At 39.2% G+C, this 144,179-nt stretch overlaps 1 protein-coding gene and 2 long non-coding RNA genes across 5 annotated transcripts; 2 read left to right on the top strand and 1 right to left on the bottom strand.

Annotated features, from left to right (window-relative positions):
* Nucleotides 1–36,493: 36,493 nt before the first annotated feature.
* Nucleotides 36,494–108,378, top strand: LOC113899188. Its single transcript, XR_003512860.1, has 6 exons — nucleotides 36,494–36,568; nucleotides 37,599–37,622; nucleotides 77,383–77,460; nucleotides 81,049–81,162; nucleotides 100,180–100,288; nucleotides 106,252–108,378. It is a non-coding gene; the product is annotated as an uncharacterized LOC113899188 (long non-coding RNA).
* Nucleotides 108,379–115,595: 7,217 nt separating this feature from the next.
* LOC113899184 lies at nucleotides 115,596–137,243 on the bottom strand. 3 transcript variants are annotated; one of them, XR_003512857.1, is made up of 3 exons: nucleotides 137,005–137,243; nucleotides 116,382–116,546; nucleotides 115,596–116,264 (listed from the first exon to the last, which is right to left on the bottom strand). It is a non-coding gene; the product is annotated as an uncharacterized LOC113899184 (long non-coding RNA). The 3 variants fall into 3 exon arrangements; XR_003512859.1 differs by having other exon boundaries at nucleotides 137,028–137,243; XR_003512858.1 differs by lacking the exons at nucleotides 115,596–116,264; nucleotides 116,382–116,546 and adding an exon at nucleotides 123,471–124,957.
* Nucleotides 121,483–122,355, top strand: LOC113899183 (40S ribosomal protein S4, X isoform-like). Its single transcript, XM_027552576.1, has one exon. It carries the CDS (start codon nucleotides 121,486–121,488, stop codon nucleotides 122,290–122,292), a length of 807 nt encoding a protein of 268 aa, XP_027408377.1. The 5' UTR covers nucleotides 121,483–121,485; the 3' UTR covers nucleotides 122,293–122,355.
* Nucleotides 137,244–144,179: the final 6,936 nt, after the last annotated feature.

Raw genomic sequence — 144,179 nt, 5'->3', positions numbered from 1 at the left:
ACCATCTGTTGTTTTGGCCTGTCTGATATCCATACCTCCTCCTCTTGTTAATAGTACCCTGGTGTTTGGAAACAGTCCTTTCTGGTCTTCATCCAATTCTTCTGGGATTATCAATGAAAGTGTTTCATACTTTCCCTTGGCCAAGCAGTAAGCAAAAGATCTAAGCTGGTCTCATTAGCTCTTCTCTGTATGGAATTCCATCTTGAGTGGAGTAACATGAAGGTTAGTGTTACCCAGTATAAAATGCCCATTAGTTCACGCTACCTACATTCCTACCCACCCAGGTCAGTTGTTTCTCTCTCCAGAATCTGGATCATTTTTTCTATTATCTATTGTTATTAAATGTATTGGTTAATTAACCAATACATTAATTAATCTTATAGCCTTCTAATAAGTTCTAAATGCTTGCTGTTCAGTTAGCTGATTATTATTAGTGAGCAAGTGCTATGTACCAAAACAACCCCCAGTTACATTTATTTCATAAGTCATGATTCCGTGAGCTGAAATTGGTTTTGGGCTTAGCTGGGCAGTTTGTCTGGTCTCTGTTGGCTCCCAGCACCATTAATTATATCATGTCAGGTCTCCTGAAGTTTCAGGATATTGCACTCCCAGTTACGACACAGACCAGTGCGACTTGCTACCCACTATACTACTGTTTCCTGCTCCATCTAGCAGCATTTGCTAAAAACATTTGCATTTGCCCTTCTGGTATATACATTGAATTTCTGTGCATTGTATTTTCCTTTTATGAAGCCAGATGACTTACTGTTAGTCATCTGGCTTCTGGGCATTTGCTGGCTACCAGTTGGGGCAACCTGCAGAGGTTCAGGAGTGGAAAGAATCCTGGACCATGTGTCTATTGTTACCTAGCAGGCTGGACTGGGCTTGTTCAAATGGTAGTGACAGAATACCACGTGGAAAAGTGAACTCAGTGTGGATGTGCACACACTTGCTTCTGCTGTTTTCTATTTACCAGATCAAGTCAGGTGGCAAGCTTAGATGCGAGATACCCGTGACCCCTTAACGACAGTAGCTGCAATGTCACGATGTGGATAAGTAAGGATAAAGGAAGTGGAATGATCGAGGACACTTAACGTATCACACCACCATTTGGTGTCTGTACCATATAGCTAAAAATTCTGATGTGCCAACAAAAACCTTTAAAAATAAAACCCTAATAATTCTCCCATAGCTTTCTTGATGTAACTGATTATGGGTCCTTTGGGAGCCAACATCAGCCATCGACAGGTACAAAGCACAACCTGACTTTTATCCCTAACCCCAGTACATTGTCTTAAGGAGATTGCCCGACGTTCCTCTGTATTTCTCTTCACTGTGCAGTCTCAAAAAGTCATCGCCATCAATTATATCATCTACCAGTCTCCTGAAGTTTCAGGATATTGCCCTCCCAGTTATGATAGACCAGTGTGACTTGTTACCCACTCTACTACTTTCCTGCTCCTTCTGGTAGCATTTGCTACTAACATTTACATTTGCTTTTCTGGGGCATACACTGAGTTTCTGTATGTTGTCTTTTCCTTTATGCAGCACAGCCTCTTGGTAAGTTATATACATCACAGAGTGAGGCAAACACTAATCATGATGTGTGCTGCTGTAGGTATTTTTTTTCCCAGTTTTAATCCAAGTTCTAAGTCAGCCCAGCCCTCTTTAGGTTTGCAAGATCTAATAAGATCATAGCACAGGGTGGAATGGCTGCAGGCAGAAAATTCTGCTTGCCAAATGCCTTTTCCTTTATAGCAAGTTCATAAATTAATGCAGGACACTGAGACACCATGCCTGTACACATGCATTTAGACAGAAGTCTCTGGAGTTGACTGACTCACCTTCCAGCCTCTGATTTCTCTGAGATGGTGCCAGGCGGTTGGTCAGATGTGGCTTCTGCACTTCCCACCCTCTCAGTGTGAAATGATAATTAATATGACTTTACAGTTAAGAGGGTGTTCTCTTTCCATTAATAACACCCATTATTCCAAGGTATTTTAATTTGGTTGTAAAAATTGACTCTGGAGGTAGAACTTGGCTTGGGAGCTTATTTTAAGAGCAAATGGATTGTCTCTATTTTTTTTTTTCTTTCAAAAGAAAATTTTTTTTTTTAAAGAAAATTTTGTATTGTTTTTTGAGTTGCATAAGCATTAGACCAAATTTCTAAAGCATTGGTATGATGTCGGACTTGTACTTGAGTTGGTCTCATTTTCTGGTATCTCCACCGGACCTCAGATCACCCAGGGCTTCTCAGCTAGCTTAGGCATGGCAGGGCCCAGATCTCTGCCACGTGTCATCAGCTGGGATCGGAGAGCATTCCTTTCTTGTTGTTTCTCATACTTTAACATCAAATTCTCTTTCTAGGCAATAGTTTATGCAAGCTACTGACCGAATCAACTTTTGATACTAAGAGGCAATGCATTTTTACATTATATTTTAACCGGTATTTTACTTTCTTATTTTAGATCTGCTGGAGGAGACTCATAGAAAAGATGAAGAAATGGAATCTCTGCAGGTAAGTTCTCCAGTGGGCAGGTACCTTTGGTTTAAACATTTGTTTTCACTCTGTTAGCCTTTATCATAGTCACATTCAGACTACTATGGCAAATGGAGCTTTAAAACCCAGCTTGAAATTTACTTTGTTTTTGAAGTGTTTGAGAGCATTCATAATCTCTGAAAGCAGGAAGCCAACTCCATCTCTATGTACTCTTGAACCATTTTTTTCTTGGTAGAGCTTAGTAGGAACTGCAGCATTCAGAAATGAAGCAACATCTCTGAAAAGTCCTTTCCCCTCAAACAGAGCTAATGAATGAGAATTAATTCACAGAATCTGCATTTTCATGTGAAATCAAAAGTATTCTGACTCTACAAATATCATCCTATTATTACCAATGACCAACCAAGAATATTAACACATCCGTTGAGCTTAATACTTTACCTTGTATGCCTCTCAATTCACTATGGATATATGCACATTTCTTGGACTGGAAAATTGTGTTTGAAAGATTGCACTCAAATTTTAATTGACATTTCCATGGTGTGAGCAATTGATGTTAACTTAGCATCTGACAGAAGTTCTCTCTTCCTTTTACATAGGCTGACTTACAAATGGGTAACTTGAGTGTCTATCTTTATTAGGGGAAACATAATCAGTTATACTCACATGACAGAACCAATTCATTTAACATCGCACTGGGGATTAAGAACAGTAAATACTTTGGACCTTTAGAGTTCTTCCTGAGCCTGGAGCCGCAAGGCGGGGCTGGAGACTGATATAAGGAGCTGGCTTGAGCGCTTTAGGGGTAGAGATGTTTGCTTCTGGTGAACAAAGGACTGCTTAAGCAAAGCTCACAGAGCAAGGGAAATGTTCTCTTATTGGGGTTGTTTTATTTGATAATGGATCTGGTGAGAGAAAATTGTATAACTGATCTGAAAAATGATTCAGAGGAGTGTAGTATACCTAATAAAATACCTAATTTTATTACTGCATACCTAATAAAAGTCACATGTGTTAGCCACAATTTATACAGCTTAAATTCTTTTAACACCTTGTGCTATATTCAGGTATAAAAAGAAAGAGCCCTGGTTGGTCCAGTCTGGGGCTAGGGGAAAAAATCTCAAGTGTATACTTGCCCTGTCTCTGAGAAATTAATATCAGCAATACTTGTTGCTATAAAGAGTGAAAGTTTGTACACTAATTGTATATAGTGAGGAGGTGATAAAGGCTTTCTGATGCCTTTTGATTATGCACTGTTTGCCTTTAGCCCCCAAATACCACGTATAAGCATATTTATTGAGTGCTTAGTACATATCTGGCCTTTTGAAATGGTATCATAAACCTTTTTGAGTTTATTTCTCTCACAATATGAATGTTGGAACTAGAAATCCTGTTAAATTTAATAGCCTGTGTTGTTTCTCAAATATTTATTATTGACAGCATTTTCCACCAGAATGTCCATTGAGTGCAGTGGGATGCACCAGCCAACTCACTATGGGCACTTAAAGATGTAGAGTATCCAGTGCGAGGTCCAGTGCGGAAGAGTTCAACCTTGGCACTTTGTAGTGGCAATTAGTGCCTGACACGAACACTCTATTAAGAACAAAGAAGGGAGTACCTCAGAGTGTACAGGAGTGCAGAGACACATCCCAGAAAGCCTCGCACTTAAAAGACTAGAAGAAAATGCATCGCTAAGTACCTCCATTCGTGAATTTCCATATGCAAATATACATAGTACAAGAGATATTTATGAGAAGGCTGTTAAAGTATACAGAGTGAAGTCTGACAATCACAGAAAAAGACAGAATGGTTTTTAAAAATGAGAGCACTAAGTACTAGATATTGACAACTTGGCTCTGCTTCTGATTCACTGGGTAACCTTGAGGGACTCAATTAACTTTGCTGCGCCTATTTTCTCATCTGTAATATAAAATCATAAAACAGTCTTCCAAAAGTGTTTAGTGTGGATTAGATTATCCCAGAAGGGAGAGCTAAATATTTAATTCCAATGTACCATGTTAGCACATCCCCATGTATCCAAATTGAAGTCAATTTTATTTACTCATTATCATCATATAATTATGTATAACAGCCATTCTGCATTTAATGTTATCCTCCTTAAGGGCAGGGGGTGTTTATTTATCTCTAAACACTTCCCAGTTCCTATAAGTCAAAGGTGCTCCATTTACTTATTGAAGAAATATTTCATTGAGCACCAGTTCTATGCAAGGTGCTGTACTGGACAAGCTGCTTATACTGGGTAGTTTGTTGCCCTTTTATACCAAAATTAATGAGAAAAATATTAAGTAGGTGTTTATAATAAAATATTAAAAATTGTGTTAGAGACAATGTTTACATCATTGTGGGAACATAAAACAACCCTCATCTTTATTGGAGATAAGGGTATGTTGGGTGCAAGTACAGAGGGTTGAACATGGGTAGGAAGAGCAGGGTTGGAGTGGCAATCCAGGTAGGCTTCTCAAAGGAAGCCAGTGTTTAAATGATAACCAGGAGTTAGCATTGATAGTTGTAGAGTAAAAATAAGTTCTAGGCAGTAGGAAGGATATGGGAGGACCTAAGGAATCAATTTCATTTTTAAGGACCTGAGAGACTTTCAATATGGTGGAATGTAGCATTTGAAAGAGGAGAGGCAAGACAAGAATTTGTAAGATAAATAGAGGTCTAAAGGATCTCATAAAGGAGTTGGAATTCTACCGTTAGTATATGGGAAACCCTTTAGTAAAGAGTTTCAAACAGGACAGCAATATGATCAAATTTACATTTTTACGAAGTAACTGGCTGTGAAGTCTAAAATCACTGCGGACTGGCAAGATTGAAACCAAAGACACCAATTAAGCCAATGTTTGTGAGAATATTGGGAGGACATGGTGCTGACTTGAACTGGCTGGTAGCAGAGAGAGTGAAGAGGAATGGGGGTTTCTTCATGTATGTTAGGTGTGAACATTTGGGGCACTATCAGATTGTTGTTACTGCTCAGACGCTCAGCCGTGTCCAGCTCTTTGCCACCCCATGGACTGCAGCATGTCAGGCTTCCCTGCCCTACACCATCTCCCAGAGCTTGCTCATATTCACGTCCATTGAGTGGGTGATGCCATCCAACCGTCTCGTCCTCTGTCATCCCTTTCTCCTCCTGCCTTCAATCTTTCCCAGCATCAGGGTCTTTTCCAGTGAGTCAGCTCTTTGCATCAGGTGGCCAAAGTATTGGAGCTTCAGCTTCAGCATCAGTCCTTCTAATGAATATTGAGGATTGATTTCCTTTAGGATTAACTGGTTTGATTTCCCTGCTGTCCAAGGGACTCTTTAGAGTCTTCTCCAGCACCACAGTTCGAAACCATTACTTCTTCAGCACTAGCCTTCCTGATGGTGCAACTCTCACACTCATACATGACTACCGGAAAAACCATACCTTTCACTATACACACCAACCTTTTTCAGCTGGGTAGTGTCTCTGCTTTTTAATACGCTTTCAAGGTCTGTGATAGCTTTTCTTCCAAGGAGCAAGTGTCTTTTAATTTGATGGCTGCATTCACCATCTGCAGTGATCTTGGAGCCCCCCAAAATAAAGTCTGTCACTGTTTCCATTGTTTCCCATCTAATTGCCATGAAGTGATGGGACCAGATGCCATGATCTTAGTTTTCTGAATGTTGAGCTTTAAGCCAACTTTTTCACTCTTCTCTTTCACTTTCATCAAGAGGCTCTTTAGTTCCTCTTCGCTTTCTGCCATAAGCTGGTGTCATCTACAAATCTGAGGTGGTTGATATTTCTCCTGGCAAACTTAATTCCAGCTTGTACTTTATCCAGCCCGGCATTTCACATGATGTACTCTGCATAAAAGTTAAATCAGCAGGGTGATAGTACGCAGCCTTGACGATCTCCTTTCTCAATTTGGAACGAGTCCATTGTTCCATGTTCGGTTCTACTTGTTGCTTCTTGACCTCCATACAGATTTCTCAGGAGGCAGGTCAGTTGGTCTGCTATTCCCATCTCTCGAAGAATTTTCCACAGTTTGTTGTGATCCACACAGACAAAGGCTTTGGCGTTGTCACTAAAGCAGAAGTAGATGTTTTTATGAAACTCTTGCTTTTTCGATGATCCAATGGATATTAGCAATTTGACCTCTGGTTCCTCTGCCTTTTCTAAATCTAGTTTGAACATCTGGAAGTTCTCGGTTGCTGTACTGTTGAAGCCTGGCTTGGAGAATTTTGAGCATTACTTTACTAGCGTGTGAGATGAGTGCAATTGTGTGGTAGTTTGAGCATTCTTTGGCATCACCTTTCTTTGGGATTGGAAAGAAAACTGACCTTTTCCAGTCCTGTGGCCACTGATGAGTTTACCAAGTTTTCTGACATATTGAGTGCAACACTTTTATAGCACTGTCTTTTAGGGTTTGAAAGAGCTCAACTGGAGTTCCATCATCTCCACAGCTTTGTTCGTAGTGATGCATCCTAACGCCCTCTTGACTTCTCATTCCAGAATGTCTGGCTCTAAATTAGTAATACAGCATAGGGGTTATCTGGGTCATGAAGACCTTTTTTGTATAGTTCTTTTGTGTATTCTTGACACCTTTTCTTAATATCTTCCATTTCTGTTAGATCAATACCATTTCTGTCCTTTATGCTGTCCATCTTTGCATTAAATGTTGCCTTCAGTTTGGTTGAGTCGCTCAATTATGTCCGACTCTTTGTGACCACATGGATTGCAGCATGCTAGGCCTCCCTGTCCATCACCAACTCCCAGAGTTTACTCAAACTCATGTCTGTTCAGTGATGCCATCCAACTATCTCATCCTCTGTTGTCCCCTTCTCCTCTGCCTTCAGTCTTTCCCAGCATCAGGGTCTTTTCAAATGAGTAAGCTCTTCCATCAGGTGGCCAAAGTATTGGAGTTTCAGCTTCAGCATCATTCCTTCCAATGAATATTCAGGACTGATTTCCTTTAGAATGGACTGGTTGGATCTCCTTGCAGTCCAAGGGGCTCTCAAGAGTCTTCTCCAACACTACAGTTCAAAAGCATCAATTCTTTGGCGCTTAGCTTTCTTTATAGTCCAATTCTCACATCCATACATGACCACTGCAAAAACCATAGCCTTGACTAGATGGACCTTTGTTGGCAAAGTAATGTCTCTGCTTTTTAATATGCTGTCTAGGTTGGTCATAACTTTCCTTGCAAGGAGTAAGCGTCTTTTAATTTCATGGCTGCAGTCACCATCTGTGGTGATTTTGGGGCCCAAGAAAATAAAGTCTGTCACTGTTTCCCTTGTTTCCCCATCTATTTGCCATGAAGTGATGGGACCAGATGCCATGATCTTAGTTCTGTGAATGCTGACCTTTAAGCAAACTTTTTCACTCTCCTCTTTCACTTTCATCAAGAAGCTCTTTAGTTCTTCTTCATTTTCTGCCATTAGATTGGTGTCTGAGGTTATTGATATTACTCCTGGCAATCTTGATTGCAGCTTGTGCTTCATCCAGCCCAGCATTTCTCATGATGTACTCTGCATAGAAGTTAAATAAGCAGGGTGACAATATACAGCCTTGACGTACTCCTTTTCCTATTTGGAACCAGTCTGTTGTTCCATGTCCAGTTCTAACTGTTGCTTCCTGACCTACCTACAGAATTCTCAACAGGCCTGTCAGGTGGTCTGGTATTCCCATCTCTCAAAGAATTTTCCACGGTTTGTTGTGATCCACGTGGTCAAAGGCTTTGGTGTTGTCACAGAAGCAGAAGTAAGTGTTTTTCTGGAACTTTCTTGCTTTTTGGATAATCCAGCGGATGTTGGCAATTTGATCTCTGGTTCCTCTGCCTTTCCTAAAACCAGCTTGAACATCTGGAAGTTCATGGTTCATGTATTGCTGCAGCCTGGCTTGGAGAATTTTGAGCATTACTTTACTAGCGTGTGAGATGAGTGCAATTGTGCAGTAGTTTGAGCATTCTTTGGCATTGCCTTTCTTTGGGATTGGAATGAAAACTGCCCTTTTCCATCCCCGTGGCCACTGCTGAGTTTTCCAAATTTGCTGAGATATTGAGTGCAGCACTTTCACAGCCTCATCTTTTAGTATTTGAAATATATTGCTCAACTGGAATTCCATCATCTCCAATAGTTTTGTTCATATTGATGCTTCCTAAGGCCCACTTGACTTCATGTTCCAGGATGTCTGGCTCTAGGTGAGAGATCACACCATCTTGATTATCTGTGTTGTGAAGATCTTTTTTGTATAGTTCTTTTGTGTATTCTTGCCACCTCTTCTTAATATCCTCTGCTTCTGTTAGGTCCATATCCTTTATCCAGCCCATCTTTGCATGAAGTGTTCCCTTGGTATCTATTATTTTATTGAAGAGATCTCTAGTCTTTCCCATTGTGTTGTTTTCCTCTATTTCTTTGCATTGATTACTGAGGAAGGCTTTCTTATCTCTCCTTGCTATTCTTGGACTCTGTATTCAGATGGGTATATCTTTCATTTTCTCCTTTGCTTTTAACTTCTCTTTTTTCTCAGCCATTTTTAAGGCCTTCTCAGACAACCATTTTGCATTTTTGCATTTTCTTTTCCTTGGGAATAGTCTTGATCCTTGCCTCCTGTACAATGTCACGAACCTCTGTCCATAGTTCTTCAGGCACTCTATCAGGTCTAATTCCTTGAATCTATTTGTCACTTCCACTATATAATCGTAAGGGGGTTGATTAAGGTCATACCTGAATGCTCTGGTGGTTTTCTGCACTTTTTCAAAATAAGTCTGAATTTTGTATAATGAGTTCATGCTCTGATCCACAGTCAGTTCCCACTTTTGTTTTTGCTGACTGTATGGAGCTTCTCCATCTTTGGCTGCAAACAATATAATCAATCTGATTCCGGTATTGACCATCTGGTGATGTCCATTAGTAGAGTTATCTCTTGTGTTGTTGGAATAGGGTGTTTGCTGTGACCAGTGCGTTCTCTTGGTAAAACTCTGTTAGACTTTTCCCTGCTTCATTTTGTACTCCAAGGCCAAATTTGCCTATTACTCCAGGTGTTTCTTGACTTCCTACTTTTACATTCCAGTTCCCTATGATGAAACGGACATCTTTTTTGGGTGTTAGTTCTAGAAGGTCCTGTATGTCTTCACAGAACTGTTCAACTTCAGCTTCCTCAGCATTAGTGGTTGGGGTATAGACTTGGCTTACTGGGGTGTTGAATGGTTTGCCTTGGAAATGAACAGAGATCATTCTGTCATTTTTGAGATTGCACCCAAATACTGCATTTTGGACTCTTTTGTTGACCATGAGGGCTACTCCATTTCTTCTACGGGATTCTTGCCCACAGTAGTAGATATAGTGGTCATCTGAGTTAAATTCACCCGTTCCAGTCCACTTTAGTTCTCTGATTCCTAAAATGTCTATGTTCACTCTTGCCATCTCCTGTTTGACTACTTCTAATTTACCTTAATTCGTGGACCTGACATTCCAGGTTCCTATGCAATATTGTTCTTTACAGCATCGGACTTTATTTCCATCACCAGTCACATCCACAACTGGGTGCTGTTTTTGCTTTGGCTCTTCATTCCTTCTGCAGTTATTTCTCCACTGATCTCCATTAGCATATTTGGCACCTACTGACCTGGGGAGTTCATCTTTCAGTGTCCTATCTTTTTGCCTTTTTGTACTGTTTATGGGTTCTCAAGGCAAAGTGGTTTGTCATTCCCTTCTCCAGTGGACCACGTTTTGTCAGAACTCTCCACCATGACCCGTCCATCTTGGGTGACCCTGCCCACCATGGCTCATAGTTTCACTGAAATAGACAAGGTTGTGATCCATGTGATCAGTTTGGTTAGTTTTCTGTGACTGTGGTTTTCATTTTATCTGTCCTCTGATGGATGAGGATAAGGCTCCTCTGTCCATGGACTTCTCTAGGCAAGAATACTGGAATATTGCCATTCCCTTCTCCAGGGGATCTTTGCAACCTGGGGATCGAACTTCCCAATTCGGGAATCTCCCTCATTGCAAGCAGATTCTTTACCAACTGAGTCACCACGGAAATAGTTTTAGATTGTTAGGAAGTTTAAAGCAAAGAGTTAAGACTGACGTTTAGGTATCTTAATTGGGCAACTTCATGGATGGATGTGAGATAAGGGGGAGTTGACTAGTTCACTTTCATGGTATTTGGGTTTGGGTGCCTTAAAACATCCAGGGAACAATGGTGAGAGAGGGGTTCCTGTGTTGAACTGGATGTGTGGAATTTGGTGTCATCAGTTCTGGTCTCCATGTATTATAGATGGTGCTAAAAGTCATAGGATCTTTGAGAACACTCAGGAAAGTATGTCGGATAAAAAAATTAAAACTTAACCCTGCTGCTGCTGCTGCTGCTAAGTCACTTCAGTCGTGTCTGCCTCTGTGCGACCCCATAGATGGCAGCCCACCAGGCTCCCCTGTCCCTGGGATTCTGCAGGCAAGAACACTGGAGTGGATTGCCATCTATGGAGCACCAACACTTAAATATTGGCTAAGGATGAAAATCCTGCAAAGGAGTCTAAGATCTAAAGAAAATAAATTCTAGAGAGTATAATGTCAGGAGGCCTAACAAATATATTACCTGAATAAAAAATTGTTCAGTCTTTGAATCCACTTAGCTAATATATTTAAAATAAAAACTGTAATTTCCTGTAATTTATGAAATAAGTCATTCACTTTTGCAAAAAACCACCTGGGTAGCATAGTGTCTCACATAGTAACTACTCGTTCAGTTCAGTTCAGTCGCTCAGTCGTGTCCCCATGGACTGCAGCGCGCCAGGCCTCCCTGTCCATCACCAACTCCCGGAGCTCACTCAGACTCATGTGCGTCGAGTCAGTGATGCCACCTGACCATCTCATCCTCTGTTGTCCTCTTCTCTTCCCACCATCAATCTTTCCCAGCATCAGCGTCTTTTCCAATGAGTCAGCTCTTCACATCAGGTGGCCAAAGTATTGAAATTTCAGCTTCAGCATCAGTCCTTCCAATGAATATTCAGGACTGATTTCCTTTAGGATTGACTGGTTAGATCTCCTTGCAGTCCAAGGGACTCTCAAGTGTGTTCTCCAAAACCACAGTTCAAAAGCATCATTTCACAGTACTATTAAATTTGACTAAATAACAAATGAGTACAGCTTTGTGTGTGTGTGTGTGTGTGTGTTAATTGCTCAGTTATGTCTGACTGTAACCCTCTAGGCTCCTCTGTCCATGGAATTCTCCAGGCAAGAATACTGGAGTGGATTGGCATTCCCTTCTCCAGGGGATCTTCCCAACCCAGGGATCAAACCCAGGTCACCTGCACTGCAGATGGAGCCATAAGGGAAGCCTGAATACCCCCCTACTCGTCTCTTATTCATAGGCACCTGTTGAGACTTAAATTGAAGAAATTAGGGAAAGCCACTAGACCATTCAGGTATAACCTAAATCAAATCCCTTACAATTATACAGTGGAAGTGACAAACAGATTGAAGGGATTAGATCTGATAGAGTGCCTGAAGAACTATGGACAGAGGTTTGTGACATTGTACAAGAGGCAGTGATTAAGACCATCCCCAAGAAAAAAAAATGCAAAAAGGCAAAATGGTTGTCTCAAGAGGCCTTATAAACACCTGAGAAAAGAAGACAAGCAAAAGGCAAAGGAGAAAAGGAAAGATACACCCATTTGAATGCAGAGTTCCAGAGAATAGCAAGGAGAGATAAGAAAGCCTTCCTCAGTGATCAATGCAAAGAAATAGAGGAAAACAATAGAATGGGAAAGACTAGAGATCTTTTCAAGAAAATTAGAGATACCAAGGGAACATTTCATGCAAAGATGGGCACAATAAAGGACAGAAATGGTTCGACCTAACAGAAGCAGAAGATATTAAGAAGAGGTGGCAAGAATACACAAAAGAACTATCCAAAAAAGTCTTCATGACCCAGATAACCATGATGGTATGATCATTCACCTAGAGCCAGACATCCTGGAATGCGAAGCCAGTGGGCCTTAGGAAGCATCACTACGAACAAAGCTAGTGAAGGTGATGGAATTCCAGTTGAGCTCTTTCAAATCCAAAAGATGATGCTGCAAAAGTGCTGCACTCAGTCTGCCAGCAAATTTGGAAACTCAGCCGTGGCCACAGGACTAGAAAAGGTCAGTTTTCATTCCAATCCCAAAGAAAGGCAATGCCAAAGAATGCTCAAACTACTGCACAATTGCACTCATCTCACACGCTAGTAAAGTAATGCTCAAAATTCTCCAAGCCAGGCTTCAGCAATAAGTGAACCATGAACTTCCAGATGTTCAGGCTGGATTTAGAAAAGGCAGAGGAAACAGAGATCAAATTGCCAACATCCACTGGATCATCAAAAAAGCAAGAGAGTTCCAGAGAAACATCTACTTCTGCTTTATTGACTATGCCAAAGCCTTTGGCTGTGTGGATCCCAACAAACTATGGAAAATTCTTCAAGTGATGGGAATACCAGACCACCTGACCTGCCTCCTGAGAAATCTGTATGTAGGTCAAGAAGCAACAGTTAGAACTGGACATGGAACAACAGACTGGTTCCAAATCGGGAAAGGAGTATGTGAAAGCTGTATATTGTCACTTTGCTTATTTAACTTCTGTGGAGAGCACATCATGTGAAGTGCCAGGCTGGATGAAGCAGATAGTGCAATCAAGATTGCTGGGAGAAGTATTGATAACCTCAGATATGCAGATGACACCACCCATATGACAGAAAGCGAAGAAGAACTAAAGAGCCCCTTGATGAAAGTGAAAGAGGAGAGGGAAAAAAGTGGCTTAAAATTCAACATTCAGAAAATTAAGATCATGGCATCTGGTCCCATCACTTCATGGCAAATAGATGGAGAAAAAATGGAAACGGTGTCAGAGTTTATTTTCATAGGCACCAAAATCACTGCAAATGGTGACTGCAGCCATGAAATTAAAAGATGCTTACTCCTTGGAAGGAAAGTTATGACCAACCTTGACAGCATATTACAAAGTAGAGACATTACTTTGCCAACAAAGATATGTCTGGTCAAAAGTATGATTTTTCCTGTAGTCATGTATGGATGTGAGAGTTGGACTATAAAGAAAGCTGAGCACTGAAGTATTGATGCTTTTGGAGTGCGGTGTTGGAGAAGAGTCTTGGGAGTCCCTTGGCCTGCAGGGAGACCCACCCAGTCCATCCTAAAGGAAATCAGTCCTGAATATTCATTAGAAAGACTGATGCTAAAGCTGAAACTCCAGTACTTTGGCCACCTGATGCGAAGAACTGACTCCTTGGAAAAGACACTGATTCTGGGAGAGATTGAAGGTGGGAGGATAAGCTGACGACAGAGGGTGAGATGGTTGGACGGTATCACGGACTCAATGGGCATGAATTTGAGTAAGCTCTGAGAGTTGGTGATGGACCAAGAAGCCTGGTGTTCTGCGATTCATGGGGTCACAAAGAGTCGGACACGACTGAGTGAGTGAACTGAACTGATTTCCTGGTTCTCTGTGAGGTCTACCCATTACCAAAACAACCATCCCTGCACAGTAGTCGACTTCCATGTCATTCTTGTACAAACACACGCGTGCACGCGTGCACAGACACACACACAGACACTTACTTTCACTCCCCCTCCTCTCTTTGCTGCTGTCTTCTCCCACCTTGAAAGTAGAACTGGAACAAAATGTCAATAAGTGAGTTATTTGTTGTGTATGGGAATAGAAAAGGATCAAATGGTGGAGGGGGTGTGGGCAGCAGAGAGGACTTTTTTTTTTCATTCTTTAGAGGAATCACAAACAATGGAGACAAACATATTTGACAGTGATTTTTACAATGCAGGTGGCAATTACCAAAATTCTTCACTGGAGTTTAGCGCTGTCTGTTTTTTTCTTCTTTTTTTCTTTTTTGTGACATTCATTTGCAGTTACATTGTGTGCTGCTCTTCTTAAAAACCAAGTATTGTTTTTGACTATAAATGTGTGGTGCTGTATCACAGTGCTATTTGCATGTAAGTTTGAGGTACATTGAAATATCAAATCCCTTCCTTAATCTGCTGCAAATCAGCTGAAACATTTTAAATATACACAAAAGGTAATACATTTTTCTTCAATTTAATTGAGAAGTATTCAGTGACTGACACCTTGCTTGTGATGCTGCTAGTGGTAGGTGTTGCTGCTGTATTTGTTTTTAGTTTTTAAATCTCCAGCCTACCTGGTTCACCCCTCATCAAATTCTTGCTTTCCCTCTTGTCGCTTTGTGAACCCCAGAATGCAGAGCACACCAAAACAGTATCATGCTTAGTTATGAAAAGCTTCAGATTGCTATCTATGACAGTCACTTAACAGAGTATCTGAAATGTGATTATGGCCCTGCTCTTATTTTAACTTACCATCATCTGGTTGTTTTGGTTTTATTTTAAATGATATAAAAATAGATGATTATGAACATGATTTTTCTTATTCATCTTCATCTTGTACTAGGTCATCCTTAGGTCATTTAAGCAGTATTCATGTCTATTAGGGCTAGTAATATTGCTGACTTCATAAGCCCGTTGAGAGGATTAACTATGATTAGAAATGTATAAACCTTGGTATCTGGCAGGTCCTCCAAAATACCAGTTCCATATGTGGACTGTTTATTTGCACCTGCTCTGCACCGGCTGTGTGCTGCACGCTGGGCATTGAAAGAAGAAACGTCACTGCCCTCCTGAGACCTGCACTCATGGACCCCCTCCCTCACCACCTCCTTCCCTTCCCTCTCTTCCACTGGGCAGTTACGATTTTGCTAAAGGATGTGTTAAGTTTGGATAGCTACTAAGTATAATGATAAAGGGAAAACAGTTGCATGCGGCAGTAATGAAATTGAGTATATGGGCTGCGTGTGAACAGCAGTCTCATTATTTTCAGAAATAGGGAACATTTTAATAGTAGGATCTATAAATGTCACAAGTATTTCTGGAGACTTTCTTCAGTATCAGTACTTTCATTTAAAATGAGATGAATCCTTCATTTAGTTTTTAAAAATTGGATTTATGTTTTTTGAAACAGTACTATTTTTTAAGACATTTCAGAAGCTTTGGCCTTTAAGGACATTAAGTGGCATTATTGACTTGTTTTTCAAATGACCCATAATTATATTTAATTATAACTAGATAACTTTTAAAAATAGTCTGGGTTCTTCCATTTGAAGGATTTGATTAATTTTTTTAGAAATGTTTTGAGAGTGAAGGGGCAGGTGTGCAATTTTGTTTTTGTCATTTTAATAGTGCTTAGGCAAAAGCATTTGAAATGAGCCAGAAAGAGAAGATAATCTTTTTCTCAGTCATTGCTTCATTTCAGCTGCTTATAGAGTAGCCTATGGCGGTGTGCTATTTTGAAGAAAAAAAATTAAACTCGAATTTCTTGGTTCTTTTGGAACAAGTCTAATAAATATTAATGGGTATATTATAATATGGAAAAGAATTCCAGTATAGAGCTAGCAGTCACTTCACTGGAGATAAACTGGGCAAGAAAAACCACCAAAGACAGAAAACTGACCCAGGCAAATTAATTGCTCTGCAAGATGCTGACAGTATAAGGTGTTAAGCCAGTAGTCCTCGTGGATGGCCAGTCCTCCCCTAATGAGCAGCCATGTTATAAACTGGGCTAGTGTCAGGCCAACTGGGCAATTTCTGTGGTTTTGGTGTCAGTCATCCTGCCTGACTGTAGAAAGCCCGACCTGGATTTTCAAACTCCATAATGGTTTGGGGATTTTAGCCATTTGGGTAGAAAATGGGGCTAGGGATAGCTAAGAGTCCTTGCATTACTTCAGAAAGGACAGTGAGGGTGATATGGGGTGTTCCATTCTACCGCTGGGTCTCCAGAAGAGTTGAGGGTTTGGTAAAAGAAATTTAAATTTCCCCAGGGATTCTAAATTGCTTAGGAGATACTAAAGTACATTTTTAGGAGTCCCAATTTGAATAAATTGATAAATTGGGATGGACTATTTAAGGCTTTATTCAACTGGAAGGTAAATTCAGTATCTTCCTTATCCTTCAGATGACTCATGAAAGTTATAATGGAGCTTCTACAATTTCCAGAAACAAAAATGTAATGCATATGAACTTATTCTTCCCAAGATGCATTCTTCAAAATGTAGGCAGATCTCTCTGTGTAACTGTTTCTTTTTCTTTTTTTTCTGATGTTTGATTAAAGAATAATGGGCCTAAGCAATGACTTAAAACAACACCTGGGTTATTATGGGGGATGGACCATTGGCAACACTTTGCCCCTTTCAGGGCTAGATGACTTAACGGTTCATTAAAATCTCTGTTTTCTCAAAAGGTGAAGAGACTTAACAAGCCTTACATTTGGTATGAGTTCTCAGAAGAGATAAAACATTAGCAGTCTATATTAGGGTCAGGCAGGGTTCTCAGCCAATTAGATTTGCAGACTTCGATGTACTATATCAAGAGGCCTCAGGAGAGCAGAGAACCAAGCCTGGTAAAATAGATTCCACTTGAAATTTTAGTGATCATTAAATTTTATCATCCTATTTTACCTGAAATTTGCAACTTAATTTTAATTCCAAATTTATGACAATAAAAGTAGAAAATAGAATACCTTGAGAGTGAACTATTGTATCTGAGTGTATGGAAGTTGATTGACTGGATTGTTTTCTTTTTAGAATAAAAAAGTATAAAACCATGGCTGGTTCTGTTTATCCAAAGAGATGAAAAGTATAAGTCCTCAAGATTCAGCAGTCTCCTTGAATCAGACTTCTTAAAAAGTTTCTAAAAAACCGATGCTATTTGGAAATATTTTTAAAATGCAAAGACAAAATGTAGTCTTCGAACTCTAAAGCCCAAATATGACCCTGTACAGAAAGTTTGCTAAAAACCTCAGTAGTGAAAATGAACTAAATATGTGTTACAGATTTTATAAATTGCTGCCACAAGGCGGGGATTTATTTTATCTGTCTCTATACAACATCCCCTTTGCAGTTGACATCATAAAAAGCAATACTTCCAGAATACATCCCCTTGTCCCTTCATCACAGTCTAAGCTCAGAGAGCAACTTAAGTGTTCTTGTGAGAAATGAAAACCGTCAAGCCTGTTATGATGTTTCCCAGTGCTGGGTTTGGCTGGGAGTTTTGTCCACATTTCCAGAGTCAGCTATCACCTTACAGCTTGGGATAGTTTCATTTGGGTTGCAGTGTAAGTAATCAGTTCAAGACCACACTCCATAATGTGTATCTGCTTGTTCTTCTCAGGTCATATCCCGAGATCAGCCTCAAACTTTGGACAGCCTACCAGTAGGCTGTTTTAGTCCATTCTGGTTGCTATAACAAAAATGCCATGGACTGAGTGGTTTAAACTGGAAACAATTGTTTCCCACAGTTCTGAGAGTCAGGAAGTGTAAGATCAAGGCCGATTCACTATCTGTATTCAGGATTTATGTTGGCAGATTTAAATTCCATATCCAGGCTTCTTCCTGGTTCATAGCAGACAGAGAGCAAGCTGGAGTCTCATTGATGAGGGCATGATCCTTTCATGAGGGCTCCACCTCTGACCTGATCACTTCCCAACGATCCCAGCTTCTAATATCATCACATTGGAGATTGGGATTTCAACCAGTGAATTCTGTGGGAACACAAACCTTTAGGTCATAATATTGTGTTCTCTTAATGAAAGTGAAAGAGGAGAGTGAAAAAGTTGGCTTAAGAATCAACATTCAGAAAACTAATTTCATGGCATCTTGTCCCATCAATTCATGGCAAATAGATGGGGAAGCAATGGGAACAGTGACAGACTTTAATTTGGGGGGCTCCAAAATCACTGCAGATGTTGACTGCAGCCGTGAAATTCAAAGACGCTTGCTCCTTGAAAGAAAAGTTGTGACCAACCTAGAAAGCATTAAAAAGCAGCGACATCTGTTACTTTGCCGACAAAGATCCATCTAGTCACAGCTATGGTTTTTCTGGTAGTCGTGTATGGATGTGAGTTGGATGATAAAGAAGGCTGAGCACCGAAGAACTGATGCTTTTGAACTGTGGTGTTGGAGAAGACTCTTGAGAGTCCCTTGGACTCAAGGAGATCAAACCAGTCCATCCTAAAGGAAATCAGTCCTGAACATTAACTGAAAGTACTGATGCTGAAGCTGAAGCTGAAACTCCAGTACTTTGGCAACCTGATGTGAAGAACTGACTCATTGCAAAAGAGCCTGATACTGAGAAAGATTGAAGGCAGGAGGAGAAGGGGATGACAGAGGATGAAATGGTTGGATGGCATCATTGACACAATGGACATGAGTTTGAGCAAGCTCTGGGAGATGGTGAAGGACAGGGAAGCCTGGTGTGCTACAGTCTATGGGGTTGCAAAGAGTCGGACACAACTGATTGACTGAACAGCAAGAATAAATTGTTTTCTCTATGTTTATCTATTTTATCTCTTGATAACAATGACAGTTGTGAAAAGCAGTACTCTAAAGATGGTGATGTACAGCACATTTGGAAATAAACACTCAACAGTGATACATTTCTGGCTGAAGCAATTTCTACCAACTCATAAAACAAATCTCCAAGGTTCTACATATCAATCGGATATCAACAGTTCTCACATCAAGGGCTATCTCCCATTCCCATGCCTGGCTGATTTTCCAGAATGTAAATAAACAGAGCATTTTCCTAGTCTGGGATCTTGGAAACTCACTCATGTTATGGTTCAGTCTATTAGTAAATACTTATTTAGCCTTTGTTAATTCCTGTCACAGAGAAAACTCTATACATGGACAAAACCAGATGGTCAACACCGAAATCAGATTGATTATATTCTTTGCAGCCAAAGATGGAGAAGCTCTATACAGTCAGCAAAAACAAGACCAGGAGCTGACTGTGGCTCAGACCATGAACTCCTTATTGCCAAATTCAGACTTAAATTGAAGAAAGTAGGTAAAACCACTAGACCATTCAGGTATGACCTAAATCAAATCCCTTATGATTAGACAGTGGAAGTGAGAAATAGATTTAAGAGCCTAGATCTGATAGATAGAGTGCCTGATGAACTATGGAATGAGGTTCGTGACATTGTACAGGAGACAGGGATCAAGACCATCCCCATGGAAAAGAAATGCAAAAACGCAAAATGGCTGTCTAGGGAGGCCTTACAAATAGCTGTGAAAAGAAGAAAAGCGAAAAGCAAAGGAGAAAAGGAAAGATTTAAGCATCTGAATGCAGAGTTCCAAAGAATAGCAAGAAGAGATAAGAAAGCCTTCTTCAGTGATCAATGCAAAGAAATAGAGGAAAACAACAGAATGGGAAAGACTAGAGATCTCTTCAAGAAAATCAGAGATACCAAGGGAATATTTCATGCAAAGATGGGCTCAATAAAGGACAGAAATGGTATGGACCTAACAGAAGCAGAAGATATTAATAAGAGGTGGCAAGAATACACAGAAAAACTGTACAAAAAAGATCATCACGACCCAGATAATCATGATGGTGTGATCACTGACCTAGAGCCAGATATCCTGGAATGTGAAGTCAAGTGGGCCTTAGAAAGCATCACTACGAACAAAGCTAGTGGAGGTGATGGAATTCCAGTTGAGCTATTCCAAATCCTGAAAGATGATGCTGTGAAAGTGCTGCACTCAATATGCCAGCAAATTTGGAAAACTCAGCAGTGGCCACAGGACTGGAAAAGGTCAGTTTTCATTCCAATCCCAAAGAAAGGCAATGCCAAAGAATGCTCAAACTACCACACAATTGCACTTATCTCACACGCTAGTAAAGTAATGCTCAAAATTCTCCAAGCTAGGCTTCAGCAATATGTGACCCGTGAACTTCCTGATGTTCAAACTGGTTTTAGAAAAGACAGAGGAACCAGAGATCAAATTGCCAACATGTGCTGGATCATGGAAAAAGCAAGAGAGTTCCAGAAAAACATCTATTTCTGCTTTATTGACTATGCCAAAGCCTTTGACTGTGTGGATCACAATAAACTGTGGAAAATTCTGAAAGAGTTGGGAATACCAGACCACCTGATCTGCCTCTTGAGAAATTTGTATGCAGGTCAGGAAGCAATAGTTAGAACTGGACATGGAACAACGGATTGGTTCCAAATAGGAAAAGGAGTACGTCAAGGCTGTGTATTTTCACCCTGTTTATTTAACTTATATGTAGAGTACATCATGAGAAACATTGGACTAGAAGAAACACAAGCTGGAATCAAGATTGCCAGGAGAAACATCAATAACCTCAGATATGCAGATGACACCACTCTTATGGCAGAAAGTGAAGAGGAACTCAAAAGCCTCTTGATGAAAGTGAAAGTGGAGAGTGAAAAAGTTGGCTTTAAGCTCAACATTCAGAAAACGAAGATCATGGCATCCGGTCCCATCACTTCATGGGAAATAGATGGGGAAAGAGTGGAAACAGTGTCAGACTTTATTTTTCTGGGCTCCAAAATCACTGCAGATGGTGACTGCAGCCATGAAATTAAAAGACGCTTACTCCTTGGAAGGAAAGTTATGACCAACCTAGATAGCATATTCCGGAGAAGGCAATGGCACCCCACTCCAGTACTCTTGCCTAGAAAACCCCATGGACGGAGGAGCCTGGTAGGCTGCAGTCCATGGGTTCGCTGAAGGTCGGACATGACTGAGCGACTTCACTTTCACTTTTCACTTTCATGCATTGGAGAAGGAAATGGCAACCCACTCCAGTGTTCTTGCCTGGAGAATTCCAGGGACGGGGGAGCCCAGTGGGCTGCCGTCTATGGGGTCGCACAGAGTCGGACACGAATGAAGTGACTTAGTAGCAGCAGCAGATAGCATATTCAAAAGCAGAGACATTACTTTGCCAACAAAGGTCCGTCTAGTCAAGACTATGGTTTTTCCTGTGGTCATGTATGGATGTGAGAGTTGGACTGTGAAGAAGGCTGAGCCCCGAAGAATTGATGCTTTTGAACTGTGGTGTTGGAGAAGACTGTTGAGAGTCCCTTGGACTGCAAGGAGATCCAACCAGTCCATTCTGAAGGAGATCAGCCCTGGGATTTCTTTGGAAGGAATGATGCTAAAGCTGAAACTCCAGTCCTTTGGCCACCTCATGCGAAGAGTTGACTCATTGGAAAAGACTCTGATGCTAGGAGGGATTGGGGGCAGGAGGAGAAGGGGACGACAGAGGATGAGATGGTTGGATGGCATCACTGACTCGAAGGACGTGAGTCTCAGTGAACTCTGGGAGTTGGTGATGGACAGGGAGGCCTGGCGTGCTGCAATTCATGGGGTCGCAAAGAGTCAGACACGACTCAGCGACTGATCTGATCTGATCTGATCTGATCTGAATTCCTTCAAGATTGGGCTAAATCAATCCCAGAGGGTGATGATCTGTATGTTAAAGGAGAAGAGAAAAAAAAAAAAAAAAAAATCACCCTCTGTTTTCTTAATGCGTAATGTTAATAGCTATCAAGCAATTCTTTTGTGTCATACTCTGTGCTAAAACTGCTAAAACTTCTGCATGTATGTCATTTATTCCTTGCCAGAATCTGTAAGATAATTTTGTTCTCCTTTATGGATAGGAAGGCTAAGCTGCATAGCTTGTTTACCCAGTAAGTGGCAGGGCTAGTACTTGTGTTAGAATTTGCTTATCATCTTCTGTGCTACTGTACTTACATGCCTCATGACCTTATGGAGGACAGAATTTCTTCACTTTTTGTTTGGGTTCCTGGCATTTTTGCCTTTAAACATCTTTCATTTTTTTCTGTTAGATTTATTATCAAACAAATAAAGCATTTAATGTGGTAAAATCACCAACTTAATGGACACGAACTTGAACGAGCTCCGGGAGTTGGTGATGGACAGGGAAGCCTGGTGTGCTGCAATCCATGGGGCCACAAAGAGTAAGACATGACTGAGCGACTGAACTGACCTGTGGTAAAATACTCACTAACTCCCTCAAGAGAAAAGACTATAAGTAGTGAAACCAATTTGAGAGAGTGCATTAAGTAAGTCAGGAGACGCTGGGGTATCATTAGTGAAAGTTCTTCCTGCCTTTCTGTAACTTTAAGTCTACTTGTAAACCCCTAGACCCTCAGCTTACATGCGTAGACTGACTTAAGCGTGTTGCTGTGTATGTGGCTGTGAATACGTGAGGAAGATGTCAGTTCCTGGTGCAAGAGTACGAGCAATCCAGTAATCTCAAACACTTCTAAGAAGGAGAAGGGATCATTTTTCTTTCCAATTCTGCACCTTTTCTTTTTGCTTATTCATCATGTTTTAAATAAACAGACTGAAGAAAGTTGTTATTAGAGCCCTCCTTAGGCTTCTTCAATTTCAGTTTTAAAGCAGGTTCAAAATATTCTGGCAAAAATTAAAGGCAACACTGAAAACGTTTGCATAAATTTTAAATTGTGCAAAGTGCCATAGAACTAAACTGAGCTGAAAAAATGACTAATAAATGTCTCCTTTTATATCTTTGTCCTTTTATCCTAATTGGTGATTATTTTGGTTTTAAAAAATTAATTCTGAAGTGCATTCCTTTGCCAGAGTATCTGCCTTACACTTACTATTCTAAGTTTAATTTGTTAGAAGTTCAGTGTTTACTTTTAAAAGTCTAAAGCCTTATTAACATGCTAATAAATAACATTTGACATCTATTAATAATATTTCTATATTTTCCCATAAAATAAAATAAAAACATACTACTTACAAGGGATTCCATGAGCTTTACTACATTCTGGTTATATTTGAAACCTCTGGTTCTCATTACATTGTTAGAGAGAACTATTAAATTTGTCACAGACGGAACCAGGTTGAAGGAAAGAGACCATTTATGAGCTCAGTGATGAATCTAATCTCCTGTAGCTCAGATCTAAAAGAACTGAGAGACCAGCACTATAGAGGTGCCATTTAACTGCACAACATCAGTGCTAATTAAGTGTAAATCTTTGCTTTCCTATATCCTTCTGCTGTTTCCCTCGTGGTTTTGACTGTGTGTTTTCAGGTGGCCTAATGTCAGACCCAGAAGTCAGAAAGAGTTGCAACCTACTTGAGAAAGTCATGGCAAAAATATAATCCTTTTTATTACACAGTGAAATAAATATTAAGAAGTATTCAGTTAATGGTTTTTATTTGAACATTATATTTCATTGTGATACAGTGTTTTGTAACATTGTCGCATGATATCTGTCAAAAATGAGGTTTTCTGGCCTGTGTAATTTTGAGAAAAGACTCTAGAACAGCTTTCCAGGATATCCTACTGGAATGTAATCTGCATACACAAATAACCCTGATGGTAACCCTGCCACTTATTGACTATTTGCTCATAGAACTGCACTGTCAGTGAGTGGAATTGCCACTACTCAATTCTGCAGATCTGTTAAATAAACAAATATACATATACATACACACATAGACATCCATACCCATGTATACATGCACACACTTCAACTTGTCTCTCAGAGTTAGTATAGACTCCTTTGAGTCAGGTGGACCCGGATTACAGTCTAAGTGCCAACATTTAATTACAGTGTGAAATTTAAAGTACATATATGATTGAAGTCTGTTTCTCTGACTTAAATGAATGAAATTAATAATTTTCACCTACTGAGGGTTTTTGTGAGCATTAAATGAGAACATACATGAGAAACACTCAATACAATTTTTGCAAATAATAAGCTTTTAATAAGTAGTGTTGATTCTTATGATAGTGGCAATTTAAAGGAGTGTTTTCCTTAGCAACTGCGATGCACGTTCCAGTGTCTTTTTATTCATTAAATGAATGAAATTCTTTCCTATACCAGGACCTGTGCCTTTGGTACTCCCTCTCACTGTACATAATGCTTTTCCCTTCACTCTTTCAATGATAGCTCTTTTTCATCCTTTAGAGTGTCTGCTCAAATATCACCTCTTCTTGGGAACTAAACCTAATTAACCTGTCTAAAGCAACCTTCTGCCCTTACCCCCATCACAGTTCCTGGATATCTGCTCCATTCATGTGCCTGTCTTCTCCTTTGATATGTAGGCTCTGTGAAGGCAGAGAGACCTTATCTTTCTTGTTGATAACTGTCTACTCAGTGTCAACCATAGTGTATCTGTCAATAAACATGGATGAATGGGTATATTAATTAAATGAATAAATAGGGAGAAGGGAGGGAGGTAGCAAGAAAGGAAGCAATGAAGTAGGGAAAGACACCGGAAGGAAAGAACAAATGGTGGATTAAAGAGATAAAGGACAAAGGGAAGAAACTTATATGGCCTGAGAATGGTTTAAAAGTTGAATAAAATTTTTCTGGTTCTTACTTTATTTTCTTATCCCTGGTCTGTATGTCTCACCTTGTCTTCTCCTTCCAGAACCTTACAAGGTTTGCTCCAGGGTGACCTCTTGTGAGACTGGAAGTAATTCTCATAGGATACCAACACCTTAGAAAAGATGGTGGCCAGACTTCCTGTAAAGGACCAGGTTCTAAATATTTTCATACTTTCACAGGCCATACCCTCTCATGCAGCAACTCAACTCTGATATCATAGAATGAAAATACCCATATAAAGTATGTAAAGAAATGAGTGGGCTATATTCTAACAACACTTTATTTATGGAAAGTGAAATTTAAATTTCTTATCATGTTGACATGTTATGAAGTATTGATTGTTTTCCAACCAAATAAAAATGTGAAAACCATTCTTAGCTGGAGGACCTATAAAGACAGGCAGCGGGTTGGAGTGACCTACTTCCTACCTTGCTGACCTCTGCCTTGGAGTAAACTAAACTTTAATAGTTTTCAGTCTCAAAATTGCCTGTCTTTTGAAAGATGAACTGGCGAGGGGGAATTAATGTTTGAATTCTTCCTCAAAGAATAAATTTCTGTTGGTAGAATTTTAAATAATTTTGCAAATTGAAGGAAAGGATAATTTGGGGTGTAGTCAGACCTTCCTGAACTGCAGAGTCACACTGCATTAGTGGCCCATTATCCACAGGTAAGGTTATTAGCGTTGAATAGCTTTCATTACCAGCTAAAACTGCCCACGTACATCTGCTAACAACTCACATCTTATTTGCTCTTTCATTCCGTAGACTTTGGGATCTGGGATCAGTTACTTCCAGGGATGATTTTGAAAGCAAAACAACTGGGGATATTTTGAAATGAATCACTACTCTTTTATTTATAATCCTGGAGAGTAAAATATTTTAAAATTCAAATAATGTTCTCCCTAAAATTTGTGACTTTCATTTGGGTAGTTAGTTATTTCAGAGAACATTTTAAAATCCTATGTGATGTCATTTTCTCTAAATGCAGAAATTTTAAAAATCATTAGAAATTATTATGATCCTCTTAGTGTTATTTCTATAGCTATTACTATTTATAGTGCTTTAAGTTATTTTAAGATAATAGAGCTTGCCAACACTTTTTCTTTACTTACATTCTCTCTTAAACAGCCAAAGCTACTATTTAAAATGCCACCTTCGGAAGATGCTAGTCAGACTGCAATGAAAAATCAGAAAGAAGCTCAATTTGAAGAAAAAGCAGTTAAGTATTTCATAGGTAGACTATTTAGGGTATTTGGAACTGAAATGTCAAAATACATCTACTTTCTTTCAGGACATACAGGGTAAGTTAGCCTTCAGGTATGCTTCTCAGAAGTTCAACTGAAAACTAAGCTGTTGGAGTTTTTCCTCCAGTTTTCATAGATACTAAGAATAGTGCACCATTGATTATCAGAATACAGATAATCTAAGGCTTGTTTTAAATCCTCTACCCATCTTTCTCTTCCTCCCTGTACTTGTATATTAAAAAAAATGGAGATCAGTAATTGTTCTAAGCTTAGTCAAACTGAATTAGAAGCAAGAAAAGCCTGAGTTTTGTCAGCCAAATATATTATTGGAACACATGTATACCTGTGGCGGATTCATTTTGATATTTGGCAAAACTAATACAATTTGTAAAGTTTAAAAATAAAATAAAATTTAAAATAAATAAATAAATAAAACAACTGTTTTATATCTTAATTGTTAATTCTGAACAGTAGTCTCTCTCTTTGTATAGAATGGTGAGAGAGATCTGTACACAGTAGCCCACAGAAGGAATATGGGTGTGAGGAAAGGAGAGTCTCTAATACCATGTTTCTTATATTTTAATTCCTGGAAAGAATTGAGTAAATGATTCTACATGTAAATTAGGATGTGGATTGTTGGAATTGCTCAAAGGTAAGCAATTTAATTCCCAAGGTGGACTGTTAGCTTTGTGTCATTTCATGACTTAGCCACATGACATGTGTGGTAGTTGACAATAAAGTGCTAAAAGTCAAATATTCAAGAGGAAGGAGCTTGGGACAAAGGGCTCTGTGTTTCTATGGGTGTCCTTGTGAAAATTCTTCACTTGGAAACCCAAGAGATGTGTACACTTGAGGAAAACAAGGGTGTTAACCTCAGGGAGTCTCATTAGATCAGCTATGTTTGGTGGCAGTCAGACACACACCCTGAAAAAAAAAAGCATATTCTATTGTTTTCCATAAGTTATGCATAACAAAAACCTACTCATAAATTTCCCATAATCACCACTGCACTATGATTTGCATAAGAGTTCAGAGCATATTCAGCTGATATATGACTAGCCTCACAACTGGAGACCTGTACTTTATTTCTCAAAATGTAAATCTTTGAAAAAAAAAATATGATATGCTGGTTTCTGGGTTGTTAGCTTTTCCCCCTAGTACTCAACTCCTATTCCTGTATCACTTTTTGGGGACAGTCAATCTTTGGAATTATATTGCTTGTCATTTGCATTACCCCAAACACAATCATAGCCTTTATATTATCTGCAAATAACTTTTAGTTGTGCTCCAGTCTTAGATGTCATTCACTGAACTCTTGTTGCATGTTACCAGAAGTTTCCCTGTGGAACTGAGCAGTACCAGCAGAAAGAGAATTCTGTCTTTTGCTCTTCATCTGGGATGTAATCTTATCCTGTAGGTGCACAGCTGTGCAGCATGTTACATTGTGTGTTAAAGAAGAAACTTAACAGTGATTCTTCATTTTAAAGGGGAGGGTTGTGGGGGGAGAAATCTCATGCATTGCTTTGTGATCTGAAACATAAAGGGTCAATCTGAGATTGTCTTGGTAGTTTCATACTGTTGAACAGAAATGTTTACAGGAAACTTAAGCAAAGCCCGTCCCTAGCCTTTCTGGCTGCATTTTCCAGTGGTAAATTCTGTTGAAACCGACCAACAGAGCCCCATGTCCATATCTCTCTCTTCATCTTTCTCCTCCGCCCCCACAAACCCACATACACATCCCACGTCAATGGAAGTGCAACTTCAGCTTTTCCTGAATAGTGTTGAATGGAAGTGCAGGAGTCAGAAATGACCTCGTAACCAACAGTCTCACCAACCGAACCACCAGCCTGAGAATACAGCAGAAGAAAGCTCCAGAAGCCCAGCTGGCTGCCTCAGCTGTCTATTTGGCAATGATAGTGGGTGAGAGAACAGATCAGAAATGTGGAGTGCACACTCCGACTCTGTTCTTAAATTTTGTGATAGTTCCTGCTTCTGATTCTCTAGTCCGCAAGGATAGCAAGGATCATTACTAGGCTAGAAAATGATACATCCCTTTAAACTGGTATTTCTTGATAAATCAAATGTTGGCTTTTCTTACTGACAATGTTTGAGATAAAATCCTGATGCCTTGCTGTGGTTTGCTTTGCTGCCTTTCCGTTATGCTATTTTGAACCCTGGAGTAGATTATTTGAAAAGGCACATAAGCAGCTGGTGAAATGAGTTAACAAAGATTGACTGTAGGTATATAATGCTGGCTAAATTGAACACTAGGTAATGGAAAACTGCTGCAAGTTACTCTAATGTCATTCATTCAGAAGTTTTTTTAGCCTACAGAGTAACTTCGTCTGACTTTTAATAGACAACATGCAGTTTTATGTATACATCATTGACTCATGTATACTCAAAGCCAAGCTATGCTACATCTTAAAGGTGTTTTTATTTTGTGTTGCAACATTGTGGTTGTTTACAATTTGTATCTATTTTAAATTTCTAGCATAATTCAAGAAACAGTGATCTTTTGTGGTAGTTAATAAAAGCCTGTTCTTTCATTCTAATATCTTGACGCATGGAAAAGAATACATTTGAAATTATTTCTATTTTAATTACCAAAAATTGATTGACAGTTTGTTGAATGTAATGAGTTGTCATGTGGAAATGCATAAAGGAAAAATGGAACACATTTGCCTTTCATTTGATATCTTTCGTATAGGAAGCAGCAGGTAAGGTGTGGGTGTTCTTTACACCGAGTTAACATTGACAGGAAAAAGCTCTGCAGTTTTCTCTCTGGGTGAAGAGGCCGAGTGGACTTTTCTTCCAGAAGACAAGCATTGTGCTTTTAGAACAGTAATGAGAGGAAGTCCTCATTGTAGATTTTCTTTTTTTGAAAGTTATATGGCCATCATGGCCCATCAGTCCCAGAAAAGTTTCCAGAATTAGTCTATACTTGTACTATTTCTTAGAGTTGGAAAAAGTAGAGACTCTTGTTAAATTTTTATGCCATTATTGTGCATTTTTTGTTTGATAACAAATATATTTCAAAAATGCTTGAAAAATACTGTGTTATCATGAAAGAGTCAGTAGATCTGTACAACTACTCTTACCAGAAGCAGAAGAACTCTTGAGTATTTAGACCTAAGAACCTCTATTTAATTTCTTAGGTGGGATGGATGAGCCAATGTGGTTCGTTGATTGGCTCAGCTGAGTCAAATAAGCTGTTAATGATCAGGGATGCAGATACCAACTATCCATTTAGCACTCATGTCCTAACTTAGCTCACAAATATGTTCCCATCTCCAGTGATGTAATGAATTTGCTTTGGTTTATTCATGAATTCTAATGTACACCCCATTGTGACCAACTAGCAAAGGAATATGTACAGCTCAAGACAGGTTGATAGCCTCGGGCTAAAAAGTTAAAAAAAATCTTTTTTTATAGTACAGGTGCTATTGGCCTCCCCAAAATACAGCTCACCTTACTTGATCTTGTCAAGCCCAAAATAAATTAAAAGGTGATTTCTAGCATTATTGTTTTCAGTTAGAAATGGTATGCAGTATTAACACTAGAGGATAATAACAGCATGTTTCATTGTCTCAAGGACTATGCAGTGACTGTATGTATAATCCTTAAAAGTAAATATTAAAATAATTGTTGCCCTTTTAGGTTTTTCTTAGACTAAGAGAGTCAATTCCTAGGCAGGTTGATAAGAAGTATGGGGTCCCTGAGGAGGAGAAAGGGATCTGGGGCTCTCAAAGCAGAGATTGGGGTCTGGAATTGTAAAGGAGGGGGAAGGACAAACATTTTTTTTCCTCTACATTCCATAGTCTTAGTCACATAATTTTTTTTTTCTTTAAGCCCAGAACTGGTGATTACACAACAAACAACTCAGTTTAAACTCTGTACTAAGGATTATATAACAACAATATATCCTGCTTGAGGACAGTTTCTCCTTCCTGAAAACCTTCTGGCTAATCCTGTTACCTTAAAATGTAAATTATGGGAATGGGTCTAGTAAGATCTTTACAACCTTGAGAGATTGCTTTGATTTATTGTAATAACTAATTTAAAAAGTATATAGCTCCCTTGCTAAGACTAGCGAGGGGTCATGCTCCATCCCCCTTCTGATGTCTGTGTCAGAAGCTTTCCGTGTCTCTTTTTCACTTTAATAAAACTCTGCAACGCAAAAGCTTTTGAGTGATCAAGCCTGGTCCCTGGTCCCAAAGCTAAATCTTCTTCTTCGGAGATCACGAATCTGACATCGTTCACCATAAGCTATCAAGACGTTTCCCTCGTTGTTGTTGTTCAGTGGCTAAGTCATGTCTGACTCTAACCCCATGGACTGCAGCATGCCAGGTTACTCTGTCCCTTACTGTGTCCCAGAGTTTGCTCAAATTCATGCCATTGACTCGGTAGTACCATCTAACAGTCATCCTCTGTTGCCCTCTTCTCATTTTGCCTTCTGTCTTGCCAGCATCAGGGTCTTATCCAATGAGTTGACTCTTCCCATCAGGTGGCCAAAGTATTGGGCCTTCAGCCTTAGCGTCAGTCCTTCCAATGATATTCAGGGCGACTTCCTTTAGGATTGACTGATGTGAGAGTCCCCAAGAGTCTTCTCCAGCACCACAATTGGAAAGCATCAAACTTCAGTGTTCAGCCTTAAATATGGTCCAACTGTCACATCTGTACATGACTACTGGAGAACCATAGCTTGGACTATACAGACCTTAATATGCTGTCTAGGATTGTCATAGCTTTCCTTCCAAGGATCAAGCGTTTTAATTTCTTGGCTATAGTCACCGTCTGCCATGATTTTGAAGCCCAAGAATGTAAAACTGTCACTGTTTCCATTTTTTCCCCTCTATTTGCCATGAAGTGATTGGACTCTTCATGAGGGCAAAAGGGGAGAGTGAAAAAGCTGGTTTAAAACTCAACATGCCTCTTCCGTTTCTGTCATTGGAGTGGTATCATCTGCATATCTAACGTTAATGATATTTCTCCTGGCAATCTTGATTCCAGCTTGTGATTCATCTAGCCTGGCATTTTGCATAATATGCTCTGCATACAAGTTAAATAGAGTAACAAAATACAGCTTTGTCATACTCCTTTTCCTATTTTGAACCAATTAGTTGTTCCATGTAAGGTTCTAATTCTTGCATCTTGACCTGCTTACAGGTTTCTGAGGAGATAGGTAATGTGGTCTGGTATTCCCATCTCTTTTAGAATTTTTCAGAATTTGTTGTGATCCACACACTCAAAGGCCTTTGTATAGTCAATGAAGCAGAAGTAGATGTTTTTCTTTAATTCCCTTGCTTTCCTCTATAATCCAAAGAATGTTGGCAATTTGATCTCTGGGTCCTCTGCCTTTTCTAAACCTAATTGTCCATCTAGAAGTTCTCAGTTCACATTCTGCTGAAGCCTAGCTTGATGGATATTAAGCATAACCATACTAGCATATGAAATGAGCGTAGTTATGCAATAGTCTGAACATTCTTTGACATTGTCCCTCTTTGGGATTGGAATGGAAACTGACCTTTTCCAGTCCTGTGGCCACTGTTGAGTTTTCCATGTGCTGGCATATTGAGTGCACTTTCACAGGATCATCATTTAGGATTTGAAGGAGCTGAACTAGAATTGCATCACCTTGTTTGTAGTGTCGGTTCCACTCGACTTCACATTCCAGGATGTCTGGTTCTAGGTGAGTGACCACACCATCATGGTTATCCTGGTCATGAGACCTTTTTTGTACAGTTCTGTGTATTCTTGCTACCTCTTATAATCTCTTCTGCTTCTGTTAGATCCATGCTGTTTCTGTCCTTTATTGTGCCCATCTTTGCATGAAATGTCCCCTTCGTATCTCCAGTTTTCTTGAAGAGATATCTAGTTTTCCGCATTCTATTGTTTTCCTCTGTTTCTTTGCATTGGTCACTTAAGAAGGCCTTGTCTCTGCTTGCTATTGTCTGGAACTCTGCATTCAGCTGAGTACATCTTTCCCTTTCTCCCTTACTTTTTGCTTCTCTTCTTTCCTCAGCTATTTGTAAAGCTTCCTCAAACAATCACTTTGGCTTCTTGCGTCTTTTTCTTTGAGATGGTTTTGATCACTGCCTCCTGTGCAGTGTCACGAACCTGTGTCCATAGTTCTTCAGGCACTCTTGTCTACCAGATCTAATCCCTTGAATCTATTCATTACCTTCACTGTATCATCATAAGGGATTTGACTTAGGACATACCTGAGTAGCCTAGTGGTTTTCCCTGCTTTCTTCAATTTAAGCCTGAATTTTTCAATAAGGAGCTGATGATCTGAGCCACAGTCAGCTGCCAGTCTTGCTTTTGTGAACTGTATAGAGATTCTTCATCTTCGGCTGCAAAGAATATAATCAATATGATTTTGGTATTGACCATCTGGTGATGTCCATGTGTAGAGTCATCTCTCGTGTTGTTGGAAGAGGTTGTTTGCTGCGACCAGTGTGTTCTCTTGACAGAACTCTGTTAGCATTTGCCCTGTGTCATTCTGTACTCCAAGGCCAAACTTGCCTATTACTCCAGGTATCTCTTGACTTCCTACTTTTGCATTCCAGTCCTCTTTGATGAAAAGGACATCTTTTGTTGGTGTTAATTCTAGAAGGCCTATTAGGTCTTCATAGAACCAGTCAACTTCAGCTTCTTTGGCATCAGTGGTTAAGGTGTAGACTTGGATTACTGTGATATTGAATGGTTTGCCTTGGAAACAGACAGAGATCATTCTGTCATTTTTGAGATTGTACCTGAGCATTGCATTTTGAACTCTTATTAACTATTAGGGCTATTGCATTTCTTCTAAGGGATTCTTGCCCACAGTAGTAGATATAATGGTCATCTAATTAAATTTGCCCATTCCAGTCCATTGTAATTCACTGATTCCTAAAATGTTGATGTTCACTCTTGCCATCTCCTGTTTGGCCACTTCTAATTTACCTTGATTCATGTTTGATGACTGCAGCCATGAAATTAAAAGATGCTTACTCCTTGGAAGGAAAGTTATGACCAACATAGATAGCATATTGAAAAGCAGAGACATTACTTTGCCAACAAAGGTCCATCTAGTCAAGACTATGGTTTTTCCAGTGGTCATGTATGGATGTGAGAGCTGGACTGTGAAGAAAGCTGAGCACCAAAGAATTGATGCTTTTGAACTGTGGTGTTGGAGAAGACTCTTGAGAGTCCCTTGGACTGCAAGGAGATCCAACCAATCCATTCTAAAGGAGATCAGCTCTGGGTGTTCTTTGGAAGGAATGATACTAAAGCTGAAATTCCAGTACCTTCGCCACCTCATGTGAAGAGTTGACTCATTGGAAAAGACTCTGATGATGGGAGGGATTGGGGGCAGGAGGAAAAGGGGACGACAGAGGATGAGATGGCTGGATGGCATCACCAACTCGATGGACGTGAGTCTGAGTGAACTCCGGGAGTTGGTGATGGACAGGGAGGCCTGGCATGCTACGATTCATGGGGTCGCGAAGAGTCAGGCACGACTGAACGACCGAACCGAACTGATGGACCTAATGTTCCAGGTTCCTATGCAATATTGTTCTTTACAGCGTCAGACTTTACTTTCACCACCAGACACATCCACAGCTGGGAGTCATTTCTGCTTCAGCCCAGCCACTTCATTCTTTCTGGAGCTATTAGTAATTGCCCTCCACTCTTCCACAGTAGCATATTGGCACCTTCCAACGTGGGAGCTCATCTTCTGGTATCATATCTTTTTGCCTTTTCATGCTATTCATGTTCATGTGGTTCTTGCAGCAAGAATATTGGAATAGTTTGCCATTCCCTCCTCCAGTGGACCATGTTTTGTCAGAATTTTCCATTGTGACCCATCTGTCTTGGGTGGCCCGCATGGCATGGCTCATAGCTTCATTGAGTTATGCAAGCCCCTTTTCCATGACAAGATTGTGATTTTCTTAGACTTTCCCCTTCTAAAATAGCACTAAAAAATAGTGGGAAAGGGAATCTTCAATCACCAAAAAACCTGATAACAATAAAACCTATTTTTCCCCTTAGAACTTTTCCTTCAAAATATTTGAAGGAAATTTCTCCTCTGATTTTTAACCTTCCACTCCCAATGGTTTCTTTACTTGTTGTCAAGAAATACTTCGTACAGGAGAAATAGATTTGTTCGAATACAATAATTTATTTGATCTAATAAATTAATTCTTACATCCTATTTCGAGTATCTTTATTTTAAGTAAAAATACTTGGACAGCTATGGGTAGGTTCTGAGAGTCTGCAGTTCCCCTAAAAGTATATGCAAAATTATGTGTGTTGTGTATAGCATTCATTTTCCTGGGGGAAAAAAGTTCTCAAAGTCCAAGACTACAAAAGTAAGAACCGCTGATTTATTAAGACCACCTGAAATTGCATTATAGTGAGAGTGGCTTTATTACTTCTGGAGGCTTTCTTCTCTCTCTACTCGTCTCACCTACCAACTCCCCTTTCAGTATCTTTTTTTTTTTTAATTTAAATTTATTTAATTGAAGGCTAATTACTTTACAATATTGTATTGGTTTTGCCATACATCAACATGAATCCGCCACGGGTGTACACGTGTTCCCAAACCTGAACCCCCCTCCCACCTCCCTCCCCGTACCATCCCTTTCAGTATCTTAAGCAATTCTTTTCAGGATCTAAACTTGAGAGTGTGTGGGTGGTGGGAGAGAAGGCAGAGTATTGAACCTGTGGACTGAGCTTTAAGATAAGATTTGTTGAAATGAAAACTGGAGATTAAACAGCAACAATAGAACACTACAAGTCCAGTTCTAGTGAGAGTGAGAGAGGATAGGGAGAATATAAATCAATTTTGGTATAATTGCATATTCGTTCCAGGACATATACTAGTATTTCTTCATACTCTGGCTTAAATTACCTCTATTCTAATGATAAGAACATGAGAAATATGCAGATATTTTGTTTCAGAACAGGGGTTTGCAATAGGCTAATTCTTTTATATGTAGAATTATAGTAACTAATATTGGCGGTCAAAAAAGAAGTCAACTTCAGCCATTTAAATTTCAAAATATATTTCTTAAATTTTAAAAGCAAGGTAGTAAGTTCATAAAGATTAGGAGTAGTTTCTTTTTTTTATATATAGCCTATAATTAAAGCCCAGAACTGCAATTTAGAGGAAGCTCACTAATTGCCAACAATGACCGATATCCTATTAGCTGTTGTTGATTGGCAGATTAAATTATTTAAATTCAGGTTAATGAACTGCATTTCCTGTTTCTCTAATTTTCTCATTTTTTTCAATATATATTCTTTCTTTGAAAGCTATTTCAGTACCATTTTGGAATGGAGTAGGTTATAGACAAACAGATGTAACTAAATTGCATTAAAATAGATGATTTATTGATCTTTATATTTTAATGAATTTGAGATTTTTTTTGTCTCCCCACCATTTGTGTTTTAGCCTTACAGACTAGGCATATGTCAGCTTAGACTGCTGTACGAAATGACTGTAGCCTGGGTGTCTGAAGCAGCAAGCATTTATTTCTCACAGTTGCAGAGGCTGGCAGTTCTAAGATCAGGGCACTGGCAGTTTCGGTGCTTGGTGAAGGACCTTTTCCTGGCTTGTAGATGGCCATGTTCCCATTATGCCTTAGTGTGGCAGAGAGCAGAAAGGGAAGCCCGCATTCTTGTGTCTCTTCTTAGAAGGGCACTAATGTCCTGAGGGCTGTCTCCTCCTGACCTGGTTACCTCCCAAAGGCCATGTATCCAGAGGCCATCACTTTAGGGACTGGGGTTTTCAGCATGTGAACTTTGAAGACACAAACACGTAGTCCGTGACAGTACACATTCCTTTTAAAATCCTATAACAAATATTTAAATAAAATGAAGGTACTAATACATAAATCATATGAGTTTTATCTTTCCTGAACACTGAGCTATGAATTAAAACAGAATTTAGTTCAGTTGTACCATTTTGGCATCATATGAAATCACTGATTGCAAACCAGCTGTATGTGTGCTTTTAAAATATGCTAATTCTAAGTAACATGAGCCCCATAAATACATGGTATGGGGACAACTTAAGGCCCAAATAGTGGCTGTAAATATTTTCAGCCTTCCAAGATGGTTCATATAAACGCAGCACTACCCAAAGACTGTCTAATGAGGTTCTGTTCAATCTGCAAAGGATGATAAAGCTTTGCTGAATGGTTTTGTCCCAGATGTACTGTGAATAAGATGCCTGGTAACAACAGATCAAAGCCCCCTAGAGGCACTATATGCATTTATTACGAGCTACTCAAATGTGACAGTACCCAAGTCACCAATAAAATAACCATTATTTTATGAAAATTATGGGGGCGACGGTGAGGTTCTCTCAACTATGCCAACAAAATGCAATTAAACAGATTATACTGCTAAAAACAGTCTGCTTTGGGCTGCTTTTGCATAGTATTAATATATTCATTTAACTTGTGCCCACACAGCCAGATGTTTAAAGGGGCAGAAATGTCCAACCTAGTTTCCCAGTCTGAATGTTGAAGGCTGGGTTACAGAAATCCTCAAAGGCAAGGCCTCTGTGTTAGGTGAGGCTGGGAGAATCTGGGGGAGGGGAGGGCGAGGTTAAGCTTCTAAGGCTCGTGGGTCCCTGTCAGTGTCTGCAGGGTCTCAGAGATCTGAGCTCAGTGGCTGTCTGCACCATTTTCCCTCCTTACCCTCTAGCACAAATGATTAATTTAATTAAACAAGAGAGAGATCCAGATTTTATATTATCTTCTTCAATTGCTTAAAATGAAAGAAGAGAAAAACGGCCTTCCTCCTCATAAAAATGATGGCTTTACAATTCTTTGAATTTTCAGACTCTCCTTTCAAATTCAACTTTAAAAAAAAAAAAAAAACTTTTTGTGTATAGCTGTTTAGCTCTGGGAACAGTTGAGAGCACAGCTGTTGGACTGAGAATGAAACCATTCTTAATCATTTAGCTTTTAAAGCAATATTATCAATGACCCTTTTTAAAAACCAATATGTCTATGAATCCTTCTAAGATACTATAAGTAACGAAGACCCACCTGGGTTCAGGACTGCCTGCATGTAACCTATCATTCTTATTTTCCTTGCCTTGTTTCAGTTAACCGTGTACTTATTAATTGTAGTTGGTGATGTCACTCTCATGTCTGAACTTGATTTCCTGTGACAGCGCACTTTGTGCTGTATACCTAACCGAGAGCAAGTGTATGTGCTAAATTCCTTTTGTTATAGCACTGCTATTGTCTGGTTGTGGCTCATATGTTCAGATCTATCAAATAGCTATATTTTATTAAATAGACATAATTTTACCAATGCAGAAGTCTTAAACTCTATTTCACTTCGTAACTAAGCCTGAATTTATGGTGTTTACGGTTAAATTAAACCTTGTAGTCCTAACGCTAGTCAAGATGAGAAAAGTAATTGTTTCATGACTATTTTTCTCTTAAAGAGATTATCCTGAGTAGGAGTTTTCATCTTTTACATGTTAAAAATGTTAATAGAAGATAAATGGAAAAATCTAAAAACTAAACTTGAAATGATATTTTAATGGCTTTGTTTTTATAATTATATATTATGCTTTATTTGCAGGACCGTGTAAATGCCTTAGAAACGGTAAGTTGGGTCATTTTCTTTCTCCTTCTATCAGAATTACTGCTGGATCCTATGGTGGATTTCAGAGTACTCCCCAAAGGAAGCAGTTCCAGAAAGCATTTCTAAAACTTCATCTAAGATTCAAAGGGAGCAATAAGCTAAACTATACCTGAAAGGTATGTAGATACAGACTTTTAAAATGAAAAAAGCATTAAGAAAAAGAAAAATATGTCTAAGTGGTCACTGCGTCTTAAGACAAATGGTGCCAATATATACTAATTTATGGAAAACACAATTAGCTTAAATGTAATTATGTTTATTTGTTTCTATATTTCCCAATCACTAAAAGGACTAGTTGATAAGATACTGAAATTAGGATGCCATTTTATCCTTTGAACTTTTGAAGTGTGGACAATCAATATTTTTGTCCATATTCAAATAATGATAAAAGCTGGTTAGCCTTTTTTTTTTTTTTTTAATTTTACTTGCAGGAATCTGGTGTTAGTAAATCGTTTTTTTAAGGGCACATATGTAAAGGTTATATGCTTGCAACATTTATTGGAAAATGATTTACGTATTTTTAAAAAGAAAAAAGAGGAGAAAACTTATTGTTTAGCAATAAAGTAATGGTTAGATAAAGTGTGAAATTCTGCCCATCATGACACAATGATTATGGAAAAGGCTTATTATAGAATGTTGCTGCTGCTGCTACTAAGTCACTTCAGTCATGTCCAACTCTGTGCGACCCCATGGACAGCAGCCCACCAGGCTCTGCCATTCCTGGGATTCTCCAGGCAAGAACAGTGGAGTGGGTTGCCATTTCCTTCTCCAATGCAGGAAAGTGAAAAGTGAAAGGGAAGTCGCTCAGTCGTGTCCGACTCTTCGCGACCCCATGGACTGCAGCCTACCAGGCTCCTCTGTCCATGGGATTTTCCAGGCAAGAGTACTGGAGTGGGGTACCATTGCCTTCTCCCTATAGAATGTTAAATGGAAGCAAATATAAGATATAAAATGACATGTGTACTTTCATGATAACATATGGTGATTAGGTGTCTGAAAAAAGAACAGAAGCAAGCGAATCTCATCATGGTGACTTGTTGGAGAAGAACTAGGGCTGTGATACCACTCGATGCTGCAATTTTTTTAAAAAAACATGGTTTTATAAATAAACATTTGCATGATAAAGCCACACGAATTGAAAGAATGGTAAATTATGGTACCATCTACGATGAAATATTGTTCAGCCATAAAGTATCATATGTTCAAAAGTAAATATATACAGAGGGAGATATTTAAAGCTATACAGAGAATGTGATGTAAATACTTGGAAATGTATATTTTGTGTTAAAAACTTTGAAAACACAAAATATTGAATGACTTGGAACTAGTCATTTTTTAAATGTTTTTGATGAGAAGGCAAAACATAAGCTTTTAAAAAATAAGGTTAACAAAGAATGCTGCTGCTGCTAAGTCACATCAGTCGTGTCCGACTCTGTGCGACCCCATAGATGGCAGCCCACCAGGCTCCTCCATCCCTGGGATTCTCCAGGCAAGAACACTGGAGTGGGTTGCCATTTTCTTCTCCAATGCATGAAAGTGAAAACTGAAAGTGAAGTCGCTCAGACCTGTCCGACTCTTAGCTACCCCATGGACTGCAGCCCACCAGGCTCCTCCGTCCATGGGATTTTCCAGGCAAGAGTACTGGAGTGGGTTGCCAGTGCCTTCTCCTAATAAAGAATAAAATATTTAATTTGTATGAGGAAAGGAAAGATGCTAATAGAGCACATTTTAGTCCTATGTAAGCAAGTGATTTTGATAGACAGTGTCTAGACTGTAGTGAGTAAATAATCTATTCCTTACTTTTAACTGGGCCATTTGGAAAGTACACTTGATTTTCTCAGTTTTAGTATGATTGCACTGTAAGTGAATAAAATGTTTAGTGTTCCTCTACATATATTTTGCTTACCCTTCGAAAGTATCTTGCCAATAGGATTTGGCTTATAAATCAAATGTTCTTTATAAAAGTATGAACAAAAGCAAAAAGTTTGAGGACCTGAGTGTAGCATAGGAAATGCCACTTACATGTTTAGTGAACCACTTGTTTCTTGATTCCTTCATCTGTAAAAATGAATATAATTAAACTTGTTTTATCAGATTGTTGGGAGAATTTAGAGAAAAATATATGTGAAAATATTTAGGACCAAACAACTGTTAGGTTATCATTATATGATTGCTTTTTGTTTCTTTTTGAATCATTTTAATTATACCAATATGTCAACATACAACATAAAGCCTGTAAAATTTATTAGTATTTGCTGGTCTTTTTTATTTCCATAATCTCTTTACTAACAGAGTGCTATGGTATAAAATCTTAAAATGCTTTATTCTAAGGGTTCCTCTAGGAATAAAGGTAAGAATAAAAAGTCATCATGAGAAAAATAAAACTGGTTAAATGAACTAGGTTTTTTTTTTTTTTTTTTATTTAAACAGTGGCAGTTTTCTCAAGATGGTTTTGATTTGAAATAATTATCATAAGTAAAACAATAAAAATGAAAATGCTCAGTAATAATGTTAATGCTCAAATGTTATGAAATCCTTTGACTTCCTATAGCATTATAAGGAGCAGATTTAATATACTTGGTAGACTATTCAACTGGTAAAATATTTTATAGTTCATAAAATCAAATATGCTGGCAGCAGTCTCAAGGCCATTTATTATTCTCTCACAACTCAGCAGTTAAACCTAGAAAAATGCTGGTGGTCTCTCATTTGGTTTAGTTGGTATTAGGGTATGTAAGACATTGAATGTACGATGTGTATTCTGGTGATACAGATCTGCAAAATTTGAAATTTCATTATCCCATTATTGTACTTATATTAAATTAATTTTAAAGGTTCAGTATATATAATTCCTGAAAATAAGAGCAACTTAATTTGGCTTGTCACCAATTATCTATATGCTTAGGTCACAGTTGTTTCTATTTCCCTCCTCTTTTCTTATCCCTCCCTCTTCCTTCTTCACTAGCAAGTAAGTGTCTTGGATTACAAATTACATTTTATTTACAATTGAATTGCCAAGGCCTGCAAAAACTTTCTAACATACAGTTGAAAATTAATAAGCATTTGCAGAATCAGAGAATGAATGCTGAACTGAGTGTGTATAACCCTCACATGGACTGTTCTTAAGAATATAGGTATAGACAGTCCTGATAATTTAGGGGGAAAAGTACCTAGAAGCATATCAATTTATTATTTTTTCTCTAGACTTTCTGATTAGTATCACACTTTATTTGGTGTTTCACGAAGCTCCAATGATCTTCATTAAAGTTTAGCATGAGTTTTTCTAGGAAGGAACCACCTTCAGCCAAAGCATAGTTGGTTGGTTACCTAAATAAAGTTAAGTGATTAACCTGAAAGAAATCGTGGTTGAGAGCCTTGAGCCATGGATGGGACTCACTAGTGGATATTTCTTGGGCACTACGGGTATTACGTAGAAAGTGACGAGGAGAAAAGGAAAATGAATTGTGATCAGTTCTCTCAAGGAACTTGCACTCTAATTAAGCACAGAAGTTACTTACATATAAATTAATGATGTAAGATAAATATGCAGTGTCTACAACATGTCAGTGAAACAGTGCATTTTGTAGAAGGCATTACAAAGAAACTATAATTGTAAAATAAATTGACATCATTGCAGTCTAGGTTCTTCATGGAAAAGCATAGCTTTTGTAGATTGAGGTCATGGTGGAGATTAGATTCATCCCTAAAATGGGAAGAATCAGTGGTGTCAGGAACAAAGCCAGAGAAGACATTGTATACTGGGGATGAAATCAAAGTTTAAAGGCAATAATGAAAACAAGAGTTTGTTAGAGAGATATTTAAAAAAAATTTAAAGGCAAAATCATGAAATCATGACTCTCATAGAAATATAAAATGAACTCATGACAAATGAGTTTAAAAAATGAGAGAATGAGCTAGATGTTACTCACATAAAGGAACATTCAAAGAGCACTAGAGTACTGCAGTGAATTTAAAATAGAAGCAAAACTGGCTTCTTCCATGGTGGAGGAAGGAAATCAATTGAACCCCCCTGCAGATAAAATTTATTTCATGTCTGTGTACAATAATCCTTTGCATAGCAAATTATAAATATATCAGACAATGACTTATATAGAGATCCCATTGAATCAAAAACCCAGAAGGATTGGCTAGGCAAAAACTAGTTTTTCATTGAAGATAAGCAGTAACTTTTTGTTCCATTTCAAAGCTTTCAGTTTTTTTTTTTTTTCTTATAGACTCATTAGCTATAAAACTTTAAGACAATGATAGACATTTTAGAGTTTTGAAATACAAACCAAGGAGTTTAGATTTGATATCAGGCATACAGGATATTTCAAATCCTCAAAGATGATGCAGTTAAAATGCTGCACTCAATATGCCAGCAAATTTGAAACACTCAGCAGTGGCCACAGGACTAGAAAAGGTCAGTTTTCATTCCAATCCCAAAGAAAGGCAATCCCAAAGAATGTTCAAACTACTGCACAATTGCACTCATCTCACACACTAGCAAAGTAATGCTCAAAATTCTCGAAGCCAGGCTTCAACAGTACCTGAACCATAAACTTCCAGATGTTCAAGCTGGATTTAGAAAAGGCAGAGGAACCAGAGATCAAATTGCCAACATCCATTGGATCAGCGAAAAAGCAAGAGAGTTCCAGAAAAATATCTACTTCTGGTTTATTGACTATGCCAAAACCTTTGACTGTGTGGAACACAACAAACTGTGGAAAATTCTTAAAGAGATGGAAATATCAGACCACCTGACCTGCCTCCTGAGAAGTCTGTATGGAGGTCAAGAAGCAACAGTTAGAACTGGACATGGAATAACAGACTGGTTCCAAGTCAGGAAATGAGTACATCAAGGCTGTATATTGTCACCCTGCTTATTTAATTTATATGCAGGGTACATCATGAGAAATGCCAGGCTGAATGAAGCATGAGCTGGAATCAAGATTGCCAGGAGAAAAATCAGTAACCTCAGATATGCAGATGACACCACCCTTATGGCAGAGAGCGAAAAAACTAAAGAGCCTCTTGATGAAAGTGAAAGAGAAGAGTGAAAAAAACTGGCTTAAAACTCAACATTTAATAAATGAAGATCATGGCATCTGGTCCCATCGAAACAGATGGGGAAACAGTGAGAGACTTTATTTGGGGAGGCTCCAAAATCACTGCAGTTGGTGACTGCAGCCATGAAATTAAAAGACGCTTGCTCCTAGGAAGAAAAGTTATGACCAACCTAGACAGCATATTAAAAAACAGAGACATTACTTTGCCAACGAAGGTCTGTCTAGTCAAAGCTATGGTTTTTCCACTAGTCATGTATGGATGTGAGAGTTGGACTATCAAGAAAGCTGAGTACCGAAGAATTGATGCTTTTGAACTGTATTCAAGAAGTTGGAGAAGTGCAATGTGTTGGAGAAGACTCTTGAGAGTCCCTTGGACAGCAAGGAGATCCAACCAGTCCATCCTAAAGGAAATCAGCCCTGAATATTCATTGTAAGGACTGATGCTGAAGCTGAAACTCCAATACTTTGGCCACCTGATATGAAGAACTGACTCATTTGAAAAGACCCTGTTGCTGGAAAAGATTGAGGGTGGGAGGAGAAGGGGCCTACAGAGGATGAGATGGTTGGATGGCGTCAACAACTTGATGGACATGAGTTTGAGTAAGCTCTGGGAGTTGGTGATAGATAGGGAAGCCTGGCGTGCTGCAGTCCATGGAGTCGCAAAGAGTCAGACACAGCTAAGTGACTGAACTGATCAGGCATACAAGCGGATTTCTACCTGAGTGCCAGTTCCTACTGATGGGCATAGTACTGAATATTGAAACTTTCTGTTGGGAACGATTCTGGGCTACTCCTTTGGAAAGAATTACTGTGATTGCTGTTCATTCTCTGTCATTGGCATTACAAGGTCTGGAGGTGAGAGTAGGTAACACAGCTATTAAACCTATAGGGAGTGTTAATGGCTTTTAATCGGGGATTGTACCTGGTGAACGTGTGCACAGCTGGAGTGCAGTAGTGACAGGCTGCAAGTAGGGAAAGGGAAGTGTGTGTGGAGATCGTAGAGCTTTAGGGATGTGCTTGGAAAATCAGGAATTGGGACAGTGTGGTGCCAGAAAGGCAGAGTTAAAGTGAGTACCCTTATTTCTAGAAAGGAACTAGCACACTTAGTAAGTGGGAGGTTGAGGGCAAAGAAGAGGTACAGGCAATACAGTTAAGACTCACTTTTGGGAAATGAAAGGGAAGGGGGAAGCAAACTTGGATATATAAAGTCTGTTTTTCATATCACCCCTCAAATCTGTCTTTATTTCATTTCCATAAATGCCATGATAATTTAGATTCTCATACTTTTGTATTAGTTAGTTATCATGACGTCAGTTAAGAGAAATCCAAAAATAATTATGGGTAAAAGTAAGAGAGAAATTAGTTTCGCTCTTGTGTAACAGTCCAAATATACCGCGTCCATGGCAGGTAGGATGTCAGAAACTCCGGCTTCTTTTGCTGTTTTGCTCTGCCATCTTCAGTATATTCCATTACCCTCCTGATCTAAGATGCCTGGTTCAGCTCCAGTCCTTAGATTTGTGTTGTAACTAGACAAAAGAAAGGGAAAGCATGTGTGTAGCTTGCCTTTAGTGAAAACTAGAATTTGCACATATCATTTCTGTGCAGCAGAATTTAGTGACATAATTATAACTAGTTTTAAGATTCATAAAGAACCAAATAAGCCATCAACTTTTGGAAATTTCAAAGTAAAATTCCAAACAACTCAAAGGTCAAAAAATAAATTATAGTAGAAAAGAAACATGCTCAACTCAGTAGGAATGTGTATAACCTTTGAGTTAAAATCAGACAGAATGCATAAATATGGAAATTAAGAAACTATTCACAAATTAGCATGGATACAAAAATGTTATATATAAAATATTAGCAGAATAAATCTTGGAATGTATGAAAAGGATAATTAATCATAAAACACTGACAAATTACCAATTTATCAATTGAGTTTATTCCAGGACTTGAGTTGGTTTAATATTGGAAAAACCATAGCCTTGACTGGACGAACCTTTGTTGGCAAAGTAATGTCTCTGCTTTTGAATATGCTATCTAGGTTGGTCATAACTTTCCTTCCAAGGAGTAAGCGTCTTTTAATTTCATGGCTGCAGTCACCATCTGCAGTGATTTGGGAGCCCAGAAAAATAAAGTCTGACACTTTTTCCACTGTTTCCCCATCTATTTCCCATGAAGTGGTGGGACCGGATGCCATGATCTTCGTTTTCTGAATGTTGAGCTTTAAGCCAACTTTTTTACTCTCCCCTTTCACTTTCACAGTTTAGTCCAATTGCTCAGTCATGTCTGACTCTTTGCGACCCCGTGGACTGCAGCACACCAGGCCTCCCTGTCCATCACCAACTCCCAGAGCTGACTCAAACTCATGTCCATTGAGTTGATAATGCCATCCAACCATCTCATCCTCTGTCATCCCCTTCTGAGTCTTTTCAAATGAGTCAGTTCTTTGCATCAGGTAGCCAAAGTATTGGAGTTTTAGCTTCAGCATCAGTTCTTGCAATGAATATATTTATATAAGACCTTATTAAAGTTACTGAAATTATGATAGTATAGTCTTGACACAAGAATATATAAATAGGTCAATGTTATCATACAGAGAATCCAAAAACAAGTTTTGTACATAGAAACTTGATGTCTGACACACTGTTCATCACTATCAGGGGAATAAGAGTGGACTTTTTAATAGATGATATGAAACAAATGAAATTGAACCCCTATCTCAGATGCAAAAGTGGCTGAAAGCCTAAATGTGAATGATGAAACTGTAAAACTTTAAAACACAGTATAGTTTACTATCTTCATGATCTTAGGACTTTGGAAGATTTCTAGGAGGAGGGAGGTGCTGAAAATAGAGATGAGAAAGGAAATGACTGATGTGACCACATCAAAATTAAGAACTTCCATAAATCAGAAAGACAACATAAAAAGAATTAAAAGCAGTCCACGCTTAGAATTTATTTGTAGCAGAAGATATAACTGACAAGCAGTGTATGTCCAAATCAATTTGTATACAAATCTTATTGCTCAACAAAGCAATTAGAAAAGAATAAACAACTCAGATTTAAAGAAAAAGGGTAAAAGGCATGAGCAAGCATTTCAGTTGAAAAAGAATCATGTAAGAATATATTCAGCTTCATTCGTAATCAAAGAAATACTAATTAAAGCCACAAAAATTGTCATTTTCCTTTATGTATAAGTTTTATGTACTCATTTGTATCTATGACATTTCACCAAAAAGCAAAGAAAACAGAAACATGTTAGCAGTCCTTTTCTTTTTATAGCAAAATGATTAACGCTGTCCTCGACAGTAATTTCAAAGACAGCTGGTGAGGTAGAACATGGTCTTCCAGCGGCTCACTCCCAGGAGTACACAAAGATGTTTGAAGGGGTAGTCAGACACAAGACACAAGAATGTTTAAGAGAAGCAGTTGTATCCTCAGCTTCTACCTGCACTCTTAAAATAGCTCTGCTTGAGGAGGCCCTCTTACCTTTCATAACCCACCTTCTCCCACTTCACCAAAGAAAGGCTTCCTCCTCCCTTGATGGCAAATGCCCCAGGCTCTTTAGGGTGCCAGAGAAGGGACAATTTATGATTTGGGTGCCTTCATGTCCTCCTTTAATCAAGTTACTAAAGTAAAGCTTCTTGTCCTTCTTGAAGTGAAGTCGCTCAGTCATGTCTGACTCTTTGCAACCCATGGACTGTAGCCTACCAGGCTCCTCCATCTGACTCTTTGCAACCCCATGGACTGTAGCCTACCAGGCTCCTCCATCTATGGGCTTTTCCAGGCAAGAATACTGGAGTGGATTGCCATTTCTTCCTTCACTTGTCCTTCTTGGTCATGCATACATTTTTGATAAGAACAAAGAGTGGTATTAGATATATGGGCTGTTGAGAATGAGTTGTTCTGAAATTGACATGTATCGTTGATTGATGTTGGGGCGGAGTAAAGATAGTTTTATTTAATGACCTCACCTTTTCCACCACCCTGCTATAATCAGAGAATGTATAACTCCAGAAAACAAAGCTAAGAAGTGTTGAAAAGAAATCGTTGAAAGCCAGTGTCTTATTTCATCCAGGTGACAGACTCTGGCCTGGCTCCATTCCTTATCTGTCTATCTATCTTAGAATTATGATTGAAAAGTGGGATGGTTGTCACAAGGACACATTAACACAATATGCAGAATTGAAAAATGAAGTCAAATTTTTTTTCTGCCAGAAGGTAAGGCTGAATTGGCTGATTGGTTTGACAGTGAGAACTGGCTTTGCCAGTCTGCAGCTGTAAGGCTTGAATGCAAATATATTTAATACCAAGATAAAATGAATATATTAGAATGTTGTACTGACAGAACGGTATTGAAATTAACAAATTTTTATTTTTTGCATATGTTAAGTTCAATGAAATATCTCTATGTAAAAAAAGAACAGTTGTAGTGATTTGACTAGTCTTGGTAAATAAAGCCTTTTAGATATACTTTCCAGAAACAGAAAGTAAATGACTCTAATAGCTACATTACAATTCTTTGGCAAGTCAAGTGGTTTCTAATTCTTTGCTTTCAACACATTGAAAGAAGACCTAATCGAGATGGTAGATCATTAAAATTAGTTTTTGATGACAGATCGCTATGTAATCTTTGCCATAAAACTAGGAAGGCTTTCAAGAAATTGAGTGACATTGTTATAACACAACTGCTTTCATTCTCACATACTCTTTTATGTGAACAAGATTTCTCTGTGAGTAAACCTATAGGAACAAAAAACAAATAGAAATGAAACCTTGTTTTACCGAAAACAAAATTAGCATTTACCCTTAGATACATCGGCTAATCGAGTACAGGAGAAGGAGGAGTTATATCCATCCCAGTAAGAGATATACATTTGGAAGCCCTAGGGTTTTTAACATTTCACATTTAATTTTTTCTAAGAAATTTTAATATACATAATGTCAAATGTATGATAATTGAATCCATAATAATGTGTAACACTGAGCATTTTGGTCACAGAGAGTTTTAAAAATCAGTTCTCTCTGTATATATGCATTACTGTTACAGAGAAGGATGAAGTGTGTAGGATAACCAAAAGTCCTGGAAGGATAAAGGTATTGTATATTAGGATAAAAATCTGTGAGGAAAAACAGAGTTGAAATCAAAGTGAAAAGAAATCATATAAAATCTGTCTTTTAAAGAGGATGCTATTTAGTTATTTTGTAAATGGATAAGTGGTGGTAAGAAATTAATGAGATTTGAAGGTCACTGGAGGAACTGCTCTGCTGGTCCAGTGATTAAGACTCTTCAGCACTCCCGGTGTAGGGGCCCAGGTTCAACCTCTTGTTAGGCCACTAGATCCCACATGCCTCATCTAAGACCCAGCACAGCCAAATAAATAAATGTTTTTTTAAAATAAAAATAAAGTTCACTGGACAAGTTAATATGAGTAATATAAAAGTTTTATTTGAAAATGACAGTATTTACTACATTCCAGAATTTTCATCCTTTACGACTTCCTAAACTTATGAACATTTTGACAGCTTAAAAACGTATGTATGGAAGTAGGTACAAATAAGGGTTATACACAGTTTAAATAATTATCTAGGGAGGATATCATCAAACACTGAAAAGCACTGACTTAGAGCAAATGTGTAATTGTGTAATTGCAATTATCAGTGTTGAATCAACTTCTTATATCAAAGTTACTTAAAACAGTGTAAGTTTCCTATAGTTTTAGGATATATTTACACAGAGATAGCATGGTTTATAGGATACATCCTAACCTGTAGCTTCTATGGAGAAAAACATGCACAAATTTGCCTATCTGAGAAAAAAATGCAAGACACAGGAAATCTCTTAGAAATATTATTTCTACTTATAAAAATCTATTAGAGCCTTATGCACATCTCCAAAGGATTCATTCAGCCGGTTTTAGTGATACCAGACTTGAACTATGCACACCAGTTGATCTTCAAGATCTTGATGGCCATGAGTACAAGACTTTGCCAGCATGTCTCTGGAAATGACTAAGTGATGCTGTGTACTCTGACTTCACTGGTCTACTGTTGTTGGGAATTTACTTTCAATTTTCTTTCCTTCACACTATGGTGTGTGTGTGCTCACTCAGTCGTGTCTGACTCTTTGAGACCCCAAACACTGTAAGCCAGAATTCTGGAGAGTTTTGCCATTTCCTGTTCCAGGGGATATCCCAACCAGGGATGGAACCTCATCTCTTATGTCTCCTGCATTGGCAGACGCATTCTTTACCACTAGCGCCACCTGGGAAGCCTTCGCACTATGGGTCCAGCACTAACTGTGCTTCAAGCTGCTCTACATGCACATAAGTTGTTGAAGAAGAACCATTATTCTCTGTTAGGACACCAGATTCAGCTTTCAGGCACTTAGGAGTATATGGACCCAATAGAGTTAATGTAGTGTGTCCCGGTTTAGCTCAGGAAATAACTGACTTGAGTATGTAAATGTGGCCAAATAATGGTTAATTATCTGCAATGCCTCTTCTAAGTATTTGTCAGAATCTTGAAGCTGAGTAGGACTTGCCTTTATCTCTTTATAAAGCCAGAACTTGCTGTTTCAGAACCAAAGATCAAGCTAGGTTCAATTTTTGGTTTTGCCAAGGCTATAAGCCTGTCATTGAAGTTGCCTGAAAGGTTCAGTCAAATTGGCTTTACCCCAAATAAAACGCAGTGTGCTCTGTACGGTTTTGACCCAGAATCAGGTGAATCTCAGCAGTTTTGGCCGAGCTACATTGTAAAATTTTGGATTTGTTCGAACTTGACACTTCCTGGGAACCCATTCAAACTGAAACCGGAAAAAGGTTTTGCACAAACCCTGTCCTAGCCCGTTCTGCCAAGTTTCCCACTGCTCTAATGTTCGTCTACCTTCTGTATATTCGCATCGAGGGCAAACGGAAATATCCTCATGAATCTCTCATGAGGGATCTTGGTTGAAACAATCTAGACATTCTCCTTTCGCCACCTTGTCCCCAAACACAGAGCCTGTATTCTGCATTAGTATTAAAATGTGTATGTTTTCCAATAATGGGGTCAGCATCAAAGGGTTAAATTTCAAAAACATGACTGTGCTTATGTTCAAATGAAGAAAGTGCTGCTGAAACAAGTGGGCTGTTTTATACAGAGTTGCAAACCTTGTGGCAAAAGGTGATGACCAATTTAAAAGTCTAAGACTTCCTTCAGTCTGCAGAAATGGTTTCTCATAGCCCTGTCAAACTTTTCATAAATGCAGTGACATAGGAAAAGTATCACTGAGAAATTACATAATGAATGCAGCTTCACCAGCAGATGAATTTAGGATTATTGAATTGCTCAATGTTTATAGAGGTCAGACTGACAGCTTCATAGTTGGTGCTGAGAAGTAGTCAGGATGCCCAGCTGCTTGCTTGGAAATGTGTTTTATAGTCCTGTTCGAAACACTGCCAGTAACAGTGCATTCTCTGGGTGAAAGCTCTTGCTTTGTATTGTGAAGATACTATAAGTGTATACTATCAAACACTTTCTGAACCATCTTTCTGAAAAACGTAATGCATATATGAAATGCCTTCTATTCTCTTTAAGAGAGCATATATGGGTGAAATCTCAGAATAATAATGTATTACATTTTTTAAGATCTATCCTAACTATAAAATGAAATATAGGTATTATACCCTTAATATATAGTTGGTGGGAGTAGTGTCTGTCACATACATTTTTGTGTATGTGACCTTTACATGGAAAGCTGATTTGGGCATTTTTCATTTTGTATATCTGATTTTAACCAATTGCGTACAGATTTCAGCTGAAAGTTGTTATATGCCTAGTTTAAAATGATAGAAAGGGATACAGCAAATCAGTATCTGATTTAGAGTCAAAGACGGTGGGTTCTGGTCATTTCCTCCCTGATAATCAGGCACATAACTCTGGGCAAGTTGTTTAACCCCTCTTCATTTCTTTCTTTCTCTCTCTCTTTTATTGCTTGTGTTGCATTAGGTGATATTTTAAAGTCTTTTACCTAGTCTAGTCTGTGCTGTTGTGCTTAGTTGCTCAGTTGTGTCTGACTCCTGCGACCCCATGGACTGTAGCCTGCCAAGCTCCTCTGTCCATGGGATTTCCCAGGCAAGAATACTGGAGTGGGTTGCCTCTGTCCATGGGATTTCCCAGGCAAGAATACTGGAGTGGGTTGCCATTTCATTCTCCAGGGGATCTTCCTGACCCAGGGATTGAACCCAGATCTCCTGCATTGCATTCAGACTCTTTACTGACTAAGCTACAAGGGAAGTCTAATCTAGGAGGAATTAAAAATTAATCTTCACAAATTTCTACCCTATAAAAAGTTGCTTTCAAACAATTTACTTCCTGCCTCTTGGGAAATCTGTATGCAGGTCAGGAAGCAACCATTAGAACTCGACATGGAACAACAGACTGGTTCCAAATAGGAAAAGGAGTACATCAAGGCTGTATATTGTCACCCTGCTTGTTTAACTCATATGAAGAATATATCATGAGAAATACTGGGCTGGAGGAAGCACAAACTGGAATCAAGATTGCTTGGAGAAATATCAGTAACCTCAGATACGCAGATGACACCACCCTTACAGCAGAAAGTGAAGAGGAACAAAAAAGCCTCTTGACGAACGTGAAAGAGGAGAGTGAAAAAGTTGGCTTAAAGCTCAACATTCAGAAAACGAAGATCATGGAATCTGGTCCCATCACTTCATGGCAAATAGATGGGGAAACAGTGGCTGACTTTATTTTGGGGGGCTCCAAAATCACTGCAGATAGTGATTGCAGCCATGAAATTAAAAGACGCTTACTCCTTGGAAAGAAAGTTATGACCAACCTAGATAGCATATTCAAAAGCAGAGACATTACTTTGTCAACAAAGGTCTATCTAGTCAAGGCTATGGTTTTTCCAGTAGTCATGTATGGATATGAGAGTTGGACTATAAAGACAGCTGAGCGCCGAAGAATCGATGCTTTTGAACTGTGGTGTTGGAGAAGACTCTTGAGAGTCCCTTGGACTGCAAGGAGATCCAGCCAGTCCATCTTAAAGGAGATCAGTCCTGGGTGTTCATTGGAAGGACTGATGTTGAAACTGAAACTCCAATACTTTGGCCACCTGATGCGAAGAGCTGACTCATTTGAAAAGATCCTGATGCTGGGAAAGATTGGGGGCCGGAGGAGAAGGGGACGACAGAGGATGAGATAGTTGGATGGCATCACCGACTCGATGGACATGGGTTTGGGTGGACTCCGGGAGTTAGTGATGGACAGGGAGGCCTGGCATGCTGGGGTTCATGGGGTCACAAAGAGTCGGACATGACTGAGTGACTCAACTGAACTGAATCATGTAAGTGTATTTTATAGATGCCTGTTGAATCCATGCCATTCAGTTGTGTCCTGGGGCGTATAGCAGATTAGGTCCCTGCTGCCCTGGATCTCATATTTTAGGGACTATTGCAAGTGAAAGGATGCTTAGAGACCCTCATCAAAACCACTTCACCAATAAATAAGTCTGAGGCCATAGGAGTTTATGAATAGCCAAGTGTGGCAAAACTAGGGCTATATAGAATTCAAGCGTCCTGATTAGTGGCTCCATGTTCTTTCCATTCCATATACTCCACTTGTGACTATTGAGAGTAATGACATGAGTGAGGAATGCTTTTTAAGTAAATATCTAGTGAATGATACAAAGTGAAGAGGAAGAGAATTAATGACCAGATCCTGTATTTACCTTGAGCGTGTCAAGAAGTAGAGAGTCACAAATACAACACTGACATTCTTGAACCATATTTAAAATTGTCAAAATATGCCCTCAACCTGATGGTAAGTGGGGGTCTAATAAACCAGCTTTGATCTAGTTTTCTGCCTTGTGAATGTTGAAGAAGAGAGTCGGCATACCCCAGGTTGCATTACTAGTTCTGTCTTGAGCTTGCTCAGTGATATTAAATGCCTCCGTCCATGGTTTTTATTTTATACTCTAATTCCACTTACTCAACTGTTTGTAAAGTTTGTTTAGGGCTTTTAACAAACTTTGATCTCAGATGAAAGGCTGGAGAGAGTATAAACTGTCACTATTAGCACCATTAATATAAATATCCAAAGTAGTCTTGTGTTAATTATTTAACATTAGTGAATGATTTTATCCTCTCATTGCCCCAAATGCATTATATTTGAACATCAAACAGTAAAACCATCAAAATAGCCCTTCCCTCATTATTCTCTTTAGGCTCTGTTCTTAATTATTTTGCGTAGTTGGTGTTCCATCAGTGATTTTCTGGAGCTTCTTCAATGTTTTTCTCTCTGAACACCTCGCTGTCTGCCTAAATCCATAGCAGAGGTCCATAACACACATCCTTGACTTGTTTGTTTCATTGTCATCAGACGTTAACCAGATAGTTAAAAACACATTCACGGTGGACTCACTGACTTAAAACACCTGGATTCCATGAAGTACTTCCTTTATATCCTTTTAGAGAATTTAAACTGTTTTTGTCTTTCCCTATCACTTCTGATTCAGAACTTGTTTTACTTTGTAATACCCTATCACATTAGGCATTAGTTTTTCCTTGAAGAAGAGTGTATTTGTTCCCAGATATGAAGGAGTTGACTGAAAGAGTGATCTCCAGATTTCTCAGAGAATGATTACGATTTGGTGCCCTGCGAGTTAAAGGACCTGTTTGTGAGTCCTGGCGCTTTCACATGGACAACTCACAGAACCCCTCTTATCCCGATTTCTATGATCCATGAAGTGGGCCCAATACTTACCCTATTGTGTCACAGATTTGCTGAGACGATCAGATGAGGTAAAGGATAGGAGAGTCCTTGTCTAATTTAAAACAATGATTCCTCCTGTATGTGTGCACTACCTTTACCAGTCACAGGAGCAGTGTACAGGCTAGAAATACTTGGCTCATTAATTGAGACATTTGCATTCTAGCCCTAGTTTTGTCACATAGGCTGTGTGTCTTGGTACTGTACGTTATATACATTTTACTTCCAAAATTCAGTGTAATTATTTCAAGTTTAGCATCTGGGAAATTTAGATTTATAGTTCTTATTTAATAATTTTAGTTCAACTCATTCCTGCCTCCAGATTCTGTTGGCCTGGGATAGGACCCAGTAGTTTTTAAAGTTCCTCGGATGATTCCAGTGGGCAGTCATGGGTGAGAATTACTGACCTGAGCCATCTGCCACGTGCTCTTTAGGTCTGGTCTTCTTCTGCCTTCACATCTGTTGGATGTAGTCCTGTTAATTTCCACTGAGTTAATTTCATGTCTTTTCTACCCACACCATCATGTGTTCTGTGCCTTGTTGTTGTTCAGTCGCTCACTCTTTACAACCTCATGGACTGAGCACTCCTGGCTTCCCTGTCCTTCACCATTTCCTGGAGCTTGCTCAAACTCATGTCCATAGAGTCGATAATGCCATCCAACCATCTCACCTGTCGTCCCTTCTGCTTTCAATCTTTCCCAGCATCAGGATCTTTACCAATGAGTCAACTCTTTGCATTAGGTGGCCAAAACATTGGAACTTCAGCTTCAGCATCAGTCCTTTCAATGTATATTCAGGGTTGATTTCCTTTAAGATGGACTGGTTTGATTTCCTTGGTGTCAGAGGGATTCTCAAGAGTCTTCTCCAACACCACAGTTCAAAGGCATCAATTCTTTGGCAGTCAGCCTTTTGTATTGTCTGGCTCTCACATCCATACATGACTACTGGAAAAAACATAGCTTTGACTAGACGGACCTTTGTAGGCAAAGTAATGTCTCTGCTTTTTAATACACTGTCTAGGTTGGTCATAGCTTTTCTTCCAAAGAGCAAACATCTTTTAATTTCATGGCTGCAGTTACCATCCACAGTGATTCTGGAGCCCAAGAAAATAAAATTTGTCACTGTTTCCATTGTTTGCCCTTCTATTTGCCATGAAGTGATGGGACTGGATGCCATGATCTTAAAACTTAGTTGACTTTTAAGCCAGCTTTTTCACTCTCCTCTTTCACCTTCATCAAAGAGGCTCTTTAATTTCTCTTGACTTTCTGCCATTAAGGTGGTGTCATCTGCATATCTGAGGTTATTAATATTTCTCCCAGAAATCTTGATTCCAGCTTGTGCTTCATCCAGTTCTTTGCCTACCACATATTATTTCCAATCTACTAAAACAATAGTTGTGAGGTTCTTTCTCAAACATTATTTTTTGTTAATTTTCCAAGGATATAAAGTGCTTACTTTTAGCTTCTTACTAAAGTATAACTTTCTTGGGCCTAACTTCAGGGACACATTTGCCCAGTCATGAGTTTACCAAATGATTAATTCTCTAATTTTAGTAAATGTTAATAAATCAGCCAATTTGCAAAACAGTATGTTTGGAAACTATATAAAGAGTTTAAAAGCAAATATGTTGTTTTGTAAATCAGTATGTTGAGCAAATTGTCAGTTTGCTTTCGGCTTATTGACTAAAATATGTAAATTACCTTCCTCCCTCATCTTTCTTCTTATTTCTCCTCTTTCCTACCTTTAGGTTAGTCCCTGCTCTATAACGTCACACTCATTTGGCCATTCACTCATTTCTTTCATTCATTTTTCCATTCGATAAATGACCATCAGCTAACCCACATAAAGGACTGAGTATAAACCATGGTTTATCTTATAAGGCAGCATAGGACAAGTACTTCGTGAACTACCAGACTTCATATCAGACTCCACATAAGCAGTTTACAAAGGCTCCCATCTCAGGAAGGAGAAATTTGGCACTAAAGGAATGAAGAGGATTCTGAGAGGTGATGGTAAAAGGCAAAGAATTTGCCAAGGGTAGATTAATCTTTGATAATACTGTTAGGGTCAGTTGGATCCAATCTTGGTCTATTGATTTCTTTTGGTAAGAACTGAGTTTTTTCTTTTAAAATATCTTACAAAGCACAAAGAGAAATTTTCCTTATTTTTAAATAGAAAAACTTCATTCTTTCTTGCAAATACCATATGAGTCGGTTGGAGCCTATTATAAAGCTAAGAAAGCTTCCCCAGTGGCTCAGCAGTAACGAATCTGCCCACAATGCAGGAGACACAGGAGATTCGGGTTTGACTCCTTGAAGGAGGGCATAGCGACCCACTGCAGCATTTTTGCCTAGGAAGTTCCATAGACAGAGGAGCCTGGTGGGCTACAGTCCACGGGGTCACAAAGAGTCAGACACGACTGAATGACTGAGCACACATGCATATAAATTTAAGATACATAATGAATCTTGATGATCTTATTTTCTTGAAACATTTTCCTTTCTCATCATCCTAGAAATTATTTTATTGTTACTTTTCAGTTGTTCCCCACTCTGCTAGAAGAGACCAAAATCATATGAAAATGGAGGAATAATATGATCATGTAGAAGGATGTTGCAATAAGTGACCTAAACTGGCACTATTGCATGACGATTCAGTTTTCTTATTTTGTTGTCAAAAGTATATCATGAATTGAAGAGTCTGAGAATCTTACCCTTCTCACCAGTTACCACCTTAGCCAGCTGCACTTTCATGGATGCTGAAAGTAGACACGAGACTAAGGACCTGATTACAGCACAGCTGGCCCATGAGCTGCATGTTTGAATCAATTCCCTTTGCATCTCCAGTCCCTCAGACGGGTCCAGTGGGCTTGCTCATGCAGTGAATTTGTGTTATAGCTGAGGAACCCTGAGCTTATGTCACCCCAGTCTTATAAAAGGAGCTACAAGAAATTCTTGGAGAAGGAAGGAGCAACTGACTCCAGCATTCTCGCCTAGAGAATCCCATGGACAGAGGAGCCTAGCAGGCTGCAGTCCATGGGGTCACAAAGAGTTTCACATAAATTAGTGACTGAAAAAAAAGAAATTCTACCCAACCTTTGCCTAAGAGGAAGACACTGTCTCATTTTCCAAGTCTGTTTGCTATACAAACATTCTTGAAAAGCTATGCTGGGACAAAAGCCATCATAAGATCTGTAGCAATGTCCTAGAGAAGTACCTTCCATCAAAATACTGTGTTATCTTTCAAGAAGAAGTTTTATAGTCTTTTTCCTTATGGTTATTATCATTTTATTGGATGCAGATAGAGAATTCAGAATTTCTTATTTCCTCCAAAAAGAGCAAATGAAGAAGCTGACAGAGGAAGATATTTCACAGCTATTAGATGAATCAGAAGATTAAAGGGACAGACAGCAGCATTCTAGATCCTAATGATGGTGAAATTGACTCTATAAACAAAAGTCAGATTATGAGTCTTCAAATGATAATATCCTATATGATTTTGTTTTGCAAACTTAGGAATCAATGCATGAACACTATAGTTTCTAAGGACAAAAAGGAAACAGGGCACTCTTAATCCAGTTAGTTATTCGACACGATGGACTTCATCATGCAGTATTTTGTAACAGGAACATTTGCTGAAAGAATGTATGACAGTACACTTTCGTCTTTAGTTATGTTTGTGCAACATAATTTACTTCCTGTGGCTCATAAATGGGCAGATACTGAAAGCAGGTTGTATAAAAATGTGATGAGAAGGAAAAGATAATATAGAAATGAAAATCATTGTTGGGTTGATCATTCTGACTGATGCTTATAAATCTAAAAAATGAAAATGTCTACAGTTATCTAGTAAAGACTGCATTATCAACCTTCTAAAAATTAGAAACTTATATTTTCAGAAGTATTGTGTTTTGAGGAAGAAAGTGTAAGAGAACAAACCAGAAGTAATGGTAAAATAGAACTCATTAGAAGCATATTTGAAATTTGGAATCAGTATTTACAAGATGGGTATCTTTCAGAACCATGAATGACATTTATTCAGTAGTCCATTGCATTCATACCTTCAAAATCAAGAGAACATGTAACATGCTTAACATCTTACTGAAGTTTCTATAACATTTTTTACTGTTTTGGTTCTCTAAATTATTTATCAAGTAGTTAAACTTTTTTTAAAAACTTCACCCATGGGGTCTGAATTGTACTTGGTGATGACTAATTATTACTAATAAGCTAAAGATTAAGCTCAAGTACCTTGTTGTGTTCCGGGATCTGGGAACAAGCTGCCGTTCTGTATTCCCATCTTCCTGTTTCTTTGTTTTCTGTTTGCTTGTTTGTTTTTGTTAAAAGTGAATCTCCTGTGGTTCCCACAGTGTGCAAATTGCAGCTGACTTCAAGCGATATTACCTTAAATTTAATACACCCAGTTTCACTATCAATAGACATCTTGTTTGCATCTCCAGAACATTCCTTCAAAGCAGTGGACCCCTGTAAGTTTAAGAGGGAGAGACCCTACATCTTTTTTTTTGTTCCTTCATCTTTAAGTAGAGCTCCAGGGGCTTCCCTGGTGGCCCACTGGCTAAGACTCCTCTCTCCCAAAGCAGGGGTTCCATCTCATGTAATTGATGTTACTGTTACAACTTCCTAATTGTAAGAAGAGTGTGTTCCAGAACTCCTGACACACCCATATACACTTGACAGGATATGGAATCATTCCCAAATCAAATATAAATTATCTAGTCCTTCACACTAGCAACGTTTAAAAGTATCGTTGCATATATGTGGTTACTGGATGTCTGAGAAGCAATTGCAACACCAAATTCAATAAATAGTCACTGTGTAGCTACTATGTAGATTTAAAGAATAGTAAATAAGGTATAATCCCTCTACTTAAAAATTTCCGATTTAATGGAAAAAGGCAGTGAATGAAAAATCATAAATATTTTCTCTCTATTGCTCTCATTTATTTTCATTCAGGAACCAAAAGCATATTCTTGAACTAAATCTAGTCAGCGTTAGCAGAATGAAGTCTGGCGTAGTGAAGTCTGTTATAGTTCGAGTTGTACATAGTTGGGCTAGCCAAAAATCTATTTGGCGTTTTCTTCAACACCTTATGGAAAACCCAAACAAACTTTTTGGCCAGCCCAATACTTAGTAAACACTATCAGATAAAGGGAAGACTGGATATTCTTTCAAATTCCTATATAAATAAATGTTGTGAAGTCCTGCCTAATTTCCAGATTATTGCATGTTTCCTAAGTTTTTACAACTTACTTTAAATGTCCAAAGTCATGTGGTTTTGCCTACTTTGTTTCCTGGATTTTTTTTTTTTTTTTTTTTTTGCTGTTTTTTTGTTTTGTTTTGTCTTGTTTTTTTAATGTGTCTAGTAAAGGTTGCAGAACTCGTTCATTTTAGTTGAGCCTGTTAAAAAAGAAGTGAGGGGAAGGAGCCCAAGTTCAAAATTTCAAATTGTTTTGGCAGGACCAACTCCTTTTCATACTAACCACCAGGCCACAAAGCTTCATTGTTGGCCAGTTGAATGAATGCATGGCTTTCATTGGGAAAAAAGAAAAAAAAAAAAAAAAACTTTCTAGCAATTGAAGTTTCAGGAAAACAATTGTTTGTGGCAAATGTCAGATAAATTTGCTCGTCAAATAATATTATCAGCTATTTTATGCCCCCTGGCTTTTGTGGTCCATCTTAGTCAGCTCAGGTTTGAAAATTCAGCAACTAGAAGAATTTGTTTAAAAATGTATACTTTTGTTCACATATACTGTCCTCCTCTCTTGCCCTTCTTCTGTTCAGCCATTCAGGCCATACCTTCACAGAACATCTCAAACATACTTAGAATTCACCTTTAACATTACTGGTTTAGGTGAGCTGTCTGCCAAAATGTATTGCTGTCACTTCAAATTATTGGTACTTTAAGTGTGGCCGGGCAGGTGGGTCTGCTTAAGAGGGAGTTCTGTTGAATTTTCGATAGTTAAAAATATTCTATATACTCTTTGCTTCTGTCTGCTTTGGCAGCAGTTGGCCAGGGAAATGCTTTGTACAAGATCCAAAAGAGTATTTCGAAGTGTTCAGAAAAGGATTAATTATGAAAGCAAACTTTAGAAGTATAGGCAGAGTTGATCTCAGTTACTTTTATAATTCAAAGAATTAAGTTGCAAAGCCATAATGATAAAAATAAAATACTTTGCCTGATTTCTATTTAGATCTGATCTGCCTGTCACCAGAAACTCATCCATATAGGAGGATTAACTGTTCACATGTGCTTTCAACATCCAAGTGCTGTGTGGGGACTAATGGAAAATGATTAATTTGTTTTGTCATTCTTTTTTAGAACACCGGGTTGGGGGAGTGGGGGACACATCTCTTTGAAAGAAAATAACCCTTTACTTTGAGAACAGCGAAGATTAATTATGTTCACCTCACCAAGGAGCTTTTAAGTAAATTAGCCTGGACCCTACCTCAGCCAGAGCAATTATCATCCCTTATCAGTGTTCCCTATCAGGACCCTCTGCTCTGTATTAAATATGGAAGAAGCAAATGTGATTGCCTGCCTTAACATGTGTTGAGGCCTTGGGGTGAGGGCTTGGTATCGGTCAGGGAAATGATTAGCTTTTCTCAGAATCTGCCGGCATTCAGGGTCATCATGGCCTCTTGAGACAAGCCCTGTCAGCTCATCCAGGGGAGACAGGTTGCTGTTGACATCCTACATTTCCTTATTAAGATCTTACTAGGTCCACAGAAGATTTTATTCTCATCTTCTTTTCTTTAACTGTCTGGACCATTTAACTCAACTTTACTGTACATCATTCTTCTTCTTCTTCTTTTTAATTTTGAGTCTGTGTAAAAATAGTCTCTGTCCTTCAGAAAGTCAGATTTTAAGTTGTATTTAAAAAAATAATGTGTGCTATAAATATATTCCCATTTATAAGTTATGAATGAGTCTGTATTCATCTTTGTGCTGAGATGTCCAATCCCCCCTCATAAAACTAAAATCTGTTGTGTACAATAGCAAATATTCAGCACTGGAAATATAAGGAAGAGTATTTGTTGTTGTGTGGTTGCTAAGTCATGTACAACTCTTTGCAGCCCCATGAACTGCAATATACCAGGCTTCCCTGTTCTTCACCATCTGCCAGGGCTTGCTTAAACTCATGTCCATTGAGTCAGTGATGCCATCCAACCATCTGATCCTCTGTTGTCCCCTTCTCCACCTGCCTTCAATCATTCCCAGCATCAGGGTCTTTTCCATTGAGTCAGTTCTTCACATCAGGTGGCCAAAGTATTGGAGTTTCAGCTTCAACATTAGTCCTTCCAATGAATATTCAGGATGATTTCCTTTAGGATTGACTGTTTTGATCTCCTTGCTGTCCAGGGGATTCTCAAGAGAAGAATATAAGCCTTTAAGAAATTTGCTGTCTACTGAAAAGGACAAATAAACACTCAGTTAGGAAAGAATTGGACAGGTGATAGGAGGCATGTGTGTGCATAGGAAGTGCTGAGGATGAGCACCTAAGCCACACGTTAGAGATGTCCACAGGATAATAACTAGTATTATCATTGTAACAATAACTAGTGGTTTTTTTTTAATTGAAATATAATTGCTTCACAATGTTGCATTAGTCTCTGCTGTCCCCTGAAGTGAATCAGTCTGTATACATATAGCCCTTCCCTCTTGGACCTTCCTCCCTCACATCCACCCCCACCCCACCCATCTGGGTCATCAGAGAGCTCCCTGAGTACTTACCATTGATGCTGATACTTTGGCCAATACTTGATATCCAATACTTTGGCCACCTGATGCAAAGAACTGACTCATTTGAAAGACCATGATGCTGGGAAAGATTGAAGGTGGGAGGAGAAGGGGAGACAAAGGATGAGAGGGTTGGATGGCATCACTGACTCAATGGACATGAGTTTGGGTTAACTCTGGGAGTCGGTGATGGACAGGGAGGCCTGGTGTGCTGTGGTTCATGGGGTCGCAGAGTCGGACACAACTGAGCGACTGACCTGAACTGAACTGATTGATGCTGAAAGCGCGGCCTCTCTGCACCAGTGCCAAATCAAATCTCAGAGATGGAGCTTCAGGTGAAGTAGAGAAAGATAGCTTCATCGTTTTGCCAGGCAAAACGGGACGTAGCAGGTTCATCCCCCCACATCTGTGTGTCTCTGCCTGGGAGCATCTGATGAGGACTTTGATAACAGTACTTCAGGGGTGGAGTAGCTGACAGGATTAAGGGTGTGCAGGGAAGGTCGTGGAAGCTGGAGTCTTGCCAACAAGAAATGCGGGCGACAAAAGGCTTCTCTGCTCAGGACCCCACCTCTCCAGACCTCCCACCCCCACTGCGACTAGTGCCTCTCCCCATTCTAAGTACTTAACGTGTGTTAATATATTTGACCCTTAAAATAGTCCTGCACTATGAGGGTTCTTATTATAGCTGTTGAAAGATGAAGAAACGGTTCCAGTGGACATGGGTCAGGAACTTCCATAGGCGCCCATGGCCAGTAAGAAACTAAACCACGGTTTCACTCAGACTGCTCGAGAGCCCATGCTTCCAACTGCCATGCTAGAGAAGGTGACCAAGTCAAGTCTTGCAAAAGGAGAATCCATGACCTAACTTCAGCAGTGTGTAGAGAATATTCCAGACAGATGGGCCTTCCTTTTGTCAACTGGAAAAAGCAAAAACAAAGTGCACAACCCTTGAGAATTATGTTTTCTTTGGTGATCTTATTAAAAAACAGGGACATTACTTTGCCAACAAAGGTCCGTCTAGTCAAGGCTATGGTTTTTCCAGTGGTCATGTATGGATGTGAGAGTTGGACTGTGAAGAAAGCTGAGTGCCGAAGAATTGATGGTTTTGAACTGTGGTGTTGAAGAAGACTCTTGAGAGTCCCTTGGACAGCAAGGAGATCCAACCAGTCCATCCTAAAGGAGATCAGTCCTGAGTGTTCATTGGAAGGACTGATATTGAGGCTGAAACTCCAATATTTTTGCCACCTGATGCAAAGAGTTGACTCATCGGAAAAGACCCCTATGCTGGGAAAGATTGAGGGCAGGAGGAGAAGGGGACGACAGAGGATGAGATGGTTAGATGGCATCACTGACTCAGTGGACGTGAGTTTGGGTAAACTCTGGGAGTTGGTGATGGACAGGGAGGCCTGGAGTGCTGTGGAACATGGGGTCACAAAGAGTTGGACACGACTGAGCGACTGAACTGAACTGGGAACTATATCACCGGAATATAGGCCCCTCAGCTCTGAGGAAGCCAGGATATTGACATATAGAAATTTTTGCTGAAAAAGAAATGTAGTCAAACATCAAAAGATTGCCACTAATCACACACACACACACACACACACACACACACACTCACACTCACACACTCACACACACACACACACACAAACGCAAACATCTCAAGTTAATTATTTTGGTGATTTGCTATGTATGGGAAGAGGCATGAGTGTGGGTTCCTTGAAGTTATTCCTTAGACATGTGTCTTAGCTATCTAGGGCCAGTGTCCTATCCATCTCTATCCTGAACTCCCCTTAGGGCACTCCACTGGAGCTGGTTGCAGTGGCCGATGGCAGATTGCATTTGTTATTTACCAGAATGGCAGGTGACATTTTTCGTCTACAGTGTGCAAAGTCATGATCACACAGAAACTTTTGCAGATGGAAAAATATGGAATAACATTTATGGTAATAGAACCAGAAGCTAATTAGCAGCATCTAGATGAGGGGAAAACTGTAAAGTCTTTCTTTGGTTTTAATTTTTTTTTTTTTTTAGTTAGGACAGTTACAAAATGAACAAAGGAAAAAAAAAAAAAAACAAGCTCTTTGCCTGCTTTCGGTAGTATCTGTTCTAAAAATATAAAATGACAAATATTTGGAGTGATAATTTGATGGGGCAAACCACAAGAACATAAAGATGTCTTTCTTCCTGTTTTCTTCATGCAATCATTAGCTTTGCTTTCTGCTACAGAAGAATGAGGTTTTTCCACCCCACAGATATTTTTAAGGAAACAGTAATCCCTATATGGTTTTCTCCTTATTTTACTTTCTCTTTATATAAAACCATTCTTCACACTCTTTCCAACCTTTTAAGCTCTCCACCTACTATGGGAAGAAAGGGAAGCAATAGCAGACTAAATCTAGAGCTAGAAAAGTTCTTAGAGATTGTTAGATCTCACTTTCCCATTTTCTTGACTTTAAAACTGAGGCCCACGGGTTAAACAATTTTCCCAGGTTCATACAACTGACAGTGGCAAACCTGAGATAGAGCTTTGTATCTCCTCATTGCTTATCAGTGATCTTTTCCACTGTGCCTGGCTGTCCTCAAGTGGAAAGCTAGTATGAATAAAAATATTATCTAATTAGTCTAAATAACCTAGCATTACAACAGAAGCCATTTTGTGAACTTAGGACATTTTCAGAAGTTTATGGTCAGAGTGCATGTTCTTGAGATGTAAGAGTGTTTGGGGTAAATCGAGAGCCTTTGGTATGGCCTTCTGGGGATTCAGTGAATTCTCCTAGTAAATTTCTCAGGAATCTCCACCCACATTGCATCCCTGAGGAGGGGTCTGAGAGTTTCCACTGCCCAGCAGGTCCCTGACCTGGGGAGTGAGGTGCCTCACCCCCTTCACACGATGCTCCCAGACTCCACTTGTTCTTCCCTTGCTTGGTGCTGAGGGGCCCGCAGTCTGCCAACAGTATCAGAGGTTCCGTTTGGAGCATGTTACCCTCTGCTTGGAGAAGGAAATGGCAACCCACTCCAGCATTCTTGCCTGGAGAATCCCATGGACAGAAGAGCCTGGAGGGCTACAGTTCTTGGGGTTGCAAAGAGTCGGACATGACTGAATAACTAACACACACACCCCTCTGCTCAAAACCCTCAGAAGACCTTCTGTCTCATTCAGAATTAAATGGAAAGACTTCACTGTGGCCTCGTAGACTCTAAGATCTTGCCACACGCTTCTTTGGCCTCATCTTAGGCTCTCACTCAGCTCACCTGTAGAACAGCGTCCACTATAGACTAGCCTTTAGGAATTCAGGTGGAATAAATGGTTATAAGCCTCCCCTTCATTGTATAAGGGGCATTCATCCCTTCAGATACAAATGCCTTCTGAATACCTTTCTGTGGAAACACCGGGTGAGGTACTGGGGGAACGGTGGGGAACAATGAGAAGGCATCCCCCACCTGTGAGGCTGACTGCCCAGTGTCCACGCAAACCTTGGTCAGCTAACCACACAAACAGGTGTAACGTTAGTACTCAGAGGAGTGCTGCAAAGGAAAGGCTCATGACGTACCGGAGAGCTTGTTTGACGGAATCAATGAAGGCACGGGCAGCTTCCCTGAGCAAGGGATGGAAGATAATCACAGTTCACCTGTTCATTTAAGATTTATTCTCTTCAATACTAAATAATGTAAATTTTACATTAAACATATTCAAGTGGAGTTAATTATATGCATGCTGAAGGCTTTGGGGTAAAGGGTAATAATGTACACAATTTACTTCATAACCCAAAAAATAAATTGGGTTAATGGATAGATGTTGGGAAGGACAGATGGATTAACATGTAATAAGGCAAATATAACACAGTGTTAATAGTAGAATCTAGGTGATCGGTATTTGGGTGATCTCTGTAAATTTCTTCCAGATTTCCTATATGCTTGAAAATGCTCATATTGTTGGGGGCGGGGGTATTAACCAGATAAGGAGACCGGAGGGAACACCCCCCGCCCCGCCCCGAGGGCACAGTACGCACAAATGTCGCTTATGTGCCACTCCACTCCCATTACTCTTATGTTTTGGATGATGTCTGTAGAACAGTAAATATCTTTCTAAATGCTGGATGTAGTTTTAATTAATTAATTTTGCCTTGTTTCTGCTTTGTACTCTGTTGACTGATTTTTACTAGCTGTTATATTAGATTGTCCCTGACCTCCTTTTCTCCATTTGAGAATGCTGCAGCTGACAGTACTTCACAGAATCGCCTTTTTTTGTTTGTTTGTTTTAATACTTGCTATTTAGAAAGTCCTTGACAGTTTTCCCTTGGTATCTCTAATTTTCTTGAAGAGATCTCTAGTCTTTCCCATTCTGTTGTTTTCCTCTATTTCTTTGCATTGATCACTGAGGAAGGCTTTCTTATCTCTCCTTGCTATTCTTTGGAACTCTGCATTCAAAACTTGTATCTTTCCTTTCTTCTTTGCTTTTCACTTCTCTTCTTTTCACAGCTAATTGTAAGGCCTCCTCAGACAGCCGTGTTGCTTTTTTGCATTTATTTTCCATGGGGATGGTCTATATCCCTGCCTCCTGTACACTATCACAAACCTCCGTCCATAGTTCATCAGGCACTCTATTAGATCTAGTCCCTTAAATCTATTTCTCACTTCCATTGTATAATCATTAGGGATTTGATTTAGGTCATACCTGAATGGTCTAGTGGTTTCCCCTACTTTCTTCAATTTAAGTCTGAATTTGGCAATAATGAGTTCATGATCTGACCCACAGTCAGCTCCCAGTCTTGTTTTTGCTGACTGTATAGAGCTTCTCCATCTTTGGCTGCAAAGAATATAATCAATCTGATTTTGGTGTTGACCATCTGGTGATGTCCATGTGTAGTCTTCTCTTGTGTTGTTGGAAGAGGGTGTTTGCTATGACCAGTGCGTTCTCTTGGCAAAACTCTATTAGCCTTTGCCTTGCTTCATTCCATACTCCAAGGCCAAATTTGCCTGTTAGTCCAGGTGTTTCTTGACTTCCTACTTTTGCATTCCAGTCCCCTATAATGAAAAGGACATCTTTTTTGGGTGTTAGTTCTACAAGGTCTTGTAGGTCTTCATAGAACCATTCAACTTCAGCTTCTTCAGCATTACTGGTTGGGGCATAGGCTTGGATTACGGTGATATTGAATGGTTTGCCTTGGAAATGAACAGATCGTTCTGTCATTTTTGAGATTGTATCCAAGTACTGCATTTCAGACTCTTTTGTTTTCCATCAAATTTGGAAAACTCAGCAGTGGCTACAGGATTGGAAAAGGTCAGTTTTCATTCCAATCCCAAAGAAAGGCAATGCCAAAGAATGCTCAAACTACAGCACAATTGCACTCATCTCACACACTCGTAAAGTAATGCTCAAAATTCTCCAAGCCAGGCTTCAGCAATACATGAACCATGAACTCCAGATGTTCAGGCTGGTTTTAGAAAAGGCAGAGGAACCAGAGATCAAATTGCCAACATCTGCTGGATTGTGGAAAAAGCAAGAGAGTTCCAGAAAAACATCTATTTCTGCTTGATTGACTATGCCAAAGCATTTGACTGTGTGGATCACAATAAACTGTGGAAAATTCTGAAAGAGATGGGCATATCAGAGCACCTGACCTGCCTTTTGAGAAACCTATATGCAGGTCAGGAAGCAACAGTTAGAACTGGACATGGAACAACAGGCTAGTTCCAAATAGGAAAAGGAGTACGTCAAGGCTGTATATTGTCACCCTGTTTATTTAACTTCTATGCAGAGTACATCATGAGAAACGCTGGGCTGGAAGAAGCACAAGCTGGAATCAAGATTGCAAGGAGAAATATCAATAACCTCAGATATGCAAATGATACCACCCTTATGACAGAAAGTGAAGAGGAACTAAAAAGCCTTTTGATGAAAGTGAAAGAGGAGAGTGAAAAAGTTGCCTTAAAGCTCAACATTCAGAAAACTAAGATCATGGCATCTGGTCCCATTGTTGTAGCCACGAGTTTCAGAAAACAAACTCACTCAGAAGGACAATGCAGATAGTGGAGTACAGTTTATTACACCGGCAGGCTGAAGGCAGAGTCTCCTCTTAGCCAAGGACCCCAACCAGCATTTGTGAAAATCTTTTATACCCCATGTGTACGTGTCTGAACCCACCACTCCAAATTCCTTGAGACTTACATCAACCAAGGAAAATACAATCCCAATAACCCCATCATTCACGTGCTATGTGCTCATGTGCTCAAACAGTCAAACAATTAGCCAATAATCAATAAACCCAAGGTTACACTCTGATAGATACAGAAAAATTTATGGCCTGTCTGGAGGAAGGGGTGATTAGTGTGTTTTCTCTTAGGCGATGACTAACCTAGATACTGTCTTGCTTTTTCCATGATCCAGCAGATGTTGGCAATTTGATCTCTGGTTCCTCTGCCTTTTCTAAAACCAGCTTGAACATCAGGAAGTTCATGGTTCACATATTGCTGAAGCCTGGCTTGGAGAATTTTGAACATTACTTTACTAGTGTGTGAGATGAGTGCAATTATGCGGTAGTTTGAGCATTCTTTGGCATTGCCTTTCTTTGGGATTGGAATGAAAACTGACCTTTTCCATTCCTGTGGCCACTGCTGAGTTTTCCAAATTTGCTGGCATATTGAGTGCAGCACTTTCACAGCATCATCTTGCAGGATTGGAATAGCTCAACTGAAATTCCATCACCTCCACTAGCTTTGTTCGTAGTGATGCTTTCTAAGGCCCACTTGACTTCACATTCCAGGATGTCTGGCTCTAGGTCAGTGATCACACCATCGTGATTATCTGGGTCGTGATGATCTTTTTTGTATAGTTCTTCTGTGTATTCTTGCCACCTCTTCTTAATATCTTCTGCTTCTGTTAGGTCCATACCATTTCTGTCCTTTGTCGAGCCCATCTTTGCATGAAATGTTCCCTTGGTATCTCTAATTTTATTAAAGAGATCTCAGGTCTTTCCCAAAATGTTGTTTTCCTCTATTTCTTTGCATTGATAGCTGAAGAAGGCTTTCTTATCTCTCCTTGCTATTCTTTGGAACTCTGCATTCAGATGCTTAAATCTTTCCTTTTCTCCTTTGCTTTTCACTTCTCTTCTTTTCACAGCTATTTTTAAGGCCTCCCCAGACAGCCGTTTTGCTTTTTTGCATTTCTTTTCCATGGGGATGGTCTTGATCCCTGTCTCCAGTACAGTGTCACAAACCTCCATCCATAGTTCATCAGGCACTCTATCTATCAGATCTAGGCCCTTAAATCTATTTCTCACTTCCACTGTATAATCATAAGGGATTTGATTTAGGTCATACCTGAATGGTCTAGTGGTTTTCCCTACTTTCTTCAATTTAAGTCTGAATTTGGCAATAATGAGTTCATGATCTGACCCACAGTCAGCTCCTGGTCTTGTTTTTGCTGACTGTATAGAACTTCTCCATCTTTGGCTGCAAAGAATATAATCAATCTGATTTTGGTGTTGACCATATGGTGATGTCCATGTGTAGAGTCTTCTCTTGTGTTGTTGGAAGAGGGTGTTTGTTATGACCAGTGTATTTTCTTGGCAAAACGCTATTAGTCTTTGCCCCGCTTCATTCCGTATTCCAAGGCCAAATTTGCCTGTTAGTCCAGGTGTTTCTTGACTTCTTACTTTTGCATTCCAGTCCCCTATAATGAAAAGGACATCTTTTTTGGGTGTTAGTTCTACAAGGTCTTGTAGGTCTTCATAGAACCATTCAACTTCAGCTTCTTCAGTGTTACTGGTTGGGGCATAGGCTTGGATTACTGTGATATTGAATGGTTTGCCTTGGAAACGAACAGAGATCATTCTGTCGTTTTTGAGATTGCATCCAAGTACTGCATTTCAGACTCTTTTGTTGACCATGATGGCTACTCTATTTCTTCTGAGGGATTCCTGCCCACAGTAGTAGATATAATGGTCATCTGAGTTAAATTCACCCATTCCAGTCCATTTTAGTTCGCTGATTCCTAGAATGTCGACATTCACTCTTGCCATCTCTTGTTTGACCACTTCCAATTTGCCTTGATTCATGGACCTGACATTCCAGGTTCCTATGCAATATTGCTCTTTACATCATCGGACCTTGCTTCTATCACTAGTCACATCCACAGCTGGGTGTTCTTTTTGCTTTGGCTCCATCCCTTCATTCTTTCTGGAGTTATTTCTCCACTGATCTCCAGTAGCATATTGGGCAGCTACTGACCTGGGGAGTTCCTCTTTCAGTATCCTATCATTTTGCTTTTCATACTGTTCATGGGGTTCTCAAGGCAAGAATACTGAAGTGGTTTGCCATTCCCTTCTCCAGTGGACCACATTCTGTCAGATCTCTCCACCATGACCCGCCCATCTTGGGTTGCCCCACCGGCATGGCTTAGTTTCATTGAGTTAGACAAGGCTGTGGTCCTAGTGGGATTAGATTGACTAGTTTTCTATGAGTATGGTTTTAGTGTGTCTGCCCTCTGATGCCCTCTTGGAACACCTACCGTCTTACTTGGGTTTCTCTTACTTTGGGCGTGGTGTATCTCTTCACGGCTGCTCCAGCAAAGCGCAGCCACTGCTCCTTACCTTGGACAAGGGGTATCTCCTCACCGCCACCCTTCTTGACCTTCAACGTGGGATAGCTCCTCTGCTGCTGCTGCTGCTAAGTCACTTCAGTTGTGTCCGACACTGTGCGACCCCATAGACAGCAGCCCACCAGGCTCCCCTGTCCCTGGGATTCTCCAGGCAAGAACGCTGGAGTGGGTTGCCATTTCCTTCTCCAGTGCATGAAAGTGAAAAGTGAAAGTGAAGTCACTCAGTCGTATCCGACTCTTTGCAACCCCACGATTGCAGCCCACCAGGCTCCTCTGCCCATGGGATTTTCCAGGCAAGAATACTGGAGTGGGGTGCCATTGCCTTCTCCAATAGCTCCTCTAGGCCCTATCTATTTCTGCTTTATTGACTATGCCAAAGCCTTTGATTGTGTGGATCACAATAGACTGGAAAATTCTTCAAGAGATGGGGATACCAGACCACCTGATCTGTCTCTTGAGAAATTTGTATGCGGCAAGAACAAATATTTAAAAAGGGATCTGAAGGAAAAGAGAGATGTTTATTCCTTCTGACTTCCTTTCTCCTTCGACTCATTCTTGATGTTCTCTTATTGGAAAAAAAAATCCCCAAATTAAGATAACATTAAGATCGTGTGTTGACTATAACTCAATTTATTTATATCTAGAAATAAAGCAATAATCTAGAATGACAGTTTTTTATTGGTCTTCACTGAAAAAAATTATTGTGGATGAGATTTGGAAAATACCTAGACCATCTTCTTTCTTCAAATTTTCCAGTAAAGATATGCTACCTGTTCTCGTATTTCATAAATTTGTGCTTTTAAAGGAAATCTTCTACCCCATTTGATTAGTATGCTATTACATGAAGACAAATAGAATTTGTTACTGACAAAAGTTCTGGGTTTTAAATCAAATATAATAACTGATGTTAAATTGCCACATTAAGCTGATGTTTTGTTTTACTGAGCCTGTGTACTCTCTAATCCCAAGACACATGTAAACATTTCTAAGTGGGTGTCTAATTTTGAAATCTCTGTTAAAGTGAAGCCGAATCCGGCCTCTGTACCCAGGCATCAAATTAAATCTTACACACACAGTTTTGGCTGAAGTAGAAAAGAAGAGCTTTATTGCTTTGCCTGGCCCAGAAAAGCCACAGCGGGCTAATGCCATCGAAGCTGTGTGTCCCAACCTGGAGGTATAGTGAGAAGTTTTACAGTAATGATTCAAGAGGACATGGTCAGCTCGTGGACATTCTTCTGATTGGTTGGTGGTGAGGTATGTAGGAGTCAGCATCATCAACCTTCTGGTTCCCAGTGGTCTGGGCAGCAGACTGCCTTGTGGGGGGTTCAGTGTCTGTAAAACGGCTCCATTGTTAGGTATCCCTTGTGAGGGAAACTGGACTTTGCCCAAGGCTGCCCTATTGTTTTGTTTGTTTTTGTTTTGTTTTGTTTCTTTTTACTTCCATATCTTAGCATCCCCTTCCTTCCCTAATTAGCAACTGTTTGAACCTGCTCCTTAAAACACTGAGAAGGTTATAGTAGTTTGGTAGTTTAAGTTGCCAAGTCACGTCCGACTCTTGTGACCCCGTGAACTGTAGCCTGCCAGGCTCCTCTGTTCATGGGATTTTCCAGGGGAAATTATCAGAATGGGTTTGCTCTTTGCTTCTCCAAGGGATCTTCCAGACCCAGGAATTGAACCCGGGTCTCCTGTAGCACAAGCAGATTCCTGCATTGCAGACAGATTCTTTACTGACTAAGGTACAAGGGAAGCCTCCTGGAGGCTGAATAAAGCCTATCTTCTATAATTAAGAAATGGGGGTGACTCAGAGGCTCTTGTGCTCAGGAGTCCCACAGGGTCCCACTTGGTATCAAAAGTACACAATCTAGAAATAAAGGACTCCTCTGATATTCCAAGGAGTCCACACAACTCTGAGCACTAGGCTCTTTGAAGGATGTATATCTACAAAATGACTTTGCCAGCCTATTTTCTGCTACTTTTTCGCTTGGTTCCAACAAGTGTCCTACAGTTTGGATGAAAAGAGGACCCTGTGAAGTGGATACAGCTGTGCTGGGTTGAGTCCCTGCAAGTGAAAAAGGCAGACAGTCTCTTCTCTTCATGATTTCAGTCTTCCTCTCCTTCGAACTTGTTTACGCAGGTCCTTTGACCCCTTTCAGCCATTTGTCAAGAAAAGTTTTGCAGTGGATCTCTTTCTGAATGAAACTGCATTGCATTTTTGAACCCCAATAAACTGCTTCATAACCTCTTTTACCTAATATCTGTATAGTTTCAGAAGTGCACACACGTTTTTAAAGTAAAAATATAGATACTATATCCTTTATCATCTGAACCTCAAAACATGTGATTTCAATAGCCCTATAAGAAAATGGTGGTGGTTATATGTTAATAAGAAAATAGACACGTGGAGTTTTACAAAGAAAAGTACATTTGCTAAAATATACCTATTAAATCTGTTTTGTAAGCTTTGTCTATGGGAGACAGGAATCTTAAGAATTGCAGTGAAGCTCCTTTCTAGTTCCTAATAACTGCTACTTATGTTGTCACGCTGTATTATCCAATTTCCCTGAAGTCTGAAGCAGAGGAACGCCCAAAGAAAAATACTCTGTGCACCAGTACAAACTGTTCAGCTCCATTGCAGTTTTGTGTGTGTTGAAGGTTTTGGAATAGTACAGTTGTCAGCTGATTCATGGCCCTTTCCAACAGATATCTAAACATGCCTGTAGGTGCAAAAGCCGGAAGACTTAACAGGCAGGATTTCTGAATTTCACTGGTGTTTCTACCATTGGGTCTTACCCTTAGTCTAGAGAAAATAAATGAAACAGCAGACTTTTGCTTCTAGGTTTTTAATGTAGAGGCCAGGGTTCAGTAGGTTGATTAGAACATGGTAACTTTGCCTTTGTCTTCAGGCGGCCAACATTTATTAAAACATCTCTTGTGGGCAGCTTGTGTGTTATACTAGCGTTAGGTGTTACAAAAAAGAAAAGGAAATGTTAGTATCATAAAACTCAATCTCATACCTAACATCCTTTAATCAACAGAAAGAATGTCCCGACCCCTTGTGTGTGTGTATGTAGCGGATGCGTGGTCTTAAGCACAGACACTTCAGAACTGGCCAAATGAAATTCTGCCTGGGTTCAGGTTCTCCAAGGACATATCTTCAGAATTCTAGCTGCTAAGAGTTGATGGCTAGCACGGGATTAGGAATTTACATAAAGCACATACTGTTACAGCTTCGGGTTGCTCTCCTTTTCAACTGGTGATTTACCATGAAAATAGACTACTTGGGTTTACATAACAATTTACACTTTGCTCCTCAGTTGCCTCATCTGCAAAGTGGGGATAACATTAGTATCTACATTATATGATGGTATGAGGATTAAGAATTGTATTGTATAACTGAATTACATTTGTATAGTTCAGTTTTTAATTGTCCTACTACATAGAAGTAGGTATAATTGATCATTTGCTTCCTGGGCCAGTGGAAGTCCAGCTTCTTAAGCCTCTGAGTTAAACCACATACTATATTCCTTGTGTTGTATTGATCTTTATGAAATGGAGTCTTAGTTGTGAATTTCTGTTTGTTTTCAAATTTGATATGAAATTTAGTATCTTGTAACATTTTCAAAAGAGAAACAATCTTAAAACCCCTCTGTGAATGTCTGATTTAGTTTTTCTGGGAAATTGGTTTCAGGAAATTAAAGACAGGTTAAGCACCTGTCATTTGCTAGTGCCATCATTAAAACTTGAGAAATTGTTTCCTTAATCCTACCAGAGAAGACTTGTCTGTGCTCTTTAAAGCATTCAACTATGTAAGGCAGAAATAATTAACCAACTTAAAAAATAAAAAACTTCCCTGACTGTCCATGAGGTGTTTTGCCCTAAGAGCTAGCAGGCTGTAGGCCCTCATGTTATCTCTAAAATCCAACAAACCCTGGTTAGACTTCCCATCTGCTATTACTTCTTGTCTCTATAGCACAGTAAACTTTTGGGGGAAGGTAAACTTGAAATGCCATGTAATGTGACAAGACCCTAATCACGGAATCCCAGCCAGCCTCACATTAAAAAACAAAACAAAAAATAGAGTTCGAACTTGAATGTGCATACTCTTAAGTCTGTATTTGAAAGTGGTAGGTTTAAGCCCACTTACATGCATAGAGAGAGAGAGAAGGACAAAAAACAAATGTGCTCCCCAATACCACTCAGTCGTAAAATTATGAGACCTGAGATGCCTGCAGGCCTGGTCTCATTATCTTCATTACTTCATATCTTATTGTTGCAGATGACTTAAAAATCTCAGCATCTGTACGTGTAATTTCCTTAAAATAAATGCAGTTAATTTTTTTCTTTGTTTAATTCTTACATCTTTTGCATATGCATATTCTCCTTCCAGTAAATTAAAAGTTCCTGCAGAACAGAAAGTGTGCTAAGTCTTATGAATTTTTCTGTGTTACCTAGATAATACATTTGGTGTTATCGATTGACTAGAATATAAGGATACAGAGAAAGACGTGTACCAGAAAATATTTCTGATATTGAATGAGATATTGCAAAACAATCCATAGATGGAATATAAAATAATCACAACTGAAAAAGATGAAGAGAAAGTATGAAGATGTTAACTGAGACACAGGAGGTTGGGGAGGGAAGTAGAAAAATAACTGTACGTAAGAAGAAGCCAAGCAGTTTTTTTAAGATTGAAGGTTTACTCAAAAAAAGTCACCATTTGAATAAGTACACCCAAACATAATGGAATAGTCAAAATAAACTAGTACGTGTAAATATGCAACAAAAAGAAACCTTATTCATGCATCACTTGGTTGATTGAAAATTCTAAGCAAAAATATTTACATAACCTACTGGTTTTACAGTAGGGAAAAGATTATTTGCTTATTTTAAGATCACAATGAGTTTAACATATTAATATTTAACCCAAGTTTAGAGCATCACTTTTGAATGAGAAAAATTATGAGATGAAAAAATGAAAGTTTTTAAACAACAAGTTGTACTAAAGCTATTGTTTATGAAGAAGAGTTTATCCAATGCATAAAATTATGCTTTAAAATCACCATGGCATTGATTTGTATTTTACTATTCAAGGGACAATATAAATTCTTGAGGAAAGCTATAATTTTACTGTTTAAATGAATGTAGCATATATGGTGGCTAAAACTACTAGTTCCCCTAAATCTACATGTGAGGGACTATGCTGAGAAACATGTCATTTTTTTTTTTTTTAGTGAAATACAGTTCATTAGCAATGCTGTGTTAATTTCTTATGTACAACATACTGCGATCCAGCTATAAATGTATGTACAGTCTTTTTTATATTTTTTCCATTATGATTTATCTCAGGATACTGAATAGAGTTCTCCATGCTGTCCAGTAGGACCTTGTTGCTTATGAATTCCATGTATAATAGTCTGCATCTACTAACTTCAGACTTACAGGCCATCCCTTCCCGCTCCTCCCCTGGCAAAAACAAGACCGTTCTCTGTAGTCCGTGAGTCTAAGAAAGTCGTTTTGATGAATCCACCCTACACAGGCAGTTTAAGTTGAGCACATGCTACAAAAAGACTAACAATGATAACAAGTTAAGGGGAAGGAACAAAATACTTAAGTCCTTTAACTGGAACTTGGAAAGGAAGTTTAAGTAGAACTTGAAAAGTTAAGAAAGTGATGAAACAGCATTTACAACTTAACAATTTCAAAAAAGCAAAGTAAGGATGTTTCCACCCTTCTCTCAAAAATCACATTAGAAAAATGCAAATATGAAGAAATAGAAACAGTGGTTTACACATTGATAACTAGAAGACATCTATAACTCCAAGTCAAAGAAGATAGGGCAAAATGACTCATAACAATAAAGAGGTAAAATGACCTTAACATGCCTGTCAAGGGGAGAGCTTTGGAAGGCAGATTTTATTCAGCCTGTAGAATTTCAGAAAGGTTTTTGAGCTGGTGGTACTTTTTTATTGCAGAAGGAAAGAGTGGAAATAAGGACATTGGAAGTGTCTTCAAGAAAGAGTTCGAGCCTCCAAACTGTCTCCATCCGTACCTCTCCGCACACCTTGCGGGGAGCCATAAGGGTATACTCTGGAGAAGAATTAGAGGTGAAGGCAGAGAGCAGCAGCATTGTGAGACAGGGATCCGAACAGGAAATAAAAGTGGGTCTATCAGATGACGATGACACCAGTTCCTAACCCTGTCTAGTTCCCAAAAGAAATTGAACTCCCCCTGAGAAAAAACCCTCTTGTACATATATGGAGCCTCCTCCCAGTAAAAAAAAAAAAAAAAAAAAAGCCATCTAACCACCTGGTTAGCCTACAGTTTGATTATATAAGTCTCAGGTATTTTTGCAACAAATTATGTGCTGTGCATTGGTAACTAACAAACCATGACAGCTTAACACTGTGCACGTTGCTTTTTCATTCCCGTTACGTTCCAGTAGTGGGCGGCTCTCCTTTGTCTTGTAGTTCTGCCCTCTGGAACATGTGGTCTCCAGGGTCCTTACGGCAGGATCTAAGATGGAAGAGGGAGCACACAGACCCAACTCCCTCGGTCCAGAAGGGACACTTGTCACTTTCCTTCATAATCTGTTGCGCAGGTCTGTTCATGTGGGAGATGTGGAGGAACACTTGTAACATTGGGTGGTCACTAACTTCTCAACAGCTCTGTGCAAACTTGCGTGCAGGTCCTTGCAGGCCCCTTTCTTCCCATGCCACAGCTGTGGGGTTTGTTTTTAATTTCATTGAATATTTACAATTCGTTTTGAATGTAAAAGCTATCTATGTGCCTGCCCTGTGACGGGAGTTAGAATACAGAGGTGTGTATGGTACAGTCTCTGGTCTCAAGGTTATTCTACATTTAACCTCTTAATTCAATATTGGCTTTGAAATAATTTTCAGGTCATTCCCTCTTAGTGGTTGTATTGGTATGTGTAAATCAGTGACTAGCTAATCAAAGACTGTAGAAGTTATTGATTTGTAATCAACAGGACCTTTTGTCCCTGTGGCGAAATCTTTAATTTCAGATATTTCTTCCAAGTCTTTTGAGAACTGCACTTTTTCTTTTTAACTCAAATAATTGTTGAGAGCTCTTTTCTTCTTTACAATGATAACATGTAAGGATCTCTAATGAGCTCTGTAGATAAGTAAATGCAAATTTATCTTTTTCTCATTATTACCTTGTGATTTATTTCTGATGTGCACTGAAGCAGGTTTGTAAATTAATATGAAATTCTCTATAGAAAGTTTCATAGCGTATCAGTTGAAAGCAGTTATCTAGGAAGAGCTTTGTATTGGAGGCAGTTTGCAAATGCATCTCATATACTTCTTTAAAACTTTTATTTTCTGATTTGAAAACATACATTTATATTAGAAATACTATTTCTTCTTAGTTGACTCTCAATCTACAGCTTGAACTGCTTATACCAGTGGTACAGCCAATTTTTAGTAGTTGGATTCTGAGAGTATTGATCAATTTTTTATAATGTTTGCTTGCCTTGTTTTCTTTTCTAGAGTACCCGAGTGGCTTTGGACCATCTGGAGTCTGTGCCTGAGAAACTGAGCCTACTAGAAGATTTCAAAGGCTTCCGAGTGAGAAAGAGTTGGCTTGTCTCTTTCAGTATTTTTATCTGAGTGAGAACAAGTGACATCTTCCTGATGTGCAAAGAAAATTGTAGGGAGGGAGGGAAAACCAAAGAGCTTGGAGACTCTTAGCTCTCAATCTTATCTGAGTTTATTGACATTTGTGAAGCCAGGATTGAAAATAATGGAATTTATATGTTAGCACAATAAAGGAAAAGAGAGACTTTTACCCTATTACCAGGAGCTCATTTGGCTCCCTAAAGCTTTAATTACAATTTAGAAAAATCGAAGAATTAAAATACATTACATTGGTAATATATAACTTTTTGATGAGCAGTTTTCATTTGTGAATTATCTTCTTTTATTAAATCATTAAATTTCCAGAGTACTGTTTGTCGTAGAGATACAGTAGTACACAGGTTATCCCTATATGACAATATAATGATTCAAATCCACATAGAGTTTTAGATTTTGCATCTAATGCTATTTATTGATAGAACTCTAACCACAAAGGATTTCCTTATGAAGTCAGTTAATTACATATGTGGGTTTACCTACTATAATTTTTTTTTAAGTTGCTCGTAGAGGAGAGAGGCAAAGCAAATAACCCTGCTGCCCAGTCATGCCAAACAAGGTCCAGCCCAGATAGCATCTTCACATGGCCCCTTGGGGATGCATATGGAGTGGACAGTTTTCATGATCTGTAATTTTTTGGCTCTGTATGTACCAACAGAGGTGAGAGTCTCTTTTTGAAAAACATTAACCATTCATTTCACATTGCCTTTCAAATGTAACTTATATTTCGGTTCTGCTTAACTCTAACATATTTGAGAATATAGTAAGTAAAAAATATAAGGCAGATCATGCCATATTGATTTCTTGGAGGTATTAATGAGATTCAGCTCTCAAGGTCTACACTGTTTTAAAATTTCACTGTGTATTTTGCTAGTTCAGTAACTGAACATTTTTCAGTGGCATCTAAGGAGCTGACACACGTGGAAATTTGGAATATCACATGTAGAATAAAGCCCAGCATTTCTGGTATACTTTACTAAAGTTTCAGTTCTTTCTCATGATTTGATTTTATATTTGCAGTCTAAATCTCAGTCTCTATCAAAGAATTATGTAAAATGTACAAGAAGATATAATTTCTGTTCACCCTTATATGACCCAATGCGGAAAGGAGGCAATATGTTACACCCCTGTCCTTTCCACTTTTTTCTCTTTAGATAATAGAAGTTATCAAAGTGAATGAAGGGCAGGCAAGAGAGAAAGTATTAGAAACAGCTGGCATTTGTCACTTGAGGAACTGATGCCTGTCTTATACCAGTATGCAAATGTAAAATTTAACCTCCGGTAACAGCTCATTTTTCCTCAGTGGTCTACATTAAACAGAATGTTCACAAGTACAATGTAAAAGTTGTTCTCTACTATTGCCAAATTTCTCTCTTATTTTTCATCATATGGGCTATTAATTATCTACAAATCTAGCTTATGTGTATGCACACTCCCATAGGAAGATGGTGAAATTTTTAGAGACAGAATGTTTTTCAAAATTTAGAATTGTACTTTTAGTCATTCAAATTGAAACATCTACTTTTAAAATGGAAAGGAATTCGTTAGCAAGTATTATGCACTATATATGGCAGGCAAAAGCTAAGCATTTTATATTTCTTCAAATCCTCAGAGACACATTATAAATTGGCATTATTTTCCCTCATTTTACTACTCAGGAAACTGAAGCTTGGAGTGTGTAGATTATATAAAACTATGATATAATTCTGCATATTTATAGGAAAGCCCATCTGTTTTGCCTACTGCCTCTAGCCTGAAACCCATTCCATATATACTCTAAAGCCGTCTATACGATAAAAAGAGGTCATGTAATCAATTAATGAAAACATTGCCTTAAATAAAAACATATAAAACCTTTAGATTATTAGATGTAGATTATATTTTTCAAATCCTTAAAACTTTCTAAAATTCAGTATGCAGTTAACAAGTTTAAAAACCTAAGTTCTGGTTCATGCTCCTGCCCCAGACAAAATCACTTACTATCTTAAGAGCTTATTTCCTCATCCATAAAATGAGAGACTTGAACAATATTACCTCTGTTGTTCCTACTCACACTGGCATCACTAGCATATATGTGAAAATGCATTTCACATGTTTTTGGACAACACTGTAGTCTCTTGACAACTAAATGGGAATACAAGTGTTATCTTACTTAGATGATCTTGACTTTATTCTTATTTAAAGGTGTCATAGTTTCTGTCTCTCTCTGTTTCTCTCTGTCCCTCCCTCCCTGTCCCACTTCATTTTATTTTTTAATCCTTATTTTGAAAGAAATGGTTCAGCACCACAATCCTACATTTAAACATTACATATTTGATATGGAGGAGAGGGAACAGCTTTGGGTTCCAAGGTCACTCTGCCACAAATTGCCTAGCCTTGGACAGGTCATTCTTAACTTACTTGGGATGTAACTTTGTTTTTTTAATAAAAATGATAACTTTGGAATTCTAATACCCCTTCTGGTCTGAACATTCAAAAAGTTATTTGAGGCTATTTGGGGAGCTAAATAGATGATTTTTCTTATATATGAAAATCAGTTGCCCTAATTCTGTTTAATTTCTCCCTAATTCATACTGAAGGGTCTACATAGGGGACTTCCCTGGCAGTACAGTGGTTAAGATTCCAGGTTTCCAATGCAGCGGTTGCCCAGTTCAAATCCCTGGTTGGGGAGCTAAGATCCAATATGCCCTGCAGTGCAGCCAGAAAAAAAAAGAGTCTAAGTAACAGGCTGCAGTGACTATTTGCTGTGTTCTATCCTCTATCCCCAGAAAGAAGGAAAAATAGAAAGGCAGGCAAGCCCTGGTTATTTTTCTGTCTTAGTTTATTACCTGAATCTTTTCATGCTTTTGAGGGCTGGTGAGCTATTCTTTTTTTACTTCCTTTAAGATATTTTTGATGTCAACCATTTTTAAAGTCTTTATTGAATTTGTTACAAGATTGCTTCTGTTTTACGGTGTTGGTCTTTTGCCCTGGAGCATATGGGATCTGAGTTCCCCAATCAGGGATCAAACCCATACCCCCTGCATTAGAACGCCAAGTCTTAACCACTGTACCACCAGGGAAGTCCCAAGATGAGCTATCCTTACATTTAAAAATCTGCATGAAATAATAGTTAACAGGTAGTGTGTTGAAGAAAGAGAATTTTTTTTTTGCAAAGTGCAATTCTAAGGGACAGTATATACCATCCAAAAGTGGCATGGCATCATTAAATACTATCTTCAAACAACTCACTGTTACTTTAAATTTTTCCCTTCACCTAAAGGGTGTCAGTCATAGATTGGCACAGGGACTACCAGTGGGGAAAAAAAAAGGCCAATAACTTTTGTGGGACTGTTTTTATTTTTAATGGTAGCATCTAAAGTGACCATCTTTTTCCTTATCCTTGGGAACCTCTGATTTCTCTGTATATCTCTCTAAATGTCTATAATGATTTATTATCTAGATATCAGAACTTTCTCAGCTTAATTTCAAGCTCTGGTTTCTCTTTCATCTACCAATTTAGACCCTTTCTTGTTTTTGCAGGGTTCCTGCAGTTTATCCGACAGAATTGACGGGAGATATTCGAAATACCGAGTTCACAGAGATTCTCTTCAGCAGTGCCGGGATGACACCAAGCACAGAGTCCAAAGCTTCAGAGTAATGTCCTTTATATACATTTTCAGACTTTGGGTGTTACCTATGGTTATGGCTATAGCTTTCTAAGCAGGCCCCGTGGCATTTGCATAAGGGTACTTATGAAAGAAATGTTTTGATGTAAGAGATAGATCTTCAATTTTGTAGAAGTAGAAAATAAAAATTCAGGGATCGTGTTTATAACTTTTTATCTGAGAACTAATTATTAAGTGTATGCCGTTGTGGCTCAGCTGGTAAAGAATCCGCCTGCAGTGCGGAAGACCTGGGTTCGATCCCTGGATTGGGAACATCCCCTGGAGAAGGGAAGGGCTACCCACTCCAGTATTCTGCCCTAGAGAATTCCATGGACTTATAGTCCATGGGGTCACAAAGAGTAGGACACGACTGAGGGACTTTCACTTTCTTTCACTTTCATTGTTGTTTAATATCTTGTTTGTCTATGGGAATTGATGCTGCTTAAGAAATCCTGGTGGGCTTCCCAGATGGCTCAGTGGAAGAGAATCTACCTGCTAATGCAGGAAATGTGGGTTCAATCCCTGGGTTGGGAAGATCCCCCTGGAGAAGGAAATGACAGCCTACTCCAATATTCTTGCCTGGGAAATCCCACGGGTAGAGGAGCCTGGTTGGCTACAATCCATGGTGTCGCAAAGAGTTGGACATGGTTTAGTGACTAAACAACAGTAAGAAATCCTGAGCCAGGAAACCCTTGGCCTCTTGATTGGTCAGTGGCTTAGTGTGGATGGCCACCCTCCTCATTGTGTAAGTCTGACTATTCCTCTCTCTGCACTAAAATCCTCAGTACGTGAAATAGCCTATAGTATTTCCTAGGATCAGCATTTATAGTCGTTCATTTCATGAGGATAAGAGCTCCATATTACTACTTCTGTCTGTGATTCACTAGTGGGGGACCATATAAGAGACTGGGAAGATTTGACCTAAATTACAAACCATTCCCTAGGAGCTGTCCAAGACCCATGTGGGTTATGGGTGACTTGACACTCATTTGACCTTTAACAGTTGTCGGCCTCGAGCTGAACTTCTCAACCCAGCATTAGTGACATGTGTGCCAGGTAATTCTTTGTTGCAGAGGCTGTCCTAGGCATTGTAGGATGTTAAGCAGCGTCCCTAAGAATGTACTCACTGGATACCAGTCACATTCCCCGTCCCAAGTTGTGGCATCCGAAAGTGTCTCTGGATGTTGCTAGGCATCCCCTGGAGGGCAAAGCTGCTCTCTCCCTCTCACTGAGAACACCGAGCTAGAGAGGATCCATCTATAGTACACTCCAAGTCAATTTAGAAAATAAAGCTAAAGTTTCAGCTCTTTTATATTCTTACAAAGTTCAATATGTATGCATATTCATTACACTGTATATATTCACTTATTTCAGCCAAGTGTAATTATTTTTAAGGTGCATCTTCCCTCCTCTGAATGTAATTGGACAGAATGCTCAGTGGATGTAAAGACAGTATTCATTTACATAAGCCCTCCCTGGCATGCTTAAAGTGAGCTCTTTACTTCCCCCATCCCAAACAGAAACTTCACACAATATGCCGTGTTATTGATGCCCTTACTGCAAAGAGGGCGGCCTGTGACTTTGTGCTTTTTTATACCTTTGCTCTTTATATTGGTATTATTGACTATAGCAGCGATCATGTTATCATATATGGCAAATTTTAAGTTCACTAAATTGTCTTCCAACATTCTCATCAGGTCTCATATACTCAAGCATTTCTCCTCCACTTAGAGTGCCACTGACTTAAGCAGAAGAACAAGGCTTAGACAACAATAGCTAATAATAATAACTACTCGTTACTGAGCACATATGAGAGCAAACTACATGAAATTGCTCTTTTTGTATGTGTCTTATGCTTTATGTGCCTGATTTCATTTAATCCTCACAGCAACCCTCTTTTTTTTTTTTTTTAACCACTGAAGAAAACCAGGTTATAGAGCGATTATGTGATTGAATCATGGTTAAAACCTACATCTGCCTGGTTACAAGAATCTATATCCTTGACCACCAGGCTATTATAGTGTAAATTTGGATCTGCTGTCCCTTAATTTTTTTTAGAAGTCACCAAATGTAGGACAATATCTGTAATAAATAAAAGTCTGTTTTCTCCAAAAGCACAGAAACACAGTGTATGCCTCTTAGTTCCATAGAGGTCTAAAAGCAGATGAAATATTTAAGACATTGCTTCCCAATACCGTTAGATTCAGTATCAGGTGGATCAGTGCTATCTAGAGGCACCCAAATTGCGATAAATCAATGCAATTTCTATAACAGCATATGGCAAAGCTCTGAATGTTTAACATGTTCAGCAAGTAATCTCATTGGAGTTCTCTTTAAAATTACATTTGCAGCTGAAGAGGAAATCAAGCCTGGTTTTGTGAGGCCAACACTTATCAAAATGAGAAATAAGTTTGAAAATTTTGCAAATAGGCAGTGCAAATGCAGGAAAGAGCCACAAAGCACATTGTATGATGACATTGTTCCACATTAATACTACTTAAACATTTTTAAATATTGATCCATTTCAGTGATGAATACGTAGATTATTATCTTGTGTAGCAGATGTCTGGCCTGAAATAATGCAGTGATCTAAGGCAAAACTCATGAGACTGTCACATTTTTTGTAGTCATTGTTGCGAAAAATGTGAGAGCACATTTTTGCAAATCATAGATACCAATGATCATTTGCTTATATGCTTTTTATAAACATAACTTATTAAGAATGAAAGGGGAGGCAGTTTCAAAAGAAATAAGTTCATATGGGCAGTGAAAAAATTGTTAATTTCTTAGCTTCCTGGATAATCAGAGACGCTGCATCTGATTTGTGGTTGTTCAGTCACTCAGTTATGTCGAGCTCTTTGCAACACCATGGACTGCAGCGTGTCAGGCCTCCCTGTCCCTCACTCTCCCCCAGAGTTTGCTCAGACTCTGTACAGACTATATTGCCAAAGCACTGCATTTCCTGTCGGAGATGGGGGTGGCAGCACGTATAAGCATACAGAAGGCAGGTCTTCAAGTAGAGAAGAGTTACCTGTCATCTTAATCCTTACAGATAATTCCTGTCCAGTTGTTTTAGAACGCAGTTTGGCAGACGGCCAGCCATGGGCCAAGTCTTGCCTGCTGACTGCTTCTGTGAGTAAAAACACTTATTCATGTGTGGTCTATGGCAGCTTTCATGCTCAATGGCAGAGTTGAGTAGTTGCAACAGAAACTGAAGGCCCACAGAGCCTCACAGATTTATCATCAGGCCCTCTGTGGGAAAATTTTGCCAACTCCTGGTCTAGAGAAAGGAGACTTTTACCAAACTATTCTTACTTCCTTTACATGTTATGTAAAGTATTCTCTTTTCTTCATTTATCAGCCAAATACATACTACACAAGTTCTTTGTAAAGTCATACTACTGTTCATTCATTCAACAAATATTTGTTGAGTTTCAGCCATGTGCCAGGAACTTTCTAGGTGCATGGGAATCACATCAGTGAACAAAACGAAGATCTCTGCCTTTGAGAGCTTTTGTTCTTAAGGTAAGATCTTCAAGTCTGTTGTTGCTGACTACAACATCCAGCAAACATATACTGAATTTCCACTGTGCACAAGACGCAGTGCTGGAAGTGGAGAGAATGATGGCATTTTAATGAGAAAAGTCATTACCAATCCTTAGGAATTCAAATAACTGTAGTACAAAGGAGAAAGGGATAAATGCTGTAAAGACAACCCCATTAGGGGACTTCCCTGATGAGCCAGTAGTTAAGAATCCACCTTCCAATGCAGGGGATACAGGTTCCATCCCTGGTGGGGGAACTAAGATCCCATAAGCCACCCGGGAGATAAGCCCACACACCACAACTACTGAACCCCTGCACTCTAGAGCCTGGGCTCCACTCTACACCGCAACTAGAGAAAGCCAGTGGGCTGCCTTAAGGCCCAGCACAGCCAAAAAAAATTTTTTAAGTCGATCCCAATAAACAGCAGTGGAAGTTCAGAGAAGAAAGATGCTCTAAAGCCTTTTGAAAAGAGGCTCGTGATGACAAGGTACACGGAAGTGTTTTATTCTCATCTGTTTGGAGAAGAATCACTGTTAGTATTACAGTCGTAGAACCCTGAGTGTATTACTGTTGACAGACAAATAGCTCTTGGAAGAGCAGAACCATGTTGGCAGCTGGCTTTCACTGATGTCAGAAGGCAGGGAGACATCCAATATGACCACACTGCTGCTTGTGGAAGGGGAGGTATAGTAGAAAGTGTGCAAGTCAGATTCCCTTTCAATTCAGAAGGAGACTCATCGCCCTCTGTTTGCTCCAATGGCCATCACTAGGCTCAAAAGGATCAGGTTTATAGAAACCCATCAAGATTTTCAGCAGGACCAGTGTCAACAATTGCTGAGAGCATAATATAACGTTGTATTGAGCTTCCTAAGTTAACTGGACGAAGCCTGATCTCAAAGTATATACAGAGACTGCAATTCACTGCTGAATCGAACACAGCATTGTATACACAACAAAGCATTCCGTAGCTCGTTTCATCAGGCCTAACTGGGTTTCTGTAAGACAACAGACTTCTTTGCTGTCCCAGCTGTTTCGAATAGAACAGAATGTTCAACAGTCAGCCAATAACATAGCATTGCTAATTGGAATTCACAGAGGAGCATGGTTTTGTCCAAAATATTCCCATTTGCTACCTGCCCTTTTTGCTCTCTACCCATGTTCAATATATGGTTTTAATTAGCAGTGGAGTTTTCGGTAAAATCACAAAAAGCATGTTTTGTTCCCATCCTTCCTCCTCCTGAAAAGAAAATCATGATTTTCAATTTCTAGCAGAAGAGTTAGTAGGCAACTTCTCTTTAAAAGCAGATGTTTTACAGGATAAGAAGAGGTGGGTAAGGAAGCGATGATAATGGCTTTCAGCACAGGTTATGAAGGCAGAGTCTGACAAAGCCCATTGTCATATTTGCTCAGCATAAGCACGTGTGTGCTGCTCCTAGAAGCTGTTTCTCCCTGCTTGAATTGCTCCGTGGTTTGTTTATGCTTTGCTCATAGCAATTAATGACTGCACTTTCTCTCTAAGGTCAGCTATTTCTGTCCATACCTTAAATCGTCTACAATTGTTAGCTTCTGAAGCATGCAATATATAACTCCTGGTGCAATTCACAATTGGAGGTGACTTTCACTTAATGACTATTAAAGTATATCATCAGTGTATTACGTAATTTTACAGATATTGCTTGGGAATAGCAGTGGCAATCACGGTGGAAACTGAGGGAGCTTTAACCTCATAATACCCCAATGACGTATAACCACCTCTCTCCATACTTTTTAAAGAAGTTGTGTGTAAACTGCTATGTAAATATAGCTCTATGCTTCTGCCAGCCCCAAACAATTTGCCATCATTTAAACCTCTCCGGGAAAGAATGAAAGTGAAATCGCTCAATCTTGTCTGACTCTTTACGACCCTGTGGACTGTAGCCTGCCAGGCTCCTCCATCCAAGGGATTCTCCGGGCAAGAACACTGCAGTGGGTTGCCATTTCCTACTCCAGGGGATCTTCCTGACCCAGAGATCAAACCCTTGTCTCTTGCGACTCCTGCATTGGCAGGCAGATTCATTATCATTGCGCCACCTGGGAAGCCCTATATAGAGATTTAGGGCAAGGGTCCCCAACCTTTGTGCCACAGACCAGAAATGGTCCCTGGCCTGAGTTAGGAACCTGGCTACATAGCAGGAGATGAGTGGCGGGCAAGCAATGCTTTGCCTGTCTTTACAGCCTTTCCCATCACTCATATTAAGGCCTGAGCTCCACCTCCTATCAAATCAGCAGTGGCATTAGATTCTCTTAAGAGCTTGAAGCCTACTGCACTTGAATCAACCCAAACTCCCTCATTGGAAAAATTGTCTTCCACAATACTGGTCCCTGGTGCCAAAAAGATTGAGGACTGATGATTTAAGGTGCAAGCAACCCACTCCAGTGTTCTGGCCTGGAGAATCCCAAGGACGGCGGAGCCTGGTGGGCTGCCATCTATGGGGTTGCACAGAGTCAGACACGACTGAAGTGACATAACAGCAGCAGCAGCAGCAACTAATCTTAAAAAAAAAAAAAAAAAAAGTAAAGTAAGTCACTTTAAGTGACTTTTTTTTAAAGTAAAGTGACCCTTTAAAGGGTCACTCTTTGTGACCCTATGGACCTGTAGCCCACCAGGCTCCTCTGTCCATGGGATTCTCCAGGCAAGAATACTGAAGTGGGTTGCCATGCCCTCCTCCAGGGGATCTTCCCTACCCAGGGATCGAACCTGGGTCTCCCACGTTGCAGGCAGATTCTTTACCATCTGAGCCACTGGGGGCGGAGGGGTGAACTGATGATTTGAGGTGCAAGTCTAATCTTTAAGTTACCGTAAAAGAAATAGTAAATATAGCTAAAGGTAAATACTGAAATTTGGGAAATGCTATTCTATGGATTATATGACTTTGGAGGGCAGACGCTGTCTGCCTTATCTTTGACTCCAGAATACACAATGCATGCTAATTTGATGATTAAACTTTTTTTTCCTAACTTCAGCCTTTCATGGAATTCTAACAGATTTCATTGTTATTTTTCCAGTAATTATTAGATGACACATCTGAAACCTCATAGGTAATTGAATCATGATGAACTCTGAAGCAATTTTTGTTCTTTTGAATGGATTAAGACTAACTGTCCAGCCATAATATTTAACTAGTTGATTGCATCTTGCCATTTTAAAAGTTAAACAAAAGGTTGCCAAGTTGAGATATTTTTTGCTATAAAACCTGAAAATAGCAAAGGAGCAAAAGTGATTAATTAAAAGTCAAAATGTGTACTTGTATGAACATATTTTTTGCTATTCTTGTGCAGTTGCTAAGACATGTCCGATTCTTTGCGACTCCAAACTGGACTGCATCACACCAGGATTCTCTGTCCTTCACTGTCTCTCAAAGTTTGATCAAATTCACATCCATTGAGTTGGTGATGCTACCTAACCATTTCATCCTCTGTCACCCTCTTCTCCTCCTGCCCTCAATCTTTCCCAACATCAGGGTCTTTTCCAGTGAGTCAGGTCTTCCAATCGGGTGGCCAAAGTATTGGAGCTTCAGCTTCAGCATCAGTCCTTCCAACGAATATTCAGTACTGATTTCCTCAGTTGACTGCTTTGATCTCCTTGTAGTCCAGGGGACTCTCAAAAGTCTTCTCCAACACCACAGTTCGAAAGCATCAATTCTTTGGTTCTCAGCTTTCTTTATGGTTCAACTCTCACATCCATACATGGCCTTTGGAAAAAACATAAATTGGACTATATGGACCTTTGTTGGCAAAGTAATGTCTCTGCTTTTTAATACACTGTCTAGGTTGGTCATAGCTTTCCTTCCAAGTAGCAAGTGTCTTTTAATTTCATGGCTGCAGTCACCATCCACAGTGATTTTGGAGCCCAGGAAAATAAAGTCTGTCACTGCTTCCACTTTTTTGCCTTCTATTTGCCATGAACTGATGGAACCAGATGCCATGATCTTAGTTTTTTGAATGCTGAGTTTTAAACCAGAATGCAGAGTTTAAAACCAGTTTTAAACTCTCCTCTTTCACTTTCATCAAGAAGCTCTTTAGTTCCTCTTCTTTTTCTGCCATAAGGGTGGTGTCATCTGCATATCTGAGGTTGTTGATATTTCTTCCAGCAGTCTTGATTCCAGCTTGTAATTCATCCAGCCTGGCATGTCACATGATTTACTCTGTATTTAAGTTAAATAAGCAGGGTGACAATATACAGCCTTGACATACTCCTTTCCTAATTTTAAACTATTTTTTCCTAAATTGAAATACCTAGAGTAACGGGCAAATTTGGCCTTGGAGTACATAATGAAGCAGGGCAAAGGCTAATAGGGTTTTGCCAAGAGAATGCACTGGTCATAACAAACACCCTCTTCCAACAACATAAGAGAAGACTTTACACATAGACATCACCAGATGGTCAATACCGAAATCAAATTGATCATATTCTTTGCAACCAAAGATGGCAAAGCTCTATACAGTCAGCAAAAGCAAGACTGGGAGCTGACTGTGCCTCAGATCATGAACTCCTTATTATCAAATTCAGACTTAAATTGAAGAAAGTGGGGAAAACCACTAGACCATTCAGGTATGACCTAAATCAAATTACTTAGGATTATACACTGGAAGTGACAAATGGATTCAAGGGATTATCTGATAGACCGAGTGCCTGAAGAACTATGGACCGAGGTTCGTGATATTGCATAAGAGGCAGTGATCAAGACCATCCCCAAGAAAAAGAAAAGCAAAATGGTTGTCTGAGGAGGCCTTTCAAATAGCTGTGAAAAGAAGAGAAGCAAAAGGCAAAGGAGAAAAGGAAAGATATACCCATTTGAATGCAGAGTTCCAAAGAATAGCAAGAAGAGATAAGAAAGTCTTACTCAGTGATCAGTGCAAAGAAATAGAGGAAAACAATAGAATGGGAAAAACTAGAGATCTCTTCAAGAAAATTAGAGATACCAAGGGGACATGTCATGCAAAGATGGGCTCAATAAAGGACAGAAATGTTATGGACCTAACAGAAGCTGAAGATATTAAGAAGAGGTGGCAAGAATACACAGAAGAACTATACAAAAAAGATCTTCATGACCCAGATAATCACAATGGTGTGATCACTCACCTAGAGCCAGACATCCCGGAATGCAAAATCAAGTGGGCCTTAGGAAGCATCACTAGAAACAAAGCTAGTGGAGGTGATGGAATTCCAGTTGAGCTATTTCAAATCCTAAAAGATGATGCTGTGAAAGTGCTGCACTCAGTATGCCAGCAAATGTGAAAAACTCAGCAGTGGCCACAGGACTGGAAAAGGTCAGTTTTCATTCCAATCCCAAAGAAAGGCAATGCCAAAGAATGCTCAAACTACCGCACAATGGCACTCATCTCACACGCTAGCAAAGTAATGCTCAAAATTCTCCAAGCCAGGCTTCAACAGTATGTGAACACTGAACTTCCAGATGTTCAAGCTGGTTTTAGAAAAAGCAGAGAAACCAGAGATCAAATTGCCAACATCTGTTGGATCATGAGAAAGCAAGAGAGTTCCAGAAAAACATCTACTTCAGCGACTGAACTGAACTGAATTTTAAACTAGTCCATTGTTCCATGTCCGGTTCTAACTGTTGCTTCTTAACACACATACAGGTTTCTCAGGAGACAAGTAAGGTGGTCTGGTATGCCCATCTCTAAGAATTTTCCATAGTTTGTTGTGGAAACCACACAAAGTTTTAAGCATAGTCAACAAAGCAGAAGTAGATGGTTTTTCTGGAATTCCCTTACTTTCTCTGTGATCCAATGAAAGTTGGCAGTCTGATCTCTGGTTCCCCTACCTTTTCTAAACCCAGCTTGTACATCCGGAATTTCTCAGCTCAGGTACTGCTGAAGCCTAGCTTGAAGTATTATGAGCATGACCTTGCTGGCATGTGAAATGAACACAGTTGTCCAGTACTTTGAACATTCTTTGGCACTACCTTTCTTTGGGATCGGAATGAAAATTGGACCTTTTCTAGCCCTAGGCCACTGGCTGAGTTTTCCAAATTTGCTGACATATTGAGTGCAGCACTTTAACAGCATCATATTATAGGATTTTAAATAACTCAGCTAGAATTCCATCACCTGCAGTAGCCTTGTTTGTAGTAATGCTTCCTAAAGCCCATTTGACTCCAGGATGTTTGGCCCTAGATGATGGACCATACCATCATCAGTATCGTCATTAATACCTGTTTTGTATAGTTCTATGTATTCTTGCCACTTCTTAAACTCTTCTGCTTCTCTTAGGTCCTTACTGTCTCTGTCCTTTATTGTGCCCATCCTTTCATGAAACGTTCCTCTGATATCTCCAGATTTCTTGATGAGATCCCTAACTTTCCATCATACTGTTTTCTTCTATCTCTTTGCATTGTTCACTTAAGAAAGACTTCTTATCTCTCCTTGCTGTTCTCTGGAACTCTGCATTCATTACGGTTTTTATTTTTTTAACCCTACCAAACCCAGTTCCCCTGACAAACCACATGCTTTCTTCAATATTCACAATAATTTGCTCAATAAGAGCATTAAGAAAGGAAAGATTATGAAGAAAGTTAACTGTAAAGATACAATTGTTAATCATATTGAATTCAAAATTCTAAATATATCAGGTACATCAGTTCAATTCAGTTTCTCAGTCGTGTCCAAATCTTTGTGACCCCATGATCTGCAGCATGCCAGGCCTCCCTGTCCATCACCAATTCCCGGAGCTTACCCAAACACATGACCATTGAGTCGGTGATGCCATCCAACCATCTCATCCTCTGTCGTCCCCTTGTCCTCCTGCCTTCAATGAGGAGCATCAGGGTCTTTTCAAATGAGTCAATTCTTTGCATCAGGTGGCCAAAGTATTGGAGTTTCAGTTTCAACATAGTCCTTCCAACGAGCACCCAGGACTGATTTCCTTTAGGATGGACTGGTTGGATCTTCTTGCAGTCCAAGGGACTCTCAAGAGTCTTCTCCAACACCACAGTTCAAAAGCATCAATTCTTTGGCACTCAGCTTTCTTTATAATACAACACTCACATCCATACATGACTACTGGAAAAATCATAGCCTTGACTAGACTGACCTTTGTTGGCATAGTAATATCTCTACTTTTTAATATGCTGTCTAGGTTGGTCATAACTTTCCTCCCAAGGAGTAAGTGTCTTAATTTCATGGCTGCAATCACCATCTGCAGTGATTTTGGAGCCCCCCAAAATAAAGTCAGCCACTGTTTCCACTGTTTCCCCATCTATTTGCCATGAAGTGATGGGACTGGATGCCATGATCTTCGTTTTCTGAGTGTTGAGCTTTAAGCCAACTTTTTCACTCTCTTCTTTCACTGTCATCAAGAGGTTCTTTAGTTCTTCTTTACTTTCTGCCGTAAGGGTGGTGTCATCTGCATATCTGAGGTTATTGATATTTCTCACGGCAATCTTGATTCTAGATTGTGCTTCTTCCAGCCCAGCATTTCTCATGATGTACTCTGCATATAAGTTAAATAAGCAGAGTGACAGTATACAGACTTGACGTACTCGTTTTGCTATTTGGAAACAGTCTGTTGTTCCATGTCCAGTTCTAACTGTTGCTTCCTGACCTGCATGTAGATTTCTCAGGAGGCAGGTCAGGTGGTCTGGTATTCTCATCTCTTGAAGAATTTTCCAGAGTTTGTTGTGATCCACACAGTCAAAGGCTTTGGCGTTGTCAGTAAAACAGAAATAAATATTTTTCTGGGACTCTCTTGCTTTTTTGATGATCCAGCAGATGTTGGCAATTTGATCTCTGGTTCCTCTGCCTTTTCTAAAACCAGCTTGAACATCTGGAAGTTCATGGTTCACATATTGCTGAAGCCTGGCTTGGAGAATTTTCTTTACTAGCGTGTGAGATGACTTCAGTTGTGCAGTAGTTTGAACATTCTTTGACATTGCCTTTCTTTGGGATTGGAATGAAAACTGACCTTTTCCAGTCCTGTGGCCACTGCTGAGTTTTCCACATTTGCTGGCATATTGAATGCAGCACTTTCACAGCATCATCTTTTAGGTTTTGAAAGAGCTCAACTGGAACTCCATCACCTCCACTAGCTTTGTTTGTAGTGGTGCTTCCTAAGGCCCACTTCACTTCTCATTCCAGGATGTCTGGCTCTAGGTGAGTGATAATGCCAGTTAATTGTCTTGGTAGTTTGTAATAAATATACCATAACATATTTATCCAAACAATCCTTGTTTCCTTTTAAATAGTCACTTTCAGGGAATAAACATTGGTTCCAGGAACCATCATTATAAAATATCTTTGCATCTCTCCCTTTGTTTCTGAAGTCAGTGACACATTTTTTTGAGTATCTTTGTTTATGGGAAATTTTTACCCTCTGTGAATATGTTTGGTTTTTGAAAATGGATTAAAATCATATACAGCCAAGTCTGAAATGGGTAAAAAAAAAAAAAAACACACATACACAACAAAAGCTGAGTATACTCCTTTTTTTTTTTTAATGAGTCACTAAGAATATTAAATTTTTACACCATAAAATAGCAATTGAATATAGGTAAATTTATCAAATGGCCTGATCCAATACAGTATTTTTCATGAGTCTGTTCCTCTGTGGCTGAATGTGGCTTCATGTTTATTGCATTATGATTTAATTTTGGAAAAGATGGTTTGGGTTGTTAGATGTTCTGATTGTTCCGTGGTTCTGCTTGGGTAGATTAGAATTTCAGAATGTCAGTGCTAAGAAATCCTAGGAGATGATCTTGCCCAGCTCTGTCCTTTTCTTACATGAAGATACTGAGAGTGACAGTCTGCTACTTTCCACTTCCACAGAGCAGACCTTCAGGAACATGATCATTATTGAGTTCCTTATTGCATATGGCACCGTCCTGAACTGTGAAGATTAGGATGGGTAGGTGGAAATATAGAAAGAGGTGATCAAAGCCACAACCTTATGGAAGTTAAAAGCTATATAATGGCAGCCACGCAGATTGAGTTATGGAAGGCTAACTTGAAGTAAACTGTCCAGTTAGAACTTTCAAATAGGAATAAAGTTTACTGAGGAAAAGGTTAAGCTTTTTCAAGCACTAATGGAGAATTGGGAATAAAAATGGGGAACATTGTTAGGCTAGAGACAAATTCAAGAAAACATTTCTGCCACAGATTCAGACAAAAAAAGACAAGACACATAAGTGTCTTTTCCTTTTCTCTAGGGGAAGAGTTGGATAAATTAAAATTTTTTTAAAAATTAAATGCAGCATTTGTCTTATAAACTTTGAACTTATAATATTTCTGTGAGAAAAATACTTGGTGGGCATCATTAAATATTAATCATTAGAGATCAGTTTAGCAAAAAGATTTAGTCAAGTTGGAACAACTTTTAAGAAACCAATTACAATGTGTGTTATGAAAGAGAAGTGGAAGAAACCCAGGGAAAATATTAGAAATTGCAAGTTCCTTCACCCAGTGGAATTTTTGCAGGGAATTATGGCTAAATAGCTTGTTGAGACTTAAGACAGTAATAAAAATAGGTCCCTGTGCTAAGGATGTGAGAGTTGGCAAAAAACAAAAGCTTGCAAAGAATCTTCCTTTTTAACCAATACTTTTCAATATATAAGTATTTAATTGAAAAAATGTAGAAATTAGAAATAGCCATCTTATGGTGACCCTATAAACTTTACTTGCATAGAAAGTCCAAAAATTAAATATCAATATATAATTGGAGGATTTGAAGATATTGTTTTCATATTCTGACATGTTGATTTGTTCAAAAGGATAGTGAAATATTTTTCTTTTAGGGTGTTCTTCTAGGGATCATTTCATTATTTATTTCTAGGTAACCCTGGGGATTCTGGCAATCTTTTGAAGATTTGTAAAATGTTGAAACTTAAAGACATACAGCTGACCCTTGGACACCTCGGGAGTTAAGGGCACTGACCCTCAGTGCACTTGAAAATCCATTTGTAAATTGTAGTTAGCCCTCTGCATCCAAGGTATTATTTCTCATTCTTAGATTCAACCAATAGCAAATCATATCGTACTACAGTATATACTATTGGAAAAAAAAATCTGTGTTTAAGTGGACACACGCAGTTCAAGCATGTGTTGTTCAAGGGTCAACTGTTCATGGAGTCCCAGCTGTATGCCAACAGCTACTTTAGAATGAGCTGACATGGGGTAACTCGAGCCAAAACCATGGATCTATTATGTTCAGATGTGAAATTCTAAAGGCCTCAGGGAGTTGGAAGATGCACAGATAGAAAGGAGAGTTGTGTTCTCAGTCAGTGCTGGAAATCTTCACTTAATCATGCTTTCTATATAAAATGTGAAAGAGAAAAGCATAATAAAAGGTTTCCCACTAAAAAGATGCTTAGATGATTACGGGCCAATAAGAGAAAGGAAAACTCAAGGGAAAGCAGACACACTCATATTTGCCCACTGATGCCTGGACTGAGAAAGACAGTGAAAAGGACAGGAGTGGAGGTGTAGATCTGGGCATCTTGCTGAATGAACCAGCTGGTGTAATGACAGCCTCAGAGTGTACCTCCCAGAGGAAGGAGAAGTCCACAAGGGTCGTCAAATCCTATTCATTCTTGCCAAGGTAGGGTTTTACATTTCTGAAACAAAACCAACTGGCATCAAAGCACAGATTATATCTTTTCTGTTTACAGAAAAAGGACCTCTTATATTTTTAATGATGCAACCAGCTTCTTGGCATATCACAGTTAAAAATATGGCACAATTTGGAAAATGTGGAAAAATATTGAAAAGAAAATAAATAGCAAATTTTTTTAAAACCTATTTGCTTAATTTAAAGGTGTATGTTTCCCAATTCTTACTTATAAATACCTTTTTACGTTGAAATCATTATTTGTTGACAATTTTATTTCCTCTTTATTTAGCACTTTATATATATAAATGAATTACATATATATATATGAATTTTCTCTATGATCATCATTATGGTTATGCCATAGTTTATTTCCCAATCTCATGTTGTTGAAAATTTAAAATTAATTTCAGCTTTTTTCTACTATAATCAATTGATTAATATCCTGGTATAAAAATCTTTGTCCATATCTTGAATTTATTAACCTAATCTAGATGCCTAGAAGTAGAAGTACTGGCTGACACATTTTAAGGCTGTTTACTTATACCCATTTTGTCTAAGTTGTCTAAATTATTGGCAGAGTTGTTCATATTTCCTAATTACCTTCTTAATGTCTATAGGCATAATAGTATATCCTCCTTTCATTCTACATATATCTTCCCTCTTTTTTCCCTAATCAGTCTCTGAAGAGATTTTTAGATCTTATTGCTCTTTAAAAAAAAAAAAAAAAACCCACTATGGGTTTCATATTTTCACTGTTTTTCTGCTTTTGATTTAATTGACCTTTGCTCTTTATTATTTCCTGCCTTTTACTTAATTTATGCTTAATTTGCTGTTCATGTTCTAGTTTCTTAAAGTGGAAACTTGGATTATCAATTTGAGACTTCTTCTTTTGTAATATACACATTTTAATGTTCTACATATCCCTCCAAATACACTTTTAATGCCTTCTCACAAACTCTGATAAATTGTGCTTTTATTTTCATACAAGTAAATTTTTTTTAAATTTTTCTTTTGATCTCTACTCATGAGTTACTTAGAAGTATGTCCTTTAATTTCTAAATATTTGAGAATTTTCAGATATCCATCTGTTGTTGATTTCTTCCGTCACTCCCTGTGGTCAGACAGCATCCTTTGTATAATTTCAGTCATCTTAAATTTATTGAGATTTGTTTTGCCACCAAGCATATAATGTATTTTGCAGAATGTTGGATGTGCACTTGAAAAAAAACTTGTAATCAGCTGTTTTGGGATAGAGTATTCTATAAATACCAGTTAGGTCTAGTTGGCCAGTAGCATTGTTCAACTCAATTCTTTATCTAAATGTTTTGTGAGAGAGTTACTGAGTTAAATGAGTTGCTGAGAGAGGAATGTCGAAATATCCAACTATAATTATGTGTGTGCTTGTGTTCAGTCGTGTTGACTCAGTGGCCCCATGGACTGTAGCCCGCCAGGCTCCTCCGTCCATGGGATTTTCCAGGCAAGAATACTGGAGTGGGGTGCCATTTTCTTCTCCAAGGGGTCTTCCCAGCCCAGGAATCAAACCTATGTCCCTTGCCTCTCCTGACTGCAAGCAGATTCTTTATTGCTGAGCCACAGGGGAAGCCCAATAACTATAATTATAGATTTGCATACTTTTTCCTTATAGTTCTACCAGTTTTGCTTCATATATTTTGACACTGGGTTAATATATACATACAATTTAGCACTGTTATCCCTTTTCCTTCAATTTTTTTTTACTTATTCAACAACTCATATTTCTATTTTCGTATGTAGAAAATGAGGACGTTTAATACAGTTGGCCCTTGAACAACATGGGTTTCAACTGCGTATGTCCGCTTATATGCAGATTTTTATCGAGTAAATACTGCAGTACTACACAGTCTGCAGTGGATTGAATTCATAGATGCAAACTACGGATACGGAGGGCCAACTACAAGTTATATAAGGATTTTTGCCTGTACAGAAGGTCAACACCCCTAACCCCTGTGTCGTTCAAGGGTCAACAATATAGCCTTTCTCTCCAGCAAACCTATAATGAATGACTTCCAGTTTCTTATGAAATTCTCATGGTTAATGAAAACTGTCTATCATTTGCTAACACCTCCGGCTTTCATCTTAAATGAAACTGAACTCCCTTTTGGTACATGAAAATGATGCTTTTAAGTCATTTTAGGATTATGTTCATGCATTTAGCTCAGAATAAATGGATTTTTATAAATGTGTGTGTGTGTATGCATGCATATGTGAAGCGAAAGTCACTCAATCGTGGTTGACTCTTTTGCAACCCCGTGGACTATACAGTCCATGGAATTCTCTGGATCAGAATACTAGAGTGGGTAGCCATTTCCTTCTCCAGGGTATCTTTCTGACCCAGGAGTTGAACTGGGAGCCCTTCAATTCCCCAGGGATTGAACCCAGATCTCCTACATTACAGGCAGTTTCTTTACCAGCTGAGCCACCAGGGAAGCCCAAAAATACTAGAGTGGGTAGCCTATCCCATCTCCAGGGTATCTTCCTGACCCAGGAGTTGAACTGGGGTCTCCTGCATTGCAGGGGGATTCTTTACCAGCTGAGCTATCAGGGAAACCCATGCATGCATATATATATACACACAGACACACACACACATACATATTTAGTCTTTTAACCTTTCTTTGGCATTTCATACATATAAGTGTGACAAAGAAATACAATATAAACTTGGTACCTAGTGCAGAGAACAGCAGCTAAGTCATCAGAGAGTCATGCTGAGTGAGGCCTTGCTGTATGTGAGTTTTGAGGAAGCTGTCTGGGCCGCCTCAGTTCAGGTCAGTCCCTCAGCCACGTCCGACTCTTTGTGACCTCATGGACTGCCTGCAGTTGTTTCATCCAGCATTTTTGGCACCATTCTCAATCCCTTTGTCTCCCTTGACCCCAGTCATCCCCAGTACCTATCTTTTAACTGGTATTCCCACTTCCATGTTTGGGGTACTCCAGCCTGTTTTCCACAGAGGCCAGAATAATCTTTGAGAAATACACATGGAAACATATCATTCCTCTCCTCAAAACCACTGATTGCCTTCTGATCGTACCTAAGGAAAAAAATCCGCACGCCAAATCCGACCTCTGGATATCACTTCAGTCGCTTCCCCAGGCTCAGTGTGCCTAAGCCGTGGGCTTTCCCTCAGTTCTTCAAACACACCGAACTCTTTCTCACCTCAGCACCTCCACAGGAGTCTAGAGCACCACTCTCTCACCACCTCACTGGGACTCCTCACCTCCTACTTTTTCCGTCCTCCACGTACGATTTTCATCTGGCTGATTCATTGGTTCGTACTCAGCACTCAAGTATCGCCTTCAATATCATCTCCAGAGGTAACTTCTCTGGACCTCAAATCTAAATGTAGTTCTTCCTATTATTTACTCTTCTTCTTATAGTTCTTACCAGAGTTTTTAACTGAATTGTGTTTTGTATAGTTTGTTTAATGTTTTTCCCTTCTGCCATCCTTCAGGATCATTTGCATCGATGTTTTATACTTGCTCTTTGACCAGCACATAGTAGGTGCCAAATAAGTAATTATTGAATGAATGAATGAGTATGAGGAAGAAAAATGAAGTGTAGCAGATAATTAGAAAACATTTAGGAGGGAAAATATGCAATTTTTACTATTTATCAATGAAAGGTATATTAAAGCATCTGTTTTCTAACCTATTTAGCTAGTAAAATTATTCAAAGATAACTCCCCTTTTCAGCTAAGATTTGAGGAAAAGGAAAATTTCATAGAATCCACAAGGGTTCATTTTTGCTTATGTACTAAATATTGTTGAATGAGTAACAATATTTATAATCATGGAAAGCAGTCTAGGTAAATGTATTTAAAACCATCAAATTGTTTTTATTGGCACAGTATTTCCACCCAAGCATTTGTCATAAGGAATATTGCTAACCATGGGAAAGTTTATATATTTAAATATATTTTTCACAGTGTTATTTATAGGAGTAAAACATTGAAAAACCACCTAAATGCCCAGAAAAGTAAGACTTGAGTAAAGCATAGTATATTCACTAGGTATATATGAGTGGGGGGTAGTGAAAGTGTTAGTCACTCAATCGTATTCAACTCTTTGCAAACCCATGGGCTGTAGCCCGCCATGTTCTTCTGTCCATGGAATTCTCCAGACAAGAATACTGGAGTGGGTTTCCATTTCCTTCTTGAGGGGATCTTCCTGACCCAGGGATCATACCTAAGTCTCCTGCATTGCAGGCAAATTCTGCACCATCTGAGCCACCAGGGTAGCCCCTTATGTGAGTAACATAAGCTAAAGTAACATAAACTAAATATAAGGATTTTCTACAACTTTATATTAGTGCCTCTGCTGTTGTTGTTGTTTAGTCGCTAAGTCATGTCTGACTCTTTTGCGACCCCATGCACTGTAGCCCACCAGGCTCCTCTGTCCTTGGGATTTCCCAGGCAGGAATACTGGAATAGGTTGCCATTTCCTTCTCCAGGGGATCTGTCTGACCCAGGGATCAAACCCTTGTCTTCTGAATTGACAAGCAGATTCTTTACCTCTGAGTCACCGGGGAAGCCCATTTATATTATTAAATATAAATAAATGAAGAGCGCAGAGTTTTACAGTAAAATTTACAAATCTTATCCACACGGGGGAAAAAAGAGTCTGGAAAGAAATATGTCATATTGTCATGGCTTTAGGTGATTTCCTTCTCTCTCTCTTTACATGGATTATAATATTAAATTATGGTATAACATAGCTTGTATCTTGAGGTTCAGTTTTATTTTCAGTACATTTAAGTGAATCCTGAGCCTTACATATTGCAATGATTTGAACTGAAATGCCCGTGCTCTCTTTTTTTAGGATGACAGAAACTTTGCTGAAAGCTCCCATGCTTATGGGTTAGATCAGTCATCTTGTTGGCAGGATCACAGTCGCTTCCTGTCTAGTCCACGATTTTCCCACTTGAACTGTAAGTAATGATGCCCAGTACTAGCTTTAAAATTGGATTTAAGAAAATTCAGTTCATGGAAAGATTAAAGTGAAAGACCAGAGCTTGATAGTAATATTCATGTTGTAATTTTGAAAAAGTTTTCATTATGAACCATACAAATAATGCCCAAGGACATTTATAATATTAACCAACTTACTAAAAATATATGGAATCTCTTCTTTTTAGACTTTACACTTCTCACAAAAACTTAAAACTGAATCACTAAATCTTAATTAAGCAGTTTTTTTGGCATGGAGATTGCTAGTAACTGTGGATGAGTGAGTAAGGAAGTTAGATTGTATTGTAATAAAATCCAAGTCTTCAAAAAGTAGTAAAACTATTCAGATATATCTAATTTTGTACCAAGAATAAGGATATGAAAACTATTATTGTGTAGGTTTCATTCTGTGAATAACATACTGTAAATATTAATAAAAGGTTATAACATTAACAAAGTGTGAGTCTGCTGACCCAGAATACCTTCCCCCACTTGTACTTCTCCTTGGATGCAGTGTCCTTAAAAAAACCTTCAGAACTCACAGTTTTAAGTATGGTTGCTGTTATGAGTGCTCACAATGCACATTACAAATTTCCTTTGAAACCTTTCTTGGAAAATTATGGAATTATTTGCTATTCAGTGACATTTCATTTACTGATTCTTCTCTTCACCCAAGAGTGAACTCCATGATAGGGGTGATGTTTATACACCACTGTTTCCTCAGCATTCTATATGGAACTTGGCACACAGTAAATGCTCAGTTAATGTAAGATGAATGAGTATATGAATTTTTTTATTTCAAGTCCACTTCTATCCAAGCCATTTGGGATTCAAATGTTAATAGATTCTTGTTTAGATCATCATTTAGCTCTTCAGTTTCCCATGGACATAGAGTTTGTACATTCAGTTGGACAGTGCTGTCATTTTAAAAAGCTAGGTTTCTATAAAATAAAATATCAAAATTAGCCACAAAGAAGTAGGTCAAATAGAAACTAATAACTCATTTTTTATGATTTATATTCATGGATTCATTGAATAAATATTTATCAGTTTCTGACAAATGGTTTGGCTTCCATTATATCATGATTATTTTATTCCAACAGCTAAGCATTTTCCCTTTCCTGTCCTAACCCCATTTTTCCAAGTGATTTTATATATTTTCGTAAACCCTCTGCTATTCTAATCTGGCAGTCACCCTTCAATTTGGATCATATCTCAGGTTGGTTCTGATACTTCAGAATATGATATATATGTAGTTATACAAAATTTTTATTTTTCATATTAAGCAATGGAAAAATTTCCTCAGGTCTGTTTGATGTATGAAAACATGGAAGAGGAGGAGGGTGGGGACCGAGCACCAAAAACCAACATGGTACCCCATCCGTTAAGACATCAAGAGCCTGGAAATAAGCAGCGGCAGGCTATGAGCACAGAGGGCTTTGTTCTACTGGCATTTCATTCTGCCTTTATAACTTGCAGAAAGCTCCTTAGAAAGGTTCCTCCTTAGAAAGGCTCCTAGAAAGGTTCCTTTGAAGACATTAAGGGGAAAACATCAACATTTTTAGAATTTTATTTAATATTATGACAGGCAGTAGAAGAAACTGTATTTGGCTTTTCACTCCGTAGCATTTCATGACTAACACTGGTCATTTCCTAAGATGTAGTACTCACAGGCTGCTGTAGGCTTCTATATAAATACACTGACACAGAAAATTAAGTAAGAATCAGGAAAAATATCATTGAGAACATTATTTGGATAAGGAAATACTTTATTAGCCTATATTATATAATCTGACTGAAAAAATAGCTTAAAAAGTAAACCTCTTTATTAATTTATTGATTATTTATACATATCCATATATTTTGCTATTCTTTTTAACAAGTTTTATGATTTTCCTCCCATACGTACCTCCCCCATGTTTTTAAGGATACTTTAAAAAGTTTAATCATAGGTACCTATTGTTACTCATTTCAGGTGATTTAATAAACATTTCTAGAAATAATATTTATTCTAATTTACTTTTCTGATGAACTTTGAATTTTCTGTATGTTTTTCATGATGGATTTTGGAATTGAATTATGATCACCCTGGATACTTCTCCATTTTTTTGTGGTACACACAATTTCAGCTTAGTTATAGAAGTTATCCTGTCCTAAAAATTTTCTTGACACTGCAAAATTAAAACGGAAATTTGTCAAGATCAACAAAGAGAAAAATGGAGCCTGCAGTAAGTTGATAATACAGGGAACAAAAGACATCTTAAAAATATGAATGTCCTCAGAGATATGAGGAGGTAGTGCATCCAGTAAAAATAAGAGCAAGATGCTATGAAAAAGGAGCACGAGCTAGGCGGCCTCGGAAATGTTCAATATGATAAACGAGAAAGGTGGGAAACGACAAAGTTGAGAAACCTCAAAGAAAGCAGAAGATAAGGAAAAAGGGCAATAGAAGAGAGAAAATATTCAGAAAAACCAATATAGGAAGGACAGACCGTGACTAGTGAGAGGCCTGGAGAGAGAGGACAAGAAAGCAGGACAAAGGCCAGAAGTGGGCAGATGACACGGCCCGCCCAGTAAATGGCTATTGCACAGCTGTCGCCCTGAGGTTTTTTCTTCCCCTTCCTCCTGTATGGTGGATGCCCTGTTTCTTTGGTCACCCCCGGCCTTCCTCTGCTGATTTCAGTTCTTTTGCGGGAGCACATCCAAGAAAGGGAGGTAAATTTTTCATTTTCGTATTTCTGAGAATGGGTTTCTTCCATTCACACTTAACTGAGACTTTGGCTGGCTATAAAATTCTGGGTTAAAAAAGACTTTCCTTCTGAAGTCATCACACAGTTATCTTCCAAAATCTAGTGTTGCTATTGAAAAACCTTCTGTCCTTTCCATTTGACTCCCATTCCTCTGACATGATCGTTTTCACCATTGCTATCCCCCTGCACCTTGGCCTGGCAACTTTTAGGATTGTCTCTTTAACCTCTTTGAGTTTTGTGATGGTATGTCTCCCATGAGTCTTGTTTTACTGAGTTTTCTACGTATTTGCTCTGGGGTTTTTTAATCTGGACATTCGTATTCTTCAATTCTCTCATAGGGAAGGAAGAAACAAAAGATTCTACCAGGAAAAGCTTTAGGAAATAAAAAAAAAAAACTGGATAGATTATTGGATTCATTTGAGCACTTAGAAAAACTAGTAGGTACATGACAGGTCTAACTGAGCTATTAGAAACAATTGAGGGTGGTTATGGAGAAAGAGTAAATAAAAATACATAAAAACACAGGTCAATTACTAGCTCCAGGAAAAAAATGAAAAGAAACAGTGTCAGAGTAGCCCTATTAGGTTTGTATGAGCCATATTTACAGTCAATATAAATACTCACTATTGACATAACTGGGAGTCCAGACGTAACTATATAGGGAGGATGGGGTGAAGGGGAGTGGATGGGTGTGGATACGTCTAAAAACGATAACTCAGAAAATAGCAATATGAGCTGCTTTTTCTCTCAAAAATTGAAGTAAATACAGAAAATAAAGCTAAAAGAGTTGATTGTGGTTGACTCCTGGGAGCAGGTGTGTGGGTTGGGAGGGAAAGGGCAAGAGGCCGCAGTCTTTTCCACGTAGTCCTTTGGTGCTGTTTGATATGTGTATGTATGGACACTCTGGCTAAAAAGGAATCTTATAAAAATAAAATGCTACTAAGAAAACTCCAGCTTTTATGTCTGACTAGCATGTGGTGGATTTTGCTTTCACCTTCTGAATGCACCATGAAAGCTGTTGGGGAGGGGGGCGGTTAGAGCAGCTGAGACCTGCGTGGAGACAAGGGGGGAAACTGAGGTGCTGAGGTTGACGCGAGTTTCTGAGCCCACGGAACAGGCTCCTTCTGACTCAGGTTGGGATTTGCCCTGGATGGGGCTCTTTTGTCTGTGCTGAAGACGCTAAGGCACTGATGCTGCTGATTTCGGTGCCCTGTCAAAACTGTGACCTAACGAAAGTGCAGAATCACTGACCATGGAAAAAACAAAGGAAATGGGAAAATACTGCATAATTTGTGGTCTCTGAAATGACCCAGCCTTAATGGAAGTTTGTTTTCAGTAGTAATTTATGTCAGCTTTGTGTAGTTCAGGTCAATTCAAGAAAAGGTAGATGCTTCCCTGCCAGGAAGACGGGGAGAAATGTATAAATTGTAAGTTTATACGACCATTGGAAATAGGAACACAGAAATCCATTATTTAGAGCCATGATTACTACCAAATTTATCCTGGCTGGCTGGAAGCTATGGCCGTGATTCAGGACACTCTTTTAGCAGGCTTGGATTCCATTACCTGTAGCCTGTAGACAGTGGGGGCTTAGTGAGGGAGACTCATGATGCCAGCTTTGGAAACTGTCACTTTTACTTTTTTATAAGTAGTGACCGACCACTGGTCTCCATGGATAGCTCCTTGTAGGCTAAAGAACACAGTTTCCGGACTGGGCTTTCACTCCCAGGGCCCAGACCAGACTGGATTTGAGTGAAGTCTGGAGCAAACTGATGACTTCTCGACATCTCGAGTGCTTTGAAATTCAAATGCTAAATGTTGGTGGAGTTGGTATCTATCAACTCAATTTTAAACATAAATGCAGATTGCAATTTTTCTATAATTCTAGCATTGTTGTAAATAATGTTTATTTAAATATATATATATATATAAATAAATAATCCCAGAAAGAAAGGACTGTAGTTTTTTCATGGGGTTACTTTAGGAGTTGAAAGTGAATCTTACATATTAATTTAACTTGAAATTCTTAGAAAAGCAAATCAATGAAAGTTAATAAAAAAACTTTTTTTTTTTTCACTTCCTTACTTCAGATACTGCTGCTCTAAAAAGAAAAGTTAGTGTAGTTAATATGTGTTAAAGGTGAAATGACAGGACATTCCTGGACCAGGACCTCCCAGTGACTGGGAGGTTATAACTGAGCTGAAACCTGAATGGCAAGAAGAACCAGCTGAGTTAAAATTGGGTAGGACGCATCTTCCTAGTCCAGGGGCAGAACTGGAAAGACCCCAGGGGAGAAAAAGAGGAAGGAGAATGAGTGAGGGAGAGAGTGATTGGGGGAGAGCGTGGCAGGACATGAGGTCCCGCGGCAGCCTTTTCAGCCACCAGCAGATGTTCGGATTTTATTCTGATTTCACTGGGAGGCCATGGAGGGTGTGATAGGAAGGGATAACGCAGCAGAGTGGCATAGTCTGATGAACATTTTAGACAGGTAATTCCGGTGTGTGGAAAACGGGGAAAGATGAAAATAGGAGAGAAAATGGTGGCTTGGGCTGGAGTGATGGTATTAATAATAGAGATGGTGTGAGGCAGAAGGACTCAGGTGAAATGGAAGGCAGACTCCTCGGAACTTACCCTTAAATGGGACGGGTCCAGCAGGCAGGCCATGGAAGGAAGGAACCAAGGTTTCAGAAACTGGGTGCATGAGTATATCATTTTCTAAGATGACGAAGAGCAAGGGATAGGCAGGCAGCCGAGATGAAGAAACCAAGTGGGAGGGCTGACTGATATATTTGGATATAGGCATCTGGAGCTCAGAAGAGAGGTAAGAGGTGGTAGAAAAACATTAACCTAGATTCCACATCTAGGCTCAGTTTCCTTTTGTGTAGAACAGAGGTTTCTATAAAAAGGAAGCCCTTCAGATTTCTTCTTCTAAAAGTCTCTGTGCTTTAATGTCACTATATACTAATCAACACCCGCCTTCTACCCTCACTCTTCAAATCCAAAACAAACAAATGACATGGATATGTGGGGTTTTTTTAATATAGTAAATTATTTTATTCCTCAATTGAAGATTTGGTAGTCCATGTAAAGCTTGCAGAAAACTAGTAATCAAATGCAACGATTGCTTATAGCTTTGTCAAGCCAGGGGTTATATTCATCCAGGTGTATTTTTCTCTTTTCTCTCACCCTGCCAGCATTTACCCAAAGAACAGTCGCTCCAGACTCACCTTCAATCAAGGAAGATGCCCCAAGTTTACTGATGGATGAAAGAAGTCCACAACCCAGAAAGGAGGAATACGAAAGCAAAAACAGCAAAATGTAATTAGTTACTCTACCTGAGTGTTTTACAAATAGTAGTATATGTATCCTTGCCACAGTTTGGCCCAGATAATCTAGCAGACGTGTCTGAAGCTTCTGCTCTTCAGCATTGCCAAACAGCGACTGAGAGACAGTGCAGCTGGTCTTTGCGGATGATATAAGTTAAACCAATCCAAACAATATCAGCTTGTGAATGACATACAGCCAACTTACTGGCAACTTACACCAGCAGAGAAAGAAGAATATTTTTCACCTTGCATTTTCCATTTTCAGGGGTAGTCAGTCACATTTTTCTGACCAAAATTTGGATTTATAATTGAGGTCTTTCAAAAATGACTGGCTGAAAAAAGAGGAATATGTGTTCTCCTTGAGGCAGAAGTTGCGGGCACTTTGAATTCAGGGCGCATTTGTATAGAAGTGATTTTATTTTGATGCTTTCTCCCTCATAAATTATCATGTGTTATAACATGTCATGGAGATATGCATATATAACATTAGACAGTCCACTTTATAAATGCTCAGGATTGTTAACATCCATCATCTCAGCAGTCTGTTACTACATGCAGTATCTTAAAATTATTTCCAATTATCCATTTTTGTAACAATGAAGAATTTACAAATGAAATCTGAATTGTTAGAGTTACAAAGAATTTGTAGCATAATTTATTTATTTGTCTTTTTGTGGCCAAATATCCCACTGTGATCACTCCGGTCATATCCTGGACCTTCTTTGGTTTACTCTGACCGGAATCATTAGCACCAAACTCCTGTGTCCATGAGATTTACTTGCCAAGAGTTCTAGTATAATCTGTTACTATCTGTCTAAATTCTTAGAGTGTCTTAAGAGTCTTTCTCAACATCAAAGTGTTTTTAAGAACCTATTCTCTTTACATGTTGATTTACCAATGAAGAAAATTTTTTATTAAATGCTAAAGAAGAGTACACAGCCAGGAACTAAATCCCACTGGGTCGTGATGGAAAGATTCTGAACAGAGAAAAGGACAATAAAGCAGCGTCTTCATAACGTGCATTACATTTCGTGTTCGTTAAAATCCACTTGCTGTTTAGAGCTCTCACATTTCATAAAGATGTTTCTTGTTCTACTCAAGATATGTTCTCCTAATTTACCGTATTTAAATGTGCAGAAGAAATGGCATTCTCCATGAACTCAAATGCAACAGTTACTACAGAAGACAGAATGTTTTATTTCACAATTTACCAGTACAGCGTATACAACCTCTGATAATGCAGTCATGCATTTTATCATTTGTTCATCCAAAAACCTTTTACTGAGTTGTTGCTATAGGCTAATCACGGGGTTAAGAAGGAAAACGAGACCCAAAAACAGGTGCGCGTGTCCCAAACTTTATTTGGCATTAGGAGTTACATGAAAAAGGAGTGATGTGCTCATGCAGGCTGGAGAAGTTCTGGAGTAGACACCACTAAGCAGGCTTGGTTTGGTTGTGTCTAACCTTAACCTTGAGACTTGGAGCTGCTAATGTGCCAACGAGCACCAGAGGTTTCAGTGCAAGTGGAATTATTACCCTTTAGTAATATCTGGGATATTGAGAAATTATGTCAGTATTTTCATTGATGTTTTAACTAATACCATTTTTATCTACATGGATCTAAATGACTGGGAAGAAAACAAGGGAGAAATTAACAGGTTTTACTTAAATCCTACAGGTAGATGTTAGATAGCTTTTCATTTACTGCATTACTAGGAACTTCATGTGGTCCATTCTATTTAATAGAAACTGATCTAAAACATTATTAGCTTTTCGTGGGGGAATAAAAACATTATTAGCTTTTTTAAAAAATCTGTGGTCATTAGAAAAAGTTACATCAGGCCAGTTAAGCCTGAAAAGTGGAGGTAGCTCAGGTTTTGTACTTGGCACATCCTTGAAAGCATGTTAGGTGATGATTTTATAACAGAAAAGGATCTTATAAAAGGCCTTTTTTTTTTAATCTGGAAAAAAAATAAAGCATTGTATATTACTGAAGTCCCTATACTATGGTTGGATGAATGAAGGTGTCTGACTTTAAGTATGGAACACACAAGAACTTCAAAGGCAAAGTCAACTTTTTGTGAGCAACAATTTTGTCGAAATACCTTGGCCCTCTGTTTATATGGAGTTAAATCCAAGGACCTGTCTCCTCTGAGGATTTTTCCTATCTCTTGCAGTCACCATAAGCTTGAGTTGGAAATTTAAAAGGAATGCTAAGGAAACACTAATAGTTTGTTTTGTACATTTCAGAAGCCAGAACGGTTTTCCCTTTACGCACCCCTTTGGCAGGATAACGTGTGATATCAGCCCCATTGAGCTGAGGCTGGTCGGCCATGTTGCTCATAGCACTAGGACATTGGACAGGATAAACCTTATTCTGGAAATGATCGTGGTCCCAGACTTAATTTGAAGATTGACCTTTTCAGTTTAATAATTTTGATTCTTCTGGCCATCTTTCTCCCTAAACACACTAAACTTCCACTGAAGTTACTGAAGGCCGCAGATGGGAGAAACACAGCTGGGAGAAATCTGGCTTGATGTTTTTCCCATTGGCTAAGGTTATTATTATTTCCTTGACTAATGTCTGATTTGAAGGCTGGAAACCAGTTGGTTATATAACATCTTATGCATCCGGCTTACCAGAATCACGAAGTTGCCTTCTTGTTACAGTTTACATATTTTTACTAATAGATATATTTACTATTTTTACTATAGCTGAACAAAACCGCGCACATAAGGCGTTTGAATTTAAAGGTTATGTGGATAAAAAGCACCTCCCTGCTTGGCTAAGAATGCAGTTAAGTCTCTTTTTCTTCATTTTCCTCCTTTCAACTGTGGCAAATGCATAAGGCTCAGGTCAGAGGTATGTAAAGGCTTCTTATAATCACAGTGATTATTACACTAATAATATATAGATTAGTTCCCTAATCTATATCGGATCTTATCGTTAAAAAAACAAATAATTGTTTTGTGTAGGACTTAAATCTTCCATATAATTAGGTGTTGTATTTACTTTGCAACCCCTTTTTAGGAAGGGGTAAATATCTCAAATTGTTTTACTGAGAATTTGTACTATAAGCCCAACTACATATTATATGGTGAAGGCCAAGATGTGAATGATCACTGAGGAAGCGATTCCTTTTCCAAGATTCTTACACCCCTCCCCAAACAAACTGTCCCAGTGTTTTCTCTCAACTTAAAACAGAAAATTTGTGATTTTCGTGGCCTTCAAATGCGGAAGCTATCCTCACGAAAGCATCTGGTTTTCTTGGATCAAAAGTAAACCATGAACCTTCAGCTGGAAAGTAAGTTTGGGAAAGTTTGTATATAAAGGCATTTCATGCTCTGAAGTATGATACGAAAATAGTCACATCTTTCAACTTTTAAGTTCCCAAAAGTTTAGCAGTAAAAACATATCAGCTTATTCCCTATTTCAGGAAAAAAATTTAAACCATGAAAGATTCCATTTAGTTTCATTTCCGTACAAAACACAACACATCTCATTTAAGGCTAGGAGAAGTGCTTACATCTAGAAGCAGAACTTTGGATTCTAAGCCCCCAAATAAATTTCAAGGAAGTCTCCCTTGCTTTTGATCAGTAACAAAGTAAACGATTTTGCTGTGCTCTGGTAAAACCAGCTGAACCTTCAAGTTCTAAGCTCATCTGTCCCCATCTTAGCCTCTGTGGCTCTATCCACCCCATGCCTACGTCCCACCCAAATCCAAGCCCAAACCAAGTCACTTGGAGTTTTACCAAGTCAGCCTCTACTACTCACCTCTGGAGTCTGATAGGTCTCCGTAGCCTACAATGAAGGGGCTGGCTGGCTGGTGTTTATAACACCTTCATGTCTTTAAGGACTGGCCAGTTAAAAGATTTGAGTGTCACATGTCTTGGACTACTCTCCTGGTTGAAAACCCAGGAATACTTCTGTAGCTGGTATCTTTTCCTCCATAATACAGCTTAACTCTGACATAGTGCAAAGCCATGAGACAAACATCGGCTTGAACTTGCTGCCTTGCTCTCTGCAGGAATATGTGGTATTTCTAAACATAGCAGATGTTAGTGCTCTTTCAGGACAGTAAAAACAACAAACATATAATCTGATGGCCTCCACTTTTCAGGGGTTTTCCAGGTGGCGTTAGTGGTAAAGAACCTGCCTGCCAATGCAGGAGACATAAGAGAAATGGGTTCGAGCCCTGGGTTGGGAAGATCCCCTGGAGAATCCTGTGGACAGTGGAGCCTGGCAGGCTACAGTCCATAAGGTCGCAAAAATACACAACTGAAGCAACTTAGCATGCACACACCACCTTTCAGAATGTAAAACCTTGTGCTTTTGAGCATATAGGGGGGGCATGAAAAAAGGGCTGCAGTAGTCAAATTAGAGTCATACATTTATAACCTGTAATTGTAACAGTAACTTGCTGTTCTACGGCATTGGCTGCATGCTTGCCATTCCCTGGAATGAATGCTGTTTTCCTCAAGCTGGCAGATGGTGGACATTTATGCCCAGACTGTCTTCTATCATCTCTCCATAGATCCTCACGAGTTGACACCCTCTCATTTTTCATCCTTTGGTAAAGCATTTTGACTGGCATTATTTAAATAAAAAGCAAAAATTACCATTTATCCTTAAATATAGGAGCTCTGTGTCATCTGTATACTCGACTGAAAATAAAAGATCAGAATACTGGCTTGAAGCAGTATTTTTTTAAACAAAATTAGTGGATTTTAAACCACCACCAGTTCAGATGTCATAATTTAAGAGAAAATATCTTATTCTGAGGGAAAGGAGGATAACATCATATGTTCGTTTGTAACTAGTTGGACAATCTCCTTTAGATTCTGACTTCATGTTTTTGTAAAATCATGCTTTTTCTGAAATTGTTACCAAGCCTCCAGAGTTGGTCCCCCAGTGAGGGTCCTTCTGCCCAGTGTTGATCAAGCCAATAGAAGAAGAAGCAAAGAGGAGCCTTATTCTTTGATCAGAGAATGAGGAGGTATGAGCTCTGGAGGACACAGTCTCCTGGACTGGCCATGGCTGGGGCTGCTTTATAGGGGTCCCAGCAGCAGGGAGGGGCAGGGTGCAGGGGTCTGGTGAGGGGGGCACAGCTGGGCCACTGAGACCCCAGATCAGTGTTGACACCTTGGGCGGTGTCTCTGCACAAGGCCGGCCACCATCATCTTAAATCAGTGTTGTGAGTTGCCTTCAGCATAGCCCATCAGAGCTCTGTCCAGAATGGCCATTTGGCCCTGGGAACTCTGGTCTGAAAGGCCAGATTGGAGGCGTCTGCATGCTATAAGCAAGTGGAACTAGACTAAGGACCAAGGGGGGAAAGTTACATTTTATTTTATTACCCATATTCTATTTTTATTTCCTGTGAGTTTTTTATGGGCTTTGCCTGTGACAGTGGGACACATCTTATTTTTATGATATGTTTTCCATCAAATTACAGTCTCCTTTTTTTTCCCCCTTGCAAATATTTCAATTTATTTCTGAATCATTTGAGGCCACCAAGGGTTCAGATGGCTTTTAAAAGCCCCAGCTTGGCCAACAGCGTGAAAACTTGTACTTTAAGATAGTGCATCTCTCTTTGTTCTTGACATAATATATTTCAAGTGAAATTTTTTTTTTCCCTTCAAGTTTCTCTCATTTCTTCCCCTGGGATCCATAGTCATTTCCTCAAGCATCTTTGGAAGCTAACTGTGTCCTTGATTTGGGCCAGCTTGTAGACTGGAGTCATGCTCACGTGCCTGGGCAGGCATTTTAAGATACCAAGACAATGCCACCATAAAGAGTGAGATTAACACATGAAACACAAGTTGTTTTTTTTAATGATCTGGCTGATCTGTCAACTAGGTGTGAAAGACTTTTCTTGGTAAGACAAGATTGTTTCTTTTCATCCTTGTGTGATGATACACAGCTGTTTTTTAAGCACTTTGGCCATCTGATGAGAGGAGCTGACTCATTGGGAAAGACCCTGATGCTGGGAAAGATTGAGGGCAAGAGAAGAGGGTGACAGAGGATGACATGGTTGGATGGCTTCATTGACTCAATGGACATGAGTTTGAGCAAACTCCAAGAGCTAGTGAAGGTCAGGGAAGCCTGGTGTGCTGCAGTCTAGCATAGGGTCACAAAGAGTCAAACACGACTTAGCGACTGAACAAAAATATGTATTTTATATATCAGGACTTATTTCTATCCCTTTTTTATTTTTTAACCTTAAAGCCAACAGAGCAATTCCCAAATTATGCGTCATGTTGGACTTAGGATTTAAAATCTAAATGTCTTAATATATCCCCTTACAAGACATTTTTTTTTCCTTTTCAGCTCCCAAAGCCAGCTATTATCAGATCATACTGCATAACTCTTACTCAGTGTTATCCCTAGGGTAGTGGTAACGCTAGTTTAGATTTTGTTTGTCCATTATTGCTGAGCACTTAGCTGAATAAGGGAATGGAGAGTGGCAGGAGTTCTGTAAAATGATATGAACACAGAGGAAGCTGTGTCGCCTTCAACAACAATATCTTAAAGTGTTTACTTGAAAGAAGAAACTGCAGTAGCCCTCCATCCTTTATCTGATGCAAGGTCCTGGAAAGCAGCGTTGCCAGAAGTCCTGTAGAACTTGTGTTGCCAGAAGTCCTGTAGAACTTGTGCACCATAAAGGCCCATTTCTGATGAAAATGACACTGTTCCTTAATGTTCTTGACGGACTGCTTGCTGGCCGTGTGGACTGGGATGCAGAGTGGCCTTATTGCAGATAGATTTTTTTCAGTCTGAGTGCCCTGTGTTTGTCTGTCATTTGGGATTTTCATCTTATTTATTCCACAGGTGTGATTTATGACGGCCATTTTGAGAACTTCCCATCATGCCGAACCTCGAGCCGTCGGTTACCGGAAGTAAAGCAGCCATGGCGGCAAAGCCATCTAACATGGCGGCTTTGGGGAGGTCAGGCAGTTAAAAGAAGTTCGGAGAAGCCTAGAGACTTTGGCCTGTTTTTATTTATTTATTTATTTTCACTCCAAGCTGAATAAAATAGATGCATCAGTTCTAACGAGGAACTTCCTGCCCAGAGTCACTGGCAGAGCAGTCTCCTCCCAACAGCTGCAAACTTGAGAGACCTCACGCTACTGGCCAAGGTTCATTCTGTGCTTTGACTTAAGACCACAGCCAGTAAAGCCAGTGTGTACCGTGGAAAGAGTTTCCCACTTTTTCCATTGGAGCAGCCTTTGGTGAGGTTAGTTTGACTGTTCCAAATTAACAGTGGTGGGTCATTGCTCATTTTTTAAATTTTAACTGTGCGTAAACCTACTGATTAGATTCCACTGAGGACAAGTCATAATTTTCTGAGGAAAATACATATCTTTTTATTCAGTATTCCTTACAGCACTGGTTTTCAAAGTGTGGTCCCCAAACCAGTGGCAGCAACAGGAAGCACCTAGGATCTTGTAAAAACTACAAATTTCTCATCTCCAGACCTAAGGATTCAGAAACTGGGGAAAGTGCCAGCAGTCTGGGTTCTAATAAGTCTTCTAGGTGATTCTGATGAATGTTCAAGAGTCATATGAACTTAAAAGTTCATTTGATTACAACCTTCTCTGAGCTTTAGTCTATCCCAAAACCAAAAAAAAAAAAAAATTATTTTCCAGTTCCTAATATATATTCTCCCAGATATCCAAACTATGACTCCAGGCCCAGGTCACCCAGGTTAAGGAGATAAAGCAGCTTCCAAAGGTGCTTGATTTACTATTAGAGGTCACTTCTCCTTGCTTCACCTAGCAAGCTTCTATTAACAAGAGCTTGTCAACCATTGAGAATCATCATCAGGGCATCTAATTAAATCAGGACCTACAGGTATAGCTCTTCTCTCTGGTGAAATGCAGACTAATATTTGATTATCAAAAGGATGTGAACTTCTTTGGGGCAGAATTTTTATCCTGTTTCCTCCCAGGAACTTGAGAGATTTGAGGCATTGGTTCTATATTGTCATTTTACATGTGATTTCAATTTTTCCTGTCTATACCAATGGCTCACAGTCATCCATTGTGGGTCAGAGTAACATTTCCAGACTCTGACATTGTCACTTTAAGAAAGATTTTGATTTAATGACTGTTGAATGTTTAAGTCTCATCCAACTTTTCCTCATTGTCTGTAACTGAGACCAGATATTTATTACATTGGTCCATCTCTTTATCCTCTGATAATTAATGGATAAATAGAATTTGTCTTGGCTTTTTATCTTACTTTTTTTTTTTTTTTACCCTCCATTATGTATCACTGATCATTTGACTGGTTTCAAATCAGGTTGCTTCCCCATCCCTGTATATACTTAGAAATGGACTAAATAAAAATCTATATAGAATTCTCCAATTCTCTTAACTAAAGCTTTTAAAGCACTTCTTTCAGTTTCTGAACACTTGAATTACATATTACACTATGCCATCCATCAAAGAAAGTATGGTTTTTGGAAGAGTCTTGTTTTTTGAGCAACCACACTGTGACAGGATCCATCCAGAGACTTTGCTGAGGAACTTACACCGCCAGCTAGCCAACTGCAGCCCTAAAATTACTGAAATTTACAGGTCTTGCATAAATAACAAAACCAAATAAGTTGCAGATAGCATAACCCCTCAACTGTGTTTGAAATGTCTTCAGTAATTTTAGGGTTTGAAATTCATAGCAGATAGATACATAGATAACTTTTTTTATAAAAGACTTTTGAATATACAAATGCATCGTATTACACCTGCTGCTATACGCTTTGGAAAATCTTCCCATTGTTGATCAGGGACTGTGCCAACCACATAGTTATGTTCATATGTTACTCAGGACTAGTGACCTTCTATCCAAGAAAGCATTATTTCCATTAATTTAACTGTCTATCACATTTCCATATCATTCATTAGTGTGAATCTAGTGTGTCTTGTTTAATTGGCTTACAAAGGTTTTCTGTACATATTACCAACCTTAACCTTATAATTTTAAAGAGTTTAAATATAATTTCTTCACTTAATGTGCTGATAAATTTGATTAGCTGGATATGTATGCTTAAATGTGCTCATACTTCTTAACTCCTGCCTGCCAATTATAATAGTTATGCACCATTTGAAATTGATATAGCAGACTTGCACGTGCTAAACCTGTCATGCCTATCAACATTTTGCTGGTTATTGTTCTCAGAAAAGAGAAGGAAAGTGAACTTTCGAAAGGTAAGTACAAAGTTGTGCATATTTAGATAGTATCAGATAATATAGGAAGACAGCCAAAACCCTTCCATTGTCCTTGATCTCTTCTGACTATAAACACTAAAGGTGAAGAACCAGTTTGGCACAGCCATACAACCCAAAATAATCCTTCTTGTTTTAATATTTTGCTTTTGGGCAACATTTACTTTCCAGAAATAAGAATATTTTGTACGTGTGAAAATGTATTATTCACTGGGCGTTACATGAAAATTTCATTCAGATTCTGAGAACTGTTACTGAAGATGGGCTGAGCTTCTCATGGACAGATCTCATGTGAGAACAATCAGTTCTGGAGCCACCGAGATCCAGATGTCCAACTGAACAGCTGCCATCCTCTGCAGTAACCTTGACATCACTACTTTTGAGTTGTGACCATGTGTTATGCATTTCTTATCCTGACGCCCAGGATTGAGGTCAGATGTTGTCTACCCTTAATTTTGTCCTTTGGGACTCTTTATATTTCTCAGTGGGACGTACGGGCTCAGATACTGGTACTGCAGAGCAGCTAAAGGAAAACTTTCTCATGCAACGTTCATGCAAGTAGATGTTCAGGCTAAATCTTCATTACCCTTAAATATTTAGTGTTGATTGCTCTTTTCAGACAGTGATTAGAAGTGAACTGGGAACAAAGTAGGCATCTACAGAAGAAAGAAGAAAACGTTAAAGTCTTCTGGGGTCTGTAACTTGGCTATTATCTGTAAAGCAATGTTCGATCAACTTACAAAAGTGACACTGTTACCAACAGAATTACTTACCTTTGCCGGTAGCATCCTGGGAGCTAATTCCCAAGTTATCCGTCACTTATGTGAAGAGACATTTGTTAATATTTGGAATCCACATAGGTGTTGGGAAGGTCAGACCAACATAATTCATCACCACTTTAATATTTGTAGTGCATTTTGTCATCATGAGCCAAAGGTCTAGAATAGAGAAAAATGTGGATAGTAGGAACCAAGTATTAGGTTTTTATTATTGATTTGATATCATAATAGATCAAACATCATCTTAACTCTTACAATCAATATTGTATTGAGAATCAGAATCTTTGAAAATTATGTAGAAAATTGCTGAATGCAATCAGTGGTACCTAGAAAGCATCTTTAATTGATGAATTATGTATATTTGCTTTAAATATAATTATACTATATTTCTAAATTACAGGATGCTTCAGTAGACAGTAAGCTCTTTAAATAAGGCAGCATGTTTTGTCTAGCACAGTGGATGGGCATATTTTCAGTCTTCAGATTGTATTTGCTAACTGAACTAATCACACGTACACCGTCAACCATCCTTCCCTACTCCAGCGAGCAAACAGTGTTTATTAACTAGTCTGGACAGCCAGATTTGCAGAATTGTTCAGCACTTAACAGACCAGTTGCCAGAGTGTATTCATGAAAATTCAAATCATCATGTCCTTGGAATTTCCTAAGGGTTTAAACAATGTCTTCAGAGCCATGATGGCAGGAAAACCAAACCAATTAGATAGCACCCCTGCATCACCAGTATTGATGACTAACTTAATGAGTGTGAAATTTGCTGAATTTACCATAATGAATATCCTTTAAATATTGATATCTACATTATCATTGCATGCCCCATCTCTTGTGTTGTGTAAGTGTATAATTGAGGCCTGAGTATGTGTTGGCCTGATACCACATTTGTGGATCTTTTTAGAGATTCCTATCATCACCACTTAGTTTGCCACCCCAAGCCTTTTCCACTGAACAGCTAACATAGAACAAAAATCCTTGAGATTGTAATGTTGGTCCCTTAAACCCCAAGTTAATTTTGCTATGGTACTTTAAGGAAAGTGGAGAGACCCATGTGATGAATTAAGATCAGTTGCTCCATGATTATTGACTTTTCAATATCATCTGCCGGAACTTGTGCTTCACCCTCTACACAATAAGGCAGGTAAATCTCTGCTAGGTTTTATAGGCCTGCCGATATCCAGCTAGTCTGTGGCTAATTGTGGTTTCGTTGCCTATTCAGCCTACTGCTGCTGCTAAGTCGCTTCAGTCGTGTCCAACTCTTAGTGACCCCATGGACTGCAGCCCACCAGGCTCCTCCATCCATGGGATTTTCCAGGCAAGAGTACTGGAGTGGGGTGCCATTGCCTTCTCCATTCAGCCTACTAGCATTCCTTTATTCCAGGATGTTTTGCTTGAAAAACTCACTTAGTTCATATGCCAATTTCTTGTTATTTAACAATTTATTTGCTGACCAGCTAAGTATCTACTATAAAAATCACTGAAAATTGTGTGCTTCCATTCTTCTTCATCTTTCCCTTTAGTACTTCCTTTCTCTCCACATTACTAGCAATCCAAAACCCTTTCTACCATAGTTAGGTTTTGCGTACTTTGAAGTTTAGGTCAAAAAGCTTGAGTGGCCCAAGATCTAGCACTTTTAGCTTCCTTATGTTTATAATAATGCAGTATTGCTGAAGCAGTGGATAATGTGCTTTTCATCTGTCTTTTATAACCTGCATGAACAAGATTTGGCCCTATGATAGAACTGTGTACTATGACATAATTCGATAATGCCGTTTTTTCAATATGGCTACCATCACAAGCCTGATGCTTGCCAGCCTAATAAATAGTACAGTTGATTATACACTTTTGATGCATGCACAATGAAAGAAATTATGAAACTTTGGACTTTGCATTGTTGATTATAACTAAGAAAGTGCATGTTATTCTACATGGTTCAGGACAACACAACCATTGAATAGTCGAGAGCTGTCTCCTTCCTTCACCTCCAGAACATCAGTAGTGGCTGACATAACCTCAGTGACTTTTGTCCTGAAGCCTTCTAATATATTGAACATGGGAGAAGATTCCACCAACCAATCGATGACTCCCGAAAGCTTAGCACTGTAATGGGTGCTGTGAAATATGCAAGGAAGGTAGGACTCCTGCTATTTTAGCTGTTCAGTAAATATTTGGTGAATGAATGTAATATAACAATAACAACAACAAAGTTAAAGCACTTTTTAATTCCTCTCTGTGTGAAAAAGAGCAATATTTTCCTTTAAAGGGCTTTCCTACCCAGACAATATTTAATTTTTACTCTTGTTTGACAAAATACAACAATCCCAGAATTTTAGTCAGTTTTTAAAAAGAAGGTTCTTTTGATATTTGGCAAAACTAATACAATTATGTAAAGTTTAAAAATAAAATAAAATTAAAAAAAAATAAAATAAAAAAAAGAAAAACATTTAAAAAAAATAAATAAAAAGAAGGTTCTAGATCATAGAAACTTTATTTTCACTAGAGAATATTCTTATTATTTATTATATATTCCCAATGAATTTTAAGAATCACTCTAATACTTGTTTTAGGTTTAAATGCCAAAGTAAGGGTTGGGGTATTTAAAATGAACTAGAATTTACATCATTCAAATGGCTGGGTTTAAAAACATGGTGATCCAGTTTGCTATCCTGCATGCTGCCAAGGGGAGGAGTGTTGGGACCAGAGGAATCCTGGCTACTTCAGCCACTAATCGCCTATATGACACTGAGCTCGCCATTTCACTTCTGTCTCTTAGCTGTTAATGGAGGAGGTTGGACTAAATGGTCTTCTGGGTCGCTTTCTATCTGATGGTTTGTGAGTGTGCTGTTGATATGTACAATGGCATTCTTCACTAGACTAAAAGTATCGTGTGTAGTCTGAATCTCTACCTCAAAGCTAGTTCTAAGAGCTATCAAACCATATTTGGATCATTGTAACTGTGCTAGGTTCAGTCATGTCTGACTTTTTGTGACCCATAGAGTGTAGCCCCCTAAGTTCCTCTCTCCATGGGATTCTCCATGCAAGAATACTGGAGTGGGTTGCCCTTTTCTTCTCCAGGGCATCTTCCTGACCCAGGGATTGAACCCACATCTCCTGCATCTCCTGCATTGGCAGGCGGGTTCTTTACCACTGTGCCACCTGGGAAGCTTTGGGTCATAAACCTTGTCAATGATCCATTCAATAATCACCTTTTCATAAAATCACTTTACTTGCACAATCTGCCTTCCTCCCTTTTCCATGTTATGTTTGGTTTTTAAATGATACAGGATTAGAATCCTACATCTACCACTGACTGGTGCTGGGGTAAGTGTGATTTGAGGTAATCAACATTTCTGAGCTCTTTTATCTCATCTGCACAGTGGAATTGATTGTGTCTACTTCAAAAGAACTGTTAGGAGATTTATATGCAATGGTACTTGAAAAATGCCAGGCTCAGAATGTGGCATTCAATCATTCTCCATGAAGATTTCTTACTTTTCTTTAACATCAATGCCTGATCCACTTCATTCATAAAAATCTCCCCTGAGCTCAGATTCTTGTCTCCACTTACTAAAGAGCAATGTATCACTCTAACTGCACAAAAATCAAAGTTGAAACTACTTGGATTCTAGAACATATTTATTCTGTTAAATTGCATTAATTAATCAAATATTTACTGAGTGCCAACTCTATTCTGAAGTAATTTCCATAGTTTAACTCATTTACTCCTGACAACAACCCTATAAGGTAAGTATTTATCATTTTCCTTCAATAATCTATCTGAAATGAGGAAACTGAGGCACAGAGAGGTTGACTGCCATACTCAAGGGCATGCATTCGTAAGTATGGAGCCCACAGTTGAATGCATGCACTTGGTCACTGGGTCACCTTTGCAAACAGCCATTTTATTCACTTTTATTTAAAAATGCAAAAGTAAAATGTTTAAAATGCAAAGGAATCAATGGCACTAAGGAGTTTGGGGGGTTTTTTCCTGTTTTGTTGCTGTCGTTGTGTTTTGTTGGTGGTGGTTTTGTTTTGTTTTTTTTCCCAGAAAGATTTACACAGCATTTCTAGGAAAAGAAAGAGGGCAAAACAGGGGTCAACTCTGCTGACCTTGCTTAAATTTCACTAAGGCTTGAGAATGCATTAGGTTTTGATACGTCCTTCCTGTAGCCCACAGGAGGAGTGAAGGAGCATCAGGTGGGGTTAGCACCTAGAGGACTGAGCAGACTCCATTTCCTGTCCCTATGGACTAGCCAGTACCATGCACTTTTTGTAAACTTAAATGCTTGTCTGTCCTAACAAGCATAGAGTGTGTGTGTGTGTGTGTGTGTGTGTGTGTGTGTGTGTGTGTGTGTATACACACACTCTGCCTAAAGAAGAGCCTGTGCTAATAAAAGGGACTTTTGGTTCAGTAGGAAAAAAACAAAACAAAACAAACCAGTGTGGGTGTCAGAAGAAGCTGAGGGGAAGCATGCAGAGAGGGTAGAGGAAGTGAGGAGCTTCTCTTCTAACCTCCGTATTGATGTGTGAGTGGAAGCTGGGAGTGAATTTCATGAGCAAATATGGAATTTTGCCACTGAATTCTTTCCTCCAGAGCTAACAATCTCATGGGATATTAATACAAGGGGAAAAGACCTTGGGTGAAGCAAAGAATTTTCCTTTTTCAGGATGGAGTTCTCTCAGGATGACGGTGAAGTCTGAGTGTCAGAAAGTGGTAATTGAAGACCAAGCATTTTTATCATAAGAAAACAGGAAAATGAGCTACACTCTCTGGAATCATCTTTGGTAATTTGAAAAAGGAACCTGGTCATATCAGCCTACTCAAGGACCCTTTTCCCTACTTAAAATCCTCTAAGCTTTCCAGGATGTGTGGGCCTTTTGACCCTAATCATCATTCTGTACCAAGGTCATCAAAATAGAAATCTGGTACATGTATCCAGATTGCCAGGAGAAATATCAATAACCTCAGATGTGCAGATGACACCACCCTGATGGCAGAGAACAAAGAGGAACTAAAGAGCCTCTTGATGAAAGTGAAAGAGGAGCGTGAAAAAGGCTGCTTAAAACTCAGCATTCAGCTCTTTTCATGCCTGGCGCAGCCATGGCTCGGGGTCCCAAGAAGCACCTGAAACGCGTAGCAGCTCCAAAACACTGGATGCTGGAGAAACTGACCGGTGTGTTTGCCCTTCGTCCGTCTGCCGGCCCCCACAAGCTAAGGGAGTGTCTCCCCCTAATCATTTTCCTAAGGAATAGACTTAAGTGTGCCCTAACTGGAGATGAAGTAAAGAAGATTTGCATGCAGCGTTTCATTAAGATCGATGGCAAAGTCCGCACAGATATAACCTACCCTGCTGGTTTTATGGATGTCATCAGCATTGATAAGACTGGAGAGAATTTTCGTTTGATCTATGACACCAAGGGTCACTTTGCTGTTCATCGTATTACACCTGAGGAGGCCAAATATAAATTGTGCAAAGTAAGAAAGATATTTATGGGGACAAAAGGAATCCCTCATCTGGTAACCCATGATGCTAGTACCATCTGTTACCCTGATCCCCTCATCAAGGTGAATGATACCATTCAGATTGACTTGGAGACTGGCAAGATTACTGATTTCATCAAATTTGACACTGGTAACCTGTGCATGGTGACTGGAGGTGCTAGCCTGGGAAGAATTGGTGTGATTACAAGCCGGGAGAGACATCCAGGTTCTTTTGACGTGGTTCATGTGAAAGATGCGAACGGCAACAGCTTTGCCACACGGCTCTCAGACATTTTTGTTATTGGCAAAGGCAACAAACCATGGATCTCTCTTCCCCATGGAAAGGGTATTCGCCTTACCATTGCTGAGGAGAGAGATAAGAGATTGGCAGTCAAACAGAGCAGTGGATAAAATGATCTCTATGTGATGTGATTGGAAAAGTCTTTGTAATTAAAGATAATACCAAGTGATTAATAGCAAACAAAAAACAAACAAAAAAACTCAACATTCAGAAAACTATGATCATGGCATCTGGTCCCATCACTTCATGGCAAATAGATGGGGAAACAGCGGAAACAGTGTCAGACTTTATTTTTGGGGGCTCCAAAATCACTGCAGATGGTGACTGCAGCAATGAAATTAAAAGAAGCTTGCTCCTTGGAAGAAAAGCTATAACAAATCTAGATAGCATATTAAAAAGCAAAGGCATTACTTTGCTGACAAAGATCCGTCTAGTTAAAGCTATGGTTTTTCCAGTAGTCATGTATGGATGTGAGAGTTGGAGTATAAAAAAAAAGCTGAACACTGTAGAATTAATGCTTTTGAACTGTGGTGTTGGAGAAAACTCTTGAGAGTCCCTCGGACAGCAAGGAGATCAAACCAGTCCATCCTAAAGGAAATCAGTCCTGAATATTCACTGGAAGAACTGATACTGAAGCTGAAGCTCCAGTACTTTGCATCCACCTGATGCAAAGAACTGACTCCTTAAAAAAGACCCTGATGCTGGGAAAGATTGAAGGCTGGAGGAGAAGCCTGGTGGACAGAGGATAAGATGGTTGGATGATCACCAACTCGATGGACATGAGTTTGAGCCAACTTCAGGAGTTGGTGATGGACAGGGAAACCTGGTGTACTGCAGTCCACGGGGTCACAAAGAGTCAGACACAACTGAGCAACTGAACTGAACTGAACATGTGGATGTTGTGACTGCATCATGCTTTACAATCATATACAACACATTAGGTGGAGAAGGACATTTATATTTTATGAAGTTCATCATTTCATCATTAATGAATTAATCCTTTTATGAGTTATCTGAATCACTCTTTTGGAGCATTCTAAAAGAGATAAAAAAAAAACTGAAAACTTTTTTCAAGTAGCTGACTTAATGGATATCTGAATGTCTGATTTCAAAAGCTGTTACTTATAAAAGGCCAAAAAACGTTAATATGGGCAGTATAGATGTTACATAATTTTTCCAAGGCAGGAAAGGCAATAAGTTGCAAAATACTGTACTAAGAGAATATATGGTTTTTGATAAGAGCAGCTGCTACTTCAGTGAGGTATACAGTGTTTTAAAACTTGTTTGCTTTTTTTTTTTTTTTTCTGTTTTGGAAGTATGTTAATTAGTTCACTTGTTTGGTGTAATTTATCACCATCCTGCCTGTGTTGTGATTCTTAGTTGTATGGTGTGGTTTATGTCCACTGCTTGTAAGTGAGGGCAATGCCACCCTGTGCCTTTGGTGTTTTTATGCTTAAAAATAAAAAAGTGAAAACACAAGGCCTGACCACCTACAGGTGTATGTCCTGACTGGATTCTTTAGCCATGTGTGTACATAATGGTTTTCATGCGGGCAATTATCTGATCACTTTCTGTGGGATAGTCTGCTGAACTGAGCTTCAGTTTCAGTTACAGAGGATGCAAGTGAGCAATATTAAAGTATAAATAGGCCCACAATGCAGAGTTTCCTTTTGAAGGTTTTAAGCCAGGAACATACATCAATTAAAAAATAAGCTTATATTCTATGAGACTTGGCACATATTGGGAAATATATAGCAGAAAGCAGGTACCTTCAGGTGTGCCTTAGCACAAACCTGTAACTCGTCAAGTAAGAAAGTAAATCTTCACATGTTTTGAATATTAGAGACTTAAGAGGTTGTTGCTAATTGCATTTGGGGGGGTTAAATTAGGACAAATAAATGATTTTGGCTTCAACTCTTCCAATTGGGAATTTTTCTGAAATGTATGAATAGATTTTCTTAACTAGAAAGACAATGAATTTTGTCAGTGTATTTTTTATGATTTAGATCTAGCATGCCAGGGACATAATTCTAATATCAGTCATCATTGTATAACATAATAAATAGATATAAATGAAGAAGGTGAGACCATCTATATTGTTGGACTCAAAATGGTGGGTAGCCAGTCACCACAGGACTCTATTACAGACCAGCCCTCTGCAGATTGTTGAAGGGGGTAAAAAAATACCACAATTCTTTGCTGTATGGGGTTGTTTTATACATTTTGGGGTGTTTAGCAGTAAGCATTTCTGGCCTCTTTTTAGAGGGGCAGAAATAACAGAAATACTTCCTGTGAGTATAGTAGGAATTCAGAAAATGGAAAAATAACACAGATCAAGGGAGATTTTGTAGAGGAAGTGGGTTATAAGCAGGATCTTGAAAGTTGGCAAGTCAGGTTAAAGAACTTGATGACTAAGTGGTTACTGTTTTTTAACCAAAAGGAGGTCAGTGGTGATCTTGATGAGAAAAATTTCAGTAAGCCACATTACAACTATTGGATGAATCATAAGTTTTAAAGACAAATTCCTATTCTGACCCAGGCTTAAGCATAGCCTTAATATCCACCATATTGACAGAAGTGGATTTTAGGGGTCATGTGAACTTCCCCCCAGTATAATTCACACATGACCTAAACCATTCAGTGAGTTATTTCTCCTCCACTTTTTTTCCTGATTCTTCTTTCTTCTCCTCTTCCTTCTTTCTTTTATCTCTTGCTTGCATCATGTTTCTTAACTCTTTTTTTCTTCCTCTTTCCCTTCAGTAGGCCAACAGAGGTCTGTGAGAAGAGAATCCACAGTTATGACCAGTGTATTAGTTTCCTATTGTCGCTGAAACAAATTACCAGAAACTAGTGACTTAAAACTATAGAAATGTATTCTCTCACAGTTCCTGAAGCTGGAAGTCCAAAATCATTTTCACTGGACAGCAATCAAGGGCTGCACTTGTTTCAGGAGCCCTTAGGGAGAATCCATTCTTTGACCCTTCCAAGTTCTGGAGGCTGCCAGCATTCCTTGGCTTGTGGCCACATCCCTCTAATCTCTATCTCATGGTCACATGACCTCCTCTTCTCTATCAGATTTTCCTCTGCCTCTCTCTTACAAGAACACTCATCTAGGAAAATGAAAACACTAGTTTGAAAAGATACATGCACCTCAGTGTTCCCAAAAGCATTATTTATAATAGTCAAGACATGAAAGCAGCCTAAGTAACCATCAGTGTTACTTAGAACAGATGAATGGATAAAGATCTGATACCACACACACACACACACACACAGAGGAATATTCAGTCATAAAAAAGAATGAAATTCTGCCATTTGTAACAACATGGATAGACCTAGAGAGTATTAAGTTTAGATAAATAAATCAGAAAAAGACAAATACTCTGTTATCACTTGTATGTGGGATCTAAAAATAAATGAAGGTATAAAACAAAACAGAAACAGATTCACAGTTATAGAGTACAAACTAGTGGTTACCAGGAGGGAGAGGGAAGAGGGAGGGGCAAGATGGGGTATGGGGTTAAGAGACACAAACTACTATGTATAAAATAGATAAGCAACAAGGATATATTGTCCAGCACAGGGAGATATAGCTTTAAAAAAATAATAGCTATAATTGGAGTATAATCTACAAAAATATCGAATCACTATGTTGTCCACCTGAAACTAATGTAATATTGTAAATCTCTGCATGTCAGGAAAAAAGGTAGTGATAATCCTGATTACATTCAAGGCCCATTTAAATAATCCAGGGCAATCTCCCGATCTCAAGATCCTTGATCATGTCTACAAAAACCCTTTTTCCAAATAAGGTAATATTTACAGGTTCCAGGGATTAGGACCTAACATATTTGGGCAGCATTATTCAGCCACCAAATTCAGAATATTATGAAGATGCCTTCGTTGACATATGGTAGACAACAGCGTGTCCATCCCGAACACACTGGAGCCTCTCTGGTGGATCTCACTTGCAAGCTTGAGAAAGGACTCTTACCTCTTCATGTGCCTTGTGTTCACTGGACAGTGTTCTGTGTGTGAGCAATACCTCCCTGCTAATGACTGAAAAAGGAACTCATTGTAACTTTCCAATTCCCTAAGTCCCAACCATTAAGTCCTAAATAACGAGGTTCAGGATTAAGTGTGTGTTCCTCATAAAGTGCTCCCTATTTTCCTCCTCAGACTTGAGAGTTTGTATTTTTTTCAGTAAGGAAGAGCTATCCCCTGGGCTTATTAGTTTCTGGTTCAAGTTGCCAGTGTACCTTTATCAATTCAAGCTGCAGGAGATGTACAAAAGCACACGGAATCAGTAAGGAATCCTCTCAGCTGGAGATCCTGCTGAATTCACCTGAGATACTAAGACTGCGAGAAAGATGCTTTGAGCCCTTCACATTTACCTTTCTCTAAGTAATCCCATCACCCACGAAGTATCTGGGTGAGGATGAGGAGGAAGAAAATATGAACAAGGAGCATGAAAATTTTTGCCCACTTTCCTACCTGTATCCATTACTGGCAGACCATTTTCACTTGCTCATTCCTGCAGCAGAGGGAATCCAGGTGTATTTGCAAGCATTAATTTTTATGGAGTGGTCTCTAAAGCCCTGTGTATCGTTCACCCACTCTCAAATTCTTATTCAGTGAATTTTAGAATGGCAATAATAATGAGATATATTACCCTTTTAAAACAGTATTTTTACCATAACTCTAAGACATAGTGTTATAGTTCCATATGCTCAATAATTATTTTTACTTTTTCCAATGTTTTAGCTTAAGTGTTAGTTCCTTAGTTGTGTCTGACTCTTTGCAGCTCCATGGACAGTAGCTTGTCAGGCTCCTCTGTCAGTGGGATTCTCCAGACAAGAGTACTGGAGTGGGTTGCCATGCCCTCTTCCAGGGGATCTTCCCGACCCAGCATTGCAGGTGGATTCTTTACCATCTGAGCCACCATTGAAGTCCATTGTATATTAAATGGGGTGTAGGGGTATTTGGTTTTCCAGCAATATTTGGTTGGCGACCTCTTATGCCCTCATGAGGAAAATATCTCAGGATCCCTACTGAGTTGGGATGACTTTTCTCAACTCAGTATTCCTCAGCCTTGGCACTATGGATATTTTACACTGGGTAATTCTTTGTCATGGTGGTTGTCTTGTGTATATTAAAATGTTTAGCAGCATCCCTGCCTTCTACCCTCTAAATGCCATTTCCTTGATGAGTTGTAACAACCAAAAATGTCTGCAGACATTACCAAATATTTTCAGGGGACACAAAATCACCCCTGATGGAGAATTGGTGTTCTAACTATATTATTTGCTTGGTTAATAGTAATAGCGTTTATGGAGCACTTACTAAATGCCAGTCACTGTAATAAGCACTTCACTTGCATTAATGAAATCAAATCTTATAAAATCTCACAGGGTAAATTCCATTATTAACTCTATTCTCTAGATAAAGAAACCGAGTCTGGAGCAAATGTGCTTAGATTACACAAGTTTTAAAAATTAGAGCCAGGATTTGAGCCAGAGGTTAGGATTTAGAGTTCATGCTCTTAGGCATGATGGCACAGCTGTGGTCCAGTGCTCATAAGAATAGGCTGTTACAGATTTAAAAGCCACTTCCTTTGCGTCCATTTAAATAAACTCTAACAATGAATGAAAGGATTAGGAAGGACCATTTATTGAACTCCTACAATGAGTGGGGCACTCATCTTGAGAGTTTCATGTAAGTCATTTCATTTAATCCTCACAATAGCCTGATGGAATAGATATTGCTATATTCATTTTTTTGTATAAAAGAATTTGGCACCAAAAAAGTAAGTAATTTTACCCAAGGTAAGAGCTAGTATAATAACTGGCAGTAACTGAATTTGATCCAGTGCCTGCCAAGTCCATGTTCCTTCTATTTTTTTCCTATTCTTTCCTTGACTTTTTAAAAAGATGGTGGGAGGGGCATTTTTTGGTTCTCCATATATATTTTCTGGTCCAGTCTCTCTTACTGTACAAATTCTACATTTGTAGCTGGTACTTGGAGATTCTGAGCTCTCACCTGTGGTGCGCTGTGTGAAGTCACTTCAGTCATGTCTGACCCTTTGTAACCTTATGGACTGTAGCCCACCAGGCTCCTCTGTCCACAGGATTCTCTAGACAAGAATAGTGGAGTGGGTTTCCATGCCCTTCTCCAGGGTATCTTCCCGACCCAGGGATTGAACCCATGTCTCTTATGTCTCCTGTGTTGGCAGGCGGGTTCTTTACCACTAGCCCCACCTCACAAGCCCAAGCTCTCATCTTTCCTTCCCCGAAGCCTTCTGACAGGTGTAGGCACACGTGAGTGGGCCACCCAAAGACTAGGTGTGAATCCTGGCTCTGCCATTTCTCTGCTACCTGACCTGGGGCCAATCATTTAACAACTGGGGGCCTCAGCTTCCTTATTTGTAAACATGGTGCTAATAATAATGCCCACTGCGCAGGGTGAAGATCAGAAATAATGTATCAAAACACTATTATTAGTTGGTACAATTTTGTTCCTTAAAATCACACTCAGGTTATGCATTTTGCCACTTTCTTTTTTTGTCCCTTCGTTTCAGAGCACTTACAATGTTTCCACCCCAGTCCCCGCTTACCCCATGAAGGGTATCCAGAAACCTCCTGTTTAGAAATTCAGTAAGATTCATCCTTGATTGAAATGAAGGAATCGCGGGAGAAGGCAGATCCTTTGAAGTCTTTGTTAGCTAAACATACTTCTGAAGACTAGTATCGGTACCCAGAATGGGGAGATGAAGACAAGGAGAAAGGGACTTCACAGATGCTTTTGGATAAACCATATGAGAAAGATGATTACGAAAGATAGCATACCCTGATCTGTATCCACAGAGAGCAATACTAAGAGCTTCGTAAAAATTTTCATTTTTTAGTGAAAATTTTATTGTTTTTTGGGGTATAAGTGACATATAACATTATATTCAAGTGTACAACACACCTGTCTCTCACCACATCTGTCTCCACCTGACCTTGCGAGATGACCAGTATTCCCCATACATAATTATACAAATTGTTTTCCTTGGGGTAAGCACTTTAAAGGTCTTTCTTAGCAACTTTCAAACATGCAGTGCAGGACTGTTAATTATAGTCACCATGCTATACGTAGCATGTCTGTGACTTTTTAAATGCAATTTTTATTAGTGATAGTCTTCTAAATAATTCTATTTAGAAGTATATAGCTCACTGATCCCTCTTCTCTTTTTAAAAAAATCATTTTTTATACAATTTTAAGGCTACATTCCGTTTACAGTTATTACAGAATTTTGACTTTATTCCCCATGTTGTACAGTGCTTCCTTCTAGCCTATCTTACACTCACGTTTGGTTTTATTCTAGTTTTATAACAAACTTATTTATTTTACAGCAGGAAATTTATACCTTTCTGCCCCCTTTAAAAAAATTTGTTTTACCAAAGCCTAAATTATGAGTTAGATAGATGGGACTGATGTAGAACTTAAATTTTTATGGCCACCTTATGCGAAGAACTGACTCATTGGAAAAGACCCTGATGCCTGATGCTGGCAAAGATTGAAGGTGGGAGGAGAAGGGGACAACAGAGGATGAGATGGTTGGATGGCATCACCAACTCAATGGACATGAGTTTGAGTAAATTCCGGGAGTTGGTGATGGACAGGGAGGCTTGGCGTGCTGCTGTCCATGGGGTCACAAAGAGTCAGACACAACTGAGTGACTCAAATGAACTGAACTGATGCAAAGAACTCCTTGGAAAAGACCCTGATGCTGGGAAAAATTGAAGGCAGGAGGAGAGGGGGATGACAGAGGATGATGGTTGGATGGCATCACTGACTCAATGGACACGAGTTTGAATAAGCTCCAGGAGTTGGTGATAAACAGGGAAGCCTGGTGTGCAGAGCCCATGGGGTCACAGAGTCAGACATGACTAAGTGACTGAATTCAACAGATGTTTGAGCACACGCATGCACATACACACATACACATATACACACATTACCCTAAAATAGAGTGTTCCTATGACACCTTAATTGCACTCATCTCACACGCTAGTAAAGTAATGCTCAAAATTCTCCAAGCCAGGCTTCAGCAATTCATGAAACGTGAACTTCCAGATGTTTAAGCTCATTTTAGAAAAGGCAGAGATCAAATTGCCAACATCTGCTAGATCATCGAAAAAGCAAGAGAGTTCCAGAAAAACATCTATTTCTGCTTGGTTGACTATGCCAAAGCCTCTGACTGTGTGGATCACAATAAACTGTGGAAAATTCTGAAAGAGATGGGAATGCCAGACCACCTGACCTGCCTCCTGAGAAACCTGTATACAGGTCAGGAAGCAACAGTTAGAACTGGACATGGAACAACAGACTGGTTCCAAATAGGAAAAGGAGTATGTCAAAGCTGTATATTGTCACCCTGCTTATTTAACTTCTATGCAGAGTACATCATGAGAAACACTGGGCTGGAAGAAGCACAGCTGGAATCAAGATTGCCGGGAGAAATATCAATAACCTCAGATATGCAGATGACACCACCCTTATGGCAGAAAGTGAAGAGGAACTAAAAAGCCGCTTGATGAAAGTGAAAGAGGAGAGTGAAAAACTTGGCTTAAAGCTCAACATTCAGAAAATGAAGATCATGGCATCTGGTCCCATCACTTCATGAGAAATAGATGGAGAAAGAGTGGAAACAGTGTCAGACTTTATTTTTTTGGGCTCCAAAATCACTGCAGACGGTGACTGCAGCCATGAAATTAAAAGATACTTACTCCTTGGAAGGAAAGTTATGACCAACCTAGATAGCATGTTCAAAAGCAGAGACATTACTTTTCCAACAAAAGTCCATCTAGTCAAGGCTATGTTTTTTCCTGTGGTCATGTATGGATGTGAAAGTTGGACTGTGAAGAAAGCTGAGCACCAAAGAATTGATGCTTTTGAACTGTGTTGTTGGAGAAGACTCTTGAGAGTCCCTTGGACTGCAAGGAGATCCAACCAGTCCATTCTAAAGGAGATCAGCCCTGGGTGTTCTTTGGAAGGACTGATGCTAAAGCTGAAACTCCAATACTTTGGCCACCTCATGCAAAGAGTTGACTCACTGAAAAAGGCTCTGATGCTGGGAGGGATTGAGGGCAGGAGGAGAAGGGGACGACAGAGGATGAGATGGCTGAATGGCATCACCGACTCGATGGACGTGGGTTTGGGTGAACTCTGGGAGTTGGTGATGGACAGGGAGGCCTAGCGTGCTGCGATTCATGGGGTTGCAAAGAGTCAGACACGACTGAGCGACTGAACTGAACTGAACTGATGACACCTTTGGGCTTCCCTCATGGCTCAGACAGTAAAGAATCTGCCTGCAATGCAAGAGACCTGGGTTCGATACCCTGGAAAAGGGAATGGCTATCCATGCCAATATTCTTCCCTGGAGAATTCCATAATAAGTTGAAATGACATAAAGCAAAGAAATAGTTACATAATATATATATTATGTATATATATATACATGTATACATACATGTATACATACATGTATATATACATGTATACATACATGTGTACATATATATACATATATGTGTATATATATATACATATATATACATATATATTATGTGTGTATATATATATATGCAAAAATCCTTTTTGGATTTCTTCTGGTTAGAGACAACAAATACTAACGTAGATATTTTGTAAAAGCAGAGTTGCATAAAGCAAACTTTCCAAGAGTGAATGATACTTGTGTGTGTACAGTTGGGATGCAAGAAAGAACGTACAAGAAATATTGAGGAATGTAATTCTTTAGGACAATATTGTATACTTCACAACTCATATATGCAGGGAGATATTAACAAAGTTCTCTTCTAAGTTAAACACCAACAGCAGAAAATCAATTCCTATGGTTCATTGGAATATGTAACGCATGTTCTCAACTCTGGATTGAGACCTTGCAAAGTGACCATTTCCTCAAGGGAGATGTCATTAAAAAAAAAAGTCGGTAGAGAAGGTGTTCATATCTAGTTGCCTTGCTGAGAATGTCAGTCACAGTCTAAAGAGATTCCAAAGGTAACATGATAATATGGCATGTCTACTCAAGGGCAACCAGTGGAAATGTTCTGAATCAAAAATAACTCAACGTTTGAGAATTCTGAGAGGACATCCAGTGTATCTCCATCTAGAATAATTGGGAGGGAGGGATGTGTTAGTTTGTTTCGGAATTTCAAGAGATTAAATTTAGTACGTTATAAATTTATTGTTGGAAGTGTTAAATCTCATTAGTAATTGAATTTCACTGAAATAAAGACTTCAGGGAAAGCTGATATTTATCTATTTGGCAGAAATCAGTTAAATTCAATTAAACATGATTTTTCAAAAAAATGTTTTTGCAGTCACTGTGTAGACCAAAACTAAAATTCAATTACATGTAGGTGATCATGCTATCACATTCTGGTTATCAGAAAACAGTCATCTTGAAATTCAACAATGGTATATTGGATATTTGCCATTTCAGCAAATACCATTGTAAGAGCAAAGACAGCTCATAGCCAAGAAGCTCATTCCTAAGCTTCTCTTTTGCTTTCACTCAATAAAGGGTATAATAAAACTTCATCCTAAGAAAGGAGCTCGCAAACTCCTTGCCTCATTACAACAGAATTTGACCTGAATATTCATTTTCGTAGTTAAAAAATGAAGATAGAATGACAAACAGAATTATTCCAATTATTGTTCACTGGAAATCACATGTGTTCATTCTACAATGAGGTGTGAAGAAACTTTATAAAGAAAACTTTGTAAAGAAGAAAAATGAAAAAAATCATATTAGGAAAGGAAAATGTTAATCTGAGGAGGAATGACAAAGGAAAAGGCAGTAACGGATGCATCATTTTTTCGGAGGTGCTTGATTTGGAATACAAGGTAGGGGGTTCAAATATGGAACCTGAGGTTTCTTCCTGGCAGTGATATGACCGTCATGTCAGCCATCCTCCTAAAACTGAACCATGTTGTGTTTTATAACCTGTGGGTGAAAAGAATAGATATCCTCCCTTAGCCTTTTAGCAGAGCCAAGACAAGCAGTGCAAGGGAGAGACAAGTCTCCAGGAAAGGAGTTACAAGAAGCTACTTCCCACTGTCACTCTGGGTCAGTGGAAATACACGTGCCCAGGACACGCGTAGGTGCTGCGGGCAAGTTGGAGGCATTAACCTTGGGTGCTGCTGAGTCCAGAACGCTTCAAAGGCAAGGGGCAGTGAGGGAACCAGAAGCCAATCAGAGTGAAGAGAGAGTGCATATAAAGACTAAGGGTTTGGGGCTCCTCTCTCTTGCTCCACTGTCTCTGTTCTAGTCAACACCTGCCAATCTGGGCAGGTATTTCTACAACTCCAAGAGGACAAAAGGAGTCAGGTGAGTCTGGGATCAACTAGACTTACATACATTTTGTCCCTCTGCAGTTGCTCTGTGAGACTTAAATTTGAATCATAAGGACCAGCCTTCCCAATGTATTCTACTTGTTTACTCTGAACCTGCTTAAAGGAGTCAGCCATTGACATGTGAGCCCACAAATGCACATTCAAGAAATGAGTAGAATACATGGCCGCCACTGCTTCCTTTCATTTTCTCTGCATCGGGAGAGGCTGGGATGACGCTCAGGCCTCCATTTGTCAGACGGGGCTGGCATGGTCTGCGGCCTATTTGGCAGGTACACTGTGATACTAAAAGAGGCTGCATTTGGAAGAAAGGCATGTTACGATTTGGTTCTAGGGTGACAAACTTTGAATATATTGCTGCAGAATTCTTCTTTAGGAACTGCTTTCTTTTAAGTGTCAGAAAGTAGAAATACTAGTCTGGAGAAGAAATTCCAACTTCTTTTTTTATAATTGCTTAAAATATTTTTAGTCTAGTAGGCATTTTTATTTACTCAGTGATCAAATGTTCTGAAGTGATGAAAGGAGCCTGTAATATGGACTTTCAGGCATCAGTCACAAGACTCGGGTAGGGGAGGTTTTTTTTAGCTAATTTTTACTGGAGATAGTTGCTTTCCAATGTTGTGTTATTTTCCGCTATACAGTGAAGTGAATGAGTTATGTGTATGCATATATCCCCTCTTTTTCAGATTTCCTTCCCATTTAGGTTACCACAGAGCGTTGAGTAGAGGTCCCTGTGCTGTACAGCAGGCTTTCATTAGTTACTTTAAAAATAGTAGTATGTATATGTCAACCCCAATCTCCCAATTCATCTCACCCAGAAATTTCAACTTCTGAAAGACCTGTATCCCAGCTCTGAGCATTTTTTGATGCCCAGAGATCCTTTTGGAGTGATGCTTTGGTTAAGCGATGAGGCCAAGCATACCATTAGGATTAAGTATGAAAGTGATATTCAATGACCAGCTCTTGCTTTATTCTTTCCATGACATCTGCACAGAGGTTTATAACCCATTTTATTATATTTTGTCATTTCTTAAAAGACAGGCACATGGGGGAGAATCTCCAATGCCATTCTTTGCTAATCCCAATGTTAACCTAGTGATTTTACTCTGAGACTTCCAGTTTGAGTTAGATGACCCTCAATAGTAACCTATCTAATAAAAACACAGTGTAAGATATTTATTGTTCATGTTAAGGACTAAGGCCATAAAATGCAATGCTTTGCTTTTAGTTTTAAAATAAAGATCAAAGGAAACTTATGGATGGTTTCAAATAGGATGGTATTACCTGAGCTGATGAATCAAAGTTGTTTGTGTCAATATTACCCTCTACCTCACAATCAATTTAAACCCTAATTTATTTACCTGTATATAAAAAGGATTGTAGCTCACTTAATACTAACAGGTGGTGTGGGTCTAGGAAAAGGAAAGATTAGTCATTTTCATTCTTATCATCTCGCGATTCCTTAATCTCATGATTAAAGGTGATCACTAAGGAAAAAAGTTCAAAGGAATGTTACAGTCCTCTTGAATTTAAGGTACAAGCCTAATGTGTGCCTTGGACTCCACTATGGGAATTTGACACTCTCAGTTGTTACTTCCAGAAAACTCTGGCAAATCTGGCTTATTAACTTTATCACCCAGGGAGACTGCAATAGAGGAATGACATCAGGGTGACTCTGTGCGGTTAGATGTAGGTCATTGTTAGATTCTTTGATTTGTAGGGGACAGTCAACAACTGTTTAATAAACCATTAGTAACCTGTTGTTATTATTATTACAGAAGTCCCCTTATCTGATTTTAGCCATCAAGGAGGAACAGGAGGACTCCACTAAAAACGCTTCTTAAATGGCATCTGCATGGACTTTGTTTGGTTTTAAAGCTTCTCATTGCACTTTTGCATTCTGTGTTAACCCATAAATGCCTTAACTCATTTTATAAGCAGCCAGCAAATAAATCCTAAATAGTAAAAATTTTAAATTTAGCTAATGTGTATATTTTTATAAGCGCACATGTGTATATGGGTTTGTATGTATATGAACAAATACGTTTATAGGTGGCTTTATATTGTTAATGATGTTTTCCTTAAGCAATACACACATACATATATATACATGTGTACATGCTCAGTTGCTAAGTTGTGTCTGACTCCTTGCAACCCCAGTGAACTGTAATGCACCAGGCTCCTCTGTCCATGAGGTTTTCCAGGCAAGAATACTGGAGTGGGTTGCCGTTCCCTTCACCAGGGACGCATATGTATATATACATGTACCACTGTGAATTGGTATAAAGACTTTTATTTTGCAAAAGGCTTTTTATAGATGATCTTTTACTGAACTCCATAATTAACCTGTGCAAAGGTTAAATGACCTGCCCAATTTCACACTAAGAAAGCCAGGGCTAGCAAGGAACTTTCCTGATTGCTGGCCAAGAGTTCTTTCCACTGGAACAGTTGTCACTGGTTATTGGGAAGCTGAGGGGAAGAAACTGATTTAACTTCTCTGAAGTTGAGAATTATTGATCATGACTGAAATATCATCAGTGCCGTGATTTTCCAAAGCCAGCTGATCTAAGACAGTCCTGTGTGTGAGCGAGTTATGTGAAGGACCATGTATGATAACTTTGCTATGTTCTGTCTATATTATGCAATGCTGCTCTAATTCTTTTATGTTAACTATCTTTTTATTAACTTTATTTTTGGCAAACCATCACATAGCTGCTATTCATTACACTAGTAATGAAAATACTGATGCAAGATTGTGAAGGTATACAGAACTGGAACCTTGAATCATATGATGAAAGTCAATTTCCAATACTGTCCTTTAGTCAACAAAAAACTTTTACTAGAAATCAGAGATTATGGTATTACAAAATTGATACTTTTTGCAAGGTTAAAATTTGATTAACCATTTTTTTAGACATTCTCTTTGGAGATACCCATTCATTTTAATTTATGGTTAAGCTTAATAGAGACAGGCAAATTGAAAGGTATTTAGTTTATTCAACCGGCCCTTGCTGGCAGAATTAGTCAAAGAAATGGGAAACTGCTACTTCATTACGAAAACAGCATACTCATAATCAAAACGAACCAAGTTGACAAACATATATTCTCCCTTAGAATTCAAAATACTCTTAACATATAAGGAGCAGTCAAGAACTCCTTATAGTAACCTTGGCATGATAAGTATTCAGAAAGGTCAGCCTGACCCTTCAGACTTATCATATGTAAAAATCTGTTCCTCCCATAATGTCCCAAGGGCAATTTTCACAATTGAAACAAGTTTCTTCTTATAAAACAAGGTAAAACCCTACATTCCCTGGGGTAAAAGTTAAGATGCTCTAACTTGCCTCCCCCCACCCCCGAAATTATTTTTTACAAAACAAACAAAACCCAATGGAGTGGCTTACATAGATAGAAATGTATTTCTCACATTACAGTCCTGCCGGTCCAGGTGGTGAAGGTCATTAAAATACACAGGTCTCTTCCTTCCTTTCTGCTGCATTGCCATTCCCTGATCTGCTCATCAGCGTTACCGAAAGCTGAGTCTCTACCACGTCTGTGCTACAGCCCATTGAAGAAGGGAATAGGAGAGAGTCCAGGGCAAGTGTCTTTAAGGAGCTGATCCAGAAATGAAAGATATCCTTCTACTCCTCTCTCATTGCCCAGAACTTTAGCACATGAACTTACTTAGCTTCAAGGGATGCTGGGAAATGTAGTCTGTAACTGGGAGACCATTCTTTTAAAAGATAGAGTGGAGGAGGAAGGGTGGAGGGGTGGGTTCATCTATTAAAAGAAGGTGGAGAATAAAAGATAACTGGAAAGCATCTACCAGTATCTGTCATAGTCACTATATACAAAGTAAAATGCATAGTATCCACAAGGAACCATCAAAGGCAATCAAATAATTAAAAAATAATTCTGGTAGTGCTTGTGTTTTTTTGGGCTCCAAAATCACTGCAGATGGTGATTGCAGCCATGAAATTAAAAGACACTTACTTCTTGGAAGAAAAGATATGACCAACCTAGACAGCATATTAAAAAGCAGAGACATTACTTTGCCAACAAAGGTCCGTCTAGTCAAGGCTATGGTTTTTCCAGTGGTCATGTATGGATATGAGAGTTGGACTGTGAAGAAAGCTGAGCACCAAAGTATTCATGCTTTTGAACTGTGGTGTTGGAGAAGCACTCTCTTGAGAGTCCCTTGGACTGCAAGGAGATCCAACCAGTCTATCCTAAAGAAAATCAGTCTGAATGTTCATTGGAAAGACTGATGCTGAAGCTGAAGCTCCAATACTTGGCCATCTGATGCAAAGCACTGACTCATTGGAAAAGACCCTGATGCTAGGAAAGATTGAGGGCAGGAGGAGAAGTGGACAACAGAGGATGAGATGGTTGGATAGCATCACCGACACGATGGACATGAGTTTGAGTAGGCTCTGGGAGTTGGTGATGGACAGGGAACATGGTGTGCTGCAGTCCATGGGGTCACAAAGAGTCAGACACGACTGAGCGACTGAACTGAACTGAGTGCTTGTGTTATTTAAAAGTAGTGACTCTCAAGTTTTCTCAATCTAGTACAACTTCTTTGGTGTAAAATTTACCCGTCACTACCTTTTGAACAAAGATTTAGCTGTGTACATGGCTTTGTCTCTAATGAGAAGATATGAAGGTAGTTTCTAGTTTTTATTAATATATAACATAAGCATATTAGAGAGGCATGCCAATTTTTTAAACATTATTGAAGAATGAACTTTTCTAAGTTAACTTTCCAAATAATGGAAGCTCGCCATTTTTAATGTAAAACATATATGATTCTCTTTTGTGTATGTGTCTGAGTATGAATGTAAATATTTACTAAACTGAGGTAGTTTTCCATCTACTTCCTTAAGCCAGATAACAACTGAATGAATTTATCAGTTCAGTTCAGTTCAGTCGCTCAGTTGTGTCCGACTTTTTGCGACCCCATGAATCGCAGCATGCCAGGCCTCCCTGTCCGTCACCAACTCCCGGAGTTCACCCAAACTCATGTCCATTGAATTGGTGATGCCATCCAGCCACCTCAGCCTCTGTTGTCCCCTTCTCCTCCTGCCCTCAATCTTTCCCAGCATCAGGGTCTTTTCAAATGAGTCAGCTCTTTGCATCAGGTGGCCAAAGTATTGGAGTTTCAGCTTCAACATCAGTCCTTCCAATGAACACCCAGGACTGATGTCCTTTAGGATGGTCTGGTTGGATCTCCTTGCAGTCCAAGGGACTCTCAAGAGTCTTCTCCAACACCACAGTTCAAAAGCATCAATTCTTCAGCACTCAGCTTTCTTCACAGTCCAACTCTCACATCATACATGACCACTGGAAAAACCATAGCCTTGACTAGACGGACCTTTGTTGGGAAAGTAATGTCTCTGCTTTTGAATATGCTGTCTAGGTTGGTTATACCTTCATGAAATGCCTATTTATTTGGCACCAATTATGTGCCAGTGATGACATCAGACTCTGCATAGTATTTCAGATTTAATCTTCCCAACAAGCTGGTGAGGTAGGACAGATTTTCCGTGTTTGGCATGTGAGGAAACTGAGTCTCAGGGAGGTTAGGTAATGTGCTCAAGGTCACATCAAGAAGCCTCAAGTAAAACCCTGATCTCACTATTCCTTCTACAATACTTCTGTCAGTTTCCTTCATTCAACAAATATTTATCAAGGATCTTTCTCTCCATGCAGTATGCTCAATGTTTTTATCTTTTGCTCCTGTTTAACCGTATGACAATCACATAAAGTAGATGCTGTTTTTCCACTTAAAGTTGATACATCTGTAGTTCAGACAAGTAAAATATCCAAATGGCAAAGAAATGGGTAGGCCAGGATTTACAACTAGGTGGCCCTTTCTACTCAGAACCTGCCGTTCCTCTTATTGTATGGTCACTGAAGTCCCCAAAGCTTAGACACAGCACTGACCTGCTTTACCCTCCTGTTCTCTGTATTTCCCATCTACCGTCTCATACATCCTGTCGACTCTTCCAGAAACTCCTCTCAGTCCAGCCCCCAGTCTAGATGAGCCATTATCACTTTGGGCCTGGAGCTGTTTCCTAACTGTTCCTTCTATGATCGAGTTATCTTTCTTCCAATCTCCACATTTTCGTGAGGTAGTTGGCCTCAAGTAAACAAAACAATCACAATTCTTTCATTCTTAAAATGTTGCTTTCTGGCTGGAACTCCATAGAATAATTTCTCAGTTTATTACTTTGGCATATGAAGCTCTTCTCAACTCAGCTGTGGCCTCATCTCTCATCACTCAGCTCCCGCCTAACCTAAATTCTATCCATACTTAGTGCTTTGCTAATCTCCAAACCCATCTGCTTTTTCATGCCTATGTACTTTTGTACAGGATGTTCTTGTGACCTAGAGTAGCCTTTCCCATTTTTTTTTTTTCTGCCGGAAAAGTTCTACATGGTAAAGATCCAAGTATGAAATTATGAAAGTAGCTCCCAACATGAACTTGTCCCTCTTCCTTGCTCTCCCAGGACTCTCGTGTCTTAAGTGCTGTCGTATTTATGTATATACATGTCTGCCTCGGCCAGACTCTACTCTTCTTGACAGCCAGGACCACCTGGGCCTTGCACAATGTCTGGCACATAATAACCATTTAGCAAATGTTTGACTGGGGACAGTGGATGAAAGAGTCAGCTGCTAGACACAGCACAAAGGCAGCTGGGATACAGGGGTCATTTAATAACAAAACAATCAATGGCTTATTGAAAACTTACCCTAAACTCTGTTTCTTAGTACTATAAGGGGATCAGGAAAGAACAAAATAATCCTCACCTTTAACTCTTTGCCTTACCTTAAAATTTAATTAAGCAGCTAAGACTGATGTATTGGAATTAGAGCTTTCATGTACCTTCTTAATTGTTACTGTTTTATTTCTGTTAGACTGTACAGTCCAAGCAGCTGGATTCTGTTTTCATCCTTGTATTCCCAGCTCTTGTCATTGTTCATATAGTGAGGATTCAAAAATCTCTGTTGAAATGTGAGTGAATAACAAGTTTTCAAAAATACACAGAATGACTATATTTAAAGTAGAAAGTAGCTTAGCCTCTGTAGACATTATTGGAGATGAGATGAAGATATAGGAACTGAGAGAAGCTTTGGGTCAATCTGAGACACAGGGAGGATGTAAAAAGATTGAGAAAGTGTTGAAGTCATGTCAAGGACATAGAAAAGTTATGAGAAAGTGCATTCTATTAATCATCAAGGCCACATAATACTGCCTAATAACTCCCAAGCTCAGTGTCTAATACGAGCACTTGTTTTCACACTTACGGGTCTGCTGATTGAGGCTGCATTAGTCAAGTAGCTCTGTGAAAGGCTGCAGGTCGCCTAAGTCAACTGGAGCTGCCGTTAGACCCGGGTCGGGTGCCATTGTGCTCCATACGTCCCCAGCCTTGTGTTATTTGTGTGTGTGCACGCTCAGTTCCTGAGTCGTGTCCTGCTCTGTGTGACCCCATGGACTTAGAGCCTGCCAGCCTCTTCTGTCCATGGGATTTTCCAGGGAGGAATACTGGAGTAGGTTGCCATTTCCTTCTCCAGGGCATCTTCCCAACCCAGGAATCAAACCCACATCTCTTGCACCTTCTGTATTGACAGACAGATTCTTTACCACTGTGCCATCCGGGAAGTGTTATCAGGGCAGGGTTTAAATGTAATTTGAACATGAGAAGTACATGGATAATTGTGTCCAAAGGATGGGATTTTGCCAATTGATTCATTCATTGGCACAATGAACCCTCCCTTTACTAGAATCCACAAATGAACCCTCCCTTTGCTAGAATTATACATTTATATCCTTTGTCATATGATTTTGCAACACTTCACACCCTCAGTGATGTTGATACTGGCTGCGTGGTTTGCTTTGGCCGATGAAATGTGGGCAGAAGTCACAATTGGCCAGTTTGGGGCCAAGACCACGTGAGAAATTGTGCTTTCCCTGTATGACCTCTTGTGTTCCTGCCCTTTGCCACAGGAAGTACATGCCACAAATAACTGCTGGTCTAAGAATGATGAGGGATATATGATGTAAATTTGTTCCTGATCTAAAGCCTGGAGCCAGCAAACTTAGATGGAAGCAAATCTGCTTCTGCTGACCATCAGAGCAGTGAGTAAGAAAAATACATCTTTGAAGACTCTGGGTTTGCAGGAATAGCTGACCAGTACAGGTGTGGAAGTGGGCAAAGAGAGGAAGTATTCAGAATTTATTTTGGAAAGAAGACTAAGGATTCATTGAATGGAGGCAGGAAGAGGATGTGGGAATTGACAGGGTAAAGAGGCAACAAATGGAGAAGAGGGTCAAAGCTGACTGGTTGGTCAGTCCAGGTTAAAGTTGAGTGAGATCTTGAAATTACCCTGGAAACTGCAGTCTCCAAGGCAGGATTTGTCTGTAGAGTAGTTTTGTTTGGCCCTTTAGATTTTTAAAAATTTGAATTTGAATCTATTAGGTGGGTCATCTACTCTCCAGCTCCTTAGCTTCCCTACTTTTTCTTTTTGACACTCCATACCTTGGAATGTGCTTCGCTGGTAGCTCACTAGGTAAAGAATCTGCCTGCAGTGCAAGAGACCTAGTTTCAGTCCCTGGGTCAGGAAGATCCCCTGGAGAAGGAAATGGCAAACCACTCCAGTATTCTTGCCTGGAAAATCACATGGACAGAGAGCCTGGCAGGATACAGTCCATGGGGTCACAAGAGTCAGACACCACTTAGCAACTGAACCGTTGCCTTGCAATGCATTTGAGTTTATGTCCCCTATTAATCCCATCACCACTTATTGCCAGACACATTGATTTTAAGGTGAATATGAGATAATGTGAATTCTAATGATGAAAACTGGTGTGAATTGAACACATTATGGGTTCATCCCTTTCCCTAAGTACTTTATATGTCTTCCCATTTCATGGGTTCCCATTTCATGGATAAGACAAAAGTAAGTTAAGTAATTTGCCTGAGGTCAACAGCTGCCAGTGGACAGTCCAGCATTTGAAACTTCCAGTTTATTGGTGGTTTAGTCGCTAAGTCGGAGAAGGCGATGGCACCCCACTCCAGTACTCTTGCCTGGAAAATCCCATGGATGGAGGAGCCTGGTAGGCTGCAGTCCATGGGGTCGCTAAGAGTCAGACACGACTGAACGACTTCACTTTCACTTTTCACTTTGATGCATTGGAGAAGGAAATGGCAACCCACTCCAGTGTTCTTGCCTGGAGAATCCCAGGGACAGGGGAGCCTGGTGGGCTGCCGTCTATGGGGTCGCACAGAGTCGGACACGACTGAAGCAACTTAGCAGCAGCAGCAGCAGTCGCTAAGTTATGCCCAACCCTTATGATCTCATGGACTGTAGCCCTCCAGGCTCTCTGTCCATGGCATTTTCCAGGCAAGAACACTGGTGTGGTTTGCCATTTCCTTCTCCAGGGGATCTTCCCAATACAGGGATCAAACCCAGGTCTCTTGAACTGCAGGCAGAACCCAATTTATTGACCAGTTTCAACTAGGTCAGCCTAAAGATGAAACAGGACTTATTTTTGTTTAAACACTTTCCTCAGTGTCTTATCTCGCAGCCCCCTTCCTTTCCTAGTTATAAATTCCTTAGCCATGTCTTGAACAGAATTATAACTTAAGTCACTTTTGGTGTTAAAAAATGAATCAATTCACAGCTCCAGTCTTACCAGAGTAAGACCTTTCCTTCCCGGATCAACAGCTACATCTAGGATTCAAGAGACCTGAAGGGGGAAAGTTGTGATTTCTTCTCACTCCTTGCCCACTCCTGGCCTGGCACTGTGTGTGTATATTGGGGTTGGTAATTAGGGTCATGATCTGGTTCTCTCATTCTCTTTTCAAGGTGGATGAACTCTAGTGTTGAGGGAGGGTCAGGGAAAACAGGGGAAGAATGGCAGATGTCTCTTGACTCAGCTGCCCAGGTTGTTCTCTTTCTGTAGATTGTCTTTGCTTCTCTGGCCAACGCAACTGGCCTGCTGTACTATAGGTGTCCAAATATACAATAGGTGTCCAAATACTGGTTCTCTAGAAAGTCACATGTATATGATATTTGGAATGGTCTTGGAGATATGCTGGAGACCTGGGTTTGATTCCTGGGTTGGGAAGAGCCCCTGGAGAAGGAAATGGCAAGCCACTCCAGTATTCTTTTTTTTTTTTTTTTAATTTATTTTAATTGGAGGCTAATTACTTTACAATATTGTAGTGGTTTTGCCATACATTGACATGAATCAGTCATGGGTGTACATGTGTCCCCCATCCTGAACCCCCCTCCCACCTTCCTCCCCATCCCATCCCTCAGGGTCATCCCAGTGCACCGGCCCTGAGTGCCCTGTCTCATGCATCGAACCTGGACTGGCGATCTATTTCACATATGGTAATATACATGTTTCAATGCTATTCTCTCAAATCATCCCACCCTTGCCTTCTTCCACAGAGTCCAAAAGTCTGTTCTTTATATCTGTGTCTCTTTTGCTGTCTTGCACATAGGGTCATTGTTACCATTTTTCTAAATTTCATATATATGCGTTAATAGACTGTATTGGTGTTTT

The sequence above is a fragment of the Bos indicus x Bos taurus genome, chromosome 10 (genome assembly GCF_003369695.1).
Source record: "Bos indicus x Bos taurus breed Angus x Brahman F1 hybrid chromosome 10, Bos_hybrid_MaternalHap_v2.0, whole genome shotgun sequence".
Taxonomy (NCBI): Eukaryota; Metazoa; Chordata; class Mammalia; order Artiodactyla; family Bovidae; genus Bos; species Bos indicus x Bos taurus.
This window is presented reverse-complemented; position numbering and strand designations above follow the sequence as displayed.

Excerpts from the sequence above, each read along its gene's own strand:
- LOC113899183 (XM_027552576.1), top strand. The coding sequence starts at position 121,486 with ATGCCTGGCGCAGCCATGGCTCGGGGTCCCAAGAAGCACCTGAAACGC.